This window comes from Nannobrachium achirus, assembly GCF_963921795.1.
Source record: "Nannobrachium achirus genome assembly, chromosome: 15".
Lineage (NCBI taxonomy): Eukaryota > Metazoa > Chordata > Actinopteri > Myctophiformes > Myctophidae > Nannobrachium > Nannobrachium achirus.
In genome coordinates this window covers 43,350,484-43,494,662 of record NC_137822.1, presented here as the reverse complement: position 1 = coordinate 43,494,662, position 144,179 = coordinate 43,350,484, and the positions used below count along the sequence as shown (strand labels likewise).

At 42.4% G+C, this 144,179-nt stretch overlaps 2 protein-coding genes across 2 annotated transcripts; one reads left to right on the top strand and one right to left on the bottom strand.

Annotated features, from left to right (window-relative positions):
* Nucleotides 1–42,319: 42,319 nt before the first annotated feature.
* On the bottom strand, nt 42,320–92,747 carry dmgdh (dimethylglycine dehydrogenase). Its single transcript, XM_080743296.1, has 16 exons — nt 92,500–92,747; nt 89,411–89,579; nt 83,949–84,047; nt 82,664–82,828; nt 81,098–81,302; nt 71,880–72,128; nt 70,023–70,221; nt 69,065–69,234; nt 66,921–67,074; nt 58,520–58,685; nt 57,086–57,216; nt 51,113–51,330; nt 50,109–50,266; nt 49,009–49,068; nt 48,000–48,134; nt 42,320–46,489 (listed from the first exon to the last, which is right to left on the bottom strand). Exons 1-16 carry the CDS (start codon nt 92,616–92,618, stop codon nt 46,277–46,279), a joined length of 2,610 nt encoding a protein of 869 aa, XP_080599422.1. The 5' UTR covers nt 92,619–92,747; the 3' UTR covers nt 42,320–46,276.
* Nucleotides 92,748–99,073: 6,326 nt separating this feature from the next.
* On the top strand, nt 99,074–114,696 carry LOC308299013 (betaine--homocysteine S-methyltransferase 1). The gene is made up of 8 exons (XM_080742732.1): nt 99,074–99,176; nt 101,220–101,352; nt 102,640–102,752; nt 105,986–106,177; nt 109,590–109,737; nt 111,835–112,017; nt 113,581–113,809; nt 114,278–114,696. The coding sequence occupies exons 1-8, from the start codon at nt 99,153–99,155 to the stop codon at nt 114,456–114,458; spliced, it is 1,203 nt and encodes a 400-aa protein (XP_080598858.1). The 5' UTR covers nt 99,074–99,152; the 3' UTR covers nt 114,459–114,696.
* Nucleotides 114,697–144,179: the final 29,483 nt, after the last annotated feature.

The window sequence follows — 144,179 nt, the reverse complement described above, 5'->3', positions numbered from 1 at the left end:
TCGGGCATCTATGCAAACACAATTGTTGTTAGAGGGAAGGGAAGCTGGGCGGAGAGGGTGATAATTGTCACTACATTATAGTAGGGTCTCAAACCAAGGTTCTGTGACCATCCTCTGGCAAGGATGTTTTGATGATTGATTTGACCTCTATGGACCCTTTATAAAAGATTTAGCTCCCAGGTCCCTCGCAAAAATCCCAGGCTTTTTTGCTAGAAGCCGCTAGAGTTGGTGTCCCATTAACTTAACATTACAGGGGAAAAAAAGCAAAAACATTATCTGTTTTAAGTAACATATGAGGGGTCAAACTAGGGGTTTCTCATGATTCTGAATCCATTAGAAGCATCTGTTTTGCACAAAAAACATTCCTTGGGCTAAAAAAACGGCCCACAAGACTATGGTTTAGTGATGAAAAGTGATGAGTCATCAATTTTCACACTTCTGTGGGGTCCGTTTTAGCCCAATGAATGTTTTTTTATGCAAAACAAATGTTTGCAATGGATTTAGAATCATGAAAACCCCCTAGTTTGACCCCTCATATGTTACTTAAAGCAGATAATGTTTTTGCTTTTTTTCCCTGTAATGTTAAGTTAATGGGACACCAACTCTAGCGGCTTCTAGCAAAAAAGCCTGGGATTTTTGAGAGAGACCTAGGAGCTAAATCTTTTATAAAGGGTCCATAGAGGTCAAATCAATCATCAAAACATCCTTGCCAGAGGATGGTCACAGAACCTTGGTTTGAGACCCTACTATTAGTGATGCGCGGATAGGCTTCTGAAGTCATCCGAATCCATCCGTGCAAATTCATTATCCGCCCATTATCCAACCGCATTAATTATATCATCCAATTTATAAATCCGCACCATCCTCATCCGCAACTTCAAAAGTATTATTATTATTATTACCCTTATTATTAGGCTAACATTATTTTCTGGTAGGCTATTCCCTGTTAGTTTAGTTGTGCAATCACAGAAATGCATTGATCTAGCCTACGGAATGTCTCTGTTCGTCTTTTTTTCTTTCTTTCTTTTTTTTTTTTTTTTTTGGAGTCGGTGCTGCGCGTCGATGCAGACAGACATGCAGGCAGACAGACAGAGTCAGACACACGAGAGAAAGAGAGAGCGAGGGAGAGAGCGAAAGAGAGGAACAAACACAACTTAGTGGGAAGTTTAACTTACCTACTGTACAGTACTTTACAATATGGACTATGGACCTGAGAGAGATTCACTTTTTAGCGCAGCGACCAGAGGTAATGAGTGCGTGCCGTGATGCCGTTTAAGTGGACACAGCTGTTTAGTTTTATCGTGGACTGCACATTGCCTCATGAAAAATGATGGTTACTTTAAAAATTAAACAAAATAACACACACTAACACAGACACAAGCATACCTAGATTTCGCTTTTTATTGATAGATATATTAGGCCATAATTTATTTCCTGCATTATTTCATCCGCGGATATCCGAAATTAATTAATAATTATATTTGATTGATCCAAATCCGACTGCACCGCGGATCACCGCGGTCCACCGCGGCTAAAACCGCTATCCGCGCATCTCTACACTACATGTATCCATTTTTTCTTGGCATAGACAAAATGTACATGCAAAGATTGACGGCAATCGGATGCTGGGTTCATTCTTTGTAGCATTTTGTGCAAAACGTGCCACTCCCGCACAAATCGTAAGCATCTTTGGAATCATTTCCAATGTGAATATAAAATGTGACACATACTGTAGGTCATGACATTGATCAAATTACCATAAAGTTTATGTGTACCGTACCGGCTGGCATGTTTGCAAAAAATCTGTATTGTAAATATCCCCAAAAACTTGTTTTGCTCAATTCTGCCTCATGGTGGTGCTATAACAGGCCGATTTGGGGTTAAGTATCTTCCTGGGCCTCCCGGGGGAGTACATGTACAGTTTCACGCTGACTGGTCCAGGGGTGACTGAGATTGGCTGTTCACAGAAAGAAGCAACAAAAACAAAATCCCTCACCATCGGCCATCCCGGCCTGGCGGAGATAATATTGATTGAATTGTTATCAATGTAGTTAGTAATGGTGAGCAAATTATGTACTAGTCCAATGTTTTCTCAGAAAGAAATGGTCTAAATATTAGCCATTTAGCATACACTTTCATTGGCCGTGTCAAATTGACCCGAAGACCCTGGGTGTTATATGTTGATACAGGGGGGTGTTGGAAATGCATGACATGTACTATTTTCATATCACATGTTTAGTACAGTAAATAAGCCAAGCAGAAGAAGTTTCATGGAAAAAATATTTTAACATACTTTTTCTTGATGTTGAGAATTGAAAACCAGGAAAAAATGACCCAAAGAGGGTTAAACGATGCATAAGGATTTAAGGACGCTATATATTTATAACGATTATAGGTACATTCACTACCTGTAACCATGGAGTACTCGGAAATAAACTTTTACGTGCTGTTAGACGGCAGTGGGATCGCCTTGTCTCCTCTCCTCTGAAGGAGGAAAGCAACGTCTTCATGTCGGCTAATCATTATGTTCATTCATTAATCCGCGGTCGCCGTGTCGCCCACCGACGTAGAGATTGGGAAGGGGCTAAAGATCTGCTCAGTGTGCTTGTGGATCAGCAGTCTTTAGCAATTTGCTGCATTGTACACTAGGTCAGACCATAATGGTTATACATCGGGTCAGACTCGCTCACTGCCGTTGCACATTATCTGTCAGGTCGCAAGTTACTATGAAAGGTCCAACGGCTGTCTGTCTGTCAGTCAGTCCGTCCGTCACGTCACACGACACACGTTTGCCCCTACTCTTATCTCTGCCACCGTTGCCCCTATCCATGCCAAACTTTGCACACACACACACACACACACACACACACACTCCTTGGCTGGCAGATTTCTCCTTGAATAAATAAACCGCCAAAACCGAAGCCTTCGCGATTCGCTAATCGCATGGTTCCAAATTGAGGTTAGGGTTCGATTAATCGCTCAGCACTTGTGCATTAATATAGGCCTTTATCCAAGGTGCTTTACATAGATTGTGCATTACATTCACACACACATTCATACATCGATGGCGGAGGAAACCATGCAAGGCACCGACCTGCTCACCGGGAGCAGCTAGGGGTTCAGAGTCTTGCTCAAGGACTCTTCGACACTAACTATTGGGGGAGCCTGGGATCGAACTGGGAACCCTTTGGGAACCCTCCGTGTTCTAATGACGGTTTCTCTACCCATGTGCCACTGCCACACACTATCAAGAACTTGCTTAATCTTTTTTTTTTTTTTTCTTTTTTTTGTGTGTGCTTTATTTCGGTCATTTAGAAGCAAATACTAATGAGACACAGAAGTAACACCCGATTTGAAAAGTATAACATCGTATAATGTAGGTGGCAACAGGTCTAAATGGGTTAAATGTCTTCAGTAACAACACAATTTGTATTAGGTTAAAAAAAAATCAAACCTCGGTTCGAAGTGGAGCGGCGAATCTGAGTGTGTGTGTGTGTGTGTGTGTGTGTGTGTGTGTGTGTGTGTGTGTGTGTGTGTGTGTGTGTGTGTGTGTGTGTGTGTGTGTGTGTGTGTGTGTGTGTGTGTGCCTGCACAACAGCGCCCCTCCTTTAACTTGTGTGGCCACTCAAGGTATTGCCAGGCTACGGACATAGCCAGCCACATAGCCACATAGCCAGCCACAGACATATCTGTCTATTGGGAGCGCTTTCACCGCTCCAAAAACATCAGCGTTATAGTTATCACTGCTTGAATCAACGTTTTCAGGATATGTTTTTTTTAACCAAATACAAATTGTGTTGTTAACTTGTTACTGAAGACATTTAACCCATTTAGACCTGTTGCCACCTACATTATACAATGTTATACTTTTCAAATCGGGTGTTACTTCTGTGTCTCATTAGTATTTGCTTCTAAATTACCGAAATAAAGCACACACAAACACACAAAAAAAGAAAAAAAAAAAGATTAAGCAAGTTCTTGATAGTGTGTGGCAGTGGCACAGGGGTAGAGAAACCATCATTAGAACACGAGGGTTCCCGAAGGGTTCCCAGGTCCCCCAAGAGTTAGTGTCGAAGAGTCCTTGAGCAAGACTCTGAACCCCTAGTTGCTCCCGGTGAGCAGGTCAGTGCCTTGCATGGTTCACTGTCCTATTGTCACTCACTTTGTGCATTAAGCAGATGATACCTTATTTTGTAAGGGATGGAAATGTTTATTTACACTTAAAGAATCAATCCCGTCTTAGCTATCACATTATTTCTTTCTGCTCCTAGACATCCTGCACATGGTTGTGTGTAAAGAGGTTTCGCCTGAACAGGAGGGGAGCTCCAGTCTGCTCCAGGAGGAACCAGAGCCTCCACACATTAAAGAGGAACAGGAGGAACCAGAGCCTCCACACATTAAAGAGGAACAGGAGGAACCAGAGCCTCCACACATTAAAGAGGAACAGGAGGAACCAGAGCCTCCACACAATAAAGAGGAACCGGAGGAACCAGTGGCTCCACTCATTAAAGAGGAACAGGAAGAGATACTTCAAAGACCACACTGCTCTGAAATTGATGTTGAACTCGAATCTGACACTGACATCACAGAAGACAGTGATGATTGGGAGGAGACAAGTGGAGGTGACCGTACTGGAGGAAAACCTTTCCAGTGTAAACATTGTAACAAGAGTTTCAGCTGGTCATCTCACCTAAAGAGACACCAGCTTATCCACACTGGAGAAAAACCTTTCCAGTGTAAACATTGTAAGAAGATTTTTAGAAATTCATCTTACCTGAAGGAACATAAGCGCATCCACACTGGAGAAAAACCTTTCCAGTGTGAATTGTGTAACAAGAGTTTCATCTCGTCATATCACCTGAAGGGACATCAGCATATCCACACTGGAGAAAAACCTTTCCAGTGTAAAGGCTGTAACAAGAGTTTCAGCAGTTCATCTTACTTGAAGATACACCAGCGTATCCACACTGAAGAAAAACCTTTCCAGTGTAAATTCTGTAACAAGAGTTTCATCTCGTCATGTCACCTAAAGAGACACCAGCGTATCCACACTGGAGAAAAACCTTTCCAGTGTAACCATTGTAACAAGAGTTTTACCACTTCATTTAGCCTGAAGAGTCATCAGAGACCTTTGCAGTGTAAACTTTGTAACAAGAGTTTCAGATGTACAGCAACCGTGAAGCAACATCAGCGTTTCCACACTGGAGCAAAACCTTTCCAGTGTAAACATATTTTATGTGACTGTTTCAAAGACTCACATTTTCTACAGGAACACAATTATGCAACAAGAGTTTCAGTCGGTCAAATGACCGGGATGGTGTTTTCCTCTGGTGTTTCAGTCCGAGTGTATCCGCGTTCGGAAATGCGCACCGGGTGGCGAGTATTCCTACCGTAGGAGACGGGTGGACTGCGCGGGGCGTTTATCGTGGGCTTGCCCAGGCCTTACGGCCTGGGCATAAATATAACGATTGCATTCACCACGGCTTCGTAACTCGCGCCTGCGGCGCTCGGGCGCGAAGAGCAGGACCAAGGTCCGCTGGCCTTCGCGCCGCTTGCAATGTCGTGGACAATAACCGCTCTACCACACCCGGTGCGCATTTACGAACGCACCCTTTGATACACTCTGACTGAATCACCAGTAGAAAACACTCTCTCCAAATGACCCTACCCTCCCCTGACCCTTCTTTGTATATACTTACTGTTTGTAATGTTTAGACTTACTGTTTTCTTTCCAGTGGAAATAAGCTTAGTCTTTTCATGGATCTCCTTTTAGTAGACCTTGTACCAGTGAACTGTACTGTCATGAAACTGTACCTTTTCCTATGCAAACTTCTAATAAAGTCTTCAATCAATCAAACCTGAAGAGGCACCAGCATTTCCAACAGCTGTATGTTGGCATGGAGTTGGATAGACAATCAAACAAAGATTTATACTGGCCTTCCATTAAGAGTTTTATTTTGGAGACATTCTCCTGATCCTTTGTTGTTTTCTCATTACCTCACAACAATGTGTTGTAGGAGTTCATGGTAAATGTCTGTTATTTAATTGTGTGTTTTACTTAATTCACATTATTTTGGTGTTTATAATGTTTTTGAAAGAGAATGTGGCATCACTCCATTGAAATTAATAGCTAAAGTAGAGGTCTAGGTTTACCAACCCAAACCCAAATGGACCCGGGGAAAATGGAGCTGGACCCAGATGGACCCGTCTGTTATTTGGAAGATGAGAGCCGTTACCCGAGCAGCCCTGAGACATTTTGGAGCCGATCCGAAAGGAACCGGCTATTATTAGAAAATTTTGATCCGATACCCGGGCAGAGATATCAGAAGCGGAGCCGATATCCCCTGGACATTAACGTATTTCCTTGTCAATCAATGCAGACAGGAACAATACATCCACGTTTTCTTTAGATGTGTAATCTTTCTTCTTAGCCATTGTTAATGATAATCCACTGTTAATTTATGTCGCAGCAGAGCATAATTGTTTTGTTTATCATTAAAAGTAGTCCACTAGTTCTTGACAAGTCACGTGACGTAGCAAGGATGCAGCTCGCCTCTCACTGACCGGAGGAGAAAAAAGGCGTGATTCCTAAACCCACCAGGCTTGAGTTAAGACCCGCCTCGCGGAAACGCGAGGACTTCCAGGAGTGGCTGAAATCCCTGCCTGACGGACACATGGAGGGTGGATAAAGTCAGAGGCATGAAGACTTGTACTTGAGAAAAGCCTGCATTTGCACAATGCACAACTATTCATTTCTCACTACAGTGCTCAAAATAAACTCTGCTAAAAAAAACTTGAAACTGACTTAATTGTACTGTGCTTAATAAAGGGAAAACTTTGTAACTTTGCTAAAGAGAAAAACGTACTGAGAAAGCTATTAATTTGTCACTATACTGTGCTCAAAATAAAAACTCTTACTGATTATCGATTATCAGTTAAATTGTTATTGTAATGGATCAGTAGGTAGTAGGTACTTTGCACTTGAGCGAGCAGCACTAACGTTCATGGGCACTTTCATACTTAAGATTATCGAGAGGAGGCGGGTCTTAACTCAATCCTGGTGGGTTTAGGAATCACGACAAAAGCGTCATACTAAAGTGGCTTTTTTCAGCGACACAACAACTGAGAAAATCAACTTCATTATTGCTCTTTAGCTGTCCCAGCAACACTGACATCACGGTGAACCACTCGAACAGAATGGGTTTGCTGCTTTGACATCACACTCTGGCTTCACCGTGATCTCACACTAATTCAGAATCACTTAAATGCCCATGAATGGAGTTAGGGTCACATACGAAACCGTGACCTTCGGACTCGCAACTATTGTCCAGCACAAGTAAATGTACTGATTGCTGTAAATGTGAGTAGACCTATGGTTTGTCTCCATCACTGAACATAAAATGATAAATGTCCAGGGAGGCGCAAACATAGAAAACTGCTGTCCTGTGCAGTTTGGAGAATACATAGTAGCACCCCATCTCCACCCATCTAATATGTATTATCATTATATATATATATATATATATATATATATATATATATATATACACACACACACACACTGCATAGTACTGTGTGCTATCTGTCTGTCATTCAATGTTATATGAGATACTTCAATTAATGGTTTCCTATGAAATTAAGCTTAGTCTTTTCTAGGATCTCCTTTTAGTAGACCTTGTACCAGTGAACTCTGAACTGTACCGTCATGAAACTGTACCGTTTTCTATACAAACTTATAATAAAGTCTTTAATCAATCAATCAATCAATCTTTGTGTACTGTGTTTCAACCCGGACAAGATAGAGGGAAGGACGAGGGCCGTTTCCGTCTCTCTTCCGGCCCGGGTTGAAACAGCGTAAACAACAGAGCAGAGAGCGAACATGATACAGAGAAAGACTGTGTTTTAAATACAATAATAGAGGTTTTATCTCACAAACCTTTACTTTAGAGCTGCGTTAACGTTTGTTTTCTACCAGGAGACATTCTAAACAGTGGAGACTAGAATTCTTACTTTAGAGCTGCGTTAAAGTGTATTTTCTACCAGGAGACATTTTCGGAGAAGGTAGGCCTATGTTTTTTTCTGTTCTTTTGTTTTGTTTATATAGATTAAGAATGTAACTTGGAAGAAAGGGACATTTCGCTATCATGGTAGTGTGACCTGAACATGCACGTGTTTACCTTGGGGAAATGATACTAATAATAGCATAATTAGCCAAATTAGTATTTCATTTGCACAAATCATGACGAAATAATTGGGAGTAGCCTATTTTTCTAAAATAATAATAATAATCATTCTGCTTTGCTTTTAAAGAGGGAACATTTTCTAATAGAGGGAGAGACTATTGTTGTTTTTTAGGTACCTGTCCAGGACAGTCCTAGGACATGTCTAACATTTCAATATTAATCGCGCCCAAAGGTCACAGTTTAGTATGTGAAACACTAAACGGTCTATGGATTTGCAACTCTGACATCACTGTGATATTAGGGGAACCACACTAACAGAATCCCTTTTATGCCCATATAGACGGGTTTCTTGTTTACAAACATTGAGACTAAATGCACAGCTGAATGTATCATGTAATCAATTCCCACCAATCCCCAAACCTGTTGTCTTGGGGAGCGCTGCTTTCATTGGCTAATGTTGGTACCGACCCCTGCGTACGCATCTACTTCTATCAGTGTAACGTGGACCAGAAACCCGTCTATATGGAGGACCCTGATATCATCAATATTAAGCCCATATGTAACCCTAAAATCTCGCTCTTTCGAATGACCATCATTTTGACCGGAGGGTTAGCGACTCACCCCATGGAGGTAAGGGTTAGAGTTGGGTGTCGAAAAGATGACATGTAGAAACAGCAAAGCACTCCCATATGTAGCCTAACAGGACTTCATATGGGAATGCCCATATATGAAGGCCACATACCACACTAACAGAATTCATATATGGCCAAGACAGCCCATATCTGTGTGGCTGGTTCTACAGACAGGTATCTCCATATATGGGCATAACAGTGATTGTATGTATGATGTCAGATGTCATAGACGTCATAGGACTTTCACAACGAATAACTGAGTAAGCATGTTTATGCTCTCATAGCATATCTCCACATACAGTACATGGTTCTCCATTTATGGTTACCAGGGGTCTCCATATATGGGTAACTGGTCGTATATACATCACTGGCCAGATGGCCAAGCCACGGTGTGACCTCTGATGCGTCGTCCTATATCCTAAATAGTCCAGTTATGAGACGTTTACACAGGAGCACAGTTCAGCTATTAAAACTCAGCATTGTTTAATGATTACACAGGGTAGATTCCCCACATGAATATATAAACATATGAACAGCAAATGCATGAAAGTAAACAGAATACAAGCCTGATATTTCACAACATAAAGTTGCATCCACAGCAAGCTAGAAGACAGCGTCCACCTGAAACCAACAAGTTTCAGCTGCACTCCGGAGAGATCTCTGAAGGACCCCTTATCTGCAACTCTATATATCATTCTGCCAGCAGCGGCCCTCCTTTCTCTGATTGGCCAGCAGTGCTCAAGGAACACTCTAAAGAAAGATAGTTGTTTTAGCTTAAAGGAATAGTTCACACATTTTCACATTAATCCCTCCTTGATCACTCTTTAGTGATCACTCAGTTAAAGAAATGTTGAACACAATTTTTAATCATTTCATGTAACATGCTGAGTTTTGAACAACAACAAATCAAGGTCCAGTATTTATGAGCTAGGTGAGCAGAGGAAACCATTTTAGGCGAAACTCTTACACTAGGGGTTTTTCGTTTGTTTTTTTCTTTTCCCCCTACCATTCGGACGCTGCTCACAGTATTTGGACCATTATTGACATTCATGGAAATTCATACAACAAGCTTTACTGAATACAATGGCATAAAAATGTGTAACATTGAATATATTTCTTTATTGCAATTCTTCTGAGAGACGGGTCTTTTGCTGCGTCCCAGGAATTGATTCCGTACCCCGACAATCCAAATTTCACCCACTGCCAATTGATAGTTCACATGGCAATGAGATAAAAGGACTATCGGGAGGTTACTCTTCCAAGACACAGCCAGACTCGCCCCTCCTAATTGTATCCTTCACCCTCCATCGGACTTGATGGAGTGGTGATGCATGCGATCTTGAGGTCAAGTTGTGGGTCAAGGAATGCTCTAAAGGGGCCTTCTGTGTATAGCTATTCATTTAATCACATTCTGTGTGCCAAGGGAGTGTTGGGCGTACTGTGCCAAAAAATGTCTAAGGAGATAAGGATATCCCTGGGAAAATATCAGTTGTTTCTTGACATACATCTATCCCATAAAAATGTTGCATCTGTTTATTATACATAATTGTGTTATGCCCCTCCTAGATAAAAATAAACATGTGTAGAATTGTAAAGAGTGTTCGATCCCAAGTTTTGTTCAGTGAAATCTGAACTAAATGTCATGTGATGAGTGAGGGGTGTCACCATGTTAAACTACGGCAGTAGACTGTGCACTTGAACTATGAATATTTAATTCCAAAAAGCCTGTGTGTGAACATAGGGACACAGCTGTCTCTACTATCTACTGAGAATCGGGAGTAGAGATTTGACAGGAAAGAAGAACGTTAACCCCCTCCTTTTATGACTCACATAAAAGCGAATAACTAGACTTGTTATTCTTTACCCCAATTAAAATCTTATAGCTGGGGAATATACATATAATATATTTATACCTCCCTCCTTGACATGCCAGTAATGGCATGGCACATGTATAAATATAGTACTTAGTTTAAACCATAGGGCACACAGTTTTGTTCCTCTTGGCATCGAATAAACAACAACGGGGAAACACAGCAGCATATAACACTAAAGTACCGGGAGACACCGCACCATGGGTAAAATTACTGACAGGGTCACGAACACACCCATCAATAACAACATTATCAATTATTGTCCCCAATGTGAAAATAGTACAAATCCAAGTTTACTATAGGCAACCGTCACAATATTGTACCACAAACCTGGGACCCTTCAGGATTTAGCCTTAAACTGTAGGTCTTTTTATGATTAGACCTGTAGGGCCGCTGTATTCTCTGAGAGACCCACCGCACACCCACACAACCAAGGCGTATATCCCTTATCAAATTGCACTTAAGTACTTTAATTTACGCTGTACACTTGAGTCCTCAGAGCGTACGTTACGCCTCAAGCAGTTGTTGGGACATTTTTGTCTCCCAGAAAGAAGAATGGCACGGTGACCATAGCCATACAACAGCAACCCCCACCAGCTTTTCTCCGCTCAACCAGAATAACGGCAGCATCAAACAGCCTGATAATTTGAATAATAGTTGGCTGCCACGTGAAACTACAATTTGTACTGTTACACCTATCGGACAAAATACTAACAATAATTTAGAATAACCCAACATGGTGTGCGCCCACGTAATCCTTCAGATTTGCCTACAAATAAATGACTACAACTAGAATTATACCAGAGGTAGGCAATCTTAGCGCATGCTTTCATTACAGTTCCGGAATTGTTTTCTGAAAAAAAAAAAATTAACATAACTTACAGGAAATGAGTGTTGTCACTTGCCCTCATTGGCATCAACAATACAAGTATAAAAGACATTTTCCCTATACCCATTCTAGTGGCAAGCAATACAGTAAAGACCAGTGTTGCCAGATTTTGAGCGAAATAAGTAACAATGTGTACAAAAATAACACTAACGGGAAAAATCTCGGAGGTGTCAAAAGATAAACTGGAAATAAATATCACTCAAAGAACACAATAAAGTAACACTGGCATGGCAACGTTTTGACCGGGTACACTATACAAATCAGCGTATACAACACCCTTTCTTTCTTATAGAAATGCGTACAACAAAATACCGCACTTAAAACCTAGCAGATCACATAAATTTCTCAATACACAACCCTCCTTGACAAGCAAAGTAAAATCAAACAATAAAAAATAACAAAGACCTTTCTAACTGTGGATCATGACATTTCAGTTATATACAAAATAAACTTCCCCATTCAAACATCTTATTTTTTCCTCAGTATTGTTCATGTAACCTGGTGTGGTTCGGCTTATCCATTATAATTATAAATTCAAAATGATTTATCACACATTTTCCACCGCGGATCACTTCCTCATTTACTCAAAGCAGACCTGCAGAGGACTGGAGATGAGATTTATGGGTCTTTAAGTGAGCCAGCGCTCTGGGATCCGTTCCTTTAAAAGAGCCGTTCAAGAGACTCTCTCATTCTAGTTAATTAGCTACTTTAGTTACTTATCTCTACATTGCAAGAAAATAATGTTTGTACTTTCTCCACAACTGCCCATTAGAAAAGAGCGGCTCCCTATGCCGCGAACCGGATCCTATCACTCATTTCAAAGATCCATTCTAAAGACTCGACTTGTCCGCAAACGTCCCATCCCTACGGAGGACCTGGTGAAATTTATGGGGGGCATAGAATGTCAATAAACCCCTGACCTCTGGCTGGGGACTGGGGAAGGAGTCGGGGAGATGGGTGGGTTATTGCTCCGAGTCTAATGATCATTATAACACTGTCCCGACATCAAAACATGAGAGATTTTTTACTATGGGGTGTCATTAAAACTTTGTTGACACGGCTCATCTGAAAAAGAAAAAGATGGCCCTACTTTTCAAAAGGGTTACAGACACCCTCCTTCATAAACTTCAATGAATTGAGTTACAAAAACAAACAAACAAAAACAAACAAACAACAACAACAACAAAAAAATTACAATAATAATAATAAAACTTAAACTATAAAAGAAATATCGTGTCATTGTCATTAGCATATCTATGCATATACTGGAACAGTAATCAACATAGGGAGAGAGGAGCTCTTGCACACAGCAAGGGCATCTAAACCTACAAGAGGCTGATAGAATTACTCAAGTAGATAATATAGAATTAATCAATTTCCTCTTCATTTGTCATAATACAAGTTGGGAGACAGTTAACCATGATTGGGGAAAAAACAAAAAAAGAAAATCAACACCCCACGGATAACTGACCACTCGAGTTAAATAGCTTCTACAAAATGATTGGGCTCATAAAAACACGAACAAAATAACATATAACAACATTGCCAAACAAAAACAAAACAGACATGTGTATATCTGCCTGTACACTGTGGAATGGGAAGAAAAAATAAATAAATAAAATAAAAAGTTGATTTGCCCTCAACAATACAGCTCTGTTTGCATCGTGTGATTTATACAATACTTGTGAACGCTGATCTGCAAGCACACAACACACCGCTTTTGAGAAGCACTGTGATCCTGCAGACTGGCGCCCCCAGAGCTGAATCCTAGCACATTCTTATCATACAATTCAACCACTAAATCAGAAACGATCCTGTCCTGCCTTCAGTATACAGCAGCAGCAGGATAGACAGTCGATGCAATTATTATTTTCTTTAAAATTTTATATCATCTCTAAACTACAGCTATGATTGTTTTGATCTGAGACTAATGAATCCAATATTCATTGGACAGTGGGCCATTGGTGAGGCAGTCATTAATGCCATAGGCTACTTTTGAGATTCTTATCCGGCAGACAGACAGCTGTCACTCTGGGCTCTTACAAGTTAAACAGACTACAGCTCTGTTAGGAGTATAGGCCTACATGTTGTTTAATCAAATGAGTTCAAACCACAGGACACTCATTGGCTTGATTGCATTGGGGCCCCTTTGTACTCAAGTCATAAAATTTAAATAAAATAAACAAAGAAAATCTATTATTAACAAGGCCACACGTAGTAATATTGTGCTCAAAGTTTCCATGGCATTTCTACAAGCATATTCTAAACCTTCAGCCTTCCAGTTAGCTGGAATTCAGGGAGTACACGCTTACAAATGCATGTGTGGGGGAAATAAAAGGGAGGGACGGGTCCCACAAACCAAGCACTGTGGGAGGATCATGATTGACCTTGACTGAGTTCTGCACCTATGCACAGATTCTGAGGAACTGTAGGTCTACTATTCTAATTGTTTTAATGCTTATTACTCTTACTCGTGTACATTTCCAAGACAAAATATTTGACTAGAGTCAATTTCTAAGAAGGCTGAACAGTACATTTTGGTTCGCTGTTGTTTCTAAAATGCAACAAGGCTTCCATAACTGCTATGTTTTATAATGTGTTTCTACAAGCTTTGTATAACAACCAGATGGGTTTAGAGAATTACTACCCTGGGAAAGGAAACAACAAAAAATAAAAAAATAAAAAATATATATATATAATAATGATTACAGGGTCACATAAATCACTCATGTGAAAACTAAGAAAAGTACTTCCTATACTTCTACTTGTCCTGATAAACATCTTTGACCCAGTATACACAGAATTTGGGTAATCATTTATTCATAAGAGCACATTTGTGCACTTAATTCCTCTATTGTTTTCAACATAACTATTAAATTACTTTTGGATAGGGTTTTGCCCTTCACTGTGAATCCCATATCCCAAATACTTTAATTTGGCTTCTGATTGATTTAATAAATTATAAAGTGGGGCACCATGGTCAAAATAAATCAGTGTTGCATGTTCGGGTCTGCAACAACACCTCCATTCAATCTATAAAGTATAACAGTACTGTTATGCTGTTTGAAGTGTACTCAATCATGCACTAACACTACACATACGAGGTTTTGTTAGTGACAGGAGGAATGCAGAGGAATCTTCCCCTGCGCTACTTCCCTCACACATGCACTCACTCCCACACAAACATCACTAACGAGTTTCGCTCACCCTCTCTCTCTCTCTCTCTCTCTCTCTCTCTCTCTCACTCTCCATACCACTTGGACTTTACACACTCTGTAGGCCTACACAAACATTTAACACTTAACAAGACTTTTACATGACAGACACATGTATTGTGTGTTCACCGATCTTCGAGATTCACATGTGAATTTCAGTTCAGACAAAACGCAACAACACAACAGATCCGGTGGCATTTGACCTTGTTCTGGACAGCTGCATTCACACTGTTTTGGACTGCAGATTAAAGCACCCTTTACTGCTTTTCCCTTTCTAATTAAAAAACATTCCGTCACAATCATGTTATAAGAGTATCTGTTCTTCAAAAAGTATGTTTGTTTTCACCATAAGGGTGGTGACGTAGAAATCCTACATAATTTCTCGCCTTTACGACTAGAACACAGCGGAATTGAAGACTCACAAAAAAAATCTGTTCACTTTGCTTCAGATGCAATATAATATGACACAAAAAGGCTTATGTACAGCGCTATAACATTCACACATCAGCAAAGCAAAAAGATAGATTTCCCTGCCCCCCTCTCAGTTCTGTATTACATTACTAAAACTCCTTTTCCCCTGCGCTCATTAAATGCCAAAGACCTTATCTCTTACCACAGCAATAACACAAAGAGGCCTCTATGCCCTCAGCAGCTGTACATGTCTCAGGGCCATGCACCGGCCATGCACCTACGGTACAGTCTACTAAAACAAAAACAAAAAAGAAACACACCCAATGTGAAGTGAGCGGTGGTCGTGCTTGCATAACATCTTCAGACTTGGATTTAAGTCTAGGATGTACAGGCTATGCTACACACACACACTTTGCTATGGCAAAACGCAGAGAAAAAAAGCTACAGACATACGCACAGCCACCTACAGGAGCGGTTTGCACCGCTCAAAAAAAATAATAATAATAATAATTTTCACTTCATAATGGTTACAAACTTTACATGATGGTCTTGCCTTCAGTTTGCCCTTATGGTCACTGCCCAAAAAGGTTGACCTTACTCAGCAGTACATAGACATAGTTATAGTTAGTCATGTCTTATGACAAACAACATGATGGTATAAGGAAGACTCTCAAGACTGGACAAGTCAATCCAACAGGGCCACCCATTATGCCTAATGGCTGCTGTTGTACCAGACATGTGACTATGGGTGGCTGTCAAGGTGAGAATATTGGTCCCATTAGTCCGACGGGGCAGCAGTCCGACGGTGGTTAGGGTTATTGTTAGTGTTAGAGTTAGTGTTATGTTCACAAAAAGTGTAAACAATCTGGAATCATCTTGTGGTCCCTGGTTGGCACAAAATATTTTGAAATATGCCTACATATCAATTTGGGAGTCCTGTACAGAGTTACCGGAAAAGTCCTCCTCCTCAGGACCTCCATTCACAGGTCCTACTGGTGACCACCCTAGTGGACACGAATGATGGAGGTGACCAAACTCATGACAATGCCAGCATTCTGCGTTCCGCAGTAAACGTGCGTATTGCTGCGTGTTAAGACCCTGATGTTGCTGCTTTCCTCTCCTCTTTAAACCTCTTTGTGTAGGTCCTTTAAACACAGCGTTTTGCATTGGGTAAGTATTTTGATAATACATGGAGGAAGGTGGGTCTATCACTGGCCAATCTCCAATCACCTCCTGTGGGGCAGGTGTGGTTGCGCTCACTGTCAACATGCACTTAGCAAAGGCTGCATCTTGGGCAGCTGTGTGAAGTTTTTTCTTCTGTCGCTCTAATTCCTGTAGTTGTAAGAGTGCTATTTTATGCGTAATTTCCGTTGTGCTCTCTGATTTTGTATTATTTTCCTTGATGTATCTGTTGTAGTGGTGAAGCACAACAGCTTGCCATTCAGCCTGGGGTTCGACACTTAGTCCAGCGACATCCGCTAGGGTGTCACATAATTTGTCAGGGAGGCCTGTAAGAACCATGTCACGAAAGATTTGAACATGGGTATCATCTCGGTCATAATGTGAGCACATTGTATGGAAGTAATGGCTCTGGGCACGCGTAATATAGTCGTGAATGTTCTCATCAGGTTTCATTTTAAGCGTACGCATTAAGGCCACATCCGTCTTCATGGGAAACTCTAAACGGAGTGCATCCCAAAATCGTTTGCAGACTGGGGCAAGCAAAGATGTGTCTGCTATCTGCATGGTTCCTGCATTATTTTCAAATCGAGTTAACCACATAGTGCCTTTGATTCGACCCAAAATGGCCCGAAGATCTCTCACTGCAACTTCCTCATGGGCTGTCAAGCGGTTTAATTCTGTTATCCACACATTAGCACCACTAGACAGAGAGGGTAACTTGCACACGTAGGCTTCAAGATCCAGGAGTGACCATGGCTCATAAACCTGTCTGCCTATGTGATGGTCAAAGTTTACTGGAAACTGGCCACTGGGTACTTTGGTGTTTTCCTCGAAGGACAGTTTGTGCTCTGCATCACCATGGCTCAACATTGTTGGTAGCTCATGCAAGCTGGACTGTGAGCTAAGGACAGATTTATGCCTTGGAATGTGCACACCGGAGCTGGACTCCTCCAGTATGTCAGCCTGTTGTGGTGATGTAATAGGGATTATCAAGCCCTCAATTATGTTCCCTGCAGGGGCAAGGCGAAGCAGATTTTGACACACTTCCTGCACCATGCTACTGGCTCGCTGCAAGATCTGTTGCTGTTCTAGAATGTGCTTGAACAGTTCAGGGATGGTTAACCCAACCGTAATGTGTGTGGTACTCACACTGTCACTGCCTATGTCCACCTCATTGTTTGTCACTTCGACAGGATTTGTAACAACAAAGTCCTGACACTGTAAGTTAGATTGTGCATCATCGAAAGTAGCCATGGGTGTGCAAGGGGAAGCAGAAGCATAAGGCGGGGGAGGCGGACCCAGCTCGGACAGATCCTGATAAAGCACTTCACATGTCAGCTGTGCTTTAGATTTTTTCTCAGGAGAAGTCAATAACAGTCTTTGATAGAAAAGGTTGGAGACTTGATAGCGCTTCTCAATGTATTCCTCTGTACTGCTAGAAAATACAGTTTTCTTCGTTCCTTCTTTGGCAAACCGCCAACGCTCCTCCTCGAATTTATGTATTTGGCATATTTGATCTCTTGTGACAGGCCAATGGTGGGGGTCAGTCTGTACACAGCCACATTCACGAGGGTGTAAGGTTAAGATCAGAATTCCTTCATTCTTCCATTCTGTCAATAAGCGATTGGTCCAATGGAGAAGGGAAATAGCCTTTGTCCCATGTGTGGAGTCAATGCTCCGTCCATATAAAATGAACTGCTGTTCAAACGTAGTGGCCATGTTTAAGATTTCATCAAAAGTAGTGGCCATGTTGAAGATTTCAAAGGATTGGAGAGAGGTTCTTCCTGATTTTTTTTTCTCCTAAGTGTCTGCTGTCTGTCAATCGTTTTTATTTCTTATTTTTTACAACTGCAAATCTCTTCCACCCCTTCAAAACCCTAGATTTGCCTGCTGTCACAGGACTTACGTCGCTACACGCCGCTAGCTCAAAATAAATTAATAAACAAATATTAATTTATTTCGGAGCGAATATGAGTTGTCAAACAACTTCGTCCTCAAATCCTACGATTTGTGGCATGTTTGACCTGTCATACCCACGGAAAACAGTATCAGTATTTCCCTACAAACCCCACCCCAATCACATCAGCTTTGTGTTTTGCGGCAAACCTGATAAAATATAATGACTCAAAAACGGACTGTTCTAAGACACAAACGATTAAGAGCCATTTATGGAACCGTGTTTGCCACAGCCTATGAATTATAAGTGGGTGCGCCTACCCAGTCTATCCTATAGAATCTAACCCATAAACCTTTCCCTCGTCACTTACCCCTCAAAGGCACCACACCCTAAACTGGTTCTTTTCACAAGGACAGGAACTCAGCAGCACTCAACAGCAGCCATGTGCTTGTCTGAAAGTTGGAGGAAGGAAAACAAAAACATATATATATAGTATCAAAACCTGTCGCTTATCTTTTTACTTCGAGGCTGAGCGACTAGCAGTCTCACCGTTCGCACTTCATCTCCAACGTACAGAGCATTTAACATTTGTTTTTGATCGAGACAACAAGTCTCACCGCTGCTACCGTCTCCAGCGTACAGAGCTATATATTTTTTGATCGAGACGACAAGTCTCACCGCTGCTACCGTCTCCAGCGTACAGAGCTATATATTTTTTGATCGAGACAACAAGTCTCACCGCTGCTACCGTCTCCAGCGTACAGAGCTATATATTTTTTGATCGAGACAACAAGTCTCACCGCTGCTACCGTCTCCAGCGTACAGAGCTATATATTTTTTGATCGAGACAACAAGTCTCACCGCTGCTACCGTCTCCAGCGTACAGAGCTATATATTTTTTGATCGAGACAACAAGTCTCACCGCTGCTACCGTCTCCAGCGTACAGAGCTATATATTTTTTGATCGAGACAACAAGTCTCACCGCTGCTACCTTCTCCAGCGTATAGAGCATATATTTTTTATCTCCTGTTGTTAACTATTATTAAAATCGATTCAAAAGAGCTAATAAACATACAGACAAAAGTCTCTCATACAGTTCTCAATATAATATGGTGCAATGAGATTAAAAGACTTAAGTTTGCACAGAAATTATTCAAATGCTATTCAAAAATCTATACCACACCTTGTCTAAGCATTTAACTCAAATTTGACCTTATATCTCAGACTTCACCAGGCAAATCTACACCCTATGACCTCAAAGCATTACTGGTAAATGTGATCTCAAACGTCACCATCCAAATCCACACAAGAAATCAGATGCTGTTCATAATTCATGTCATTATCTCTACACTCTAAAAACAATACTATCATTGACCTAAATTTGGTATAATGCAGTTTTCGTACAATACTTTACATGGTACAATTAACTATACTAAGCATATACATGCATTTTTTCAGGGATCCCTAAATTGTACCATCAAATATTGCTAAAAAACCTGCGGATGGGTCCCCAATGGACCGAAAAGTCTCCTGGACTGGACGCCTGGACTCCAGACAGGATACACGTCGAGGGTCACCAGCTGATGCGTCGTCCTATATCCTAAATAGTCCAGTTATGAGACGTTTACACAGGAGCACAGTTCAGCTATTAAAACTCAGCATTGTTTAATGATTACACAGGGTAGATTCCCCACATGAATATATAAACATATGAACAGCAAATGCATGAAAGTAAACAGAATACAAGCCTGATATTTCACAACATAAAGTTGCATCCACAGCAAGCTAGAAGACAGCGTCCACCTGAAACCAACAAGTTTCAGCTGCACTCCGGAGAGATCTCTGAAGGACCCCTTATCTGCAACTCTATATATCATTCTGCCAGCAGCGGCCCTCCTTTCTCTGATTGGCCAGCAGTGCTCAAGGAACACTCTAAAGAAAGATAGTTGTTTTAGCTTAAAGGAATAGTTCACACATTTTCACATTACCTCTCCCTTTCACATAATATTGAATAGGCCTACTGTGCAAAACATATTGAAGTGAAAAGGGACAACAGGTTATGCATTTGAATTGCATATTCACTTATTCAGGAAGTGCTCTGCAAAAATTAACTTGACCAAGTTGATTATGCAAAGAAGTCTATTGGTTCAGCCGTTTCTAGTTATAATAAGTTTTCTTTTCCTACATTCCTGGGCAAACGTCTAATTTCTCTTTTGGGTCTTGAGATGAAAGTTTGGGAACCACTGCAGTGTTTTGTTGTTTTTGTTTGTAGCAATGTGTTCATGAAAGAAGATGTCAGATGTGAAGGCAATTACTATCTGAGAAGAGAGACATTCATAAAAGAAATGTAAATGCTGCAAAGATTAATCCTAGATTAAATGGACTTCCCTCTGGCCCCATCTTTTGGCCAAACTCACCACTTGGACACAAGATGTGTTCAAATGTAATGGACAGATTGTCATGAAACTTGATCAGTGTGCATTCATGCATCCTGGGAGATTAACCCTAACCAAGTGTTCCAATGACCTTGATCTTCTAGCGCCACCATCTGGTCAAACTAATGAAGGGATGCTCGATTATGGCAAAAATTAACACATTTATTTTTGGTCAATTAAAGCCAAGTAAAATATCACATTTACTCCTTAAAACCAAAGTGTTAACAGACACATGGATTCGTTTTATATCTTTCTTGTTGACCAAAAGGCTCTATTTCCATCATCTTGGCTCAGATCAGAACTGGTGAAAGTGCCCAGATGTAAAATAATGATCTTTTCAGCCCTACAGTACATTGATCACTCCCGTCACCCAGGTCTAAAAAAGTCTGCTTACAGTATGTGATCAAATACCATCTGTCATCCCCACTCGTTAGTTTGGGGATATATTTTGGATCACAGCCCAGTTTTTGAACCACAATTATTCATATCCTCTTCCTCTGTTTGATATGAAATCATTTCTAAAACACATGACACATCAAAGTCTGTACGGCCCAACATTAAAGGGCCTTGTTGGTGAGGTGAGGTGGGCATAATAAGGAAGCATTGGTTTCAGAAACATTAAAAACAGATGGTCTACTTTCACCTTATTCACTTTAGACCATTATTTTCATATTCTTGACACCACTACGTGTGAGGTTATTAAAGTCCTTGTTGAATTGCTTCATTTCAGAGCAGTGTGTGGAGTCCAGACTGCAGGTGAAGATGAACTCTCCAGACTCAGCCAGGGACATTTCTATTAAACAGGAGGAACCTGAAGATCAGCCACACTTCAGTAAGTTTAACCACTTGAACCCTAGCATTGCTATGCAGCGGGAACATTTTCTGGAGAAAAAAAAAAAGCTCACAACTTGCCAAGTATTAAGTTTAACCCATTTAGACTGGGAATGCATTATTACTCATTATTTTGTGCTTTATTTATTTAAAAATACCAGATATACAAGCTACAACCTTGTAAATCTGCTATTTTTGAAAAATCTTGAAATATTTGAATGTTTCAAATCCTAAAGTTTTTTGGAAAACCTATATTTCTATGTCAGTGGTGCTCAAACTTTTTCATGTGAAGGACCCCCAAAATGATATGTATTTGGCCACGGACCCCCATCTCAAAATTTTTAGTTCCAGGAACCCCCCAGAAGCAAAATTTGAGATATAAATGTTCACGTAAAAAAATACATATATTCAAAGTGTTGCACACATTTTCACGACCTAAAAAGTATCTAAAGTATAAAATAATTAAGGCCCCTCCACCTTGGGCCCTAGTAACTCAGTCCCACTCCCCCCCCCCCCCCCCCCGCCCTTGTGACACCCCTGGACTAGGTGTGTGAAAGAATATTCTATATTCGAATATTCGTTCGAATGTTAACGCTTCCAGTGCCAGCCCCTAGATGGCGCCATTGAATGCCAGGCTTTCTCCCATAGGCGACTGCATTAGCATCCGGGGACTCACGTTGCAGTGACGCGCGTGCTCACGTTCGTGCACGTCATGGAAAGGTCCCGGATGAAAAGGGCTACAGAATAGCTATTAGCATTTTGTCATTTTAAAGTTCGTTTTTAGGCGATTTTGCCGTAAATAAACCTCGGCGCGCCTCCCTAAAAACACAATCCAGAGATATGGCCCTTCAAAGATGTGGTTTTTCAATTGATTCGGCGGCGATTTCGCGGCCACGTTACTCGCTACGGCCGGCCGGGGGGCGGCTGGGCCTCGGGGACTGGATTGAAATTTTAGGCCAGGCTTCAGAAGGCCTCGGATCATTTTATTCATTTCATTAAAAAACGCTGAACATGTTCGGGATAGGTACACTGGACTACGTTCCGGAAGCAGCGCTGAACATTCGGTGAACATTGGGGGGCTCAAAAATGTATTTTAAACCATTTTAATGGAATATATCGTCGGACCATGTAAAATGGCTAGCTGGCTAGCGTAGGACGAGCCAGGACCACCCACGGCTCTACAAGCAGCTCAGGGTAAGTAAAAAAAATAAATAAAAAAATGTATTGGATTGAAATAAAGCCGAACATGTTCGGCATAGGCACTCAACCAGTTAACAATAAAAGAATATTCTAAAGTAAAAAATTTAGCTTCGAATTAATTTATATTTTAATTAAAACACATCTACTGAACTTCTCGCGAGATTCTGGGCGCATGGAACGTTAAAATGTGGCTGGTCTCGCAAGGCAGAAGTCTCCATTCGCTGCTGCAAAAGTGGGCTGATCTACAAGTCCACAATGCGTCGCTGATCAAAAACGTTGTGGGCTTGTAAATTAAGGGTGCCTATTTAGCGACACCGTCATACAGCGAAGAATAAACCTCCAGGCTCCAGCTGCTTAACTTTCCCTTCACACTGTCACTGGCCGTCGTCCGCCTCGCAGTGCACACACAGTGCTTTTAAACTTGCTCACGTTGATTCAGAATGATTAACGAGTCAAGCTGAAACGGGCGACTCATTTGGTAGTGACGGGAAGGCAGACAACGAGACTTCTCCACCGAAAACACAATATAAAAAAGCATGGATTTCTTCTCTCACCGAGTCAGTCTCCCTGCACGCAGCCACGGTAATGGTAAAACTCCCTCCTCACACTGCTCTCTGACTACCTAATTTGGTTCAAACCAAAACATAATCCATTGATGATTATAATTGCTCGTTTCATGTCGTGGCTGTTCCAACTCAATCACAGCTGCTGTGACGCTTCGCAACGACGATGCGATTCTGCTCTTGCTTTTACCAACGCCAGGCACGTGCACACAGACATCAAACGGGGCTTGAGCCCCTGCCCTTTTAAGAGAGAATTGTCCACCAAAAGGCCCTTTTAGAAATGTCAGCCCCTGCCTCTCTTAACATTCTTTGCACGTCCCTGACCAACGTGGACCTGCACACAGTAAAGCGATAGAAGCGACTGTAGCGATAGAAGCGACTGTCTAGAATAAACAGCTTCGAAGTGCGAATGCTTCGAATTATTAGAATATTCGAATGTATTCGAATCAACGGTGGATTTTGAAGGGAATATTCGAATGCCATTTTTGGCAAATTTTGACAGGCCTACCCTGAACACACACCATAACTTTCACATAGTGATGCGCGGGCTGACCCGTTGATCGCGGGGCCCGCTGCATTCAACACTTCAGGTTCAATTGGCGGGCGGCTGGGCGGGCGGGTTATCGTAACTCATGTGCAAAAAATAAATAAAAATAATCACCTGCTCTTATTTGCCTTTTATATTCTTAATAAGAGTAGCCTATAAGACGGTTTGAATACACTTTGAATTGAGCATGAGCGAGCTTTAAAAAGTTTTAAAATGCGCCTTGAGAGCGTTGGAACGAGGTTTCTCCTCTGCTCCTTGGTGCGAGGACCGTCCCAATTCCGCTCCTGCTGGGGCCGCGAACCAAATTTGCCAACATTTTCGCCTTGCGCACATAGCAGCCAGTCAGACACACAACGTTAGCAGAGAAGAATGCACAAACAATTCAGCGTGTGTCGCTGATCAGGATTTCACTTATATTAAATGGCTCTGTCATTCACACAGGTCTGTTTATTAATACTTTGTGTCAGTTAAGTTATATGACCAGCCAGTTAACGGATACGATTTGAAACGCAACTTTCGCAAGCGAGACGTATTTTTGACTGAGTGAACCACGCTCACCTCGAGTCGCCCACATCTCTCGTCTCGAGGTGATTAATCAATAACCAACAGGATTTAATGTTGTCTGTCTTTTGCTGTCTGTTTGAAGTGCGAGGCACTTAGCTGTATGAATATGATTGACCTGAAACGTCATTCTTACCCCGATGATGCCCTCGATTTAAAGGATTTAAGGACGCTATATATTTATAACGATTATAGGAACATTCACTACCTGTAGCCATGGAGTACTCAGAAATAAACTTTTACGTGCTGTTAGACAGCAGTGGGATCGCCTTGTCTCCTCGAAAGCAACGTCGTCATGTCGGCTAATAGTTATGTTCATTTGTTAATCCGCGGTCGCCGTGTCGCCCACCGACATAGAGATTGGAAAGGGGCTAAATATCTGCACGGAGTGCATCCATCGACTCTCTGTCTGTCTGTCCGTCACGTCACACGTTTGCCCCTACTCTTATTTCCGCCACCATTGCCCCTATCCATGTCAAACTTTGCACACACACTCCTTGGCTGGCAAACCACAACCTCCACCCCTGATTTCTCACATGCCCGTCTTCTAGCGCCATCATGAGGTTGCCGGACTGACGGTCACTTATCTCCCGATTAGGGAGTCTTACTGGTTACATAACCGCCATATATAAACCGCCAAACCCGCAGCCTTCGCGATTCACTAATCGCATGTTTCCAAATCGCGATTTTGGTTTGAAAATGATTAATCGCCCAGCACTAGTGCATTTATATAGGCCTTTATCCAAGGTGCTTTACATAGATTGTGCATTACATTCACCCAGCATTCACACACACATTCATACATCGATGGCGGAGGAAACTATGCAAGGCACTGACCTGCTCACCGAGAGCAACTAGGGGTTCAGAGTCTTGCTCATAGACTCTTCGACACTAACTCTTGGGGGAGCCTGGGATCCACCTGGGAACCCTTGGGGAACCCTCCGTGTTCTAATGGCGGTTTCTCTACCCCTGTGCCACTGCCACACACTATCAAGAACTTGCTAAATCTTTTTTTGTGCTTTATTTCGGTAATTTAGAAGCAAATACTAATGAGACACAGAGGTGACACCCAATTTGAAAGGTATAACATCATATAATGTAGGTGGCAACAGGTCAAAATGGGTTAAATGTCTTCAGTAACAAGATGATATGTATTTGGTTTAAAAAAAACATGTCCTAAAACGTTGATTCAAGCTGTGATAACTAAGCGTTATGTTGCTCATCCTTACTACTATTCACTGTCCTGTTGTCACTCACTTTGTGCATTAAGCAGATGATACCTCATTTTGTTCAAGGATGGAAATGTTTATTTACACTTAATGAATCAATCCCGTGTTAGCTATCACGTTGTTTTTCTGCTCCTAGACATCCTGCACATGGTTGTGTGTAAAGAGGAGGTTTCTCCTGAACAGGAGAGGCTGCTCCAGGAGGAACCAGAGCCTCCACAGATTAAAGAGGAACAGGAGGAACAAGAGCCTACACAGATTAAAGAGGAACAGGAGGAACCAGAGCCTCCACAAATTAAAGAGGAACAGGAGGAACCAGAGCCTCCACACATTAAAGAGGAACATGAGGAACCAGAGCATCCACACGTCAAAGAGGAACAGGAGGAACCAGAGCCTCCACACATCAAAGAGGAACAGGAGGAACCAGAGCCTCCACACGTCAAAGAGGAACAGGAGGAACCAGAGCCTCCACACATCAAAGAGGAACAGGAGAAACCAGAGCCTCCACACATCAAAAAGGAAAAGGAGGAACCAGAGCCTCCACACATCAAAGAGGAACAGGAGAAACCAGAGCCTCCACACATCAAAGAGGAACAGGAGGAACCAGAGCCTCCACAGATTAAAGAGGAACAGGAGGAACCAGAGCCTCCACACATTAAAGAGGAACAGGAGGAGATACTTCAAAGACCACACTGCTCTGAAATTGATGTTGAACTCGAATCTGACACTGATGTCACTGAAGACAGTGATGCTTGGGGGAAGACAAGTGGAGGTGTCCGTACAGGAGGAAAACCTTTCCAGTGTAAACATTGTAACAAGAGTTTTAGCACTTCATTTAACCTTAAGGAACATAAGCGTACCCACACTGGAGAAGAACCTTTCCAGTGTAAAGTTTGTAATAAGAGTTTCAGGACTTCATCTCACCTGAAGACACATCAGCGTATCCACACTGGAGAAAAACCTTTCCAGTGTAAAGGTTGTAACAAGAGTTTCAGTGAGTCAGGTTCCCTAAAGACACACCAGCGTGTCCACACTGGAGAAAAAACGTTCCACTGTAAACTTTGTAACACAAGTTTTATCACTTCATATAGCCTTAAGAAACACCAGCGTACCCACACTGGAGAAACACATTTCCAGTGTAAACTTTGTAACAAGAGTTTCAGTGATTCAAGTTGCCTAAAGAGACACAAGGGTATCCACACTGGAGAAAAACCTTTCCAGTGTAAACATTGTAACAAGAGTTTTAGAACTTCATTTATCCTTAAGGAACATAAGCGTATCCACACTGGAGAAAAACCTTTCCAGTGTAAACTTTGTAACAAGAGTTTCAGCATTTCATCTAGTCTGAAGAGACACCAGAGTATCCACACTGGTGAAAAACCTTTCCAATGTAAAAGTTGTGACAAGAGTTTCAGCCGTTCATCTTCCCTGAAGAAACACCAGCCTGTCCACACTGGAGTAAAACCTTTCCAGTGTAAACTTTGTAACAAGAGTTTCAGCTGTTCAACTTACCTGAAGACACATCAGCGTATACACACTGGGGGAAAACCTTTCCAGTGTAAACTTTGTAACAAGAGTTTCAGCACTTCTGGTACCCTGAAGACACATCATCAGCGTATCCACACTGGAGAAAAAACTTTCCAGTGTAAACTTTGTAACAAGAGTCTCAGCAGTTCAACTTACCTGAAGATACACCAGCGTATCCACACTGGCGTCCGCGATAAACCTTTCCAGTGTAAACATTGTAAAAAGAGTTTCAGTGAGTCAGGTCATCTAAAGACACACCAGCGTTTCCACACTGGAGAAAAACCGTACCACTGTAAACTTTGTAAGAAGAGTTTTAGCATTTCATCTAGCCTGGAGACACACCAGCGTGTCCACACAGGAGAAAAATCTTTCCAGTGTAAAGACTGTAACAAGAGTTTCAGGAATTCATCTAACCTGAAGATACATCAGCGTATCCACACTGGAGAAAAACCTTTCCAGTGTAAAGTCTGTAACAAGAGTTTCAGGACTTCATCTCACCTGAAGAGACATCAGCGTATCCACACTGGAGAAAACCTTTCCAGTGTAAAGGTTGTAACAAGAGTTTCAGTTTTTCTGGTTCCCTAAAGACACACCAGCGTGTCCACACATGAGAAAAACCTTTCCAGTGTAAGCATAGTTTATGTGACTGTTTCAAAGACTCACATTTTCTACAGGAACACAATTATGTAACAAGAGTTTCAGTCGGTCAGATACCCGAAGAGGCAGCAGCATGTCCAACATCAATGTATGTTGGCAGGGAGTTGGATAGACAAACAACAATGTATACTGATCATGTCAACAGAGGCCTTGCATTAAAGGACAACTTTAGTTTTTTACAACAAGGGTTCATATTTTAGATTGCAATTAAAGAATATAAAAGATGAGTGTTAAAATTGTTTCATTTACTTCTTTCTATTGTTTTAGAGATTCTTATTTCAGTGGTTGGGGGCATGCGTACAAGTGGCTAAATATGTCATTTTATACAGAATAAGCCCATTCCCAAGATAGAACACAACCTTTCATGGTTGGATGTGACTTATGGGGGCTCGAAGTGTTACTGTAAACAGCAATAAAGATACTGCTGGCTTATTGTGTCTAAAAAAACATATTTAGCCACTTGTACGCATGCCCCCATGCGTACACATGCCCCACATTTTAGCACGGTAAACACGATAAAACAATAGAACAAAGCAAATGAAAACATTTTAACACTCACTTTTCCTGTTTTCTAATTACAATCTAAAATATGAACCATTGTTGTAAAAAACTAAAGTTGTCCTTTAAGAGTTTTATTTTGGAGAAATTTGCCTGATCCTTTGTTATTTTCTCATTACCTCACAAAAAATGCATTGTAGGTGTTTATGGTAAATGTCTGTTATTTAATTGTGTTTTTTTCTTAGGTAATTCACATTATGTTGGTGTTTTAATCTATAATGTATTTGAAAGAGAACGTGGCATCACTCCATTGAAATTGATAGCTGTAAACTAGAGGTCTCCACGGGTCCAATTTTACCTACCGGAACCCAAATGGACCCGGGGAAAATGGAGCTGGACCCAAATGGACCCATCTATTATTTGATTTTTTTTAGCGCACGTTTTTCTTCCTGTTGTCTCAGTTCCTGCTATAGCTAGCAGTATATCATTTTACAAATTGTGTTCATTATTAAATAAAATAGCTACATTTATTGGTATTACAGTTGCAGCCTACAAGAAATTTGGTATGAGAGATGCTATTTGTTTAAGAAGTGCCAATAAGAATAAACCATTTGATAATAGAATAATTCAATTCCTAATACAGTCTATTATAATTTGTAAATGGCTACAAAACATTTTTGTTTGATGCTGGACAATAAATATTTGTATTTCAATTTATTTTAAGTAATGAACAATAATGGAATATTCAGAAAATATCAGTGAATAATACAATATTTTTTACATTTTAAACCCCTTTTTAATTATTATTTTTCATCATTTTGAAAAATAAGTTATTTTCTCAGCAACATTAAAGTTAGCATTAGTTGGTCGTATGTTTGCCATCCCATGACCTTTGTCAGATATACTCTTAAAGGAGCTATAGTCAACCTTTTCATTGTAGGTCCTTTGTTTACATCCTAGTCTATAGACTAAAATGTAAACAAAGTGTCGGTCTGACAATGGCCAAAATGATTATTTTATCATTATTTTACGCTTTTTGTGGTCATTTTTGAATAGAAACACATATATGAAGCTTATTTTTATATAAAATATTTTTGAAACGTTATTTTTATCTTAGCATCCGTTTTTCAAGAAAAAGTTGACTATAGCTCCTTTAAAGGGGAAGACCACCCATTTTCAATATTGAACTATGTCATTAATATACCTTAGAGGAGTTGTGTGGAAATAGAAAAAAAGTTCCCCCTCTTCTGTGTTGCCTAGAACTGGAGGATTGATTTTGGGGTTTGTTTTGTAAATTACAACTTGATGACATCACACATTGTACTTTATACAAACCCCAAAATCTATCCTCCAGTTCTAGGCAACACAGGAGGGGGGGGGACTTTTTTTCTATTTCCACACAACTCCTCTAAGTTATATTAATGACATAGTTCAATATTGAAAATGGGTGGTCTTCCCCTTTAACACTTTGTTATTACATAACTTTGGGACTAAGATGGTGCGCGGAACTACTTTTCTTCTCTACAGTTACACAGATCTACAGCAGCTACAGCAGGTCTAAATGCTCATGCCGCCTTGCATTGTGAGCATGTAGATCTGCTATTTTCACAAGACAGTGTTTTACAAAATGTAACGCCTCAACTCTTTGTGCTACCAAACAGGACAAACAGTCAAATAGTAAGTAAGAAAGAGGTGAACGTTGTGAAACTAGCTGATCTTCAAGCTCAAAACGCCTCGCACAGTGAGGCGTTGTGAGCTTGAAGATTGTTTATTTTCACCATCTGTGGAACCAAGTCAAACTAAATGTAATGCCTACAATTCTCTGTATCTCTGTCCGTCCGTCCACCCACCCATCCATCCATTATTATTATAGTAAAGAATTTTACTGAACAGGTACGTGCTGGGCCCCTTAGTCAAGGGGCCAAAACTGAAAAGTGCTTCAGAAATGACTTTTGCGGCTATGTTTGGTTAGAAGCTGACAACCTTTTTTTTGTGTTAGAAGTAGGGCTTTCACCAACTAGTCGGCTAGTTGACTAGTCGACTAGTATAACCACTAGTTGATCTTGTAGGTACTAGTCGAAAAGTCGAAAAAAATTAAAAACAAAAATATTTTCTGCTGAAAGTCGCGCGTCTGCACAGCAGTGAGTTGAGACTAGTCCTACAGAATAGAGTTGTTTAACAGTATAACACCGTAGCGCGATCAAAGCAAGTGAGGACAGCCCAGTTCTTGCTACAACAGACCGACCAATCATGCACGTTCGTTTGATTAGAAGTAATTAAAAGACAGAAGAGTGTTAGCGAGCTAGCCTACTAAACCCTAGCCTGCATGGCTAGCCGACCAATGCAAATGGATATATGTGTTTTGTTTACGAGAGACAGCTATTGGTGAGTCCAAGCATGGGTTTCTATTACTGTAGCAGCTAAAAATGGATGTGGCTATTGTGAAATGCTGGTCTTTCTTGTTATGGTGCGCTAACTTCACGTGGTGTTTGTGTGAGTATCCGTTGTCATGGTAACTTGGCTGCTGTGAGAAGCCGTGCCACAACGCTCTTTATTATGACATAATATGTTAACGACTAGTCGACTACCAGTAGCTTCAACTAGTCGATCTGTAAAAAATGCTTGAAGTGAAAGCCCTAGTTAGAAGGTACCCATAGAAGAAGTTTTAAGGTGGTTGGCATTTTGAATGTATTTTCTGGTGACTTTTATAAGCCCTTCAATAGTTGAATGCCCATAGATTTGTAAATATAATGGTAAAAGGCAACTTCTTAATGGCGTTTTTGTCCATTTTGAGTATACAAGAAATGACTCAATTTAAAACACACATCACACCAAAATGGATAACATAACAGGTCACAGAATAACAGCAAGACTAAGAATACATTGAAAATGTGTCATGCTAAATAGACAATATGACGATACAATAGAATATAACTTGACAACTCCCAATGCTGATGGCAAACTGTACCGTACTGTCCTGGGTATTATCTAATAATGGAAATATGTGTAATCAGTAAACAAGAAGCACTCTGGTATGGTCAAATAATTTGAAAACAAATAATACAATGTATGTAATAACAGTAAAAATGTATGTAATAACATACAATTTTGGTGAACTTAATAATAATAGATAATACCTATTTCCTCCAGCAAGGGAAATTTAGTATTTTCAGCCCAACCCAGCTGATTCACTGCGCACAATACAAGGAGCACATGAGCAATTCACCCTTTGTTAGCCTCCTGGTTTGTCCCTGACTGACCAACCAGCAGGCCTTAAAACATATTTTTTGGAGAAATAAAAACATTTAAAAACATGCTGATTCACTATGCTGCCTCTGAGCAGCTCCAATTGATTGAAACAAAGTTTGAAATTAGAATTGAGCACACAGAATAACAATGATAACAATAACAATGAAGCAACTGAATTAACATGGCAGTGGATGGAATGTCCCACTGAATGTCCCACCAAGACACAGCAACCAATGGGTGTGGAGAGGGGCAGGACTTGACAAAGGGTGAATTAGGGGTTAAGAGTCTTAACCCCTAGTGTTGAAGGGACACATCGACATTGCTACCCTGGCCTGGAATCACACCTGGGACAACCAGGGGCTCTGGTTCCCCAGGCGGGCTCCCTAACCATTCTGCTATGCCGCCCCCAACTCTTTGAGTTTCACTAGTGAGGCACTACTCCTGATCAAGGTCTATTTCTTCATTGTCAGTTTCTTGTCAAATTAGTTTTTGTACCAAGCTGCACAGGCACATCCATATGCTTCACTGCAGTAAATCCCTCTTTTACAACAGAGACGATGCCCTGTACTGCACTGGTTTCCACTTGCTTTGCATCCACAAACTGTAATTTCCAAGCATCTGGCCTGAAGAGGTTCTTAAGTTTAAAGCTGGGGGACCAACCTGCCTTCTACCATGTGCCAGCCACAATTGATTGGTGAGGGTAGCTTTGGATACCCTCGTTAATTGTGGGTCCTCATGATGTGCAGAGTCAAGGCATCACTTGTTGGCGGAAATGTATCAAGATTGGCTTTCAGTTTTCAAAACAGGCCACAGAAAACTGCATGAATTGATTTGCTGGTTGATTTTGAGTGTGCATACAAACTGCCAATGAGATAGTTGTGGAGAAGTTGAGGGCTGGAACTATTTCCAGGCCCTCTTTTTCCTATACTGAACTGACAGTGAGATCATTAAATGCTAAAAGACCATTTAGTATCTCACTTGACATTTTGATATCTTTAACTTTTTCATGTATCCACATTTCTTGTCTCAGTTGGTATGCAAACATAAGAATGAACACCAGCAAAGCTGTGTCTCTGCAGAGAATGATGCGCCTCTGATAGCCTTGGTTGTTGCATCAGCTGAATGTAGAAGTACAGTATGCGAGTAACAGCTTCTTTATACTTAATATGAAGCTACAGGTGACACCTTTTCAGGATCCTCAAACCCTCCACTAATACCAATTTCCTGACCATAATTGGAACTACAATAACTTCTCTAACTCATTTGAGGAATTGGGTCAGGATTGGCTTTGTTTTCATCCATTTCATTTAAGCTAAATATCCCTGTCTGGCTTCACACACTTGGTTCAGATTCTTTCAAGCTTGGCATCCAGGGTTGCCAACAGAGGACTGTCAGAATCCAGGAGATTTCAATTTGTAAATAATCATCTACATATTATTTATTATATATGTCACAGTCACAGCCCCTTTGACCTGACCTGTAGGGCCTGTGGTGTCCATATGGTGTTCTTCCTGTATGTATGCTTCTTCCACAGAGCCTATGGGTGTCGGCCAATGAGCCTGATGATTAGGTGCATTTGGAGCACCTGGCCAGTACTCCCTGGAGCCCTACATAATACTGGGTGGCAAGCCAGTCTCTCTCTCCCTGTCCAGACGACAGCACCTCTTTTGTTTGCTTTCCCTTATGTTTTAGTTTGCACACTCTACAACACCCCACACTACACCTACCACACATCCATGCATTGCTGACACTACTGATTACTGAACTACACATATGTTATGTGCCTGCACATATGCACATCTCACTATACAGCATGATGACTATATTTGTTCACTAATGATTATTTGTCCTCTGGTTTAGTGTCCACCCTGACTGGCTGGCTCTGATCTGCTCTGCTGCTGTTTCTATGCATGGCTATTGGCTAGACATTCAACCTGCAACTCAACTGATGATTGGCTTGGTTTCTCCGCCCTGTGTCAGCTGCTCTCCATCTGTGATTAGGGCCTAGGCTAGAGTGTTTGTCAGCTCCCATGAGTCCCCCAGCACCCCAACAGCGAACACCCAACATGTGGTTCCTTAAGTTAGGAACCACATGTTGGCTGTATTTGTTAAGTTCTGATGGGTTGGTCGTAAGTATTATTTGGTTGTTGATCATAGTGTAGCTCTTTACTTTGTTTTGGTAGTTTATTGGGAGCTGTGGTGGGTCGACGGCCAGATAGTGGCTGGCCCACCCAGCTCCCCTCTTGTTAGTGGCCAGCCTGTCCTTTTCTTTTGTTTGGTTAGGATTTTTGTTCTCTTTCAGTAGTTTGTTACACTTGTGTTTCTTTGCAACATATTCCACTATTTGTGACTGAATCTGACACTGGGGCAGTCATCTCGCATGGTACCACTTTAGACCACAGCTGATCTTTTTTGTCTTCTTTAAAATGTGATAAAGCCTCAAAAGTGTTTCGTGAATATCAGGCTACATTTCACTTAAACACCAGAGCTTAACTCTGCATGTAAATAAGACTTTTTTTTAATTAATGTGAGAGATCGGGACATAATTCTGTTGGTCCTCCCACCAGCCATGTAGCTACAATGCTTGTTTATTTTTAATCAAGCCACAGTTTGTCAGCCCTTTGTAGTCAAATGCGGTAAAATCAGGACTCCATTACCTAGTGTTGCAAACCACAGTATTTATCCCGTTCATGTAGTGCCAGCCACGTATGTTCCAAATGAACCACGTTACGTTGTTATAATGATTGAATCTATTATTTATTTATTGAGTTGGTCTATAACAATAAAAGCACTTGAATTATGCACCAGCTTTTATGTAAAATAAAGATTCAATGCCTTTTGAGACCTGACTTTGTCTGTTTATTATGTTATAGCCCTTGGTATTTGAGCCATATTTAAAGGGTCGTAACAGCCCAAACTCTTGAAAGTATTACTTAAACATTTTGTTAATAAATTATTTAAAACCACTACCACGTGTCCTCCTCAATTTGTCATGGCCCCACAGGCTGGGCTGTGACACATACACATTTAATTATATATTTAATAATTCAGTATAATTCAGTTAATTGAGAAACTTTATAAACTTTAGTTTCTAAATGTTTTTAATAGTGTGATGATACTTGCCTATTGTAGCACTTTGAGATTGTCACGAATGTGAAGTGCATTTATAAATATAAATATTGTTATAAAGTGAGAGGCAAAAAAAGAAAAACTTGTGGCTGAAACTGCTATAGTTTTGATAATCTGAAACTAAGAAATCCATATGACAAAAAGGGTATGAATTTTAATGACATTACTTGGGCTAAAATGAAGGGAAAAAACTGTTTGCTTTAAAGTGCTTTCAAGTGTAAATGCAGGTGCAGACTCAGTAAAAGTACAAATGTTCAAACAGATGGTTTTAAACAATAACCTGGAATAGAACTCAGTTGTGTCAAAATGAACTCTGATCATCAGGGGGTAATCTAGAGATTCAGTCATTCTATCAGGGGTAGAGGTGTTTGCAGTGGATTTTCATCTTTTGACCTGTCATCTCTCCTTTCAACTTTAAATATAACCTCCAAGATTCTATTAGTGTCAACGGCCTGGTGGTGCAAGAGTAAAGCAGATGCCTCACAACCTGAAGGTTGAGGGTTTGAATCTTGGTCAGGGAATGTCTTAAAAACAAGAAAAATTAAGGCGATGAGGGCGGAGAGAGCCCAGCTCCCTCTTCACGCCCTCTTTTAGCCCTGGTGGAAGAGGGAGGAGTCTGCAGCTGCCACACCTCCAGGGGGAGGAACTTTAGAAATGTACATTAAGTTAAATTATTTTTATTCAACATTTTCTTTAATTTATTGTTTTTTTTTTATTGTTTTTTTCCCCTTTGTGTTAGTGATCTTTCCCAAGTAATTTTTCTTTTTTTTTGGGGGGGGGGGGGGGGGGGGGGATAATTTGAGTTCATTACAGTGCACTTTTTGGTTCGTTTATTGGCTTTTGATGTTATTTTGAGTTTTGAGATTTTTCAGTGTTGTTTGGGGTTTGAACCTGGAACCTTTGACTTTTAAACCTTGGTTTCAACCATTGAGCCATTCTGGCTTGGATGTTATAATGGCGGAGGTAATATTTAACCCAACTTTTAGAATTTAGATGGACAGTGAAAATATCCAGCGGGAAATTGAACTCCTCACTCTTGGTTTGTTGGACCTGTGTTCATCTCTTGAGCCACACTGGTGTGGATGATACAATGGCGGAGGTAATATTTAACCCAACTTTTAGAATTTAGATGGACAGTGAAAACATCCAGTGGGGAATTGAACTCCTCACTTTTGGATTGTTAAACCTGTGTTCATCTCTTGAGCCACACTGGCATGGAAGGTACAATGGCGGAGGTAATATTTAACCCAACTTTTAGAATTTAGATGGATAGTGAAAATATCCAGTGGGGAATTGAACTCATCACCTCTGGATTGTTAAACATGTATTCTTCTCTTGAGCCACACTGGCATGGATGACACAATGGCGGAGGTAATATTTAACCCAACTTTTAGAATTTAGATGGACAGTGAAAATATCCAGTGTGGAATTAAACTCATCACCTCTGGTTTGTTAAACCTGTGCTCATCTCTTGAGCCACATTGACATGAAAAACTACTTCAGAGAACGTAATAGTCAACTCACGGTGGGTTCTTCAGGCTTCAGTATTATGTTGATCATGGCCAGTAATAATGTCAGTATCATGTCCAGTATCATGATGTCAGTAATAATGGTCAGTATCATGGCCAGTATCATTTAAGTTATTATATCAGGGGTAGAGGTGTTTGCAGTGGATTTTCATTTTCTGACCTGTCACCTCTCATTTCAACTTTAAATATACACTGCAAGATTGCTTTGGTGTGAAAGGCCCGGTGGTGCATGAGTGAAGTAGATGTTTCACTACTTGAAGGTTGAGGGTTTGACTCTTGATCATGGTATGTCTTAATTTTCTGTGTTTTTAAGGCGACAGGGGCGGAGAGAGCCCAGCTCCCTCTACCTCTTAGGCCCGGTCGGTGGAAGAGGTAGAAGACCTCTTAGGCCCGGTCGGTGGAAGAGGTAGAAGCTTTAGAAATGTACATATTAAGTTAAATTGTTTATTCAACATTGTCTTTATTGGGGCTTTTTATATTATTATGATAGTGTTTAACCCAGCAGTTGTGTGGTATTTTTCGGTTTATATGTGACGGCCATTGATTTTTCCCATTACCATTTTATTTGATAATTGTTTTGTTGTGACATTTGAGTTTCATTGTAGTGAACTTTCAGTTTGATTTACCAGCTATCTGAATTGTTTGGTGGGTTGAGATATTTCAGTTTTATTTGAGGTTTGAACCTGGATCCTTTGATTTGTAAACCTTGGATTTAACCTTTGAGCCACGCTGGCATGGATTTGAACTCCCTGCTTCAGTGAAAAAGTGAAAGATGATATTCATCCAGAGATCTTAAAGTTCTGTATTTGTCAGCCTCTGTGATTATCCAACGCAACACATTGTCAAGGGCTGCGACTTGAACCTCTGACTTCTCGACCTCAAGGCAGTTACTCTATTAATTGAGCAACCATGACAGATATATACAAGCCATTGTCAAGTAAAATCTGATAAATACAAATTTGGCCGCAGACCACTATCTGAAAACATGTAGTGCCAGGAGCTCCTATAAGAAAGATTTGTATTAAAAGATAAAAAATGTAAGATGTTGGAGACAAATAATCAAGCTGGGGAATCAAACCTGTGACTCCCAATACGCCCAACACCATGCAATGACCCTCAAGCACCACTAGAGATCACTAGACACCAGACTATATCACCAAATCTCCTGTAATTATGAGTGTGTTGAGGGTTAGGGTTCCTATCGCCAAAATAAAAGTCTGGGTTTCCAAGGCTAGGGTAAGGGTAACCCTATGAATGTGTTGAGTCAGGCAGAGTTAATAAGGCACAAAAAATGCTGAGCCCCTTTAAAGCTGATTGAAATAAAAACGTAAAACATTGAAAATGTAGGTCATACAGATCGGGCCAGGGGAGGGTAAGGCTGGGCGAGGTTTGTTTTGCGTTTTTCCAGGGGAGGCGAATGTCGCTTCTCTCCTCCGACCCTCCGAGCGGCGGTCACACGTGGCCAAGTTGTGCATTTTGTTCAACTTGGCCAGGTGTGACCGCCGCTCGGAGGGTCGGAGGAGAGAAGCGACATTCGCTTCCCCCGGCTCCACCCATTACGTCCTGACAGCCAATCAGCGCTGCTCAGACACAGAAATGTTTGGGACTCACTTTTTTTCTGCTAAAAAAAAAACGTCTCGATTCCCATTGAAAAAAACATTGGCAGAATTCTGGTTCTTACTTGTAACAGAGTTTTTATTGCAGTATTGATAGCCTACTTTTACTTCACTGGAGTATTTTACTGCTTTCTGTAAAATGCTTTCTGTGCTGCTATTAAAGTTTTTCTGATGGAAATCAGTCTTAAAAGTAAAGACTAAAGTGGGAACTGAACCACGACCTGTGGTTCATCAGTTCAGAATCTTAACTCATTGAGCCACTTGATGCTCAAGCCATGATGGTATTTTCTTAATAGAGGAACAACAAGCAACGTTACAAACGAAGGGAAAAAAAATAAGCCATTTAACAGCATGTTTGTCTATGGTTTGTTGTTGTGTTGCTTGTCTGGATGTTTGAATGTCATGATTATATTCTACGCTGAATTAATTGGTGCTTTTCTCATCAGCCAGGCAGAAACCTGCGAGCTGCCTTGGAGCCTTTAAACGCAGGCCTGTCAACATTGGACTGTCAGAATCCAGGAGACTTATTTTTTGAAGCGCTTCCAAGGTGTGGCTTTGTCTGTCCCGTACATGTCCCGTACATGTGGGCCATCTGATTGGTCAATTTTGTCTGTCCCGTACATGTCCCGTGCATGCTTGACCAATTGAGGATTGGTCAAGCTTCACATGCCAATTTGGCCCTCCAGACAAAATCATTTAGAATTCAGAATTCATAAAAATATAGAACTAAAGCACATAGAAAGTAAAGATCTAGAACACAGAAAGTATATGTGGCGGAGAGCGTCGCAGCCCCAGCCTGAAGCCTCAAAAGTCTAGTATCTGCTCTCATTCCATAGGGATGTCCCTTTGGATCGATGGTTAAGATATTGGACTTTTGCGTGGGAGGCCTGGGTTCGAAGCCCGGGTGGGGTGGTCCGATTCCTCTCCATTACATTGGTGCCGTGACCCGGATCCGGGCTTCCCCGTAGGAGGAGGTCAAAGGGGGGTGAGTGTGGCGGAGAGAGTCGCATCCCCAGCCTGAAGCCTCAACATTCTAGTATCTGCTCTCATTCCATAGGGATGTCCCTTTGGAGTGATGATTAAGATATTGGACTTTCATGCAGGAGACCCGGGTTCGAAACTGAGTGGGGAGTTTCGGATCACCTCTGTCACATATAGATCTAGAACACAGATTTCATAGCTCTAGAACACATAGAAAAATTCATTGCTTCACTTCGAACCGAGGTTTGATTTTTTGGGGGTGCGTGGAACTAGCCTGGCTCCAGCCAATAGACCCGCCCACTCTCTGAGTGAACTGCATCTCTTGGCACCCTGTAGACAATAGGGCTTCCGGTGTGTGTCAAAATTCCTAGCGGAAGTGCTGCGGTTAGCGGAAGTTACGTCATGCGATGCGGGTCTGTTTACATTCCCCAGCGAAAAAACTAAAATAGATTGTAGCTCTTAACTCACTCTGAATAGGTTTAACATTACTTGAATCAATGTTTTTGTTTGTATGTTGTTTATTGCGAGCGTAACCGACGGAGCAGGAGACGCAGACCAGCTTTTTTCGTGCAGGGAATACGTTTGCAGGAACACCGCACTGAAAAAAATACAGCTTCCGGGAAAATTCAGCCCCCGCTCCCAGAACGTCTTCTGCCTTCTATTGTCACCAGGCTTTTCTCTTCGCAGATGAGTAAGCCTGGCTACGCGAGGCTAATCTCTTGGTCTGGATATGTCATATGACGAGTCTCTTGATTCGGTTCAAAGCCGTATCTTGGCGAACCGACCAATGAATTCAAAGCAAGACGGAAAAAAATCTACAGAAACAGTGGAGGGAGGGGTGGCTGCGTGGCTCACCAGAGTTCTTAATTGCTCCCTTTGAACTTCAAAATAGGGTTGCCACCTTTCAGAAATTGAAATAAGGAACACCTCTTCCGGGCACGCGGTGCGTGCGTTCCGTGCGCGTGGCACAGCCGCCGGCCGGCGAAAAAATGCAGTCCCAAACCCATGAAATGCATAGATATAACTATAACACACAACATGGTATAACCTATATTGTTTTGCAGTTTGAAGTGGCCAATTGTTTCTAAAATTTGAATAAGTTAATTTTGTATGAAATAAAGCAATGAATGATTTGAACCTGGCTCTTGTATTGGGTCACTTGGTGGTCAGTAAAGAGAAGGTAGTCAAGAAACCATTAAGTCATATACTTAAAGTTTAAAGTGCTTTATTAGCAACGAAGATTACAAATGTTTTACTTTAGGCTGAATAGGCTTCACTATAGGCTTCACCTGAGCAACTTTACAGAAATAAGAGCCCAAAATACTTATAATAGTCAGATTTGGCAACACTGCATGGAATTTCTTCCAACCTAGCCCAACATGGCTTATATTATCAGACCTGGCAACTGCATGTTATTTTTCTCCACACACTGTAGGCTCTTTTCTCTTCGGAGATGAGTAAGCCTGGCTACGCAAGGCTACTGTAGGCTAGGTTGCTTGGCAAGCAACCTTCACTGACGCTGTCAAGCCACGGGTTTGTTTCTTCCCACTCGCGTCTGTACCTTTGTAGGCGTCTGTCCTTTTTTGAGGCGGTGGAGTATTGTCTTCAGACGACATTTTTAAAGCGCGCGGTGTGCGCTGACTGTAACTAGGCAACGGTGATTGACAGCGACATGCAGTGCATAATGCAGACAGGGGCCGGCCGGGCTAGCGAGAGGAGAGGAGAGGAGAGGAGAGAGCGACTGTGAGGCGGCTCGCCTCACCCTCTCCCTCCTTTTGCTGTCTTTTCCTGTGTTTTATTTCATTCATTATTGATAAATTCTGTGTTGAGGTTTTTGTGACAGACCTTTATGGGGCATTTGGTTAAATACGGAACAAACCGCGTTCCGTATTGGTTCAATACGGAACGCATCTTTTAATTGTCCAATACGGAACGATTCCGTATTATACGGAATGGGTGGCAACCCTACTTCAAAAGGACTCCGAACTGCAGGCATTGATTGAGCCATACAAGTGTCGAGTAGCTCGTTAGTGATTCTCTCTAATCAGTGAAACATCAAAGACACTGACCTGTTGGGTGCATGTCATTGAGGGGAGGGGGATGAGGGATTGTTTTGTGTGCAAAAGTCAAACACAACCCTCCCACCAGATCGCTTGTGATTGGGAATTTCAAATTTTAAATCCCCTCCCCTTTGAAATCTCAACACAATGGCTCAGGCTCAGACTCTTAAGCTCCAGCGCAGAGCCTGAAATCAGGCTAGCGTGGAACTCCCCAACTGGGGTCTGGGGGTCCTCACCCCAAAACTTAACAGATATATATTTTCCTGTGTTCTGTAAAAATTGGTGCATGTTTGATACATTTATCAGGCTTGCTTTACTAGCATGGGTACAATTTCAGCCTTAAAATGCCAAATGTACCTACATATTTGATGATCAAGCAAAATAAGACATCTTTAATAATGACTTCTCATCTTTAAGTCATTACTTAAGTGCTGTATGATCTTGCATGCATGCCCCCACCCCTAAAGTGAAACATTTGAACATAGTAGATTTAATTTCCTGTGTTGTTCTGGTGAATTTTGTGCATGTTTGATACTTTTATCAGGCTTGCTTTACTAGCATGGTTACACTGTCAGCCTTAAAATGCCAAATGGAGGAGTACAGATGTGATGACTGAAGCAAAGTAAGACATCCTTAAAAATGACTTCTCATCTCTAAGTCATTACTTAAGTGAATATCTGTTGCATGCATTGCCCCCACCCCTAAAGCAGGGGGTCTTTACTTGTGGGGGTCCTCCCCCAGAACATTTTTAACATAGTAGATGTAATTTCCCTGTGTTCTGGTGAATTTGGGGAGTTTGATACCAAATCGTAGTGAAAATAGCTGATCTACAAGCACACAGCACGGCACGAAGCGGGCTTGTAGATCTGCTATTTTCACTAGCTTGGGTCCCCGGCAAATGTCGGATTTCTTTTTTGGGTCAAGAGCTAAAAAGCTTGGGAACCACTGGACTATAGTGCACTTGGTTCTCAAACAATGAAAATAAAACATCACAAGGATGCAACTGGGACGTATCATCAGTGATGTAGCCTGGGGTCGACGGGTGTTTCGGGTCTCGCAACATCATACACCCTCGCCCAGGTGACCCAGCCGGGGTTGATCAAGTCCCGACTTACGTCCCAGTAGCTATCCACGATCAGTCCTATTAGGGAAAGACAGGGTCACTCAATGTGCTGCACTGGAACTACTCTGCCGGGATTGGGGGTACTATTCTGGCGTGTGTAAGAACTAGGCTCTATTACATAATATGTAAAAGATTAATTAATGTATTTGCCCACAAACCCCCCTTCTGACAATATGTTGTGCCAGTTGAACCCCACACATAAAAGATGTTTAAAAAAAATGTATCAAAATATATTAAAAAATGTTGAACAAAACGTGTAAGCATGTCCAGAATACAAATTAGCCTAAACAATCACAAACATTGTGATTTAAATTCATATTTTTATATTTTTATTTAAATTCAAAAGGGGAGTGCACACAGACACGCACGCCGTCCGTGTACACAGTTGTACAAAATAAAGAGATCGAGAAAGGCAGCCAAGAGCATTACCTTTAATTATATGCAGTACTTTAAATGCACACTCATTTTCTTACAAATAAATTATTACTTTTGTTTTTTTAGTTTTTTCTTACAGAATTACAAAAAACAGCTTTATTTTATTTATAAACAGCTATTGCTTCTTTACATAATAGCATTTGCTTGCGTTCAACTTGCCGTAATCATGCACTGGCCCTTTAAGACACAACAACCCGTGTAGCAGCAGCAGCACCTCATTCTAGTGTTATGGAAATATGTAAAAAATAAAATAGGTAGAATTAAGACTTTAGTTTTTGGATAAGCATTTGAAATCGCCATTTTAAAAAACATTGTTACAAAGCAAATACATTCGATCACATAATTTGACATCGTTGCACACATAATAATACATTCACAAGAATACTGTGTAGCACTTGTGCATATCATGACCTAACAGTCAGTCAAGTGATCAATGACGGAAATATTATCTTTCACAAGTCGTCTAAAACTGACTCTCTTTCTCCTGGAAGCACCGTGTGAACTTTTCACCTTTTACGGTTTGGTTTTAAAATGGAAATATATGCAGATGAAGTTGTTGTACGCTTAATGCTTAAAACATGTACACTGTATACTTCATTGACTGGGGTCCTCGAGGAGGTTTGTTCCAGGTCCCCTCCTCCTTTTCCCTCTACGCCTAAACCTCTTTGCTGTAAAACAGCAGATTTACAAGCTCACAGCGCATCACAATAAGACACGCTGTGAGCTCGTAGATGTTCCACTAAGCTATGTTGCTTAATTTATACGCAAAAGCGTAGGCAAGTCTAGTGGTGGGTAATATATAGACTCAAATATCCCATTAGGATATTTGATGCCATTATCATGATACTGATGTCACAATACTGGCTTCAATGAAAAATAAAAAGCTAAAAAAGAATTGACTCACACTTCATGAGCTCTTAGGCCACTTTGTGATTAACAGTCTTTTACCAAGTGAAACCGGTCCTTAACACCCATGGCGCCAAACTCGTTCAGGGACGAGTTAAGGCCACTAGGTGTCCCCCTGCCACAGGAAGTTATCTCGTTCACGGACGAGGCAACAAACAGTTAACTTTTTGAGCCTGCAGCTGCCCTTTGAATGACCTGAGTCCAATATGTCACCCAGCCTGTGCAGGCAGCCCCTCTGGGGAAGAAGTCAAGGAAGGACTTAACATGGCTTTAGATTCTACTTTGAAACATAAGAACGGCTTTATCTAAGAATGAGATGAAAACAGCCCCATGGAAGCAGAGAGCTGATTGTTTTCACGGCGACACTTTACCGCGATTTTACCGCGATTTTTGGATTTTAGTTTCGCGAGCGTTTGTAAACAAATGGATTATCCTCCTCAATCTTCTCTGGACACGCACGTGCACACGCACAAAGCTTGCGGGGCTCGTCAAAACAAAGCGTAAGTCAATGGTGGCAGCAGCAACAGCTATAAATGTTATAAACCTTAGCAGGCCATGTGTTAACGTCTCCCAGCACTGCTCAGATGTGTACTGTATGTGGGTCCTCAAGCTATTAAACAATTACTTCTACCACTTTTTCTAGTCACGTGTTCAAATACTGGATTGTGATTGGCTTAAAAGAGTGGTAAATCAGACAACTCTAGTGAGTTGCTCAGAGTCCCCGGATGCGTTGTGATGCAAATGAGGCACATTTCCGAGATCAATGCGCCTCACAACGCATCCGGGGACTTTGAGAGTCGGAACACCTTTCCCCACACTGTATGTGGGTCCTCAAGCTATTAAAAAATACATATTGTATCATGACGGATACCCTGGATGGCTTCTAGTACACGAGAATGCAACTAATGGCACTATTGTAGGTGTCACATGGCTGGACCACATCAGAAACATGGACTTCTACAGAGGTCTTGCACACAGCTCACAGACAGAAGGATGAGGCTGGCAGGGGACTGCTTCAAGCACCCAGAACTGGTGGCAAGCAAACTGTCTCTGAGTCAACACAAGGCACAGCTGGGAGGGGAAGAGCACCACCTATGTAAGACTAACGGTCGATTCATACTTTAATAAAGGAGCCGAGTTTATTTATACATTTTGCCCATGGGCAAAGTTTTCCTTATTTTTTTTAATCCTAAATTGAGATTCTCTCTTCTCGTATGCTAAAAGCTAGTTTACTATGCAGTATGTATCTTGGTCATTTTGTTCCCATGTTTTGTTTCCTTGATTTTTTGGCCACAAATGTCCAAAAACGCTATTTAAGACAGATACTAGAGTCATTGTTTACCTGCTATCCTATATTTTCTTTGCGTCAACACACACCATCTCTCTGCACTCTACTTTGTAGTTTATTGACTGGAGTTCATGTTTACTCTGTTTATTCCGATCTCACACTTATACGTCTCTCTGGAGGAGAGCATAATGAGAACAATATAAATGTAAAATTGTGCTGGCTCGTCAAAAAAACAAAAACTACAAGCTAACAACGCGGCAGTGGTGGAAAAATAACTCATATTTCTTATTCAGGTAAAAGTATCAATACTGCAATGTAGAAGTACTCTTTTACAAGTACAGTAAAAGTGAGGAATTCTACATTTACTCGAGTAAAAATACAAAAGTATTGGCATCAAAATGTGCTACCACAAGTATACTCATTGTACAGAACGTCCCATTTCAAGTTTTCAAATGTATAAAGATCTTTTGAAAATAGCAGATCTACAAGCTCACAATGCATTGTGAATCCTATTTTCAATCAGCAGAAATATATATACAGGGCTGAAGTGGTTCTGTAATAATAATCAAAATCTACAAATAATGTAGTTGAGTAACAAGTACAATATTTGCTTCTGAAAGTACTGAAAATCGGAAATACTCAGATAAAATACAAAACCTCAAAATGAGTTAGTTACTTTACACCAGCGGTTCTCAACCTGTGGGTCGGGAACCCCAGGGGGGGTCCCCAAATATTTTTTTGGGGATCCCCAGATGATTAAGTTAATGTTTTCTCTCTCAAAAGTAAACAAACCAACATAAAGTTTAAGTGTATGGAGGGTATCTGCACATTTCTAAAGGACTTTTTAACACCTCTAAAATGACAAATTAAACATTGGCCAAATTGTCAAATAGGCTATTAGAGGCAGAAATTGAAACTTATTATACAAAATAAGTAGTGCTCTTCAGGGTGGCGGGTCCCCAGTTAAAATATGAAAAGCCTGAAAAGGTTGAGAACCACTGCTCTACACCACTGCAACGCGGCACCGAGTGCCGCGCTGCGAGCTTGTAGATCTGCTATTTTTGAAAAATCATGAAAATTATAATTTTTACCCGATTCTATAAGTGTCTTTTGAATCCTTCTAAGACTTTTTGAAAAACCTATGTTTCTATGTCAGCAATCTGGCCAGCCATCGTCAAAGAAAAGGTCCTTTTCACTTAAATGGAGCTAAGTTAGTCTGTTCTTGAGAGACTACTATGTCAGTAGTTCTCAAACCTTTTCATGTGAAGGACCCCCAAAATGATATTTATTTGGCCACGGACCCCCATCTCAAAATATCTTGTTCCAGGGACCACCCAGAAGCAAAATTTGAGTTACAGACGTTCGCTTTGAAAATACATATATTCAAAGAAACATTTTCACGACTTTTTTAAAAATAGCAGATCTACAAGCTCGCAGCGCGGCCCTCGGTGCCGCGCTGTGAGCTTGTATATCTGCTATTTTTCACTGGTTAAAGCAGTCAATAAGTCTAAGCCTAAATGGGTTAACTTGTCGTTTTTCTTTCTTTTTTTTTGGCGAGCAACACTTTTTTAGGGTACTTATAGGAACCGTACAAACAGAGTAAAAACGCAGGGGCTTCCTTCCTTCCTTTGTGTTTACGCTGCGCTCTTGGCCTTCTTCTGCAGCCTGGTCCTGGTGGGCTCTGTGAGGACCAGCGGCTCCTGCACCACCATGGCGGGGTAGCGTTTCCCCATCAGCTCCACCTCCACCTTCTGGCCCACGGAGGACAGCGTGACGGGCAGGTAGCAGAACGCCAGGCTCTGCTGGATGGAGTAGCTGTAGCATCCCGACGTGGTGTTGCCCACCACCTGACAGGGTCAAAACGGGGGAAAATGGTCAAGGTCCACTATTCAGCCCGGCGGCTACAGAGATAATTGTTCACTTTGTGATACAAGCACCAAATTTTGCACAAAGTTTCCTCTGGACCTACTTTTTCCAAAAAGCAAGTTAGCCACTCAATTAAAAACAAATAGGGTCGGGGTCCCATTGACTTTCTATACAGTAAAATAATACAACAAAATAAATCTGCTTTAAGTAGCAAGTGAGGGGTCAAACTAGGGTTTTTTTATGAGCCTGAATCCAATGCAAGCATTTGTTTTGCAAGAAAAACATTCCTTGGGCAGAAAGGCCCCCACAAAAGCGTGAAAACCACGGTGAAAAGTGATGACTCATCACTAAACCATAGTGTTGTGGTGCCCTTTCTAGCCCAAGGAATGTTTTTTTGTGCAAAACAGATGCTTACAATGGATTCAGCACCATGAAAAACCCCTAGTTTGACCCCTCACATGCTATTTGAAACAGATTAATTTTTTTTGTATCATTTTACTGTATAGAAAGTCAATGGGACCCCAACCCTATTTGTTTTTAATTGGGTGGCTAACTTGCTTTTCTGAACAAGTAGGTCATAGGCATTGTTCATGCCAAATTTGGTGCTTGTATCAAGCACCAAATTTCTATCAATAAATTGACTTGTGGCTGCTTGACTGTAGTCCTACACGGCCATGTTGAGGACCAACACAGGTGTTTCAATGTGTCTGATTGGCATAGAACTAATGTTCTAGTCTACGCTAGGGCTGTCACAATTATTACATAATCGTCTAATCGTGATTATTTGACATTATCGCAATTATTTTGTCATAATCGTCATAATCGTGAATGTTGAAAAATTTCAGAAATAGTGGAAATAGCAGATCTACAAGCTCACAACGCGTCGCATCGCGACGCGTTGTGAGCTTGTAGATCGGCTATTTCCACTATCAAAGTTATTTTTTAAGTAGTAAGTTGTCAAATATGTCAGTAATGTATTTGTATATTTAGGTTATGTGTCATATCTACCATGTACAACTTCAAAGCCTAAAAGCCAAACAGAAGTGTAATTATCAACGACAAAAACTCAATTAAATCGTTAATCGCCAATTATTTGATTGACAATTAATCGGCATGTAAAATGTCATATCGTGACAGCCCTACTCTACGCCAGTCTGAACACCTGTGTTGGTCCTCAACATGGACAGTGTAGTAACCCATGATTCTCACAGCAACCGCAGATCGCTCCAGACTGTACATAACGGCGATATTAATCAGATGAATAAATCTCTGTCTTTCTAAGAAATCCTCGTCTATGGCACACAAGTGCCTACTTTTGAAAAGACGTAGATCTCCATCTAAGGCACGAAATGTGTTAACGTGGGCGCGTGCCGCGATCTTTATCAAATCGAATCAATTAAAAACTCAGGCGTGGCAGCCTGGAACAGTGGGAATAACTGGGGAAACTGGGGATATGGCAGTAAATGAGTTAAGACGTTAGTGTTTGCTGACCTTGTCGTTGAGCCAGATGGTCTCGTTGCCCTCGGGGTCGACGTTGTCCGTTTCCATGGTAACGTAACACAGCTTCTTCTTCAGGCCTTCAGCTTTGATCTGCTGCAGAGCTGCCTTACCTATGAAGTCTGCAGGCTGGGAATATAGAACATAATATAAGATATACGTATTACAGTGATGTCATTACGTGCGCATCCCGCATCAAAAACTCATTCAAGTCACCCAGGGACTCATTCATTTCATGGTCCTGGGGTCCCGGGGATGCGCCTCCATTGGAGTCCATGTTAAAATAATTTACCGCGTAGCGGTAAAAGAAAAAAAAAAAGAAATTCCACAGACACCACCATTGTTCATGGGTGAAAGCATCCTACTTTACGTAGGGTAAAGTAGGATGCTTTCACCCATGAACAATGGTGGTGTCTGTGGAATAAAATAAAATGTTATCCATGTAGAAAGGCTTAAACAGGCGATAGAAACGTCAATGTTTTGATTCCACCGACGTCCGACGCCATTTTGCGCACGTAAACTTTATATTGAGGACTCATAAAACTTTTCTGAGACCCATTTGAATGACCAGTTGACCACCTGTGGGTCCCGGGACCCATTACATTGAAAACCTAGTAACATCACTGTGTATATATACTGTAATATATTACATTTAAACATACTGCAGAGCTGCCTTGCATATAAAGTCAATAAATAGGCTGACTTATAACCATATTCAAATGAAAATGTATTCATAAATGTAAGATATAAAACATATACTGTACTGTATAAGAATATAAGGTACAGGCAGAACAATAACATATGGACAGATAAATATAAGACTGTCTACCATTATTAGATTTTATTTGTTCTCTTTTGGTAATACGTCTGTAAAGCACTTTGGAACTATGTTTGGAAAATACAATTCATTCATTCATTCTTTCATTCATTTCATGCATTAATGTTATAATCTCGCCCTTAGGGCGTCTTACCGGTAGTATAAAGTAACACCATATAATTGTACCTTGTTGAGTTTAATGAAATAGTCCAGTCCAGCCTCCAGAGGGTTGGTATCACAGTTCATCTGATCAGGAAGAAAACACAGTTAAATGAGCACTTCACCCATGTTCATTGTACTGCCTGAGAAAAGATCAGTCTACAAAGAGTGAGAGTCATGGAAGGCGAGCTCTCTAGGGCTTCCCACACACCTGCAGGCACAAAGTCTAGTCTAGTGTGTGTGGGGGAGGCGGGGGGCAGAGACAGCACAATGCATTGCGGATGGAAGTCTAGTGGTTTGAAGTCTAGTGCGTGTTGTGTGCTTGCACAGAGCACCATCCAACAAGCACACAACACGCACTAGACTTCAAACCACTAGACTTCCATCCGCAATGCATTGTGCTGTCTCTGCCCCCCGCCTCCCCCACACACACTAGACTAGACTTTGTGCCTTCCAGTCTGAGTGCAGCCTAAAGGAACCGTACAACCGTGTGTGTGTGTGTGTGTGTGTGTGTGTGTGTGTGTGTGTGTGTGTGTGTGTGTGTGTGTGTGTGTGTGTTTGTTAGGGGTGGGCAATATGGTGATAAATATCACTGAAACATACAATATCTCCATGATATGCCTTTCAGAGATATTGTATATATCCTGATACTATGAGGGAGCCTTATATAAAATCCTGTTGAATTGTTAATGCAGATCCATTGCAGAATTCATTTAAACCTGCATTTTGGTCTAAAGCAGTAGTTCTCAAACTTTAAAATGTCAAGGTCTCCCCTTAACTCTGACAGTATACAAATGAAACCAAATGGACCCGTCAGGGTCCATTTGGTTTCATTTGTATACTGTCAGAGTTACATACTTGTAAGGGTCAATTTAGACCTCCCAAAAGGATCTTTTTCTTTTAGTTTGCGTTACCTTGTAGTTGGTTGTGCTGTTAAGTAACTTGAAAAATAACCATAAAAACCAACATGAAAGAGAATCGTGATAAGATTGTGTATCGTGATACTGCTTGGAAAAATATTGTGATATTGTATTTTTCCATATCGTCCAGCCCTAGTGTGTGTGTGTGTGTGTGTGTGTGTGTGTGTGTGTGTGTGTGTGTGTGTGTGTGTGTGTGTGTGTGTGTACCTCTGCTCCCCAGCCTCTGAAGCCCTTCTCCAGCCTCAGGGAGTTCATAGCGTAGGTTCCAAAGTTATCGATGCCCTGGTCCTGACCGGCCGCCATGATGGCCTGGTACACTGTGGCCATGTTCTTCTGCTCAATGTACAGCTCCCAGCCCAACTCACCTACACACACGCACACACACAGAAAGTATGTTAGGGCAAACCTGTTCCATTAACTTCCGGTGCCCACTGGGTCAATAGCACCCAGACATCTCGCGAAACAAACCTGAGCTCTAAGTTCGTGGCTTGATGACAAAAATGGCGTCGCCCGGTGGGAATAGACACTGTGTAGTGACTAGTGGCATTATGTACGACAGACATTTACTGGATAAAAGCTAGATAAATAAGCATACTAAGTACAGTACTTGAGTAAATGTAATTGGTTACTTTACATCACTGGTAACTACACAACCCATACATCACTGGTAACTACACAACCCAAACCTCTACCAAAGTGTTCCAGCCATTTAACTCATAATTTGCTGGGGAGCTCCCGGTCCCAGAACTCCCTCAAGGACTCCCGGGGGTCCCCGGACCCCACCTATAGAGAACCACCTGGCTGTGTAGCATAGCTGATGGCTCTGAGCGTGACTCCAGCCAGCTGGATGCTCGAATATGGATGTTTTTCTAAATGCACATTGTTTTGTGCGTTTGAGGCTAGCAGCCACATGCAAACAGAGATTTCGGCCGTTAAAAGGGATCTTTTTGTAAACGGATAAATAAGTGAGGATTTACCAAAATATCTGCTTCAGTGGATCTGTGTAGAATGGAAAAACAGAGCCACTGTGTAAACGATGACGTTGAGTGCGTGCGTGAGTGCATGCATGTGGGCATGCTTGTTGGAGCCCAAGCTAGATATTGTTGTGACTCGTGTTGACCTACAGTAGATATTTTTCTATATGAATATGCGAAAATTTGTGTTTAGGAAAAGATCCATACTTATGTAGCCGTAGTCCGCAGTGCTCTTACCGGTGTAGGAGATCCTGATGGCTCTCAGGTTGACTCCAGCCAGCGTGATGCTCTTGCAGTGCAGGAACTTGAACCCTGCGTCGCTCATGTCCTCCTGGGTGAGCCTCTGCAGGACGGTGCGGGCGTTGGGCCCCGCCACGCCCAGCACGCCCAGGGCCTCCGTCACGTTGGAGATGTCCACGTTGTAGTCGCCTTCAGCTGCCTCCTTCTCTATCCACCTGAAGCAGAGATTACATTAAACCAGGGGTTTTCAAAGTGGGCGACGGGGCACCCTGGGGTGCCGTGGCGGCAGTCCAGGGGTGCCGCGAGATAATTTGATAATATTTGGAAGAAGTACAAAGTTATTTTCAGTCATTTCTAACCAAAATGGCTATTATCTCAATGTTTTCCTCGCAACATAATCGCTAAAATATCGTCACTGTAGGGCAGACACCTCGTATCTCCAAGTTTCAAATGTGTACCTCTTTTGCCCTGCTTCATCATACAGGACCGTCGCACAAAACTAGTGAAAACAGCCGATCGACAAGCACACAATGCCTTGCGATGCGAAAAAGGTCCTTTTCACTTAAATGGAGCTCAGTTAGTTGGTTCTTGAGAGACTACTATGTCAGTGGTTCTCAAACCTTTTCATGTGAAGGACCCCCAAAATGATATTTATTTGGCCACGGACCCGCATCTCAAAATATTTCGTTCCAGGGACCACCCAGAAGCAAAATTTGAGTTACAAACGTTCGCTTTGAAAATACATATATTTCCACTCGGTGCCACGCTGTGAGCTTGTATATCTGCTATTTTTCACTGGTTAAAGCATTCAATAATTCTAGGCCTAAATGGGTTAAACACGGTTCACTCTCTATCCACCTGAGACAGGATTACATAGCAGACGCTCTTGATCCAGAGAGACTTACAATAAGCAAGGTAACACATCAGTACATCAACATCAATACATCAAATGGAAAGAAATGGTAGGCAAATCTAAGAAAAACAGCTAGACCAAGCACCTATTCAGTATAAAAACTTCATAACAAATTATAACTAGGGATGGGACGATATGAAAATTTCATATCACGATTATTGTGGCAAATGAAATCGCTCTGACATCATGCTCCGATGTCACTGTGATGTCAGGGGAACCACTCTAACAGAATGGGTTTGCTGTGATGTCACACTAACAAAATCCTTTTTATGCCCATATATGGAGTTCCCTGATGTCTTCAATATTAATGATGCCCTGTTAACACAACTACTGCCTCTTAACTCATTTAGTGCCACCCTTTCACCACTAGAGGGCGCCCAGTGGCCATAGAAAATCCCATAGAGATATGCTGGTATATGCAGAAGCCCTGCAGCCATGACTTGCCTGAACACTTTCCTTTGTGCATGTACAGGAAGAGGATGAAGTTAGCTTGAAGTTAGCTATCGGCTACCAAGCATTTTAGAAGCCTTATTTTCGTCAACTTAGCCATGATTAAACCTTGCACACCTCATGCATGGGAAAAAAACAGAGAAGAATGAGCTCTAAAAAATCCAATGCAATCCTGGATTGCATTGGAGTGGATTTGTGCAGTTTGTTCACAGCTTTCAAACAAAAAAATCCGATTGGAAATCCGTTCAGGCATTCTTGAGATAATCGCCATTATGTTTTACATGTTATGTAAACAAACATGGCTGCCCTGTATGTTAGATGGGGTTGTATGGGGGTGGAACATGCAAAATCGCGATTGAAATCATGTTCACTAGATTTGATGGGGTCCAAAAAAAAAAAATCAAAAAAAAAAAAATCAATTTTTTTTCAATTTTTCTTTTTTTAATATCCCGAACTAGTTCGGGATAGGCACTCTGGGATGCAATAATATATCCCGAACTAATTCGGGATAGGCACTCAATGAGTTAATCTGAAGGTTTGCTTGGTGCCTCGGTGCCACGCCGTTTCCTCCATAGGCTGCCGCTATTATTTTGAAGGGCCGGAAGGGGGTTGTTTTTGTTTTTTTGGATTATCACTTGACGGCAACAATTACGTCATCTAGTCACATGACAGTGTGAGCCCAGAAGAGAAACATGGCTGCGCCCAGCTTTTGTGTACAGTATGGAGAGTGGAGACCATCCTTTGTATAAGAATGTCCCTTTTGAGTAAATGAAGTCTCTTTATGGGCCTCTCAATGGATTTACTATGGAGGGCGTTAACTTCGCGTGCACGCCCGATGTGCGTTGTAAACAAATCGCGGACATTACCGATGCGGGCGGGACCGGAGCGACGTACAGTAAGTAATAATACCTTTACTGTATATACAGTAAGATTGACAGTCCTCGCCGTCAACGGCGCCATGGTATTAACCCTTTCAATGACGGTGAGCGTCGTCAAGGGCAGCAGAACAGTTAAAGAGATCCTTGTGATGCCAGGGGGGACAAATCCCTAAAATGCCCATATATGGAGATATGGAGATCCCTGTGATGCCACTTGCCATCTTGTATGGGGGTCCCTGGCACAGATTGGGGTCTGCAGCCAAATGCATATTAATCATATTAATCTTTGACATGAAAGTGCCACTGATGTAGGCAACAGATCCTGGACCAATACACATACTGTGGTTCTGATATTTTACACTAACCATTGTCACTAAAGCACCACAATGGAATTAAGTTCTCCATCTTTTGAGAGATATCAGTATAATCGATCAATCCATCAAGTAAACCAATCATGTACCTGCACATTTTGCCAATAAAGAAAACTATCAAGTCAAAATAAGTGGGCAGAACTGCAGTGTGCTGCCACTGACCTGTAGTTTGCTTCTATCACCACAGGGGGTCACTATGTGACATCCTTTAGGGTGTGTGGGCGAGGGAGTTTACAGATGCAGAAGTTTTACTGCATTTTGATTGGCGTAAACAGAGGGGGGGTTTTGATTGGCGCAAACAGAGTGGTGTTGGTTTTTACCACCAGCTGCTATAATGAGGCGTTAAAGATTGCTTGAGAATAGAGCTCTTTGTGTGCAGCTGTGTTAGCCAACCAGATTACATCAATCTACTCTACACCTCCTACATAGAACACACACTGCTTACACACTCACACACACTCACACGCACACATGCACACACACACACACACACACACACACACACACACACGCACACGCACACGCACACATGCACACACACACACACACACGCACACCCAGTGGCCCCACAATGGTAATAAGCCGTTAGGCTTTTTGTGATGCCACTCTACAATCAGTAACATGACATTAAATGAGAATTACGATCTAAATGGCTTTCTTAACTTCTTTTGTTGTTATAATTGGTTTCCAAAAAACTCATCCAGATGTTATTTTATCAAAATAACTATTATTGTACATTTTGGCGACCCAACCAGAGCTCAAAACGGGAGCTGTGGGGCTTATGCAAAGCGCTTTACATAGATTATGCATAGCATTACATTCACCCATTCACCCACACATTCATACACCGATGGCGAAGGAAACCATGCAAGGCACCAACCTGCTCACCAGGAGCAACTAGGGGTTCAGAGTCTTGGATCGAACTGGGAACCCTTCGGGAACCTTCTGTGTTCTAAGCCGGCAACTCTACCCCTGAGCCACTGCCACCCAGTCAAAAGGTTAACAAATAGCAGGTTCACTTTGCGGGCAAATTCTCGGACCAAAAACAACAGTGTGTTGCCAATAGCAACACTAACACTAGATTGGAACAAATGTATTTTTTTTACATTCACTGAAAAAACTGCCTGTCTTGCCTGATGGTAAAGACACATTATTTTATTAACCCATTTAGAACGGGTACACATTATTGTGTATCATTAAGTGTGCCTGCTATGCAATAGCAAAACACTTATTGTAATCCGCCATACTTAATTAATTAAGTCTTTCGCCACGAATTTCTGCACGTAATAACTGCCGCACAATTTACGCCACCGCCGCAATATATACATCAAAACGTGCGGCTCGGCCGGGAATGGTGTGCTATTACTTTTCTTTCCGATCCGCGTTACCATTGCGACGTAATTCGCAAAAAACGACGCCAAAAAACCCCATTGACTTAGAATGGGGGAAACTTCGGCACGTAATAACTGCCGCACGATTTACGCCACCCCCGCAATATATACATCAAAATGTGCGGCTCGGCCGGGAATGGTGTGCTATTACTTTTCTTTCCGATCCGCTTTACGATTGCGATGTAATTCGCAAAAAACAACGCCCAAAAACTCCATTGACTTTGAATGGGGGACTCCGAAAAAAAACCAGAAACTTTGGCGCCACATAACTCTGCCATACTTTTGCCTAGCAACGTCATTTAAAATGTAAAATGCTCACACAACTTTGGTCTTTTTCCGACCAATAGGGATGAGCTGTAATTGATTAAGCCTCGCCCCCTCTTTAACAGGAAGTGCCCTTCACCAAACAGGAAGTGCCTCTATAACTCATGAACCGTTTGTCGTACAGACTTGCGGCTGGTGTCATACCTTTTCTTTTTTTCTCAAATTTTTTTTTTTCTCAAATTTTTTTTTTCTCAAATTTTTTTTTCTCAAATTTTTTTTCTCAAATTTTTTTTTTCTCAAAAAAATTTTTTCTCAAATTTTTTTTTCTCAAATTTTTTTTTCTCAAATTTTTTTTCTCAAAATTTTTTTTTTCTCAATTTTTTTTTCTCAAAAATTTTTTTTTCTCAATTTTTTTTTCTCAAAATTTTTTTTTCTCAATTTTTTTCTCAAAATTTTTTTTTCTCAAAAGATTTTTTTTCTCAATTTTTTTCTCAAATTTTTTTTCTCAAAAAAATTTTTTCTCAATTTTTTTTTTCTCAAAATTATTTTTTTTCTCAAAAAATGTTTTTCTCAAAATTGTTTTCTCAAAATTATTTTTTTCTCAACATTTTTTTTTCTCAAGATTTTTTTTTCTCAATTTTTTTTTCAAAATTTCTTTTTCTCAAAAAAGTTTTTTTCTCAAATTTTTTTTCTCACAAAACAATTTTTTCTCAAAAAACTGTCGTTAAAGTGCGACCCGTGATAACGGCCAAAAATGCTCCAAAACGCCACTAATTAGTCGAAATGGCTGACTTCCTGTTTGGTTTCTGATTGGCTGCTGGCCTTGTGACGTGGGTAGAGCTGCGAGGGCCTGGTCATCGCTGCTTGCAGCTTTAATTCATTAATCGTCCATGACCTTAATTGGGGCCTATTTCGCCAAACAGGAAGTGCCCCTCACCAAACAGGAAGTGACCCTTGATCTCGTGAACCGTTTGTCATACAGACACGCGGGTTGCGTCAAATGAAATAACGCTAATGCTAACACCAACCGCTACACAAGGTTGCACAGACTTAGCGAGCTGCAGGCACACTTAAAATTTCTTAGAAATTTTCTCTTCTAGTTATTTTATGCTTTAACTGTTGAAAAATAGCAGATATACAATTCTAGATCTGCTATTTTTGAAAAATCGTGAAAATTTGAATTTTGACCCGATTCTATAAGTGTCTTTTGAATCCTAAGATTTTTTTTGAAAAACCTATGTTTCTATGTCAGCAATCTGGCCAGCCATCGTCAAAGAAAAGGTCCTTTTCACTTAACTGGAGCTCAGTTAGTCTGTTCCTGAGAGACTACTATGTCAGTGGTTCTCAAACCTTTTCATGTGAAGGACCCCCAACATGACATGTATTTTGCCACGGACCCCCCCATCTCAAAATATTTAGTTCCAGGGACCCCCCCAGAAGCAAAATTTGAGTTACAAACGTTCGCTTTGAAAATACATGTATTCAAAGATTTGCACACATTTTCACGACTTTTTTCAAAAATAGCAGATCTACAAGCTCGCAGCGCGGCACTCGGTGCCGCGCTGTGAGCTTGCATATCTGCTATTTTTCACTGGTTAAAGCATTCAATAATTTTAGGCCTAACAAAGAAGAGTCAGACAGACGTGTGCACGGACGCCTGTTGTTGAGTGCACGAGGCGGTGTGTGTGTGCGACTGAGGTCACCTGAGGTCATGCAGCTCCGAGCCACTTCCTGTGATGAGCAGGAACTCTCCTGGTGCCAGCTGGGTGACGGTGACCTCTGCGTAGACACGCCCACTGGGGGTCAGCATGTGGCTGATGTTGGTCAGGCCCACCTGGAGAGATGAGACAGAGAGACCAAGACCAGGGGTGTCACCATTAGGACATTTACATAATTGCGATTAACGATTTAATTGTGTTTTTGTCGTTGACAATTACAATTCTGAAAAGCGGGACAACTCCCGAACGGCCGGTTCATTCCCGGCCGGTCCAGGCCGGCCATTAGGAACATAATAAAAATAAAATGTCGGCCTTCGTTCCATTTTGGGGGCTGAGCGGCCAACAAAGTAAATCGTCGCTGTCGGGCAGAAACCTCGTATCTCCAAGTTTCAGATTTGTAAGTTTTTTCGCAAAGCAAAGCCCTGCTTCATCATACAAGGCTGTCGCACAAAAGTAGTGAAAACAACCAATCTACAAGCACACAACACCTCGCACCGCAAGTTTAAATCATTTTTAAAAATGGTTTTGGACATACAAGGTTTCCACCCGACAATGAGGAAATTTAACGGCTTGTCACTTGTCATGATCTGAAATGGCAAATCTTTGAGTAGCAGCAGCGCTATAGAGAGAGATCTCTCTATAGCGCACAATGAGGGCCTCCCCAACTATTTTTCCCGGGCTGAATCAGGGGCCCAGTATGTCCCTGGGCAGATATGAGACATAACCTAAATATACAAAGAAATTACTGAACTATTTGACAACTTTATACAAAAAAAAGTACCTTCATAGTGGAAATGGCCGATCTACAAGCTCGCAACGAGTCACATCGTGACGCGTTGTGATCTTGTAGATCTATTTCCAATATTTTTGAAAATGTTTGAAAATATATAGAAAATTTTCAACATGGAAACGATTGTCAAATAACTGCGATTAGACGATTATGTAATAATTGTGACATGCCTAACCAAGACAACACTGGTTAGAACAGACTGACCACTGCTCCACGTTATTGTCCTAAGTTCACTGCCGCCAGGCCAGAGAGAACAAGAATTTAATTTGATTTCATTCAGATACAGTATAAAACAATCAAAGGTCGGATCACCGCTTTTTGGTCCCTAAAAAGCGCTTCCAGTCCCATTTGACGGACGGACGCATTCCACTGGGCAGCGAATCAGCTGGGTTGGCCTGAAAAGTTCTAATGCCCTTTCATACCGAAGTAAGAAGTACAACATGGTACGGAACTCGTGTTTGGCAAGGAGAGACATAGGCTTACGCCCAAAATGTGGCAGTATGTGTGTTAATATACCATAGTAAATACCATACCTTGGGCAGGTTGTTATCATTAATAACACCATATATAGTATTAAATACCATACCTTGGGCAGGTTGTTGTTAATAAACCATATATTAACATCATACCTTGGGCAGGTTGTTGGCGAACAGGCGGTCCAGCAGTTTGTGGGCGTCGGCTCCTTTAACTATGAACTTCCCGAACGGGCTGAGGTCGGCCACGCCCACTTTCTCCATCACCAGCTTGCACTCCCTGCCCACCGGTCCAAACCAGTTGGTACGCCGGAAACTGGGCCTGACACACACAACCACACACACACACACACACACACACACACACACACACACACACACACACACACACACACACACACACACACACACACACACACACACACACACACACACACACACACACAGAGAACAATACACACGTTATTAACGTAAGTCATTAATGTTAGTCATTAAGTGTGCCTGCCATGCAACGCAATGGCAAAACACTTATTGTAATCCGCCATACTTAATAATAATGACGCCACAAATTTGGTGCGGTAATAACTGCCGCACAATTTACGCCACCGCCGCAACATATACATCAAAACGTGCGGCTCGGCCGGGAATGGTGTGCTATTACTTTTCTTTCCGATCCGCGTTACCATTGCGACGTAATTCGCAAAAAACTACGCCAAAAAACCCCATTCACTTAGAATGGGGGAAATTTCGGCACGTAATAACTGCCGCACGATTTACGCCACCGCCGTAATATATACATCAAAACGTGCGGCTCGGCCGGGAATGGTGTGCTATTACTTTTCTTTCCGATCCGCGTTACCATTGCGACGTAATTTGCAAAAAACGACGCCCAAAAACCCCATTGACTTAGAATGGGGGACTCCGAAAAAACCCCAGAAACTTTGGCACCACATAACTCTGCCATACTTTTGCCTAGCAACGTGATTTAAACTTTAAAATGCACACACAACTTTGGTCTTTTTCCGGCCAATAGGGATTAAGCCCCGCCCCCTCTGTAACAGGAAGACCTTCGCCAAACAGGAAGTGCCTCTATAACTCATGAACCGTTTGTTGTACAGACTCGCGGCTGGTGTCATATTTGTTTTTTTTCTCAATTTTTTTTTTTCTCAATTTTTTTTTTCTAAAAAAATTTTTTTTCTCATTTTTTTTTCTCAAATTTTTTTTTCTCAATTTTTTTTTTCTCAAATTTTTTTTCTCAAATTTTTTTTCTCAATTTTTTTTTTCTCAAAATTTTTTTTTCTCAAATTTTTTTTTTCTCAAATGTTTTTTTCTCAAAAAAATTTTTTCTCAAATTTTTTTTTTCAAAATTTTTTTTTCTCAAATTTTTTTTTCTCAAAAATTTTTTTTTCTCAAAAATTTTTTTTTCTCAATTTTTTTTCTCAAATTTTTTTTTTCGCAAAATTTTTTTTTTCTCAAATTTTTTTTTCTCAATTTTTTTTCTCAAATTTTTTTTTCTCAAAAGACGTTTTTTTTCTCACAAAACTTTTTTTTTCTCACAAAACAATTCTCAATTTTGCGAAAAAAACTGTCGTTAAAGTGCGACCCGTGATAACGGCCAAAAATGCGCCAAAACGCCACTAATTAGTCGAAATGGCTGTGGGTGGTTGCACACACTTAGCGAGCTGCAGGCACACTTAAAATTTCTTAGAAATGTTCTTTTCTAGTTAATGTTAATACTCCCTGCCGACCAGTCGTTGTGGTGGAAACTAAACAGAACCACACACACGCTCACACACACACGCTCACACACACACGCACACACACACACACACACACACACACACACACACACACACACACACACACACACACACACACACACACACACACACACACACACACACACACACACACACACACACACACACACACACACACACACACACACATGATTTGTGTCTTTAAATGTTTCGATTGTTTCTTTTTTTCCCCCACATTTGTAAAAAAAGAAATAGCAGATCTCACAGTGTGTTGCAATGTGACACGCTGTGAGCTGGTAGATCTGCAATTTTCAAATAGGGTTAGGGTTAAAGCGGTTAAAAAGATGTGTGATGGAACGCAACAATGGATGCAAAAACGGCAATATCTACCCGGCTCACGACCCATAATAATTAGTTCACAAGCAAAACAAATAAAAAAAGAGTTGGTTCACGACCCAAACAAGAGCCACAGTTTGGGAAACGTCTCTGCTATTGTCCCAGCAGCGCTGTGAGGGAAGGAAGGCTGGAATTACATGTGGTTACACTGGTTAGATCATTCCTCCATGACCTGTCACTCTGATATATGTACAATACCAGGGTGTGTGTGTGTGTGTGTGTGTGTGTGTGTGTGTGTGTGTGTGTGTGTGTGTGTGTGTGTGTGTGTGTGTGTTTGGGATGGGACGATATGAAAAATGTCATATCATGATTATTGTGTCCAAAGAAATCACGATTTACGATATTATCGCAATATTCAAAATCCATTATCCTGGGGCGGAACATTTGCCAAAAAATAGCCGATCTACAAGCTCACAACGCGTCGTGTGAGCTTGTAGATCGGCTATTTTTTGGCAAAGGCATTTGATAGAGAGTGGAAAAAAAGAACGTATAGCCTATTATAAGTACCTTTTACCAATTACAGAGGGTTTAAATGGTACCGGATATGCAGCTCCGCAAATAAAAGGTGAATTGATCCCAGTGCATGACGGAGGACGATATCACGATAAATAAAAATCTCCACGATACGATTATCGTGAGTGTTTTTTATCACGATAAACAAAATATCGCGTATCGTCCCATCCCTAGTGTGTGTGCGTGCGTGCGTGCATGGGAAAGTAGGAACATAATGTCCTAAGAGTCAGGGCAACATTTATGCAAAGCCACACAATACTGCAGTAAAGCTCTCAGCAATCCTTTCCCACATAATACACAATGTGTGTATTTTCTAGAAGTCTACACAACTACAGAATGGAGATATATTGTTTTATTTTGATCAAGGTTTGCCTGCCATCTCTGCTATGCTACCAACATCAATACAGCATGGAATTGTTTTACATTCTGGGTCTGAGAGGCTAAATGTCATCAAATGGTGGTCCGTGGCTCAAATGCAGAATAAATATCAATCAAAACTTTATTACAGCCGAAGCCAAAGGTAGACAAACAAACAGTTAAAAAACAATATAAATTCGTTAAGACAATAAAGATCTAAAAAGAACAAATAAAAACATCTATAAAAGACACTCATACCAATGTTTCCACATATGTGAGCGATATCTTACAGAGCTGTACTTCGGATTGATCAACATGTTAATCACCTCATTATGAGACCCATCAAGTCTACTTTTAAAGCTATACATCAGGTTTCGCAGGAGAGCCTGGAAGGTGGTGAGACCCGAGTCACAAAACAGCTGACTAGCACTGCCACCCCTAGGCCTCTTCAGGAGGATCCTGAGTGCATCGTTATACGCTACCCTAACCTCGCCTCACCAGGCTTTCCCCTGAGAGAAAGCCTGGTCTTCGTTTACTAAACGGGCCGTTTGATCCGGTCGGGAGCGGAAGAGCTCCTACGTTTTTCTGTAGTCCAAAACGGACTACACTTTGGCCGGAAACAACGACCGGAAACAGTTTCAACCCAGTTTAGCGCATGCGCAAGTAGTTAGCGCATGCGCAAGTACGGGTTAAAACTGTTTCCGGTCGTTGTTTCCGGCCAAAGTGTAGTCCGTTTTGGACTACAGAAAAACGTAGGAGATCTTCCGCTCCCGACCGGATCAAAAGCCCGAAATTGGAAGCCAGCCCAGGCTAACGCTACCCTAAGCTTGCGCATACTCTCTGTTTTATAGTTCACCCATAAGGGAGCTGTATATAAAGGAGTACAGTAAGCTCTGAACAAATTCACCTTGACCTCATCTGAGCAGTAGAAAGATTTCCTGACTAACATGTTAGCCTGCACATACAACATACGTCTCTGTCTGTGCATGTCCAAATCATCTTCCATCTTGTCATTAATAATGTGCCCCAAATATTTACAACTGTTACACACAGCAAGGGTATGACCAGACAAATAAAATACAGGAAAAGGAAAATTGAGTTTCAGGTCCTCCTTGGTCCTGCATATCATAACCACACTCTTTTTGGCATTGTATTTGACATCAAACTTAACCCCATATTCAGAGCATATGTTATATAATGGACCTTGATATGAAAAAGGTTGAAAAACCATGGACTATAAGTTATGTGAAATATATACAAAAATGGTCTGAACTTGTTCTAACTGCCTGCTCACTGCCGCTGCTGGTAAAGCAGTGCTTCTCAAAGTGGGGTCCGGGGACCCCCAGAGGTCCTTAGGGGGGTTCCAGGGGGGGTCCTCAGCAGACTGAGTGTATACAGCATCATAATCAGTAATCCTAGTATGCACATTCTTTGGCTAAAATAGCTGATCTACAAACTCACAATCCTTGACAAAAATCGTCTCTTGAACTGCACTGGCACAAAGATAATATGTTCAGAAGGGGCTCCGTGGCCAGATGTATAATTATTAAGTTGGGATTCCTTGACATAGAACAGTGTTTCTCAACCTTTTTTCTGCATGGGCACACTTCTCATGTCCCAAAAGTCCATGGGCACACCAACATGATACGGGGGTGTAAATATAGTCACTGTCGGGAAGAAACCTTGTATCTCCAAGTTTCAAATGTGTACGTTTCTTCGCAAAGTAAAGCCCTGCTTCATCAAGGCTGTCGCACAACAGTAGTGAAAACAGCAGATCTACAAGTACACAACGCCTCGCACCGCATTGTGTGCTTGTAGATCGGCTGTTTTCACTACTCTAAATCATTTTTAAAATGATAAATACAACACTGTTTGAGAAGCACTGTGATGAAGACATTCCAGATGAACTGCATCTGGTGTTCCTTTGTTGGATCTGGTGGGTGTGACCCCCCCCCCCCCCCCCCTCCCCGCTGAACTCCATAACCCTCCTGTTGGCTTCTTAAAGTGAGCTAATTGTGCACAGTGTTTCAATTCCTCTACCACCAAACACTTCACCCAACCTTGCACTGGCAGTTTATCAACTGTAATTCTACTCATGGTCGGGAGCGTACCTATGTTCCCTGAGCCCTATGCTCCCTCTAAACCCTAAACCTAAGCCCAAGCCTAATCCTAAACTGAGGCATAGGCATGACCCCCTCATGGTCTATTTACTTAAATGTTGTATGCCTCGCTACCAGTAGGTGGCAGTAGCTTGCATCACAGGCCAAGGACAAGAAGCTTGTCAAACCAGAACACCAGGAACAGATGAGTGATGGAAGTACTCACCTTTTTATACTTTAAGTAAAAGTATTAATACTGTACGTAAAGTACCAAAAGTAATAGTACTCATTATCATGCAGAATATCCCATTTCACACAATCTCTAAATGTATAAACCTGTTCTGAAAACAGCAGATCTACAAACTCTCAAGTTGTGATTTTGTAGTACAGTCTATAGGACTGAGGTGGTTAACGTATGTTTTGTATTAACGATCTAAATCTACAGAAAGTAACTAGAAACTACAGTTCTCAAATGATAGTAGTGGAGTAAAAGTAAAATGAGATGTAGTAGAGTAGAAGTCTTTTTTTAAGGGGAATACTTGACATTCCACGACCATGTCATCAAGTTCACACAGGGAGACACGTCATGACAGCTGTTAATATTATTAGCTCATATTAGTTCACTGATTTTAAAATATCTAATGAAAACAGTAAGATATAATAAGACATGAGGGCATGAATCAAAATGGTACAGCATGTTACAGTAGCATGGAGAGTCAAGTTACACACCGAGTTATGAAACAGCTGCATCGCAACATGCAGCATGGATGGATGATGGCCAATTATCACAGATTATCACAGTCTACTACAGTGATTCTACAAGTGGGGTTCCAGGGGGTCCCCATCAGGGGGTTCTAAACACGAGTTAAAGCGATATTTCACCATTTATCGTCTAATCAGGCTTTTGGGAACACCCAGGACAGTTTTTTGAATTGCATGATTCAGTATTTAGATATTTGAGATCCACTTCCCCCTTCCAATACAAACCAAACAACAACTATTTCACAACATTATGTTCAGATGGAGGTCAGAATCAGAAATGCTTTGTTGTCCGCGGCCATTAATACCCATTATACAAATCAATGTGAGGGTCCTCGACATGAAAATGAAATGATGGGGGTCCGCAGTCAAGTACATGTAATTCTAGGGGTCCTTGAAATGAAAAGCTTTGAGCACCACAGATAAAGCGTCACACGTTTTTCAGAAAACCATTAGGATTTAGAAGACATTTTTAGGTGTTTTCCAGGTCTTAAACGGTTAAACTAAAGTGATTACTACAGTGTTGTCAGGCTGGTTCGGTTGGTTCTAATGCGCGCACACACACACACACACACACACACACACACACACACACACACACACACACACACACACACACACACACACACACACACATACACACACACACACACACACACACACACACACACACACACACACACACACACACACACACACACACACACACACACACACACACATGAATGCCTCCAGGCTACTCAGAGAACATGAGACGTACATTATTTACCTATAGTTCACTCGACAGCAGTACATTTACTCAAGTACTGAACTTAAAGGAATATTCCACTTTCAACAGGGAAACGTATTTAGCTTATGGGCTTTTCTCTCCACACACAGCCATTGTAACTTCAAACTCCATTTTAACCATGATAGATTCATTAAAAACACCCATTATTTTTATACTACCCTCCTAATACATGAGCAGGCCATGTTTTTTCGATAACTTTCCTCTTTTATTTTTAATTATTTGGGTAAATGGATACAAAAAACAATTATTACAAATAAATGAAAAAAGTTATGGAAAAAAACACGGCCTGCTCACATATTAGGAGGGTAGTATGAGTCACCAGAAAAAGAATCATGGTTAAAATGAAGTTTGAAGTTACAATGGTTGTGTGTGGGGAGAGGGCCTGGTAAAATTTACATAAAATATCTAAATATTGAATCAAGCAAATTAAAAACTGTTCAGGGTGTTCATAAAAGCCTGATTAGACGATAAAATTACCAAAAGCTTTTTTGAAAGTGAAATATCCCTTTAAGTACGATTTTGAGGTATATCTTTACTGGAGTAGGTCAAATTTTCTGTACTTTTACTTCTACTCCAATACATCTCAAGAGACAGATTTTATACTTTTACTCCACTGCAATCATTTGAAAACTTTAGTTACTAGGTAGCTTTGTAGATTATTATTACTAAAAAACATACATGAACCACTTCAGCCCTAAAATACATTGCGGCCACATTCACAATGAGCTTCCCGGACACCAGGCCTGGAATTTGGTCATTTTAGGGCCAAGTCCACTTGGCCTTTGGTGTTGTGTTTTTTTCGAGGGCACAAAGGCCAAATGCCAGGGCGGGAAGGCCAACAAATAAAACAAGAAATAATTTGTTGAATTTAAGGGTTAGGGATGATAACCTAATCTGCAGTGAAATAGATAAATTATGGTATTTACAATCTGATCCATGCTCAGCCCTGCACCAATCAAATCACTGGATTGGGTTAAAGATGGGGACTTGGGGGAGTTAAGAATTCCGAATCTCAACAAAAGACACTGGTGTCTACAAGAAAAAAAACTGGTGTCTACTGTCTACATATTGACAAGGAGACAGAGGAGAAAGCGGTACAGTTAGCTGGGGCATTAAGGCCACTGTGGCCTTTGGTTTGAGGGGCAGAAGGCCAAACTGAGGGGCAACATTTCTTGGAGGCCTTCATCATGGCCTCCAAGAAATGCCTGCCCTGCCGGACACAATCTAATCTCAATAAGGCAGGAACATTGTTAACCCATTTAGGGTTAACAATTAATTATTGAATGCTTTAACCAGTGAAAAATAGCAGATATACGAGCTTGTAGATCTGCTATTTTTGAAAAAGACGTGAAAATGTGTGCAAATCTTTGAATATATGTATTTTCAAAGCGAACGTTTGTAACTAAAATTTTGCTTCAGGGTGGTCCCTGGAACTAAATATTTTGAGATGGGGGTCCGTGGCCAAATACATATCATTTTGGGGGTCCTTCACATGAAAAGGTTTGAGCACCACTGACATAGTTGTCTCTCAAGAACAGACTAACTGAGCTCCAGTAAAGTGAAAAGGACCCTTTCTTTGATGACGGCTAGCCAGATTGCTGACATAGAAACATAGGTTTTTCAAAAAAACGTAGAAGGATTCAAAAGACACTTATAGAATCGGGTCAAAATTCAAATTTTCACGATTTTTAAAAAATAGCAGATCTACAAGCTCGCAGTGCGGCACTCGGTGCCGCGCTGTGAGCTTGTATATCTGCTATTTTTCAATAGTTAAAGCATAAAATAATGATACACAATAATGTGTACCCGTTCTATAACAGAGTTGATGGTGAGTGTTCCCTTCTTGTATGTTAATAACAGAGTTGATGGTGAGTGTTTCCTACTTGTATCCAGCATCATCTCCAGGCTTGTAGAACCAGTGAGGTTGTTCCCATCCAGCATGGAAGCCCATGGAACACTTCCCTTTGAGCAGCTCATACACTCCACTGGTCCTGATGGTGGGCCGGGCCTCAAAACGCTCCTCTTTAGGGTATCCCACTGGAGGCAGGGAGAGAACGGAAGAGATGGAGAAACAAGACAATTCAAGCAGAATTCCGGAGGAGTGCTATTCTTACTGTAAACTGATGACTGTTGACATCCCAGAACAATCGTTTATTTTTTTTAATTTCGAACACCTCAGCAGCTCCAACAGAGCAGTGGGATTTTACGTTAAATTACTTATTTGTATCGCTCAGCAATTCATTTTTCTTGTTTACATCTGTCCTTCATAATGGGGGTAAAAGGGCAAACGGGCACTAAATCCCTTCCCCTCAGGTTAGAGCTAACGTGCTAGAAATGGATTTTGTTTTTTTTGCCTCCAGGACTGGTTAATGGCTGGAATAACATCGGATACAGTAAGAATTCTCCTTTAACTCATACCCTGCCAAAAAAGACGTTTCTATGATAAAAACGTCTTTAAAACGTCTTTTTCACTATGGACCTCCCTGCCAGACGTCTTCTGAACGTCTTTTTTAAAAGAATAATAAAAAAAAAAAAATTTTTTTTTTGAAAAAATTTTTTTTGAAAAAAAGATTTTTGGACCTCCAACAGTGTACTAGGCATGATCGCGATCGCGAAATTGCATGTTTAACCCCCATACCAACCCCATCTTTCAAACATGGCAGCCATGTTTGTTTACATTTGAAGAAAACATAAGGGCTCCTTTCTCCTGAATGCGTGAACGGATTTCCAAGCGGATTTTTTTGTTTGAAAGCTGTGAAAAGCATGCACATGCATAGTGCATGATCTGTGCACGAATGTGTGCACCAGCGTGCACACTATTTTTTTAACCCTTTGTTGGCGAACTGGCAATATAAGAGGTCATCCCATTTTAAAGATGGCACCGACTGAGTTAAGCAATATTTCAGTGATAGAACATGGCTTCGACCTCGTTCCTGATCGCATCACTGTTAATGCCAATAATGACAGTAAAGCACAGCCTCTCGTGTAATATTGCCATTATACGTACGACAGTTACCAACAAAACGAAACACATCAGAATGTATTCATATTGTGGGGCAATTCATTAAGAAAATAAAAATAATATTTCACTATTCTCATCTGTGTTTCGCTGTAAATAGATCGAAGGGTTCATCTAACTGATCCATGAAACAGTCCTCGTTGATTCAAAGTAGCAGTGCTCTGTCTACGTCTCACCTATCCACACTGCAATGCAGCCTGGTGCAGTGGCAGGAATTCCAATCAGGGTTCCCGACTTTTCCAAAACCTTTCCAGAATATTTAACCCAATTTCCAGAACTATATAACAATAATTCAGCTCAATAACAGGTTGCTTACTCCTATGCGCGATGCCCAAAGACAGGTAGTGTATGCCAGTGGTTCTCAACCTTTTCAGGCCGTGACCCCCGAAATAATCATGTTTTAACTGGGGACCCCGGCACCCTGACGAGCACTAAGAGTTGAGGAATTTTCTATAACACGGTTCTATTGTGAAAATAGCAGATCTATATGCGCAACACGAGCCGTTGTGAGCATGTAGATTGGCTATTTTCTGCCTCTAATATTTTCTGCCTCTAATATTGGACCATTTCTGCCTCTAATATTTGACAATTTGGCCCATGTTAAATTTGTCATTTCAGAGGTATTAACAAAATCAATAACCAAAGATAATGCATAGATATTTTTTCCAGGACCTTCCAGGACCCTTGATAAATTCCAAAACTTTTCCAGTACTGGAAAAATATTTTTCTAATTTCAAAATATTTCCAGGAATTTCATGACTGTGGGAACCCTGTCCAATATACACGCTGTGAACTTGGAGATTGGCTATTTTCGCTGCGAGATACCGTTGTGCGACGAAGTATAAAATGCACCGGGCTGTTAACCACTCCGATAGTGTAACGAAATTCTCCTTCACAATCTCTTCCACCAAATACCACAGAAAATAACAACATAATTCATAATCCCTGTTTGGCTTCGAGACACCAAAGCGAGGCAAAGGGTAAAAGAAGTGTTGTTGTTGTTCTTACCCACGTTGTTGAACCCGTAGGACTCCCTGGCCTTGGCTATCATGTAGGGGACGTCGGTCCACTTCCCGTAGCGGTTGGGGTCGCACTCGATCAGGTCGTACGGAGGCTCTCCGTTCTGGATCCAGTCCGACAGGAACTTCCCGATGCCTCCGGCGTGGATCACCCCGTACCTGAGGGTCACATGACATCATGTCAGATCTGATGTGTTTAGAATGACAAGAAAGAATGAGACACTGGCTGATGTCAGAACCCATGGGAAAGTTGAAAATATTGGCAAAAATGCAAGGAAACAGGTGCATTTCTTGTACAAACGACAGGTGCAACACGCGCTTTTAATCAGTCATGTGATGGCTGTCTTATCGGGGGTAAAACAGTACCTTACCCCAGTGGTTCTCAAAGTGGGGTCAGGGGACCCCCATGGCTATTTGAGAGGGTTCCAAGGGGTCCCCAGCCAAATGAATGGTAGTTAGGAACCAATGGACCCTTATGATGTGTCTGTCATTCTGAGAGTGTACACATGTAACCAAATGGACCTTTACAGGTATTTAACTCTAAGGAACCATGGACAAAAACGAAATAAAAACTAATCTATGAAGACCAAGACTAAACTAGACAAATCCTTTAGACTAGTGGAGAAGAGATCCATTAGAACTAGTTATTTTATGCTTGTTTGCGCTCAGTGTTGCACTCTGAAAATAGCAGATCTACAAGCTCACACTGTAACGTGTTGTGAGCTTTTAGATCTGCTATTTTCAGCATGCAACCAAAGTGTAAAATAGGGCATTACGACGTTATCAAGGCACCGCCAACATAGCATTTTAGTTGACTAAATCAACTGCAGACCGACCGACTCATTGGAGGCAATGTGGACAGGAAGAACTGGGATTCGAACCAACAACCTACGGATCATTGGCCAACCTGCTCTAATTCCTGAGCCACAGCCGCCCACATTACTCACCCGAATCCTATGGCGGTCCAGTAGTTGCGAGCTCCTTGGTGCGGGCCCACCATGGGCAGCAGGTCAGGGGTGTACGTGATTGGCCCAGAGACGATGTTGATAATGTCAGCGTTCTTCAGCACGGGGACCATCTCCATGGCCATCTCCACGTGGTCCATGATGCGGTCCAGATCTGACTCAAACAACTCCTTACCAAAACCTATTGGAACAAAAGGTTTAAATATAGGGATAAGACTTTTGTGCCCCTATACAGCAACTAGTTAGGTTGTGAGTAATAGCTATGCATGAGAGTGTTCATTTTTAGTTTATTTAGTTTAGTCTTTTGTATAAAATTCCATTTAACTTTAGTTATATTTTATTAATCTGAAAAGTTTTATTTTTAGTCGACTAAATATTTGTTTTTTGTCAACTAAATCTACAGTTGAAAATAATTATTAGTATTTCGTCAGACCTTGAGGGCGTCGTAATGTCTGATTTTACACTTGGTTACAGCTGAAAATAGCAGATATACAATCTCAGAGAGCTTGTAGATCTGCTATTTTCAGAGCGCAATACCCAACAGACACCCATGAACCATAAAATGACTTGTCTTTTAGTTCTTCTGAAAGTGAAAAAAATACTATATCAAGTATGTATATTATACATTTATTATATTATGTATCTTTTACCAATTGACCAGTCGCTATGCCCCTCCTAAACCCGTGCTTGCCCAATGCCACGTTAGCGACAGGTTACTAAGGCGGGTGCCTTGGCAAGCTGCCATGGCGGCGTGCAGAGGAGGAGAAGCCAGCTGTCAAAATCCCATGTTTAAACCTGTCACAAACGCACGTCCAGGAAGAAAACAATAGCCTATACTAAAGTCAGATTAACATACAGTACACAAGTGTTACCAGTTATATTTTCTCATGAAGTGCTCCTAAATTATTCCCGTGGGTTTGTGTAGGTCAGTGTAATCCATTCTGTTTTTGTTTCAGTGTTTGTTTGACACAGAGCGAGTGGGTGGGACGTTCGTGAACGAATCGAGTCTTTTGAACGGCTCTTAGAAATGAACGATATTATTCGGTTCACAGTAGGGAGCCGTTCCTTTCTAATGAACAGTGGTGGGAAAAGTACTACATTTCTTTACTTAGGTAAACATATCAATACTGCAATCAAGTTTGGAATGTTATTAATGTACTTGAGTAAAAGTAAAATAGTATTGGTATCAAAATGTACTTAAAGTACCAATATTAGAACGTACTCATTATGCAGAATGTCCTCACAGGTTTTCCAATGAGTAAAATGTAGAAAAATCATTTGCAAATAGCCGATCTACAAGCTCACAGTCACAATGCATCGCAACGTGACACATTGTGAGCTTGTAGATCACCTATTTTCAAATGCCAGAAATGTATCCAATGGCCAAAATGTATAGGCCTATTAGGGTGGAAGTGATTTGCAATCATAATCAAAATCTACAAAGTAACCAGTAACTAAAATGAGCCAGTCTTTTGAACGGCTCTTTGAAAGGAACCGATCTCAGAGATCCGGCTCACTTCAAAGAACCATAAATCCCATCTCTATCTAGCAGCCAGACTCAGTACACCGATGCTCGCCGCCATGGCAGCTTGCCAAGTCAGCTGCGTTAGTAACCTGTTGCTAACTTGGCATTGGACAAGGACGGCTTTAGGAGGGGCATAGCGACTGGTCAATTATAGAGGGTTTAAGATTTAAGTGGTACCGGATATGCAGCTCGCCAAATAAAAGGTGAATTGACCCCAGTGCATGACGGAGGACGATATCGCGATACGATTATCGTGCATGTTTTTTGTCACGATAAACGATAATATCGCTTATCACCCCATCCCTAGCACTGACCTTTAGGCACTCCGTCGTGGACCCAGGAGTCTTGCAGGACCATCTTCTCCATCTTCTCGTAGGGTCCGAACAGCAGGCCGTCCCTCTCCTGCCTCAGGTAGTAGGAGCCCTCCAGGTCTCTGATCACCGGCAGCTCTGTCTTCAGGGCCTTCACCTCAGGCACCGTGGCCGTCACCACGTACTGGTGGTGCACGGGGATGGTGGGGTGCTCGAAGCCGATCATCTGGCCCAGCTCCCTGGCCCAGAACCCTGCAAACAGACAAACACATAACCCATTCAGAACGGGTAACACTATATTGTGTATCATTATTTTATGCTTTAACTATTGGAAAATAGCAGATATACAAGCTCACAGCGCGGCACCGAGTGCCGCGCTGCGAGCTTGTAGATCTGCTATTTTTGAAAAAAAAAACGTGAAAATTAGAATTTTGACCCGATTCTATAAGGGGCCTTTTCCACCGGCAAAGAAACGGTTCCAGAACCAGTGCCAGTTCAACTTTCTTGGAACCTTGGTTCGTTCTTACGAACCGGCTTGCGTTTCGACCAGATTGAACCATGATTGAACCAGAGGAACCAAGGATTGTGTGGTTCCCGTTCGGAACCAACTTTTACGGTTCGGAACCAATTCCGGTTCTCGGTGGAAAAGCTCACCTCTGGTTCATCTCATAGGCGGGAGAAAGAACCAGAACCGGTTCTTTGCCGGTGGAAAAGGCCCCTGAGTGTCTTTTGAATCCTTCTATGTTTCCATGTCGGCAATCTGGCCAGCCATTGTCAAAGAAAAGGTCCTTTTCACTCAACTGGAGCTCAGTTGGTCTGTTTTTGAGAGACTACTATGTCAGTGGTTCTCAAACCTTTTCATGTGAAGGACCCCCAAAATGATATGTATTTGGCCACGGACCCCTATCTCAAAATATTTAGTTCCAGGGACCTCCCCAGAAGCAAAATTTGAGTTACAAACGTTCGCTTTGAAAATACATATATTCAAAGATTTGCACACATTTTCACGACTTTTAAAAAAAAATAGCAGATCTACAAGCTTGCAGCGCGGCACTCTGTGCCGCTTCTGTGAACTTGTATATCTGCTATTTTTCACTGGTTAAAGCACTCAATAATTCTTGGCCTAAATGGGTTAATCCATTCAGACCTGGAGAACATCTGTGTCATCCGTGAGGAAGAAGCCCAACAAACCCACGGCTAGGCCTTTAGGAGGGCCATTCAAGCCGCAAGCGGAGCCAACAGCACCTGTGTACTGTCTAGGCTGAAACCCACCTACCAGGGTGGGGGACCCCCGCCCACCCCATCAACATGTGAGGTTTCTCCATCCAACAAGACAGTACCTCTGCGGCCCACTGGGGGGCGCTCCAAGGCCCACCAGTTGAGAATGGCTGCATTAGATCAGTGGGCGGGTCTGCGAGCTTGCAAAACACATCATTGTGAGAAGAAAAACAAACTATGTATCCTGGCACTACTGACACAAATATTCCCCCTCAAACACGCGCGTACACACACACACACACACACACACACACACACACACACACACACACACACACACACACACACACACACACACACACACACACACACACACACACACACACACACACACACACACACACACACACACACACACACACACACACACACACACACACACACACACATTGTAGATCTGCCATTTTCAAAATATTTTTACACATTTGAAAAGATTCTGCATAATGAATGACTTTTAGTTTTGGTACTTTAAGTACGTTTTGATATTCAATACTTTTGTACATTTTGGCTGGTAACAGTATTTCTACATTGCAGTATTGATACTTTTACTTTAAGTTTAAAATGTGAGTACTTTCAGGGTGTGTTGACCAGTTCACAGGCTGTACAGTGAATGTCCTCTCTATCATCTTTCTCAAAACAGCCTAGATTACCTTTTATTCCATCATTTTACAAACATTTAGCCTATAAAAGACATGCACCAAAAATATCCAAGTTGAAATTGGCCACCGTGCCTCGAGTCTTATGTCAAATGATAACACGATAATCTATTTTTACCCAGAGGGTTTCAAAAGGACATTGGGCGCCTGAGGTTCAAAATCATGAAGCCAAAAAAAACAACAACGTTGTTCTTCTGTTTGAGGAGAACTGCAGAGCCTTGAATAAAGCAGAGGTTCTCAAACTGTGGCCCGGGAACCCGCGTGGGGTCGTGGGAAGGTGATGGAGGGGTCACACATCTGGTTTTGGAAATTGTTGTAAATGTAAAAATTTTCTTCAACATTTTCAGACCAAGGACCCCTTAGTTGAGAGAGAAATTAAGCAGGGACCCCCACAACCTTTTCATAGATTCCTTATATTTTCATTGTTTGACAGCACAATCATCAGTGTATTTTGGATTCCTGTATTCAATCAATCATATACTTAATAAACTTGACCTTTCACTCTGTACTTAGTCTGCTCTTTTCCCCCTCTACCAAAATAGCAGATCTACAAGCTCACAACGCTGCGAGGCGTTGTAGATCTGCTATTTTCGGCTAAAGTTCTCCGAATATGGACGCTAGGATTCAAGTGGTATATAAAAAAAGGGGGAAAAGGTTTCTATCACACAAAGATTTGGAGGACCCCCTGTAGTAACTCTGAGGACCCCCTAGGGGTCCCGGAAAGTTGAAGACTTGTTGTAAAAAAGTTTTATTTACAACAAGGGTTCATGTTTTAGATTGTAATTAGTGATTTCATGCATACAAGAGGCTATGTCATTTTACACACAATAAGCCCATGCTCGAGATGCACCGCGATCTTTCATAGGCAGATGTGACTTATGGGGGCTTGTAGTGTTACTGTAAATAGTAATAATAAGACATTTATTTATTGTGTGTAAAAACACATATTTAGCGACGTGTTGTGACTCCTATAAAGTGCCATAGTGTCATCATAGTAAATCAGTGTCATACATATTGTGAAGAAACCCTGGAGACTGACATTCAGTAATTGGGTCTCATGATCAAAATAATAACATTATAATGAAACAACAATCTAGAATTGTCTATGGACACATTTATCCCTGCACGGACATATTGACGACCCCTGTGGGAAGCGTTTTGAATCACCAAAACATCCCCCTGCCCTGTCCTGGTATAGGGCAACCCCCCCCCCCCCCCCCCCCCCCCCCTTCCCCCCTGTGTGTGTGCATGTGTGTGTGTGTGTGCCTGGCCTGGCCTGGCCTGAAAACAGCGCCCCTCCCTTAACATGTGTGGTCATAAAAGGTACTACACCACAGGCTACATACAGACAGACCCACCCACCCACAAACAAACAAACATACCTACACACACGGCCACGCTATGGAGACGGTGTGACCACCGCTCAAAAACATCCCCTATGGGTGTGTGGGGTCCTGGTATAAAAACATTGGACAATCCCTGGCATAAACACTTCACTCAGGGGGTGAACTCTCCCCCCACCATTCAGTGAGAAGCCTCTGGGCTCAGGCCAGACAAGGTGAAAGATCCTCTTTGTGCTGCTGGCATTCCAAGACACATGACCTCTGACCTCTTCATGGGCTTCCCAGTGTCTAGGCAGGGATTCTGCACATTTTCAAAGACTCTGAATCCATTAAAATAAACCAACACACATGCACGCACGCACACATGCACGCATGCACACACACGTTTGTATTACTAAACTTGTGAGTACATCAAACTTGTAAGACGGCATGAAAATAGCCAAAATATAATAGCAGATCTACAAGCTCACAACGCGTCACAGTGTGGCACGCTGTGAGCTTGCAGATCTGCATTTTTTGGGGGGAGCGCATGACATTGTATACAATAGGGAAATCCCAACCCAACACACACACACACACACGTACACACGCACACACACACACACACTCCTACAGAAAGGGAATGGAACGTAGAGAGGCCAGCCAGGGACATGATGAGAATGAGGTTCACAGTAGGACAGTGGAGGAGGGGACAACAGGCTATGAATCTAACATGTGTGAGAAGAACTACTCTGATTAGTTTTACTTTTAGTGAAAGGACGCATGTTGGGCCTAAACATAGTAAAAGTAACTCCCATTTTCCCGCTAGTAAATTCCCATTTCACAGATAACGGAATAATGTTGGAGGCTGACTGTGGCCTCTGGAATTGTCACAGAATAGATTTCTTCAGGGAGAATTGTTAGCCGTCTGAATATAATACAATTAAATTAGAATTAAATTAAAATAAGCAATCGCCAAAAATCTGCTTACGTCAGCAGAAGACTGCATATATCAGCCATTCAGCCTTAATTGGTTAATACTTGTAATAATAATTTAAGCATACAAAGTATCTAGTTCGTTACTAACTTCTTCAAATAAAGGTCTTTGCACACTGCTGTGTTTTTTCGGCTGAATATCTGAGCGAATTGTGGAGCATGTAAATATTTATTTTTTTCCTTTTCAATTTTTGCAACTGTCGCCAACTTGGGTCCTTTGCTCTTTCACTCTCTCTCTGTCCTTGGTCTGAAAACGGTTTTGTGGATTTTTTTTTTTTTTTGTACAGTAGTTACTTTCAACCACTGGTAGCACAAGGCCGTGATACAACACGTTGTGAGCTTGTAGATCTGCTATTTTGGGGGGAAGAATTGGGTAATTCTGCAAAATAAAAGTACATTTATGTTTGTAATACATGCCTTTTACTTGAGATTTATAGTAATTATACATTGTGAAGTCTCTACTTTTACTTGAGTAAAACATATCTGAGTTATCTCTTCAGCCACTGCATACAGTGTGTCTTTTGGAGAAGACAGTTTGTTCTCGTGAATTAAAAAAAGAAAGAAAGAAAAAACATCTGGCATGAAAGCGTGCACATATTTTGTGTCCAGATGGGTGTGCATGAGATACTGCGTTAGGATTGGCTGAGACCTGAGCTGTTGGCGTGTTTGTATTGGCTGGGGGGGAGCAACAAGCCACCAGAGTCAACATTACTGCTGGATTCAGCTATTTTACAACCAATCTCCACAACACCAGGGCTGGGGAAACCAAACTGATTCTTAACTTAAAGCAAACACAGCAAGACCACAACGAGTAAAAGTCTCCCTGTATCAAAATGTAACTAGACTGAAAGTACAATGGACCAGGCATCAAAATTACCAGAAGCAAAACTCTTTCATATGAATATGCCGATCTACAAGCTCTTCCACAAACTCGTCGTGATGCAACGCGTTGTCAGCTTGATCCCATTGCAAAAAAAAAACTAAAAGACAAAACAAGTCTATCAGATGAGGTGAAAAGGCCTTTCTAGCGGTACATGTAATGCTCCAGTAACCTGGAACAGAACAGGCTAGGGTTGGTCTGAGGTGAATTCCTGAACTCTGATAGATAAACAGCAGCAGGAAAAAAGGACTTCTTTCCAACCTTATCCTCTCAGAACTGGAATAACCCGGCCAGTCCAACCCACAGGAGCTTCTGTCAACTCACTGAACGCCCTGGCACGGCACGACCAAAGGTCAAACACACAGAATATTCTCACTGAGATGAAAATACAAGGATAGATACACCGGTATTATAGTGCTGGAAGTCAGTGATTCTCAAACATTATTATTTTTATTTCAAGGACCCCCTGACAGTTTACTTTGCGTTAGGCCAATGGTTCTCAACCTGTGGGTCAGGGCCCCTAGGGCAGGGGTTCCCAAACTTTTTTTGTCTCAGGGCACCCCATAAATATTTGTTTTAATCCGAGGCAGCCATACACTAGTAAGACACCTGAGGGTGGAATGTGACCTCAGGGTGACATGCGACCTCGCCCTTTTAATTCTTGACCATCTGGCCAACCACAGCGTTTCTCTGACGATTCTAGTTGTTGTCATTCTGGGGGGAGTTTGTTCATGTTTTTGTGAGGGTATCAACCCTAGGAGACGGGGAGAACATGCAAACTCCACACAGAAAGGCCCTATTGCCAACCCCACCTAGGGTGTGAGCGATAGGGCCTAAACATGGAGATGTGGAGAACACTATATATGGAGATAGTGCAGTCCATCATGTCATATGGGACTACCGTCATAGACAGTAGCCATTGTTAGGCCGGAGTCAATGGCTGTCTGTCTGACCGTCTGTACAGGAAGTGATGTCACATGACATACTTTTTATGCCCATATATGAGTCATTCTGTACCACATCTCCATGTTTAGGCCAAACAGGTTCGCTCCATTTCTCCATGTATGAGGTCCAAATGCCCAACGTCGAGCTTGACAAGGAGGATACCGTACAGTGTACCTCATCCACCCTTTCTTCTCTCTCCTTTTGGTATCTTCATCCTCCTCCTCCTTTTTTTCTTTTTTATTCTTCTCTTTTTTTCACAGCCGCCCCCATATTTACTTTCGAAAATATATATTAAATTCTAAGAACGTTTCGAGTACCAGTTTGATACAAGAGAGAATAAGCGCTACACTTCTGGAATCCTGTGCGTCGACTTAAAGTCGGATCCAGGCCTAATAACTTTATCTAGCCGCCCCTTTGCCACCTCCTTGTTACATTTTCTTTTCTGAGACACATTGTACCTCATCCACCCTTTCTTCTCTCTCCTTTTGGTATCTTTATCCTCCTCCTCCTTTTTTTTCTTTTTTATTCTTCTCTTTTTTTGTCTTTCTTAGTCTTGTGTATCCTTCTCTTTTGGCTACTGTCTATGACGGTAGTCCCATATGACATGATGGGCTGGACTATATCCATATATAGTGTTATCCACATTTCGTGTAGCCGCCCCGTACAGGAAGTGATGTCACAACTCGCTGACATCACACTGACATCACTCCCGTACAGAAGGAAGGTTACGGAAGGAAGGTTACGGAAGGAAGGAAGGAAGGAAGGTCACTCAAGCGACACAGTTTTTCAGGGTATATGCGACCTTCGGTCGCAATTACTAGTAAGGCACCTGAGGGTGGAATGCGACCTCAGGGTGACATGCGACCTCGCCCTAAAGGGGCGAGGTCGCGCCAATTCTTGACTATCTGGCCAACCACAGCGTTTCTCTGACGATTCTAGTTGTTGTCATTCTGGGGGGAGTTTGTTCATGATTTTGTGAGGGTATCAACCCTAGGAGACACGGGGAGAACATGCAAACTCCACACAGAAAGGCCCTATCGCCAACCCCACCTAGGGTGTGAGCGATAGGGCCTAAACATGGAGATGTGGAGAACACTATATATGGAGATAGTCCAGTCCATCATGTCATATGGGACTACCGTCATAGACAGTAGCCATTGCTCGCGGTGCGAGGCCGAAAAGTATGGATTGCAGTGATAATGTTTCATGGATGGGATCAGCGCGTATCTTGGTATAGACACTTCACAACCAGTCAATGAGCTCCATCAGAGCCCTTGTCTGGCAGGGATAACTATTCAAGGCTATCATCATTTCCTCATCCTTGAGACAGTAGGATTTGGACCAGGCTGGGTATATATAGGTCGCTGCAGAACCTCATCCACCCTCTCTTCTCTCTCCTTTTGGTATCTTTATCCTCCTCCTCCTTTTTTTTCTTTTTTATTCTTCTCTTTTTTTTGTCTTTCTTAGTCTTGTGTATCCTTCTCTTTTGGCTACTGTCTATGACGGTAGTCCCATATGACATGATGGACTGGACTATCTCCATATATAGTGTTATCCACATTTCGTGACATTTCCTGACATCCCACTGACATCACTCCCGTACAGAAGGAAGGTTACGGAAGGAAGGAAGGAAGGAAGGAAGGTCACTCAAGCGACACGGTTTTTCAGAGTATATGCGACCTTTGGTCGCAACAATAATTTTAAAAATACTACACCATAAAAACTGGTCAAACAATTGGCAAATTGACAAAATAATTTAAGAAAGAGATAGAAAACAGCTAATCTACAAGCTTGTAGATCTGCTGTTTTCACAATATCTATCTGACAGTGCCGGACCAAGGTCTCTCAGGGCTGTGGCACTACACCAAATCAAAGGGCCCCCTCAACATTAACTGCACAATATACTGTAGGTGCGTTCGTGCACCTGGTGAATGCACGTGCACTGCGCGCACACACCACCGCGAGCACAATCGGTTCCATTGTCAATCCGGCCGTGTCTGTGGAACCAAGCCAAACTAAATGTAATACCTCAACTCCTACAATTCCAAGTGCTTGTCAGGGTGGGGGGTCCCCAGTTGTTTTGGGGAGTCACAGCCTGAAAAAGTTGAGAACCACTACATTAGGCAACTTTCCCCCCCCATTCTGAATCCCCATAGACCTTTTATCATGTCGTGTCATATTAGAACTGTGTTCCAAAAAGAAACCGATCAGGCAACTGAATAAAATGGTTTGACTCAAATGGATATGAAGAATGAACTGATGGCGAGAGAACACTGTTACTGCCAGCAAATTAGTTAAACCTTTCGACTGTATCAAACACGAGTGACAGACTATCGTAAACGATACAGAGACAACTCCCCCGACAATCTATTTTAAGTGTAAAATTAAACCAAATGGAACCTTATATATCTTTAACTCTTGATCTCTAACTCTTTACGCTCTCAAGAGTTAAATTATTGTTAAACATCTGCATTATTACATTTACAAGAAGTCTACGCAATCAGAGAATGTAGAAGAAATATAATTTTGATCAATGTTTTGCCTGTTATCTCTCCTACGGCACCAACATCAATACAGCATGGATGGAATTGTGGACAAAATCCTATCCAATGTTAACAAAATATTGTTTTGGGTCAGAGAGGCTGGATGTCATGAAAAGGTGGTCCATGGCTGAAATGCGTTCAGGCTGAACTGCCCCCAGTCTCCATAGACTTCCATGTATTCCATAGTGCACAGATCATGCACCACGTATGTTCAGTGCACGCTGTTCACAGCTTTCAAACTAAAAGAATCACTTGGAAATGCGTTCAGGCATTCATGAGATAGTAGCCATTATTTTCTTCAAATTTAAACAAACATGGCTGCCATGTTTGAAAGATGGGGTTGGTATGGGGGTCAAACATGAAATGTCGCGATTGCGATCATGCCTAGTAGCTAGAAGGAAGTCTAAAAAATCTAAAACAAAACGGCCCAAAACTCGGGCTTGGCGGCGTCAGACAACGGGAATAACTCGGGAAACTCGTGAGGGGGCAGTCTATGAGTTAATAAGAAATCGGTTTTCTTGAATAGTCTTGAAAACCAGCGCTCTATAGAAATGAAGGGGGTGGAGAATGGGGATTGGGGTGATATCCTGACTGTACTGACCTGTGGCGTTGACAATGCGGTTGGCGCGGATGGTCCCGTGGGGGGTCTGGACGTCCCAGGTGCCCTGAGGGGTGGGCGTGAGGCCCGTGACGGGTGCTGGGTTGTAGATCAGGGCTCCGTACATCCTGGCCCCAGCAGCCAGGGCCATGGTCAGGGAGTAGGGGTCAATGTGACCGTCACCAGGGTTGTACAGACCTGCCAGCACCTGGAGATGATGGACACACAGGCTGCTACAGGGACATCTATTGATTGGTTGATTGACTGATTCATTCCAAAACTGTTACTTTTCCAGAGATTTAACTTCATTCTGCTGATTTAGGTTCAGCCCTATAGTATGCCCTGTACTATAGCTATACTACAAGCTCACAACGTGTTGTGGTGCGACGCGTTGTGAGCTTGTAGATCTGCTATTTTCAAAGGATAAGGATTTTTCTTCTATATATATATATATATATATATATATATATATATATATATATATATATATATATATATTATATATATATATTTTATACATTTGAAAACTTGTGAAATGGGACCTTCCGTATAATGAGTACTTTTACACAGGTACACTCTGAATAACGGACTCTCACTTGTAACAGAGTGTGTCTACATTGCGGTATTGCTATACTCAGACACGCTCCCTTCCTATACAAACCCATTGTAATTACAAACTCTTAACCATGTCAGATTCATCGAAAACACCTGTCTTTGGTGCTGGTGATTCATACTTACTTTCTAATACGTGAGGGGGTTATGTTTGTTTGATTACTTTTTTTTTTTTTTTTTTTTTTTTTCAAAAGAAGATATATAAAATATAAGATAAATATAAAATAAAGAAATCTAAAGTAATTGAAAAACATGGCCCCCTCATGTATTAGATTAAGAACAACATCAGTCACCAGAACCAAGGCCGGGTGTTTTTGATGAATCTGACATGGTTAAAATGTAGTTTGAAGTTACAATGGGTTTGTGTCTTATAAAATGAATATGAAATATCTAAATACTGAATCGCGCAACTTAAAAAAATGTGTCTGGCTGGCTATGGTGTCCACAAAAGCCTGAGTAGACGATAACAATGACTCAAAACGTTTTTTTTAAAAGAGAAATATCCCTTTAAAGTTATACCATGTAACTTTTTTTATAAAACAAATCTTAAAATTGTCCTAACTGTTAAATCTCTAAAGTTTTAGAACAGCCACTCCGTTATTTTCAGCTTCTAAAGCCTTCTCTTTATATGTTTTCTATGATCCTGACCGGGGCCCGGTTTTCGCGGAAAAATTACGTCATCATACACTACCGGCCAATCACAGCGAGGGTTATACACTGCCGGCCAATCACAGCGCATCTTGAAGTGGGGTCGCTATCACAATAGGGCGGCCGTATTTGTAGGCGCCCGTGTGTCTCTATACTCGGGTGAAGGAGTCCGTTTCTCCGGAATGCCTGAACGCACAGGAACCAGGGACCCCTCTAAAGATAGATCTCGGCGAGGTGGAGGTACCCATTCTAAATGGCTTAAAAAAAAAAAACAACAACATGAGTATCTTCTGCCATCAGTGGTCTGACCTTGTCCATGTTGAGCAGAGGGAAGAGCTCCTGGATCTTCTCAGGGGTGATCATCCACTGTGGGGTGGGGTGCCAGTGGGTCCTGGCGGTCTGGTATCTCAGCTCGTCCACTCTGACCGGCGTGGACGCAATGCGGATGCTGCCTGGCTGATGGAAACCCACTGCCTAGGGGGAACACAACACACAATAATAATGAGATGATAGAGACTACATTGGATCCATTGGATTCATTTTTCCATTTCCTGATAAGTGACAGTTTTGCAGATACTATACAAGGTCATACATTCATACATGTAAAAAGCGAGATACCTCATGCGCCACTGCACATTGGAGCAACCTATAAGATGGGAGGGTGGAAGTGTGGAAGGCACGCTGCCACTTAGAATGACTACTGGCCAATCACAGCACAATATTTGGTGGTGTTTCCCTTAAGTTCTGAATGGCCTTCACTGAATGTGTGTGATGGAAATGATTTATGATACATAAATCTATGATTTATGTATGAGGCTCATATGACCATCAAGGTTAAATTCTGTGAACTACTGTCTGAACTTACAGTATAGGTCATTGTTACCCTGAGACCACATTTGGTTGTACTGTAAGTTCTTGCTGGTGGAAAGTTGCCAGGACTCTACGTGTCTCTTTCTTCTTGTTATAATAAGGGAACCAATCAATGAGTCCCACGATCTAACTGTCATATACTGTATTCTTTACATACTGTATGTCTTACCACCGTCTTTAGAAGAGAGAATAGAATGCTGCCACCAGGATGGTAGCTCACTGTTTGTCTTCCTTGTCTGCTCTCTTCAAAATACAACGATTTAAGATTTAGTCCATGGCCGTCTCTGAGTCTTATTTTGGTTTTATGGATGTATTCATATCCATATTATATTTATTTAATCCAACAGTGTGTGCGCCAATACATGCTTCATTTCATAGAAGTATCTTCTGAAGTTCTGTTGTATTCTAATCGCTACACCTCCCCCTTATTTAATAAATATTTTGCAGATCTGCACTGATCTCAGAAATGGCCCCTATGGAATCCTCAAGACTGAAATCAGTCCACAGGACTGAGAACTTTAACCCGTTTTCCAGGTCTTGTCAGAATCTAGGGTGTGTTTGAATAAACCAAAGGCCACTGGGCACACCAGTGTGCTCAGTACCTATATCAGAACGCACCCCGGGTTATGAAAATACGCACACCCCAGAGCTGGAGGAGGCATCTACCTTTCTAGATCCATGTACAGTACAAGGTTTCTTCTGAACAAGAAGTAGAATACTCTACCTGTCCAGTCTCCGCCTCCAGGCTCTCGTAGAGCTTGATGCTGTGGTAATGAACCTTCTTCAGGTTGATTCCTGGGTGGTAGTATGTGGTCAACCCCGCCTGAAAACATTTAAAACATTATTAATGAATGATTCCTGGGTGGTAGTATGTGGTCAACCCAGCCTAGAAACATACACATACAAACATTTAAAACATTATTAATGAATGATTCCTGGGTGGTAGTATGTGATTAACCCAGCCTGGGAAGAATGAAGCATAACGTTAGTTCATGCATAGTCTTGCATGGCCAGACTGTTGCCTCCCACAAATTGAAAATGCTTCCATCATACAGTCTGGAGCAACGGAAGTGTTGTGAAGCCTCCTCCTCCCTACTTCTGTTTCGTTTTTACAATCACGCACATTTATCCTAATATAAGTCTAAATCATCTACGCATACTGTATAGCTTGCTGATTAGCTGAAATTATATTTTAAAAATATACTTTCCTGAAATGGCAGCTTCCGTTACTCAGATTTCCAGAGGTGTAGTTCCAAACTCGAGTCTATATGACATTCTGATATTGTGGAATAGTTGTCTGGCTACGCAAGACTAGTTCATACAGGACACAAGAGTCTCGCCGGCCTCAGCTGTAATCAGCTGTCAGTCAGATCCCTATTCCTATTCCTCATTCACAGATCTGATGGTCATTACGTCACACTGTCATACTCCAATCAGAGCTCACACTCTGTTAGGGAGGTCTCTTTAAATACGGCTCACATTCAATGTAGCTCTGCTTGTCTTGTTGCCTGCTTCAAGCTAATATGTCAATTGCAATTGTACTGCTATTGTATCCCTGGGGACATTTTGCTAGGCTTGTAAAAACGCTCAAAATCACTGGCAAGGGGAGACTAGACAATGTTTTAACTCTGACAGTTTACGAGTTAATAAACAGCCACTCCGTTTTTAGGAGGGTTTCCAGAATTCCCCATCTGATCATTTCTTTCTTTGTGTCATCACCCTCATTGTCACTTGTTACTTGTGCAAGCAGAGCGCTCTTGGTAATGTCTTCATTAGCGGGCGAAGACATTAGGGACATGAGGCCAGCAGCGCACACCTCGTGGCGCGCTCTGCTTGCGCACAAGAAGACCATGCGTGGCCCGCTTGAGCGTGAGACGCAAGTTGGCACCTCGATAGTCTCGCGTGGCCAGACTGTTGCCTCCGCAATTTGGGCAAATGCTCCCGGCATACAGTCTGGCAAACAGAAATAGAAACGATGAGTGCGAGATAAAGCGGATGTGACGCAACCGCTCCCTTGGTGCAGTAGCAATAACTGGAAGTTAGTCCTACTGGAAGCGTTGTTTTCTTTCAATATTTCTGGGGGAGTCATTTCGTCTTTCTCTGGTGTTATTGGTGTTACCCCCATGATGTTTTCAAACGTTTTCTTAAACTATACACCCAAAACAAGAATAGGCCGCTCGAATGACTTTGTCTGTGCTAGTGTGTTTCTGTTATGTTTCCAGTGGGACTACAGTTCAGTGCAGCAGCGGCTACTTCCGATACTCGCCGTTCGGGAGCTGCCGTTCCAGACTCTATATAGCATTCTGAGATTGTGGAATAGTTGTCTGGCTACGCGAGACTAGCACCTTGACAGAGTGCAGTTCTAGTTTAGCCTGCATCCTGTGCCAGTTCTCTCTCCTGATACATATATATATATATATGATACAATTGGTATCCTGACCTGAAAATCCATATTCTGCACCGTTTACTAAGGAGCTGTAGTGGTGTAAATGAACAGACACCCTATATCAGGGGTGCCCAAAATGTAGATCGTGATCTACTTCACCAAGGGTGTGCAGGTAGACCACATGACATGCCTCTAAAAATATATAATTAAAATATATGTCAATATGACATCAAGAAGGAACTGTCAGCTCCCTTCATGGCTTCTAAAGTAGGCAAACCTCCAAAGCAATACTTTGTTCAAGAGTTAGTAGCATTACACAGAACCCCAAAACCTACTGTACCACTTCCACACAGAATGGGATGAAGACATTTTCCCCAGTATTTCCCATTTATTTCCCCCTAAAATGTAACGCCAGTGCCCTCAGCTAAAACATTTTGTATGGGTAGATCATGTTGAGCTAGTCATTTTAAAAGTAGATCTCACATCAAAAAAGTGTGGGCACCCCTGCCCTATATACAGCCTACTATTTCAATATAGAGCTAACAAAACAACATCACTTGCCCTACATTTAAACCTAAATATTTAAATTATTTATATAATTATGTCAGCCTGGGTGACAGTCTGTATTTAGGCTATATTATATGTGCATGTATGTACAGTATATATATGTCAAACCTGTAAATGTACACAACAAAACCTTTATCATAACATCACACTAATACACAACTGTGTGCCTGGCTGGTAGCAGGACAGTATGTTGTCAAACCAGCCTACAAGAACACTAAACAAAACATTGTTATGCTACATCTACAGCAGTTATCTTATGCTATGTAGATTTGCGTTTTTGTTGGCTTGACAAATGTACAGATTGTTATTTAGATAGCGTTGTGTCACTGGGCTCATAGTTTAACTGGGTGTCCTTAAAGTGTCACCGGTACAGAAGGTAAACTAGATAGCATGTTGTTTAGACAGACGCTAGCTTCATTGTTTACCTGCTATCATAGTTACTCTGTAACTATTGATGTTGGACGTTATTTGTTGACTAGAGCAGTGGTTCTCAACATGTGGGGTCCCCAAATTATTAAACAATTCACTCAACAGTAAACAAACCCATCATAAAGTTTAAGTGTATAGAGGGTATCTGCACAAGTGACACTTTAAGGACTTTTTAATACCTCTAAAATGACAAATTATTTGTTTACTGTTGAGTGAGAAAACAATGTTGCACATTAAGTTAATCATCTGGGGACCCCCCAAAATAATTTGGGGCCCGCCCTGGGGGTCCCAGCCCCACAGGTTGAGAACCACCAGCACTGCTTGCGTTGCAGAAAAGGTTAAGTGGGTCAGAGCGTCCTCAAATGGCACGGCAGCTGATGTTATGGAAGCTGTTAACATCTGCTACTCACTGACCCAGTGGCCTAGACCCTCTCCAAGTGTTGTCACATTTCACCAGAGAAACAAGCTGAAAGCTCTACGTAGACTGGCCCGGGATCGGAAGCATTTCAGGGTTTCTGAACCGTTTGGGAGCCGAAACAACCCATGTCATGTTGTAGTCATCCAGGGACATGCTGGGCCCCTGATTCAGCCCGGGAAAAAGAGTTGGAGAGGCCCTCATTGCGCGCTATAGAGAGAGATATCTCTCAATACTTTTGTGCGACGGCCTTGTATGATGAAGCAGGGCTTTGCTTTGCCGTGCTTGGCCGTTCGGGAGTTGTCCCGCTTTTCCCAATGGCCAGCACGTCCCTGTAGTCATCAAAGGACTACACCCGGAAACAGTTTTAACCCAAACTAATTCCCCGTGCTCAAGGGCATAATTTTAGGGCCCTTGATGCGGTGTAGTTTGGCTTATTTTTTTGAAAAGTTTGTTTGGTATATCCATCTTTTAGTCCAACTCGTAGCGACTGGCAAGACATAGGGATTGGGGAAACAAACAGGGGGGATCAAAACAAAGCAACGCGGCTTCTTCTGCCTGTTGTCGGTTTAGGCCACGCCTAGACTGGATCAAATCATGTTTAAAACGAATACCAGGCTTTCTTTTAGTGGAGAGCCTGGTGACGTGAGGTGACGTGAGGTTTCCTGCGCAAGTACTGCATTTTTTTTTACCATTGAGCTAATAGAGCCTGCCTGCTTTCTCTGGGGATAAATAAAATCGTGATCAAACTTGTCAGATCCTGTGTCTACAGTAGGTCAGACATGACCTTTGACGCAATCTAGAAGTCTCAATAGAAGAGCAGGGAGACCAAATACTAGGCCTGTCCCCGACTAGAGATTTCTATCTATACTATAATTTTGCGAATGTGTGAGTGAGTGAGTGAGTGAGTGAGTGAGTGAGTGAGTGAGTGTCTGTCTGTCTGTCTGTCTCAGCGTTTCTCCTCAGTGGCTGGAGCAATTGATCTGAAATCGCATCACCATCAGCATATGAACACACCTGACATAACTGTGAAGCCCGTTTGTCACTTTCACAAATCGTATGCTGTATATTAGCATTTTTATGGTGTATCTATATCTATTTAGCCTACAGTACCTTTTGTGACCACACATGTTAAGGGAGGGGCGCTGTTGTTCAGGCCATGCACAATCACACACAAACCCACACACACACACACACACGGGGGGGGGGGGGGGGGGGGGTGTGTGCAGGCAGGTCTGTAGCCATTAAACAAAACGGGTTTCTTACATTGATGCTCCTACATCATGCAAGCACCAGTTAAAGTTACTTTCCATCCCTCATATACTGTGTGCACAGTGCACATCCCATAACCCACACACTGCACATCATTTTGGAGCTCATATCTTTCAACGGGTAAGGGCTAGTCTATACTATAATTTTGCGAATGTCTGAGTGAGTGAGTGTCTGTCTGTCACAGCGTTTCTCCTCAGTGGCTGGAGCAATTGATCTGAAATCGCATCACCATTAGCATATGAACACACCTGACATAACTGTGAAGCCCGTTTGTCACTTTCACAAATCATATGCTGTATATTAGCATTGTTATGGTGTATCTACTATCTATTCTGCATCTAGCTTGAGGCACATCTATTCTGCATCTAGCATGAGGCAAAATGTTTAACCAGCTCTGTGTGTGTGTGTGTGTGTGTGTGTGTGTGTGTGTGTGTGTGTGTGTGTGTGTGCAGGCAGGCGGGTGTGTGTGCAGGCGGGTGGGCGGGCAGGCGGGCTGGGGGGGGGGGGGGGGACAGTATCTCTGTAGCCATTAAACGAAACGGGTTTCTTACATTGATGCTCCTACAGTACATCATGCAAGCACCAGTTAAAGTTACTTTCCATCCCTCATATACTGTGTGCACAGTGCACATCCCATAACCCACACACTGCACATCATTTTGGAGCTCATATCTTTGAACGGGTAAGGGCTAGTAGAATCTAATTGGCCAACTAATGCCAGCAACTACAGGATGCTTTTTCAGATAAAACATAATTTTTGCATGTTTTGACTGAGAGATGAGATTGGTAGTTGATTGCATAAAATAAAAATGAGAGGATCATTCCATTTGGGCTGTGGGGGGGGGGGGGGGGGGTGCTTCATGTCTGATTGTGGGATGGCTGAGGCGATCACACTGTTATTCCCACTATTTGTTATTATGCAATATTCCGCCCGTTCTTTGGCCCCTAACTAGTCCTTCATACTTTTAGCTACAAACTCCGTTCCAACTCTAAAATCAACAACGTTTGGCCTACTTCGGACATATCAACGTGTCGCCCTGCGACAATATGACTAAAACGAAATCCCAACTTGCTGCCAACATGAGCCCTGGTGGCCAGGGTGGTGTAGTGCACTCACAGCGTGCCAGGTGGATCCGGCGGTGAGCTCAGACTTCTCCAGCAGAACCACGTCCTTCATGCCGGCCTTGGCCATGTGGTAGGCCAGGCTGACCCCCACGCAGCCCCCACCGATGATCACCGTGTCCGCAGTGTCCTTCCAGCGCTTCCCCAGCACCGTGGAGCCATCTCTGGGGGGAGAGAGAGAGAGAGAGAGAGAGAGAGAGAGAGAGAGAGAGAGAGAGGGAGAGACACTGAAAGTGCAATTCATTTTATTTATTTTTATCGTTAACATGTCCTTAGGTCGAACTCCCTTTGGTCCGACCACCTAAACCTAACCTCAGTAAAACTATGCCTAAACCTAACCTCAGTTGACCCAACGGGAGTTCGACCTATGGGGCAGCCCCCATTTTTATCCCACAACTTTGTAACCCATTTTTCACCCAGTGCCAATAGAGGGTATACGGGTGACATCATCATCATACCCGGAAGTTATGCGGGAACGCCTACTGAGTGGCAAAAAACTACTTTCTGGCCTTGACAGCCCATACATCCAAACAGAAAAATCCTGTCTGATTGCATTAAACAACATTAAACAACGTTAAACTCACTTTGCCACTCGATGTGCCACTCAATTTGTTATTCACTTTATGCATGCACCTACGCTCTATTGCCTAAGCCAGTGTTTCTCAAACTTTAACATTTCAAGGTCTCCCCTTAACTTTGACCGTGTACAAACGGAACCAAATGAAGGGTTCATTTGGTTCCATTTGTACACTGTCAAGAGTTACAGACTTGTATGGATCAATTTAGACCCACCTAAGTGGAATCCACTTTGAGAACCACTGGCCGAAGCCGTAATCCTGGGCTCTGCTCTCCCTCTGCCAACCTGGGGATGAGAGCCCTGAACTGAGCTCATGCCTCCTTCAGTGTATGAGGAGTGAGCAGCCGCTTCTTATCGCCTGAGAGGGTGGAGTTTCCCCCGTTAGGACGTAGCGAGTGGAAGGAACATGTTATTCCAATCAGTTCCTTTCCCCTCCATCAGACACCCAGGCTGACCAGGAGGAGGCAGTATAGAAAGCAGGATTACTGCATGTTTTTTTTGTACTACTAAGTGAGGGACACAGGGAGAACATGCAAACTCCACACAGAAAGGCCCCTTTTTCACCAACCCCAACTAGGGTGTGGGCACTGAGTGCACATTTGGTGAAAATACCGAAAATAGTCGATCTCCTAGCTCAAACCGCAACGCGATTTTCGCAACCTGGGGGCATGCATGCAAATCAAAATCATTAAAATCACTAAAACGATAGAAAAAAGCAAATGAAAACATTTTAATACTCATCTTTTCATTTCTCTAATGACTATCTAAAATATGAACCCTGAAAAAAACAAAGTTGTCCTTTAATGCCACACTGAACTAAGCATATTCAAGCCAATAGGGCGCTTGGGTGGCACAGTGGTAAAGCCCTTTCCCACCACCACGGAGGAGGTTGTGGGTGCAAATCCACCGCAGTGCATCGGGCTTTGTCGGGCATCTATATGCGAACACAACTGGCCTGTGTTCGGGGAAATTAAGCTAGGCAGGGAGGATGACATTGGTCGTTGCACATACTCCTACGGGCTGTGGGGGGGGGCCTTTCAGCAGGGAGTGTTGGGTGGGAGGAGCAGTCCTCCCGGTGGGGGCTCCTCACTGGCAGGTGAGTCAGTAGGATACAACAGTATGTCCTCCCGGTGGGGGGGTCCTCACTGACAGGTGAGTCAGTAGGATACAACAGTACGTCCTCCCGGTGGGGGCTCCTCACTGGCAGGTGAGTCAGTAGGATACGACAGTACGTCCTCCCGGTGGGGGCTCCTCACTGGCAGGTGAGTCAGTAGGATACGACAGTACGTCCTCCCGGTGGGGGCTCCTCACTGGCAGGTGAGTCAGTAGGATACGACAGTATGTCCTCCCGGTGGGGGCTCCTCACTGGCAGGTGAGTCAGTAGGATACGACAGTACGTCCTCCCGGTGGGGGCTCCTCACTGGCAGGTGAGTCAGTAGGATACGACAGTACGTCCTCCCGGTGGGGGCTCCTCACTGGCAGGTGAGTCAGTAGGATACGACAGTATGTCCTCCCGGTGGGGGCTCCTCACTGGCAGGTGAGTCAGTAGGATACGACAGTATGTCCTCCTGGTGGGGGCTCCTCACTGGCAGGTGAGTCAGTAGGATACAACAGTACGTCCTCCCGGTGGGGGCTCCTCACTGGCAGGTGAGTCAGTAGGATACAACAGCAGTGACACAGAAATGTGTGTGGGGAGGAATCAAGTGACATAACGACTAAATTGGGGTCACACATGTTTGTATGATGAGCGGGAGACCCCCCCTGTTACTGAACACACACAGCTATAGCTATAGAGTCTACAGCAAATATTACTATCACAACAGAGAGCTTTGACCCTTCAACCAAAAACCTTGACTGCATGATGCGACAGGTTCTCAAAGTGGGGTCCGGGAACCACGGAGGTCCTTGATGGGGCTGCAAGGGGGTCCCCAGCTAAATTGATTGTTATAACATAAAAAAATATGTTTAACCACTTTAATCCTATTATAGCCTCCGTCTGGATATCATTAAATAGCAGATCTACTATGCAATGTGGCTATTAAAAAAAGAAAACAATCTTGAAACATTTTGACGAAATGTCTCTGGCATATTTCCAGATTCAGTCAGTCAGACAGACAGACAGACAGACAGACAGACAGACAGACAGACAGACAGACAGACAGACAGACAGACAGACAGACAGGTGATTACAATAAGATGAATTAAAAATACTTATGCATAGACCTACATCACTTTTAATTCAAAGTGTGCAGAAGCATAACAATTCATTTAGATCAGCATCAGCCTAATTATCAGAGAAGCCAGCGCAGTAAACCAATGAACAACATTGTATAGCCATATGCTTATCATGTAGCTATAGCTCTTCCATGTAAACAACATACATTGCATTTGCATTTAATTTGACTGTCAGGCTATAACAGTCAGATCTGTTGATTCCAACACCAAACCAAGGCAAACCGTGCAGATTGTTGTAACAGACAGTAAAATATCAAGCATGTTAGTCTCACCCATCTGCAGACTGTTTGCTCGCAGCGCACAGGGCGCGCAGAGGAACTCCTGCGACTCCTCTCCGTGCCCGAAGATCTCTGCGTAAATGACCGTTAACCAGGCTCAATATGCGCGACATGATTAATTAAAATAACACAATAACAACTGGTTTAAAAACGAATAAAACAATGCACGCTCTGAGCCTCTCCCAGCCCAAACGCAGCGCTGCACGCCCGCACACACAACTTGACAGTGACACAAACACACGTAACGTAAACTACGCCCACAACTAAACTCGCAAATCAATGAGTAGACAGAAACTTTACCCTGGCTGTCACACGCACGCACGCACACACACACACACACACACACACACACACACACACACACACACACACACACACACACACACACACACACACACACACACACACACACACACACACACACACACACACACACACACACACACACACACACGGAGAAACTTTACCCCGATCCACCCTCTTTTAACCCCGTCACTGCCGACTGTCCAAATATAGGTCAGAGAGTCAAAGTACTCAACCCTGCAGTAACCATGGTCAGACTGTTACTCAACCAACAAGGGAAAAGTAATAAAATAAACATATTATTGGAGTTATAATAGGCTAGGGCCTACTTTAAAATACACACACATATTAAAAAAATATTAAAAAGTGCTTAAAAAATACTTATATATAGTCCTATTCCAAAGTGCAAATGTCAAAGTGCCTTTTATTTTTAATATGAATGCATTACTGAATTTTTCATAGACTTTCGACAGTGAAAATAGCCGATCTGCAAGCCCACAACCTGTTGCAATGCCCCACAGCTTGTAGATCGTCCATTTTTGCTCTGCTATATAGTAGTTCACCCCCAAAATGACTTTTTTTTCCTATTGATTACTCACACCATAGAGACTTGAGTTCAATAATATGTTAATCCAATAATTGGATTACAATAAATGTACCCCCATTGATTCCAGATGGGGGACCCAAAATGCATTTGGGTCCCCATGCGGAATCAATGGGGGTAAATTTACTATAATCACATTTTGTCTTATGAATGTGAATGTATACAAAAACATATTATTGAATGGTGTGAGTAATCAATAGAAACAAAAAAGTCATTTTGGGGGTGAACTACTCCTTTAATTGCTTCATTCCTAAAAATGTAGGCTATTTTTGTAGCCTAGGTTTGGGGTCACGGGGGTCACAGGGGTCATGGGGGTCCCTTCCTTCCTAGAAATGCAGTGGAGTAAAAGTTCTAAAAAGTAGGCGTACACATGCATACTTTCTGGAGGGTAACCAGATCGCTCGCCCAAAAACACGCTCGCCCTCATTTCTTTCTGCTGACCTCAAGCTGACCGCTCGGTGGGGCGGTTTCTTGTATTCTTTTATTTTTATTTTTATATACCGGTATATATCATTTTTATCCTATGATTTTGTAACCCATTTTTTTTCACCCGGTGCCAATTGCCTAAACTGTAATCCTGGGCTTTGCTCTCCCTCTGCCGCGCCCGGGGAGCTCCCCGAACTGAGCTCATGCTCCCTTCAGTGCATGAGGAGTGAGCAGGCCGCTTCTTATCACCTGACAGGAGGGAGTTTCCCCAGTAGGACGTAGCGTGTGGAAGGAACACATTGTTCCAACCAGTTCCTTTCTCCTCCATCAGGTGCCCCGGCTGGCCAGGTGGAGGTATTGTATAGACCAGGATTACTGCATGTTTTTGTGAGGGTATCAACCCTAAGAGACACAGGGAGAACATGCAAACTCCACACAGAAAGCCAAGGCCCTTTTGGGTCGGCTCTTTGTTTTAATGAGGCATGAAGTAAACAGAGTTGGTGTTAAAACAGAGTTGGCGCAACTCTCCAATAGAGGGCTCTGGTGCTACAGTTCCACCAGATAGAAGCCCGAGGCGACTGTGTTTTAGGGGGAGTGTTCTGTTGTTCCTCTTGAGCACATACTCTAGTACTGAATGTACAGTATAGTACATTGTTTCACCACTGAAAATAGGCCACTTCTAAGCTGTAATTATATACAGCCCGGAGACATAATTGCAGTTAAATATGGTAGCTTAATAACTTGGCCACTTAATTATGGTCTGTGTCTTTGATTTGGAGTGAAATGTAGGGAGTGTAAGTTGCTTCATCTTCCATAAATACCATGTGTGTGGTTACATAACACTGAAACCAACCCAGGGTGAACTGTTAGTTTACACGTTGAGTCAAGTCGAGTCCAGTTTATTTCTAGATCACCAAAGTGCTGCACAGCATACAAAACGCAATAGAAGAAACAGCAGTGTTATACAAGTAAAACATTTTACTAAAAATGTACACAACAACATGGATGCATTGTGGCATTTGTTTTAGTAAAAGGCCATGGAAAACAACATGTCTGGCCAGGTAAGGATGCAGCTCTGCCACAGGCAGGGTGTTCCATATCGAAAACAGCCGATCTACAAGCACACGTGCTTGTAGATCGTCTGTTTTCACTAGTTTTTTTTATGTTTTTAAGTGGCCACACCCACAATTCATTAAGTATACCTGTTTTTCAGGTGGGTGGTGACCCAGCTGAAGTAGCTACACCCACGGTGTAACAGTATGATAAAAATGGGAGGAGATGACATTAAAGCGGTGTATTCCATCAGGCCTTTTGACTCAGAGGCTTTCAGGAAGTAACCACAAATACACAGGGAAGACATTCGCATTATAACTGTCTGTCTGTCTGTCTGTCTGTCTGTCTGTCTGTCTGTCTGTCTGTCTGTCTGTACGTACGTACAGTGGTCAGTGTTTATCAGTTCCGGTTTGATCCAGCCTGAACCTGGCGGCAGTACAGTGACACACACACGCGCACACACACACACACACACACACACACACACACACACACACACACACACACACACACACACACACACACACACACACACACACACACACACACACACACACACACACACACACACACACACACACACAACCAGAGGCCTTGAACTACCTTTATCTCAAACACACACAACCTCCCCTGAATGACTGCACCTGCTTTCACTGTGTGTGCGCGTGCGTGCGTGCATGTGTGGGAGAGAGAAAGAACATAGTTTTATGAAGATCATTATTTACCTATTGTGCATTTTTGTTTTGAGATGTTTAACAAAGGAAAGGCAGATGTCTGTCTGTCTGTCTGTCTGTCTGTCTGTCTGTCTGTCTGTCTGTCTGTCTGTCTCTTACGCATAACACCAACTTTCCCAGATGACAATAACTTTCACAGATCCTATCCCCAAACCCTCTGGAATTTCAGAAATGTCATAAATCATATCTTGTAGGAAGTTTGGTCCTTCCTACACATGTAGGCCTAATAGTGGAGTAAAATGTTTGAAAGTGTTTGCCTATATTAATGACATTCCCAAAATTGGGGGAAGCCACATTGAAGGAGGTTAATATTAAAGTAATGGCTGCATACAATGAAACATATGTAGCATTATGTAATTATAACACGTGTTATTCTGTTGAAGATCAGATCAGAATAATCTGCTAAAACAATTCAAAAGTTGGGGACAAATTATGCATAAGATAACTGAATTTGAGGTTCAAATGTGAACACCAGGGGGTGATGCCCCAAATGACTCCCCTGGGGAAATGTATCAATCACCACACAGTCTTATCGTCACTGCCAGGCAGAAACCTCGTATCTCCAATCTTTTTTTTTTTTTTTTTTGTAAATTTGTAAATTAAGGGTGATACACCATGCATTTAAAAAGTATTTATGTCATATTGTTTATGTCCCAAAAACGTTTTTCAAAAGGTTTGAGTCTAATTTTTTTGACATTTTTTTGTTGTTGATTATGACGTCACAATCGGCAGATGACGTCACAATCGGCAGCAAATCTGGATAGCCTGTTTTGAGAACCCGTGGGATACTTTTAACCTTCGCCTTCTCAAAACCAGAGAAAAACACAACGGTCAGAAATGGGACTTTGTGAGGATAGGAGGTGCTAGTGGGACCCCAAAAAAAGGTTTTAAAATAGGAAAAGTGAAATTTCATGGTGTATCACCTTTAAAGCCCTACTTCATCATACAAGTAGTGACAAAATAGCAGATCTACAAGCACACAACACCTCGTGATGTGAGGGCGTTGTGTGCTTGTAGATCAGCTATTTTCTCTAGTTTAAAATATGAACACCAGGGTTGGCACTTGCCATCCGCTGATGACCCAGATGACTCCCCTGCATGGGGAAATGTATCACCCACAGTCTCACAGTCTTATCACTGCAGGCAGAAACCTCGTATCTCCAAGTTTCAAAAATAAATGTGTATGTTTTTTTGTAAGCCCTACTTCATCATACAAATAGTGACAATATAAGGCATTGTGTGCTTGTAGATCGGCTATTTTCACTATTTTAAATCGTTTTGAAAATAATAGAAGATGAAAATGGTGCATTTATATAGCACTTTTATCCAAGGCGCTTTACATTGATTGTGCATTACATTCACCCATTCACACACACATTCATACACCGATGGCGGAGGAAACCATGCAAGGCAACAACCTGCTCACCGGGAGCAACTAGGGGTTCAGAGTCTTGCTCAAGGACCCTTCGACATTAACTCAGAGGGAGCCCGGATTCGAACTGGGAACCCTTTCGGGAACCCTTCGTGCTCTAATAACGGTTTCTCTACCCCTGAGCTATGCCGCCCCATGAAAAAAGGAAGGTTTTGGACATGCAAGGTTTCCACCAGACAATGACAATATGCTATTCATATAAGGTGCTGGGGGTGAAAATTATAATGTAGGGGTGCCTCGGATTTAAACAAATATTTATGGGGTGCCCTGAGACAAAAAGTTTGGGAAGCCCTGGACCCTCACAAAGAAACATGCAGTAACCCTGGTCTCTATACTGCCTCCTCCTGGCCAGTCAGGGCGCCTGATGGAGGGGAAAGGAACTGGTTGCAACATTGTGTTCCTTCCACTTGCTGTGTCCAACCGGGGAAACTCCCCCTGTCAGGTGAGAAGAAGCGGCCTGCAAAAACCAAAGAGACCCCCCCCCCCCCCCCCCCCCCCCTCAAAGCCAGGGTCATACAGGTTTGGGGCCCAGAACCAGCAGGTAGGAACCAGTTAAACAGTACCAGAAGGACTTCAGAGTAAAGGCCCAACAGCGCTGGAATGGCCTGAGACCCCAGACCATCAGGGAGTTTTACTGTCTGAGACACAGTGTTACACTGGATGTGCAGAGAATGTTAGAGGGGGCAGACCTCCAAGCTCACAGCGTGTCGCGCTGCATTAATTGCGCTTGGAGGTCAGCTATTTCAATGCTTAGCATAATCAAGTGAATACTGGAGTTGTGGCGTTAACGGCATGGATTTCTACAGAGAGGGCAATTCTTTCAACATAAGATGCTGCATTCAAGTTCGGGAGGGTTTGGACAAGGCAATTCTCTTGAATGCTACCTTCACGTATGGTATGGAAAGAGGGGCATTTGCATTTCTTTCACCATGGCAAAAACTGCATTCATGGTCCGGAGAGGGTTTTACTGATGGATAAAATGGCAGGGGCAGGGTGTGCACACATAGACATCATCAATGTGTGCCATCAGACATCAGGCATGTGCACGTGCCTGGATACATGCAGGATTAGACATACTGCAAGGTGTGTCTGTCTGTCTGTCTGTCTGTCTGTCTGTCTGTCTGTCTGTGTGTGTGTCCCTGGCCCCCTCTCTCTAAGTTGTCTGGTAAATCTATCACAGGACCGTTTCAGAATCGATTCCTTCGAAAGTGAATTGAATTGAAATGTTGCAAGTGCTCTGATGTCACAGTATGCATGCTAAACAGATGTGTTACCATGTTGTCAGTTGTTTAAATTAAAAGTATTTTTAGGGTCAAACTCCTTTCCAAAAATAACATAACAATCTGAGTGGCAGTGAACTTGCAGGAAACTTGCAGCAGCAATGTTGCAAAACCCAAAGGAAAGGAAGCTCATTTAACCACACAAACAGAACAGGTTTTTCAGGTTTCAACATGTGTGTGCACTCGACTCTGAAATTATGCACCGCTTGGGTAAGCACACAGTGAAATCATAAGTGTTAATAATTATATAACTGTCTGATAGATGCTTCAAAATAAATAAATGATTGTCAATTTAACTCTGAGTTTACACATGGATGTTAAGGTAAAGTACCAAAGTAAAAGTACTCAGAACAAGAAAGCAGATCTACAAGCTCACAGCGCAATGTGCATCACATTGCGATGCATTGTGAGCTTGTTGATCGGCTATTTTTGAATATCAAAAGTACAACAATTGAGCTAAATCTGGAGAAATAACCAGTTACCGAAGTTTTCAAATGATTGCAGTGGAGTAAAAAGTGCATTATTTGCCTCCAACATGTAGTGGAGTTAAAGTTAATGGTACAAAAAAAACTGATACACTCAAGTAAGAAAAACCCTCAACATTGTACTAAGTAGTAGCATCAGTACTTGAGTAAAAATACTTTTCCTTTACTTTCCTCCATGACCACACCCCTGTGCTGCAGCCTCCTAGTATAAAAGCGTTGGGACGTGTGTGAACAACCCCCTCAGTCTCCATTCTCTCCGCTCTGCTCTGGCAGGAGGAACAGGCTGCTTTCTGCCTTCTCAAGACACGGACAAGAAGCTCTGCAGAGACCATGGCACCCGCAGGATCCAAGAGGGTGAGCCAAGTTTACATGCTTGTCTGCATGCATTTAAAACAAACTATCACTGACAGCGCCTCTGTGATGATGATTGTAGATAGATAGATAGATAGATAGATAGATAGATAGATAGATAGATAGATAGATAGATAAGATACCAGAGAGAGAGAGAGAGAGAGAGAGATAGGGGCTCAGGGGTAGAGCGGCCCGGAAGGGAACTGCGAGGTTCCCAGTTCGATCCCGGGCTCCCCGAGAGTTTGTGTCAAAGGGTTCTTGAGCAAGACTCTGAACCCCTAGTTGCTCCCGGTGAGCAGGTTGGTGCCTTGGATGGTTTCCTCCGCCATCGGTGTATGAATAAAAAAGCGCTATATAAATGCACCATTTACCATTTATAGATAGAGAGAGAGAGAGAGCATGTAAGTCACAAATATGCAAATATATGCAGGGTCATTTGAATGACTTTCTGTCTGCACGCTCAAAGCTCATGCTGTGAGAAGCAAGTTGAACTGCATTGCAAAAGAGTAGAAAATATACACGTAGAAGGATTTCTGCAGCTTCCCAAGGGAGTGTCCAAAAAAGAACAGATCTTACAAGTTCACTTCAACTCGGGGGGTGGGGGGGTCAGATGGGGGTCTGTGGCCCTACATATTTGGGGGTATTTGACATGAAAAGCTTTGAGATGTGTTGTGTTAATAAAAAGTTACTTTGCTGAATGTGTTAAGCGTTCGGATGCAGGAGCAGTGGTGGGAAAAGTCCTCAAAATTTTTACTTATCAATACTGTTGATAAGTAAAAGTATCAATACTGCCATGTATAAATACTCTGTTACAAGTAAAAGTTTGGAATTAAAAAATCACATGAGTAAAAGTACAAAAGTATTGGCATCAAAAAGTACCAAAAGCAGAAAGTAGTCATTATGCAGACTTTCCCATTTCACAAAGTTTTCAAATTTATAAAATCTAAAAAGCCCTTTTGAAAATAGCAGATCTACAGGCTCACAATGCATTGCAACGCATTATGAGCTTGTAGATGTATAGGGTTGTGTACACATACTGTAAATGTATAGGGTTGTGTACACATACTGTAAATGTATAGGGTTGTGTTGTACACATACTGTAAATGTAGTGGAGTAAAAGTGCAATATTTGCCCCTGAGATGTAGGAGTAGAAGTAAAAGTATTGGAAATTGGTAATACTCAAGTAAAGTACAAATACCTCAACATTGTACTCAAGTTCATCTATTACTTTCCACCAGTGGTAGTTTCCCACCACCGCAGACATAGTCTGGGGGTTCAAATCCCCCCGGCTTTGTGGGGCGTCTACTGCTACTCTACAGCAACACAATGGGCTGTGGTTGGTTGGGGGAGGGAAGCCATCCCGTCTCGAGCAGGGAGCAGGGTGATGTTTGTCACTGCATGTATTCCCTAAACTCGCATCACCAGACCTTCCACCTTGGAGGAAAGCCTGCTATTCGTATTTAACCCATTTAGGGCTAGAATTATTGAATGCTTAACCAGTGAAATATAAAAAATAGCAGATATACAAGCTCACAGCGCTGCACGAGTGCCGTGCTGCGAGCTTGTAGATCTGCTAATTTTGAAAAAGTCGTGAAAATGTGTGCAAATCTTTGAATATATGTATTTTCAAAGCGAACGTTTGTAACTCAAATTTTGCTTCTGGGTGGTCCCTGGAAGGAAATATTTTGAGATGCGGCTCCGTGGGCAAATACATATCATTTTGGGGGTCCTTCACATGAAAAAGTTTGAGAACCACTGACATAGTAGTCTCTCAAGAATGCAAAAAGAGTCTGTGCAAAGATGCACAGACCTGGTTGGTTGTTTAAGTTGGACAAAATCGGGCCAAAATCAAGCCATATTTTCCCAAATATGGAGATGACTGACATCTGACATCATAGATGTCTGACTCTGACGCCATAGACCACATGTGACAGCTGTCTATGGAGCGTGACATGAGGCGTGACTCACACACACATGCACGGACAGGAGCTGCAGGTTCATAATAAATTCAATTCATTGTTTTAACATATTCTTGTATTTATCCAGAATGTTCTGGAGCGGTTGGACGCAGGCGAGATCGTCATCGGGGACGGAGGCTTCGTCTTTGCTCTGGAGAAGAGAGGCTACGTGAAGGCAGGACCCTGGACCCCTGAGGCCGCTGCAGAGTACCCTGAGGCTGGTGAGTGTTGTTATACCCTATACCCTAATATACCCTAATATACCCTAACCCTAACCCTGAGGATGGTGAGTGTTGGTATACCCTATACCCTAATATACCCTAATATACCCTATACCCTAATATACCCTAATATACCCTAACCCTGAAGCTGGTTAGTGTTGTTATACCCTAACCCTGAAGCTCCAACATCTGGCTTTGTCCGCTTGCGGGGCGCGAAGCTTGGCCTACATCTGGCCTACATCTTTGCACAAAGCGCTCAAAGTTAGCTGTACGCCCAGGGTCACATTCGCCAAGCTTCACAGGACGCTTAATGAAATTAACTCTAAATGTCACCGCTCACATCACACTAGGTGTGATTTCTTTGAATGGAATCCCCATCACTGGTAGTGTTGGTTGGCATGTTTCTGAACTGTCCACAGCCCACCAATGAGACACAGAGTGAGTGGACAGGTTTCTGAAATGTCCACGGCCCTCCTCTGAGACACAGAGTAAGTGGACAAAAATGCTGTCTTCTTATTCTGAGCATTAGTGAGGACCACTTTTACCAAGATATGCTGAACATGAGCGTAGTGACAATGGATACATTCTATCTGAGTTACATTTAAATGTGCACACTGCAAACCTGTAAAACCTTCTCCTGCAGCAATGCATGAGCATTTAACATGAACTGTTAAAACCCATTTAGAACGGGTACACATTATTGTGTATCATTATTTTATGCTTTAACTATTGAAAAATAGCAGATATACAAGCTCACAGCGCGGCACCGAGTGCCGCGCTGCGAGCTTGTAGATCTGCTATTTTTGACAAATCGTGAAAATTAGAATTTTGACCCGATTCTATACGTGTCTTTTGAATCCTTCTAAGATTTTTTGAAAAACCTATGTTTCTTCTATGTCAGCAATCTGGCCAGCCATCGTCAAAGAAAAGGTCCTTTTCACTTAACTGGAGCTCAGTTAGTAGTCTGATAGACTACTATATCAGTGGTTCTCAAACCTTTTCATGTGAAGGACCCCCAAAATGAAATGTATTTGGCCACGGACCCCCATCTCAAAATATCTAGTTCCAGGGACCCCCCAGAAGCAAACTTTGAGTTACAAACGTTCGCTTTGAAAATACATAAAGTGTACTCAAAGATGTGCATGCATTTTCACGACTTTTTCAAAAATAGCAGATCTACAAGCTCGCAGCGCGACACTCGGTGCCGCGCTGTGAGCTTGTATATCTGCTATTTTTCACTGGTTAAAGCATTCAATCATTCTAGGCCTAAATGTCTGCTTGTTTCAGTTCGTCAGCTGCACCGTGAGTTCCTGCGGGCCGGAGCCAACGTCATGCAGACGTTCACCTTCTACGCCAGCGATGACAAGCTGGAGAACAGAGGCAACGCTCCACGATTCACCGTGAGTAGAGAGAGGGGTCAGGGGTCATTCAGGGTTCACCTGAATGACCATAACAGGTCTGTAAATCTGTGAGGGTTGAGGTTCACATGGAACCAAATGGACCCGTAAAGGTCCATTTGGTTCCACTGCAAATAAAACATTTGAGAACCACTAGTACTGTAGTTGCACTCCTAATATACCATAGTTTCGTAGGCTAAATGGCTAAATAAGTGTCAGAAACAAATTCTGAAGAAATCCTGGAGCATTAACATTCAGTAATGGGGTCTTATGATCAGAATAAGAACATTATAACAGTGTAAACAACATCTAAAAAAGAAACACAATAACACTTTCACTTTCAAAAGACGTTCAACACAATAACACTTTCACTTTCAAAAGACGTTCACCTTCTACGCCAGCGATGACAAGCTGGAGAACAGAGGCAACGCTCCACGATTCACCGTGAGTAGAGAGAGGGGTCAGGGGTCATTCAGGGTTCACCTGAATGACCATAACAGGTCTGTAAATCTGTGAGGGTTGAGGTTCACATGGAACCAAATGGACCCGTAAAGGTCCATTTGGTTCCACTGCAAATAAAACATTTGAGAACCACTAGTACTGTAGTTGCACTCCTAATATACCATAGTTTCGTAGGCTAAATGGCTAAATAAGTGTCAGAAACAAATTCTGAAGAAATCCTGGAGCATTAACATTCAGTAATGGGGTCTTATGATCAGAATAAGAACATTATAACAGTGTAAACAACATCTAAAAAAGAAACACAATAACACTTTCACTTTCAAAAGTTTTCAAAATAGCCGATCTACTAGCTTACAATGCGTCACAGCGTGATGCTTTGTCTGCAGTGGTGCATTGGTCTGATCATGCTTGCAGATGCTGTCCTGTATCTTTTCTAAGCAGTGTCACACCTTTCACGCGCACGGACATGCATCGATGCCAAACAACCCAAGTTCACCCCTCCACAACGTTTACAAACACTTTAGTGTCACAACAGGATGATTTAACGAAGGGACGAGCCTGGATGCATATCAATACACCAGTCTGACCTGTTAACTCTTGTAAAGTAGGTGTTAAGTGACGTGTGCGTGACGTCATTAAAACCGCATTCCAAAACACTGAATCAGCAATGCAACACTGGTTGTGAGCTTTGACAGTTGTAGGCTATTTTTGCTACTTTTACGTGCACAGACGTAGGCCCTACCATGAGAAACATTAATTTAAAATCAAAGCAGGAGAGGCGAGGTTTCTGCCCTGCAGCTACAAATGGTTATCTTCCACAGCTGTTGCGGGATGAATAGGGGGGGGGGATCTTATGTGGTGTGTGTGTGAGAGAGTGTGTGTGTGTGTGTGTGTGTGTGTGTGTGTGTGTGTGTGTGTGTGTGTGTGTGTGTGTGTGTGTGTGTGTGTGAGTGTGTGTGTGTGTGTGTGTGTGTGTGTGTGTGTGTGTGTGTGTGTGTGTGTGTGTGTGACCTTCGCGCATGCCATTCATTCAGCTCTCCCACTCTTGGCAACAGGAGAGCACATCCTCCTCCTAGCGTTTAGAACACATGTGTTGAACTCTCTGACCCACCCAGAGCGTCTCCTGCCAACACTTAGAAGAGTTAACCATGGCTGCAAGATTCCAGTGGTGGAAAAAGTACTAAATGTCTTTATTTAAAGGAGGACTTCACCACTTTTCAACCTATCTTCATATAATTGGTCCTCTGAACTGCCCACAGCCCTCCTATGAGACACTATGAGATTGTTTTTGTTGCATTTTATCATGATCATTAGTGAGGACCAATTATATGAAAAGCGGTGAAAAGTCGTAAAGTTAAGTAAAAGTATCAATACTGCAGTGTAGAAAAGTCACATTTTCAAAATGTACTGGAGTAAAAGTACAAAAGTATCAAAATATACTTAAAGCACCAAAGGTAAACATTGTGCAGAATGTTGCATTACTCAAAATGTATGAAACATCTTTTGAAAATAACCCATCTACAAGCACACAATGCTTCGCATCTTGACGCAATGTGATTGAAATCTGCTATTGTCAAATGGCCACAATGTATATAGGGCTGAAGTGGTTAGAGTGTTTTAATGATACAAATCTACAAAGTAACTAGAAATCCCATCCCATCCCATCCCATTTACTAATTGAAGCCGAGGCAGATGGGCCCTGAGTCGCATGGACAGGGTCTCACAGCACATGGTTGGTTCTACAGACTACAGACTCTAGGTCGTATTTTCATTCAGTAAAAGGTTATTTGGGAGTGTGCGTAGAGAGCATGCACCGATCGCGCACGCGGATCGGCACACTGCGACGATGTTTGCGCTAATTTTCGCTAACCCAAGTGAATGGGGAGATTGAGCCTATTACGTCCGTATATCAGAAACCCTGAGGCCTCTTCAGTATAATGATAGACATGTAGTTGGCGTTCTCTGGCGGTGTAGTAAAAATCAAACCTTGGTTCGAAGTGGAGCCGTGAAATTGAGCACTTCCAGATCTATGTTTTTGATTCTATGTGTTCCCCCCTGTGTGTGTGTGTGCGTGTGTGTGCCTGGCCTGAAAACAGCGCCCCTCCCTTAACATGTGTGGTCATAAAAGGTACTGTTCGAACTCAACGGGACAGTTCTCACTGGTGAGACAGGACACACATTGCCACTCAGAGGGAGACCATGGGCTCCGCCCACGGCTCCAAAAATCAATGCAGTCAAATCACTGTAAATATATTCCTTAAAGGAGTAGTTCACCCCCAAAATGACTTTTTTTCTATTGATTACTCATGCCATGGAGACTAGAGTTCAATAATATTTTTAGTTTTTTGTCGCATTCCTAAGACAAAAATGTGATAACAATAAATTTGCCCCCATTGATTCCGGATGGAGACCCGTTTCGAAACGGGTTCAAATTTACTCAAATCAATTTTTTGTCTTTGTGACAAAAAACAATTTTCTTTATTGAACTCTACTCTCCATGGCATGAGTAATCAATAGAAAAAAAGTCATTTTGGGGGAACTTCTCCTTTAAGTAACAGAATATTCCTTGCAGAATAAGGGCACAGTCATTTCTGGGGTGGCCTGGAATGTGTTAATGGCTGAAATCACACATGTTCCAGGGCATTATTAATTATTATTAATGGCTGAAATCACACATGTTCCAGGGCATTATTAATTATTATTAATGGCTGAAATCACACATGTTCCAGGGCATTATTAAGTATTATTAATGGCTGAAATCACACATGTTCCAGGGCAAGCAGATCAACGAGGCGGCGTGTGACCTGGCCAGGGAGGTGGCGGAGGAAGGGGACGGGCTGGTGGCCGGGGGCGTGTCCCAGACCCCCTCCTACCTGTCCTGTAAGAGCGAGGACGAGGTCAAGGCCATCTTCAAGAAGCAGCTGGACGTGTTCGTGCAGAAGAACGTCGACTTCTTGATCGCAGAGGTACAGTATTGTTATATACAGTACATATCGATGTTGTCTGGTGGACATCATCAGTGAAAATAGTCGAAAATAGCCCATCTACACATAGATGGGCTATTTTCACTACTTTTGAGCAACACTCTTGTATGATGAAGTAGGGCAGGGGTCTTCAACAGGGGGTCCGGTCCCCTAGGGGGTCCTCAGAGTTACTACAGGGGGTCCTCCAAATCTTCCAATCCAATTTTAATATTAAAAACTTGAACCCTAGTGTCCATATTCTGAGAAATGTAGCCAAAAAAATAGCAGATCTACAAGCTCACAACGCCTCGCGCTGCGAGGCGTTGTGAGCTTGTAGATCGGCTATTTTCGGCAAAGAGGTTTGGTGTAGAGGGGAAAAAGAGATGACTAAGTACAGAGTAAAATGTCAAGTTTATTAAGTAATGACAGCACAAGTGGTTAAATATCTGAAAACACAAATTGACATGAATCCAAAACACACTGATGATTGTGCTGTCAAACGATGAAACTATATGGAATCTATGAAAAGGTCGTGGGGGTCCCTGCTTCGCCTCTCTCTCAAACAAGGGGTCCTTAGCCTGAAAACGTTGAAGACCCTGAAGTAGGGCTTTCATTTAAAAAAGAAAAAAAATAAGGGAGAAAAAAAAAACATTTAAACTTGGAGATACAAGGTTTCTATACCTGACAAAGGCAATCTATCTATGACATAGATCAAATAACATCAACATAACAACAACATGGAGCAAAAGAACACTCGGGTGAATTGCCCAAATAAAGGCCTTTTATTTCTGAATCCACCAGAGTGCCTGGACCTGGATTTGTGTGCCTCTGTGGCACATTCTGTCCTCTTTTGCTCATTGTATTCCCTTTCATGAGCACCGGTGGTTTGAGGGATACCAGTATAGTGCCCCTGCTATCTTCTTTCTGAACATAGATTATATGTTGTTATTTCTATAGGGGAGATTATTTTTATAATGGCTTGGGGAAGGTCATTGATTCCCTAAACCCCATTCAGACGGAGGGTCATGTCATTTTATATCAGGGCATACAGTACATTTCCTCAAGGGACATCAAAGAGTCACTTGCCAAACGCTTTGATGGCATCCAGTGAGTCAATGAATGTTATATATAAAAAAAGAAAAAAAAGAAGAAAAAAAAAATTACTGTGGTTTGTGAGATTAACTCTGGACAATCAGACAGACAGATCTTCTTATGGACGGCTAGTCTCTTACGGAGCTAAATCTGTATTTATGTCGGCCTGTCTGGTTGTCTGTGCCCAAATATGGAGATGAGTGATGTCATAACTATGGCATCTGGTTTAGTGATGAATTTAACAGCAGTGTTACTCCCTCACTACATGTCGGGTTGTGAGTTCAAATCTCACTATCAACAAAGATATTCTGTATCTTTTTTGTCTATTCTTCATCTGCATATTCTCCTGAAAGTCATCACCTTTTTCTTCATCATCACCTCCCTCTTCTTCTTCTTCTTCTTCATCATCATCTCTTAACCATCTTCTATGCTTGGATGTGTGTGGGCTACAGTATGTCATAGTTTTCATTGTTGCTGTTGGTAGTCATGGCTGCCAGTTCCCACCTGATGTTATGTGGGAGTTCAGACTGCTCCAGACCATGCTGGATGACTGCTAGCTTGCATAACGTCTTCAGGCTGGGATTTAAGTCTAGGATGTACAGGTCATCAGAAGTGAGCGCGTATCCCTTTCGTCCTCCATGGATGATAATACGATCTCCCACCATGCGACAGCACATCCCATAAAGCACACAGGGGTGTTTCCCTTTGGTCTCAACCTGCTTCCAGGAAAAGGTCTCTGGACTGAATTTCCACAGTTCATTGAAGAACCTTCCGTTCCAGCAGCCACCAAATATGTACAGCTCTCCATTGTAGGCAAAGGCTGAATGGCTGAAACATCTTTCTAGAAGAAGCTGTGCAGAAGGCTTGCTCAGCCAGCAGTTGGTCTCTGTGTCAAACACTCTGATGCTCCCCGAGCCCCCAAATACAAACATCTTTGTCCCGATGACGTTGGCAGAGTGATTTGATGAAGCAGGTGGTGCAGTTCCTCTGGTGTTAATTACAGACCAGACCATCATGGTGGTGTCCAACTTATAGATGTCATTAGTATCTCCATTATTAGTGCATCCTCCATACACATACATGACCTTCTCCAGGACACAGGCTGAGTGGTGGCTCCTTGCTCCTGGAACAGTCCCAGAAATATTGGGTTTGAACCAGCTGTGGGTGTCGACATCAAAGGCATAAAGCACATTGCAGTAAGGATGTCTTCCTCCCCAGATGTAGGCAATCTGTTCTATCAGCACAGCCGAGTGGCCGTGGCGCCCGGAGGGAACCTCAATGGGACTTTGTCCTCTTCCATTTGTCACTGGGGGCAACTTCCTCCAACGCAAAGACACTGTGTTGAAGATGTGGACTCCAATCTGATCCCTGTTGTTCTCGTAGTTGTTGACTCCTCCAAATGAGTACAGCTTGTGTCCGACTACCACAGCAGCATGGTAGTAATCCTTATGTCCTCCTTTCAGATGTATCGTCCAGTGAATCATTTCAAACAGCAGCACCACCGCGAATCAGTGCAACACATTTACAGGAGAAGTTGTTAAATTTGAAATAGTTGGAATAAGTTCTTGAATTACATTTTTTTGTTAATTGGACATTCACTTTTAAAGGGCGGTTACATTGGCTGTGATGACAATGTTGTGATGTCATTGCGTGATGACATAATTATGTAGAGTATCTAATGACACCATCCACCCATCCACCCATCCATCCACCAAGGAAAAAATCCAGTTTCTATTCATATGCTTGCCCTTGGTAATACCATTTGAAACCAGTAAGACTCCCCAATTGGGATATAAGCGACTGTCAGGTCGGCAACCTCATGGTGGCGCTAGAAGAGGGGCATGTGAGAAATCAGTGGTGGAGGTTGTGGTTTGCCAGCCAAGGAGTGAGCGTGCAAGGTTTGTAATGGATAGGGGCACCGGTGCCAGAGATAAGAGTAGGGCCAAAAGTGTGACGAGACGTGACGGACAGACGAAGGGGCTGACTGACAGCCGGTGGAGCTTTTCATAGTAACTTGCGACCTTATGGATCCAATCACAACATCCACTTTCACTGTTTCATGAAGTTCAGAAAATGTGCTTGTTTTATGAGCCTTGTTTGATTGTTTTTACCTGGGGAACCTGGTGTGTGTGTGTGTGTGTGTGTGTGTGTGTGTGTGTGTGTGTGTGTGTGTGTGTGTGTGTGTGTGTGTGTGTGTGTGTGTGTGTGTGTGTGTGTGTGTGTGTGTGTGTGTGTGTGTGTGTGTGTGTGTGTGTGTGTGTGTGTGTGTGTGTGTGTGTGTGTGTGTGTGTGTGCGTGCGTGCGTGCGTGCGTGCGTGCGCAGTACTTTGAGCATGTGGAGGAGGCAGAATGGGCGGTGCAGGTCCTGAAGACCACAGGGAAGCCCGTTGCGGCCACGCTGTGCATCGGACCTCAGGGAGACCTGAACGGAGTGAGCCCTGGAGACTGTGCTGTCAGGCTGGTCCAAGCTGGTACATACATGCACACACACGCACACACGCACACACACACACACACACACACATGTACTGTATATGGAGATATGCTGTGAGAGCCCAAACATGCTTAGGCCTACTCAGTTATTCGTTATGTGAAAGTCCTATGACGTCTATGACATCTGACATCATACCCTTTTATGCCCATACATGGAGATCCCTGTCTGTTGAACCAGCCACACAGATATGGGCTGTCTTGGCCATCTGGCTTGGCCATATGGATTCTGTTAGTGTGGTATGTGGCTGATGTGGCCTCCATATACAGTATTGGCATTCCCATAAGAAGTCCTATTAGATATGGGCTTATAATATTGATGACATCAGGGAACTCCATTTATGGGCATAAAAGGGATTCTGTTAGTGTAACATCACAGTGACGTCAGAGCATGATGTCAGAGCGACAAACCCATTCTGTTCAGAGTGGTTCCCCTGACATCACAGTGACGTCAGAGCATGATGTCAGAGCGACACACCCATAGAACCAGAGGTGTCAGGCGTGACAGACAGAGTTACACACATACGGACAAGCTGTGACACGCTGTCGTATTGCGAACTACGGTCACAATAAGACCCAGTTACCAAATGTCAAGTCTCCAGGTTTTCTTCAGAATATGTATGACACTTATTTACTATGCACTAACTACACCAGGGTTCCCCAATTAGTTTTCCCCAGGGGCCGAATTATGTCTAGGGTACCAAGCCTAGGGCCACAACATTGCAGGGGGCGACGGTGGCGTTCCCACTACTCCATGCAGCGACAGTTGTCGTCGTTGTCGGGTGTCCAAAACCGTTCGTTTTCAATTTATCATTTAGAAAATGATTTAAACTAGTGAAAACTGCCGATCTACAAGCACACAACACCTCGCGGTCCGAGGCGTTGTGTGCTTGTAGATCTGCTGTTTTCACTACTTTTGTGCGACGGCCTTGTATGATTTGCGAAAGAACGTACACATTTGGAGATACGAGATTTCCACCCGACAACGACGATATACTAGTGTTGTTGCTGCTCTTATACCACCATTATTACTGGGGTTGGTGTGGGCCAGACAGTAGCCCCCCGCGGGCCGCAAATGCCACGCGGGCCGCCTATTGGGGAACCCTGCACTACACTGTGGCACATCAGGAGTCCAACTACTAGTGGTTCTCAAATGTTTAATTTGCAAGGAACCCCATAACTCTGAGAGTGTACAAATGGAACCAAATGGGCTAACTCTTTATGTGTTTCTGGTAATATCCACTCATTTTGTGTGTCTGTGGCAAAAATGGCATTTTGACAAAACTGTCCACAACAGCGACGGCCCCTGACACACGCACAGTGATTATTCTCACAATAAAGAACTATTTATCACTTATTTTAACATATATAATATCCAATCACCTTTAAAGATTGTTTCAACTTGTGGTGACCTTCAGCTTTTGATCAACCCTCTCAATAAACAGAAAATGTTCAGTTGGAAATACCAGTGGTTCTCCTCAAATGGGGGGATGGGGACCCCTAGGGGTGCACAGAGGTACTACCGGGGGTTAGGCCTACTTGAGATAGTGGAGAAACTGGACTTAATACTGAAATGTTATGGTCACAGCATAAAACCCAAAAAAATAAATGCAACTATTTCACATGTCTTAATTGTAATGCTGTTGATGTCACATAATGTTATTTGTAATTTTATGTTATCTTAAAAATAATTAATTGGCATCAGTACAGGGTACAGGGGTACAGGGATAACACGCACACACCCACACACACACAGGTCTAAAAGTGAACGTATTTTTGGACGGCTAAGCTTAGATTAGATGTTGAAACAATTATTTTAATGGCTATATGTACTGCGAATCAACATCTAATCTAAGTGTAGCCGTCTAAAAAAGGTTCACTTTTAGACCAGTTACTCTATAACCCAGTTTTAGCCTAGCCGTTTAGATGTAGTTTAGCAAACATATCTACAACATTTCCACTACCTTCGCGTGACAAACCTTTACGTATGCAGGCACTTTGTGCATGTACGTACCTCCACATTTTAGGGCGTCGGTCAGACTTCTCACACATCCCTCTCTCTGTCTCCCGGTGTGCAGGTGCCCAGATCGTGGGGGTGAACTGCCACTTTGACCCCATGACGTGCGTGCAGACGGTGAAGCTGATGAAGGAAGGGGTGGAGAAGGCTGGACTGAAGGCCCACTACATGATCCAACCGCTGGCCTACCACACCCCCGACTGCAACTGCCAGGGCTTCATCGACCTGCCCGAGTTCCCCTTCTGTACGTACAGTAGTACAACAGGGCTGGGAAACTGTGATGATGGAGAGGGCCACTATATTTCCACACTCACTCTAGAGGGCCACTATATTTACACACTCACTCCAGAGGGCCACTATATTTCCACACTCACTCTAGAGGGCCACTATATTTACACACTCACTCCAGAGGGCCACTATATTTCCACATTCACTCTAGAGGGCCACTATATTTACACACTCACTCTAGAGGACCACTATATTTACACACTCACTCTAGAGGGCCACTATATTTACACATTCACTCTAGAGGGCCACTATATTTCCACACTCACTCTAGAGGGCCACTATATTTCACACTCACTCTAGAGGGCCACTATATTTACACACTAACTCTAGAGGGCCACTATATTTCCACACTCACTCTAGAGGGCCACTATATTTACACACTCACTCTAGAGGGCCACTATATTTACACACTAACTCCAGAGGACCACTATATTTACACACTAACTCCAGAGGACCACTATATTTCCACACTAACTCCAGAGGGCCACTATATTTCCACACTCACTCGAGAGGGCCACTATATTTCACACTCACTCTAGAGGGCCACAATATTTCCACACTCACTCTAGAGGGCCACTATATTTCACACTCACTCTAGAGGGCCACTATATTTACACACTCACTCCAGAGGGCCACTATATTTCCACACTCACTCCAGAGGACCACTATATTTCCACACTCACTCCAGAGGGCCACTATATTTCCACACTCACTCCAGAGGACCACTTTATTTCCACACTCACTCCAGAGGGCCACTATATTTCCACACTCACTCCAGAGGGCCACTATATTTCCACACTCACTCCAGAGGACCACTATATTTCCACACTCACTCCAGAGGGCCACTATATTTACACACTCACTCCAGAGGGCCACTATATTTCCACACTCACTCCAGAGGACCACTTTATTTCCACACTCACTCCAGAGGGCCACTATATTTCCACACTCACTCCAGAGGGCCACTATATTTCCACACTCACTCCAGAGGACCACTATATTTCCACACTCACTCCAGAGGGCCACTATATTTACACATTCTTCGTCATTCTATGACACACAAAAGTAACAAAAATAGCCGATCTACAAGCTGAAAATGTGTTGCACTTCGATGCGTTTTCAGCTTGTAGATCGTCTATTTTTGAATTGGAATCCTGAATAATTCTTCACTAATTTTGAATTGGAATCCTGAAAAGTAAAATTAGATTTAATTTCAAAGGCATTTAGTTATACTCATACTTACTGTATACTATCCTTAGCAAGTACAAATACATTGGAAATAAAAAAGACGATAACATTTTAATACTAGACATTACACTATTGATATAGACTGAAGTATTTAAAGCGACAAAATCAACTGCACATTTACTCGACTAAAAACAATATTTAGTCGACTAAAACTTGACTAAAACGAAAACCTTTCAGATGACTGAAATAAGACTAAAACTAAATCTCATTCAAAAGACCAACGACTTAAAACTAAAACACATTTTTGGTCCTGTGTCTTCCTCTCTTACAGCTCTGGAGCCCAGGATCCTGACCAGGTGGGACATGCACAGGTACGCGCGCGAGGCCTACGCGGCGGGGATCCGCTACATCGGCGGCTGCTGTGGCTTCGAGCCCTACCACATCCGCGCCGTGGCCGAGGAGCTGGCGCCCGAGAGGGGCTTCCTCCCCGCCGCCTCCGAGAAGCACGGGGACTGGGGAGCCGGCCTGGAGATGCACACCAAGCCATGGGTTAGAGCCAGGTAAAAGATTTTTATTTTGCAATGGTGACGAAGAAGGGATATATTAAGGAGAGAGACTGGGTGGAGAGTGGCGTCTGAAGAGGTGAGTCTTCAGACTGTGGAGTGGGACTGCAGTTTTGACTGCAGTAGAGAGTTCTAGAGAGAGTTCTAGAGTAGAGTGCGTTGTCCAGGGTGTTTAAGGGAAGGGAGAAGAGTCTGGGATGTGTGGAGCGTTGTCCGGGGTGTTTTAGGGAAGGGAGAAGAGTCTAGGACGTGTGGAGCGTTGTCCATGATGTTTTAGACACGTAGAGCATTGCCCAGGGTATTTTAGCAAAGGGAGAGCAGTCTGGGACGTGTGGAGTGTTGTCAAGGGTGTTTTAGGAAAGGGAGAAGAGTCAAGGATTTGTGGATCGTTGTCCGAGCTTGTAATGTCTTACAGATGTTACATCACATTCACAATCAATCCCTCCATGTTGCCCTTGTGTGCAGGGCCCGTCGTGACTACTGGGAGAAGCTGAAGCCGGCGTCGGGACGTCCCCTGTGTCCCTCCATGGCCACCCCCGACGGCTGGGGCGTCACCAAGGGTCACGACTACCTGATGCAGCAGAAGGAGGCCACCACCCAGGACCAGCTGAAGCCCCTCTTCCAGAAGGCCAAGGGCGGCCAATGAGCACTTCTCCTGGGTGTGGGGGGGGACCCTGATGGCTGGGAGTAGTAAGGTTTAGACCCGTGGAATAAAATCGGCGTTGTCGGGCTTGTATGTCCAAAACCTTACTTTTTTGGGTTATTTTTAAAACGACTTAAACGAGTGAAAATAGCCGATCTACGACGCGAGGCGTTGTGTGCTTGTAGATCGGCTATTTTCACTAGTTTTGTTGACAGTCTTGTATGATGAAGGAGGGCTTTACTTTACGACAAAACGTACAAATGTGAAACTTGGAGATACGAGGTTTCTGCCCGACAGTGACTATATATGTAGTCAATCACATTGCTCACATGAAAAAAGAGCATGGAACCAATACAGCAGATACTGAATGGCTTATAGTTTCAAAATGAGTCACAACTGTTACAGAAAAAAGAAAAGATCTAAAGTGTCAAAGTAAAACTATAGAGTTTGTAACTGTAGCGAGGTGTAACTTTTCTTTTTGCTCAGGTTGTAACTTTTAAACCAAATGGAGGTAGAGCCTTTTTTTTTTAAATGAAACTTCAGTCGGGCAAGTGTTGGTTGGTGTGTATGTCCCTATGATGTTTGTATCAAATTAATATTTTAATATTTGGAGATTAGGTCAATAGGATGTCATTCACATCTGTTAACCACCCAAGCGTCACGATTCCATGGCGAACATTAGCGAATTACAGAAAATAGCCAGTCTATAAGCTCAAGTCGTAAGCTCGTAGATCGTCTATTTCCAGCAAAAAAGTAGAAGGCCTAGTTTAGACCCCTGGGGAAGAAACTATGTAGGGTTTAAGTGATTAATACAAACTGGTGATTGACATATTGATTTAATGACATATATATACTGTATATGCTATGTCTCCGACATTCCCTTAATGTTCACAAACCAAAGCTGATGTCTTTGTTGTCTGTAGGAGTCTAGGAGCTTATTGTGACACTCCAACGCCTTATTGTAACACTCCAAGTGCCAAATATTCAATTCCTTCGTTGTCATTGCAAGTGCAACGTAATGTTCTGTACTGTGTGCGTGTGGTACAGGTACAGTGGTACATACTGACAATAAAGTTCCTCAGTTCTGATTCATTTGTCTGATGTTATTGTCTAAATGAACACGGTTCACTCTTATAGTTGGTGGTTCTCAACCTTTTCTGGGCCCACTTGAAAATCTCAAAAGCGTTTCCAAATGGCTGGAATGTACAGTACAACCCATTTAGGCCTGAACACATTATGATGCAATATTTTATGCTTTAAATATAAAAAAAATAGCAGATATACATGAAAAATCGTGAAAATTAGAATTTTGACCCGATTCTATAAGTGTCTTTTGAATCCTTCTAAGATTTTTGGAGAAAACCTATGTATCAATGTCAGCAATCTGGCCAGCCATCGTCAAAGAAGAGGTCCTTTTCACTTAACTGGAGCTCAGTCAGTCTGTTCTTGAGAGACTACTATGTCAGTGGTTCTCAAACCTTTTCATGTGAAGGACCCTCAAAATGATATTTATTTGGCCACGGACCCCCATCTCAAAATATTTCGTTCCAGGGACCCCCCAGAAGCAAAATTTGAGTTACAAATGTTCACTTAAAAAATGCATATATTCAAAGATTTGCACACATTTTCACGACTTTTCAAAAATAGCAGATCTACAAGCTCGCAGCGCGGCACTCGGTGCCGCGCTGTGAGCTTGTATATCTGCTATTTTTCAATAGCTAAAGTTACTAGGGCCCCTCCACCTTGGGCCCTGGTAACTCAGTCCCACTTTCCTACCCCTAGTGACGCCCCTGATGTACAGTACAGTATAAAGGGCTAAAGCAAGCCCCTAGAACGGCTGGGAAACTGTGAAGCCGCCCTGCCCTACTGGCCAACAGCTGGAACTGCAGGCCAGCAACTGCTGGTAATGGCAGCACCTCCGCATTTGGGCACTGAATAATTCTGAGTGCCCAAATGTAGAAGTGGAGGGGGTACATCCGGGAGACAGAGCCCAATAGAATAGAGGGTATGCGCATGACATCACTGTTGCTGGAAGTTATGTGGGAACGCCTATTGAGTGGCAAAAAACTACTTTCTGCCATTGACAGCCCAGACATCCAAACAGAAAAGTCCTTTCTGATTGTATTAAACAAAGTTAAACTCACCAACATTGGGGCTGTACTGAAAGCTTGAATTATCCTCTTTCTATCTTCAAAGTTTTTGTTTCATAAAAATCCACCATATGCATGTTATGAGCTACTTTCTGTCTGTTTTTTTTTCCAAGTGTCAGAGTTTGGAAGCACTCGTTTTCAACAACACAACATCCTGCTGCCTCCTGCATTTTAGAAACAGGTGGTATGCAGGGCCGTGGAGTGGTTTGCAACTAGCACTTCCAAACTCCAATGCTCCATGCTGCTCAATGTTTTGCCACTCAGTCTAGATTAGGGGGGCGGGTCCCGGTGGACGTGCATACCCTCTATAGCACAAACCTTAGTAAAGGTACAACCTCTGTGCTAAATCTGTTAAATAAACAGTTTAAAGGTCCAATGGTCAAAAAGCATGTTCCTGTATTGATTGTAATTATACAGCCATTGTCAATACTTTTAATTGGGTCAATACGTATAAATCCCACACACACTCAGTTCTCACTTTTACAATGTTTCAAAGGTACCACAACTAGCGGATCTACACGCTGCAAGTGTAGAGACATTGCTTTGTACATCATTAATGTCAAACACAAAGAGAGCTTTAAACACTGTGTTTTATTCTTAAAATAAGTATTAAATAGATCTGTATTCTGATAGGAATCTGATATAGTTTCTGTTCAGTAACAGGGGTCTCCGACAACCATAATAAGCAGACATTCGCTCACGACACATGAGCTTGTAGATCAGCTATTTTCGATTAAGAAAGATTGCTGAAATTGTCCTTTTAATGGTTCATTATAAATGAACGGAACATTTTACTGACCCCTCATTAATGACAGCATCTGTATTTGTTGAATTAGTGGCTGAGCTGGCATCTCAGCTTCCACCATCACATCACACTTATCAGTGATGCGCAATCACCATCCAGGTGCGGGTTGTCATCCTCTCACAGCTGTGATGATGTCCACCTGGGCACCTGTCACAGCATCCTCTAAAACAGTGGTTCTCAAAGTGGATTCCAGGGACTCTGTGGGTTCCTTTATGGGGGTATAAATTGACCCATACAAGTCTGTAACTCTGGCAGTGTCAGTGTACAAATGGAACCAAATTAACCTGTCATTTGTAACCTGTCAGAGTTTGTGTGCGATCCATTACCTATACATTGTTGATAATCTAATCTAAGTCGATTCCATCTTGCGATCATCTTGCTATTCACTGTCAAACAAGTCTTAGTTGTTAGCTCCACTCAGAGTGGAGCCAGGAGGACTTCACAAACGTTCCTCGCTGATCGCTCCTGATCCAGGATGATTTATAAAACTCAGGAGAACTCCTTCCACTGGGGAGGCTCCACCTCTGTGAATAGTAGTCTTTGTTTAATTCTGTCCGACCAGAAGCCAGAATAAAGCACATCCCCCCGGCAATAAACAATTACTGGCCAGAAGGGTCAATATTGAAAAGCAGAGGCAGAACAAATACAACCCTATAATATACATACCGGTTAACAGGGTTTAAGTGGTTTATGGAACCATTCAAATAAATGGTTCTTCCAAGAACCTTAAGGTCTGAAAGGTTCTTTGTTCACTAGTGGTTCTTCTATGCAGGAGGAGGTCAGTATGAACACTTGAAGAACAGGCAGACGGTGCAGCTGAACAGAAGCCACAGTGAGTGACAGACACAAGCTGAGCCGCTGAGGTCTCCACCTGTTCCTGGTCCTGGAGAGAGAGAGGGGGGAGGAAAGGGGGGGAGGGAGAGGAGAGGAGAGGAGAGAGAGAATGGGGGAGAAAGAGAGAGACAGGTGGGAGATAAATTGAGTGTTAAACGATGAGTGAGCAACTAGACACAAACACATATGAAACGGTAGAAATCAAAGTGTTTAATGACCAACAAATATATCCAAACAAGTCAAAGCCTTGATCAGAACATGGAACAGGGTGGGAGGAGGACTGGGTCGCTACACCAGGGAATAGGACAGAACGGGCAGGGACAGGGCAGAACACAACAAACAGGACAAGAGCACTGGACTGGTAGAGGGCAGAGCAACACATTGCACTAGGCAGCTCAACTTGGCAAAAAAATAGGAACGATACTGCAGGACTGGCCCATCTGGGCAGGACAGTGTAGGATGGAAAAGTATGGGGGAAATTAAGTGACCCAAGTACAGAGAGACAGAGTGAGGAGGGAGAGGGAGAGAAAGATCATGAAACAAGCACACAGGCATTCAAACACACACACACACACACGCAACCGCACACATGCACGCACGCAAAAGTACATGCACCTTCAAAACAGAGTGACAGAACTTTGCCCATATAAAGATTGGGGGGGGGGGGGGGGGGGCTTTATTGGAAAGGACAGTAGACGGACAGGAAATAGGATGAGAGACGTGGAGTGACATGTGGCAAAGGTCGTCCGGATCGGGAATCGAAGCGGTGACGCCGTCAGGCATCAATGCCTATGTGGTATATGCCTGGACCAGTAGGCCAGCAGGCACCCCAACTTTGCCAAAATAAAGGCCTCTTGTTTCTGAATCCACCTGAGTGCCTGAACCTGGATTTTTGTGCCTCTGTGGCACATTCTGTCCTCTTTTGCTCAGAGTGACAGAACACTTCACCCCAAGTGCAATGGACTCTAATTCACGCCCAGCCCACTCAGCAAACTTCTCAGCAACTTCCTGGTGCTTTGAAGGGGAAACCCTGCTAAAAGCCCATAGAGTTAACACAGAAATCGCTGGACTTAAAGCCAACAAATCATTATTTTTCGAACGGTAAAGTAAATTATAATGCTTTGTGCCTTTTACTATCTTGTGTTCTTGATCATGCTAGCCATATTTTATACTTTACTAAGTAAAATTGGAAATTGCATTACATTTGCGATTTCTGTGTTAACTCTATGAGCTTTTAGTAGGGTTTCCCCCTTCAAAGCATCAGGAAGTTGCTGAGAAATTTGCTGAGTGGGCGGGGCGTGAATAGAGTCCATTGGCCCGGGGTCCAGCAGCTGGAGTAATGACCCATCAAGGCCTGGCGACTTGGATCTGGACCCAGGGTCTAACGGATATGGAGCGCGGGTTAGGTTCAGCAGGGACAACCAGTGGCAGTTCAGAAAGTTCATGGGTGGTGTGGGTCAGCAGGGGACACTGATTGAGGGTGACTGTCAGTAGAGAGACAGCTGCTAGGACATCTGGTGGGGGGCGTCAGCAGGTCATCAGCAACAACTGACGAGGGCTCTGGTGCATGGGTCGTCTACGGACACGGCTGACGAGGGCACAGAGGGCCCCTGCCACGCAGGCAGGTCATTGGAGGACACGGCAGTGTTGTTTTTGACAGCACATTTTGATTTAGTTTTAGTCAAAGTCTTTTGAATAAAATGTCATTCAATTTTAGTCATAATTTAGTCACCTGAAAGTTTTAGTTTTAGTAAAATTTTAGTCGACTAAATATCATATGTTTTTAGCCGACTAAATCTACAGTTGATTTAGTCAACTGAAATGTATTTTGGCAGGCCTTGTTGGCATCGTAATTACTGATTTTACACTTGGTGCTGAAAATAACAGATCTACAAGCTCACAACGCGTCGGGGGGGTGGGGGGGGTCGCATCATGTAGTATCCAGTGGTGTACAAGCTCACAATGCGTCACATTGCGATTCATTGTGAGCTTGTACATCTGCTATTTTCAAAGGATTTCTACACATTTATTACATTTTATATGAAATTCCTCATAATGAGTAGCCTACTTTTACTTTTGGTAATTTTTTATGCAAATAGTAAGTAAAATATGTGAGTATTCTTTCCTCCACTGAGTAAATTATACTACTGTTTTGTATGACAGTGTGACTGAATTCTGGTTATGAACATTTCCCAGACTTCCACATGTGCTTGTGGAAAGAAAAACTTCTATTCGTGAGGCGTGAGTGACATCTGGTGGCCGTTATGAAGTACTGAAACAACATTGCTGTGGAGCAGCATGTGTTCAGATTGATATGATGATGATAATAGGTTTGCTGTCAGCCAGAAACCTTGACATTCTATATGTATTCTTTTTATGTTATTGTATAAATAAATGTCCTATTTCAGACTTGCGTGAAGCAGAGAAGTAAAGTAGTTTTTCACTATTTCTGAAAAATCTTGTTTATCTTTAATTTATTTGTTTGATGCTTGCCTATATTTTCCAGACATGTTACATTTAGCCTACTTGTTAAGGAATAAATCACGTTTGACAAGATAACCACAAGCATTTGGGAGTAACTGGGATGTATGCATTCTTTTAGCATGTAGCCTACTGTACTGTAGTTTTCAAATCATATGTTCAATGCCTTCCACATGATTTCACCTCACTAACCACATTCCTTACGATGTATTACTCCTCGACATGTTTTATATTCAGTGGAGCATTCAACTGACGCCTGTACAGTTCTAAATTGTAAGAGACTGGCACTCTGGATGCCCAGCCTGTTAAGGGGAACACACACCGGCTGCAGACATTGTCAATGAACCTACCCACAGCGGTGGAGTCAATCGCACACAGGCGCAGATTCACACCTCGCCCGCCACTATGATACGCCACTGTTCTATTTCCAGGTGATGTGTGCAGCCTATCCGCAGCTGGTGTGTGTTCTGCTTTAGTAGAGTAACTTACTATAGAGACTGGCACTATGGATGCCCAGTCTGTTAGAATAGAGTAACTTACTATAGAGACTGGCACTATGGATGCCCAGTCTGTTAGAATAGAGTAACTTACTATAGAGACTGGCACTGTGGATGCCCAGTCTGTTAGAATAGAGTAACTTACTATAGAGACTGGCACTGTGGATGCCCAGTCTGTTAGTATAGAGTAACTTACTATAGATACTGGTACTGTGGATGCCCAGTCTGTTAGTATAGAGTAACTTACTATAGAGACTGGCACTGTGATGCCCAGTCTGTTAGAATAGAGTAACTTACTATAGAGACTGGGATGCCCAGTCTGTTAGTATAGAGTAACTTACTATAGATACTGGCATGGTGATGCCCAGTCTGTTAGTATAGAGTAACTTACTATAGAGACTGGCACTGTGATGCCCAGTCTGTTAGAATAGAGTAACTTACTATAGAGACTGGCACTGTGGATGCCCAGTCTGTTAGTATAGAGTAACTTACTATAGAGACTGGCACTGTGATGCCCAGTCTGTTAGTATAGAGTAACTTACTATAGAGACTGGCACTATGATGCCCAGTCTGTTAGAATAGAGTAACTTACTATAGAGACTGGCACTGTGATGCCCACTCTGTTAGTATAGAGTAATAACTTACTATAGAGACTGGCACTGTGATGCCCAGTCTGTTAGTATAGAGTAACTTACTATAGAGACTGGTATTGTGGATGCCCAGTCTGTTAGTATAGAGTAACTTACTATAGAGACTGGCACTGTGGATGCCCACTCTGTTAGTATAGAGTAACTTACTATAGAGACTGGCACTGTGATGCCCAGTCTGTTAGTATAGAGTAACTTACTATAGAGACTGGTACTGTGGATGCCCAGTCTGTTAGTATAGTAACTTACTATAGAGACTGGTACTGTGATGCCCAGTCTGTTAGTATAGTAACTTACTATAGAGACTGGCACTATGGATGCCCAGTCTGTTAGTATAGAGTAACTTACTATAGAGACTGGTACTGTGGATGCCCAGTCTGTTAGTATAGTAACTTACTATAGAGACTGGCACTGTGGATGCCCAGTCTGTTAGTATAGAGTAACTTACTATAGAGACTGGTACTGTGGATGCCCAGTCTGTTAGAATAGAGTAACTTACTATAGAGACTGGCACTGTGGATGCCCAGTCTTGTTAGTATAGTAACTTACTATAGAGACTGGCACTGTGGATGCCCAGTCTGTTAGAATAGAGTAACTTACTATAGAGACTGGCACTGTGGATGCCCAGTCTGTTAGAATAGAGTAACTTACTATAGAGACTGGTACTGTGGATGCCCAGTCTGTTAGTATAGTAACTTACTATAGAGACTGGTACTGTGGATGCCCAGTCTGTTAGAATAGAGTAACTTACTATAGAGACTGGTACTGTGGATGCCCAGTCTGTTAGAATAGAGTAACTTACTATAGAGACTGTCTGTTAGAATAGAGTAACTTACTATAGAGACTGGTACTGTGATGCCCAGTCTGTTAGTATAGAGTAACTTACTATAGAGACTGGTACTGTGGATGCCCAGTCTGTTAGAATAGAGTAACTTACTATAGAGACTGGCACTGTGATGCCCAGTCTGTTAGTATAGAGTAACTTACTATAGAGACTGGCACTGTGGATGCCCAGTCTGTTAGTATAGAGTAACTTACTATAGAGACTGGTACTGTGATGCCCAGTCTGTTAGTATAGAGTAACTTACTATAGAGACTGGTACTGTGGATGCCCAGTCTGTTAGAATAGAGTAACTTACTATAGAGACTGGTACTGTGGATGCCCAGTCTGTTAGAATAGAGTAACTTACTGTTAGGGGTCCCGCCTGTGACCCCAGGTGTATGGCACCCTGTCTTTTGGAACCCTGTGCACTGTGTCTGCTGAGTGGAGAGAGAGAGGCATCCAGCTCCAAGATGGCCTTGGACTGGAGATGACTCATCAAATGCAGCTGGCCAACGCTAACGAGCTGTTATCTTTTCTCTGTCTGGGAACACAAATCTTGGACTGAGGTGCCAGCCCGTGCTGGGAGATTCCCTAGCATTTGGTCCGTGTTGTTATCTCCTATCCGTCAACATGAGATAAGACATCCTGGGAAGAGCGTGTTTCCCAGAAGACTTCTGATGCAAGAGCGGACACTCCCCAGTCTCGCATGAATAGGGGAGTCCTAGCCTGACCTTGAATGTCTGATTTTTCAAAGATGTGCGTGTTAGTGCATGTACGTGCGCAAGCGAGTGTCAGTATGTGTGTGCTAAACTAAAGTTCTGTGTGTGTAAATCACGTCACTGTGACACGACGGAGTTCTGTATAAAGGAGGCTGCTTCGTGTCTCCTGTTTAGTCTGAGTTGTTCTTGGTGTTTTTTAGAGAGTGTGTTGAGTTGTTGCAGCTATCCCCGGCCCGTTAGGGGTCGGGGATGGACCTTTTTGTACTTAGTGCAATTTCTGCACCACTTGTTCCTGTACTTAGAGAGACTTTGACTATGTTAGATTCTCTGTTTTTAGTCAAGTACTTATATTGTACTTCTTCATTATTTCATTGCCAATTACTGTATTGGTGGTTTTATATTTTGTAACTGTTTTTACCAGTAAAGCTTTTTATTATTCACTTTTATCTGGTGTCTGTCTGAACTCATTTTTTAAGAGTTTACAACTTTTTAAGGTCTGACTTTCTCTCCTTCCCTACGGGGAAGGCTGCACTTATGGGAGGAAGGTTTTGAACACCTTCAGGCACTCGAATCATCTCCTGGCTGTGGGACTGAGTGAGGCTTTTGGTAAGAATCAACAAGAGTGTTTTCTTAGGTAAAAGTCTTTTCACCTTCTCAGAAGCCAACTCAGCGCGTGCTGAGTTGGTGGGCGAGCTTGGCAGAATATAAGTACAAATCTCCAAACCCCTTAAACCGGATGAACTGATGTTCACACTGGACGGTTTGTACTAATAAGTCAAGCGGCGTCGCTCCCGAGCCCCTGGTGAGAGCTAGGTGTCAGACTCATACTTTACATGGTCTTTGTGGTTTGCATTCTCCATTCAGACCTAAGGTCTACATTTCTAAAGTAAGGTGCATAGCCTGGTCTCTAAAATAAATAGTTGCTGCAGAAAGTAATAATATTCACCAGTTAAAGAGGGTCTCATTGATAGCTCAGCTTTCATTCAGAGAAGTGTAATTATGTTAGTGTTAAATAAGTATATGTAATGTAAATATGTAAATAAGTATATGTAATGTAATGTAAATATGTAAATATGTATATGTGTAATAGTAGGTTTACACAAACAAGGAAGGTTATTAAACCTGTTTGTGAACTTACATAGGTTTACACAAATGGGAAACTATTTGTGAACTTAGTACACCTACATAGGTTTACACAAATGGGAAACTGTTTGTGAACTTAATACACTTAATGGGTTTACACAAATGAGAAATTGTTTGTGAACTTAAAGGTGTAGTGTAGTGTTTGTGTTAAAAAAGATCTGGTAACTTCTTGGGCTTAGGACCTGAGGAGGGTTCCGGACGGCGTCGGGGGGTCCCCTAATAGGTGAAGGGGTATCTAGTAACTCGGAGCTCATTACACTTACTATAGAGACTGGTACTGTGGACGCCCAGTCTGTTAGTAGAGTAACTTACTATAGAGACTGGTACTGTGATGCCCAGTCTGTTAGAATAGAGTAACTTATATAGAGACTGGTACTGTGATGCCCAGTCTGTTAGAATAGAGTAACTTACTATAGAGACTGGTACTGTGATGCCCAGTCTTTTAGTATAGAGTAACTTACTATAGAGACTGGTACTGTGATGCCCAGTCTGTTAGTATAGAGTAACTTACTATAGAGACTGGCACTGTGGATGCCCAGTCTGTTAGTATAGAGTAACTTACTATAGAGACTGGCACTGTGGATGCCCAGTCTGTTAGAATAGAGTAACTTACTATAGAGACTGGCACTGTGGATGCCCAGTCTGTTAGAATAGAGTAACTTACTATAGTGATAGAGACTGGTACTGTGGATGCCCAGTCTATTAGTATAGTAACTTACTATAGAGACTGGCACTGTGATGCCCAGTCTGTTAGTATAGTAACTTACTATAGAGACTGGCACTGTGATGCCCAGTCTTTTAGTAGAGTAACTTACTATAGAGACTGGTACTGTGATGCCCACTCTGTTAGTAGATTAACTTACTATAGAGACTGGCACTGTGGATGCCCAGTCTGTTAGTATAGAGTAACTTACTATAGAGGAAGAGGCTGGCACTGTGGATGCCCAGTATGTTAGAATAGAGTAACTTACTATAGAGGAAGAGGCTGGCACTGTGGATGCCCAGTATGTTAGATGCCACGCAGGTGTAGTTCCCATAATCCTCCTGGGTGACGTTGGTGAAGGTCAGGACGGAGGAGGCACCGAGGGTCTGGATGTTGATGGTCTGACCGTTGGATATCCTGGACAGGAGAGAGAGAGAGAGAGAGAGAGAGAGAGAGAGAGAGAGAGAGAGAGAGAGAGAGAGAGAGAGAGAGAGAGAGATTTGATTTTAAAAGTACTTTATTAAGCACTGCCAGGTGATACACAACATTAAAGGACTCAACTACATGCCTTAATTAAAAGGAGACGACAAAACCAACCAGAGAAAAACTAACTCCAAGACTAGATCAAAAAGAGAAAATGTGTTCATCCTCTTCCCCCACTGCACATAATACTTCCCCTATTCCCACTTTTCACAGAAAGCCTCAAGATTGTCCACCATTTTATAATAAGCAATAAGCATGTTCAACTCTAAGCTGTGCCTTCATCAGTCCAGTCATTATGAGGTCAGAGAGTCAGAGAGAAATAAAGAGAGAAAGAGAGAGAAAGAGAGGAGCGAAAGAGAGAGAGAGAGAGAGAGTTGGCATCCTATCGTAAATCGAAGCTTGTGTGCTTGTAGATCAGCTATTTTCACAAGTTTAAATCATTTTTTTAATGATAAATACAAAACAGGACATACAAGGTTTTCACCCGACAACAACAATATGTTACGTGTGGAGAATAAACAGGCCAGGAGCAGATGTTCATGAAGAGACTCAGGATAGATCTGCTCCTGGCCTTATAATGTAGGGATGCTGACGACAAACTGGCAACAGTTTTATTTATTTAGTGAATGCACATTAGGGGTGTAAAATATCGAAACGAACCGGTGTACTGAACCGAATGGCCCATACCGATATATACCATAACCGCCAAACTAAAATACTGAGTTTCACACCAACATACCCATACCCATCCACAACAATACCACTCCACATCCACATTCCCCTGGAATAGAACCCCGTCAAGGACCCCTAGGGGTCCACAGACCAGAACCACTACCCCAGAGGTGGGCTATTGTTAAAACCAAAATACATACAAAATAAATCAAGAACATTTCTGTTCATCTTTTTTATCGGAAAAGTATAGAACCGAACCAACCTGAATTTTGTAAACTGTTGCACCTTTAAAGGTGATTCACTTTTCCTATTTTATTGGGGTCCCACTAGCACATTCTATCCTCACAAAAAAACAACTGCAGCTGAACATGCTCTGAGAGCCATTCAAAAATGAGAGAGGCTCTCTATTCAGGAGTGGTAATTTAGCCTCAAACCTTTTGAAAAACTCTCTCTTCCACTGCTGGTACGTACATCCTCAAGATGTCCCCGAGGGAAGAGCCAATGAACAGGCCCACAGAGCCGGCTGACAGACCCAGATACAGAGACACCAACAGGACCTACTGTATAGTGTACATACAGGCTTCAGAGAACAAGACTATTTTCACAAGGCTTTCTAGAGTAATACAAAGCTTGGTGCCCCGTACAGGTCAGCATCTCAGCAGGGATACAGCTCCCTTGTTTTTTTTGTACGTTTGGAGCTGGAGTCTCATGTGTGCCAAGAACAGACCCAGATTGTCCACATCCCCACACAGATACATTTTCCAATACGAAAACAAATCATGTATAAATATTTAGCAGAAAGCCAGCCACTATGGTCGCAATCTGGCTAACCATTGCCAAAGAAAGGGGAAAAAACAGCGCCCTCTCTGCTTTGTTCCTTTTCATTTGAGAATCTGTTCTTGAGAGATTACTATAGTTGTGACTACAGTATGGCTTGTGGCTGCTACATTATTCCTATATTGTATTATGGTGATATTTATACATGAATGCCCCATAATCACATCTTTTTACTTTAGATACACAAAGTCATGCTGCTGTATTTGTAACAAACAGTTAATCCCTCACACATCGTTGTATGAATTGTCAGGATAATATTTGTTTGTTTGTATACAAAGCTGTCCTACAGCATTACATTGAGCCCAAATGTACAGATTATTGTGTGGTGCGTGTGTTTGTGTGCGTTGGTGTGCGTGTGCTTGTACCTCTTGTCATCTCTGTACCATTCAAACTCAGGCGTTGGCACAGCGGTGGCATCACACTGCAGGATGCCCATGCGCCCCACCTGGAGTATCGGGTAAACAAGGGGGTGGGGCTAAGGTAAATTGGGGGGGGGGTGCTCACTTCTCGCCTGTCTATGGGAGAAGTTTTCCTTTTCTGGCCTCCTGAAAGGTGAGTTTTCGGGGCAGTTTTGAAGGATGCCAGCGAGCTACATGTTTTAAGGGAGGTAGTCAAGGAATCCCACACCTGGGTGGCAGTGTTGTAGAAGGAGAATTTACCCATATTTGTCTTATGGGTTTGTGTTGTCGACTTTTTCGTTAATGCCCTAGAGCGCAGTCGACTCAGTCGACTTCATTACACAAGTCGACTCCCACCAGAGAAAGTTGAAAGTCGAAGTTAAAAAAAAAAAAAAATCCTATTGTGAAACTAGCAGATCGCAAGGCGTTGTGAGCATGTAGATCGTCTATTTTCACAATTTCTGCCTCTATATATTTGACAATTTGGACAATGTTTAATTTGCCATTTTAGAGGTATTAAAAAGTCCTTAAATTGTCACTTTAGAAATGTGCAGATATCCATACACTTAAACTTTATGTTGGTTTGTTTACAGTTGAGTGAGAAAACAATGTTTCACATTAAGTTAACTAGAAGCTGGGCCGCCCTTCGGGCGGCCCAGCGTCTAGTCGGCGACCTGGCCAACTCGGGAACTATGTAAATAGGGAATGAATGCCCCGCCCTTTAATGCAAATCCCATTATACTGTTGTCATAGGACCCGTTTTGACCATCTGTGTCCATTTATGCCCATATATGGAGATATCTGTATCTGTCTGTCTGTCGGCGTCCATTTTATGTCCATATATGGAGATCACTGCAGATATAGTTCTGGGTCCATTTTATGCCCATATATGCCCATATATGGAGTTATCTGTCTATCTGCGTCCATTTTATGCCCATATATGGAGATCTCTGTATCTGTCTGTCTGTGTCCCTTTTATCCCCATTATGGAGATCTCTGTATCTGTCTGTGCCTCCGACTGTGTTGCAGACACATGTGCTGGTTCCCCCTTTAATGCAAACCCCATTATACCTGTTGTCATAGGACCCGTTTTGACCATCTGTTTGCCTGTGTCCATTTATGCCCATATATGGAGTATCTGTCTGTGCCTCCGACTGTGTTGCAGACACAGTGCCGGTTCCCCCTTTAATGCAAACCCCATTATACCTGTTGTCATAGGACCCGTTTTGACCATCTGTTTGCCTGTGTCCATTTATGCCCATATATGGAGATATCTGTATCTGTCTGTCTGCGTCCACTTTATGCCCATATATGGAGATCTTTGACCATCTGTTTGCCTGTGTCCATTTATGTCCATATATGGAGATATATGTATCTGTCTGTCTGCATCCATTTTATGCCCATATATGGAGATCTATGCAGACACAGTGCCAGTTCCGGAAAATGCTGATGTCAGACATCAGAATCCGAACCTGGGGTTTGCATTAAAGGGGGAACCGGCACTGTGTCTGCAACACAGTCGGAGGCACAGACAGATACAGAGATCTCCATAATGGGAATAAAGGGACACAGACAAACAGATGGAGGAGGAGACAAACTTAATGCAAACCCCATTATACCTGTTGTCATAGGACCCGTTTTGACCATCTGTTTGCCTGTGTCCATTTATGCCCATATATGGAGATATCTGTATCTGTCTGTCTGCGTCCACTTTATGCCCATATATGGAGATCTTTCACCATCTGTTTGCCTGTGTCCATTTATGCCCATATATGGAGATATCTGTATCTGTCTGTCTGCATCCATTTTATGCCCATATATGGAGATCTATGCAGACACAGTGTCAGTTCCGGAAAATCCTGATGTCAGACATCAGAATCCGAACCTTTCGTGCTGGTTACAGAAAATCGTGTATCGGGTCGGGTCGAGGCCGAGCACTGCACTACCTGCTGTGGTGGGGAACGCGTGTGCCGAATTTGAAATAGGGAATGAATGCCCCACCCTTTAATGCAAACCCCATGAATGCCCCACCCTTTAATGCAAACCCCAATATACCTGTTGTCATAGGACCCGTTTTGACCATCTGTTTGCCTTTGTCCACTTATGCCCATATATGAAGATCTCTGGACACACAGTACCGGTTGCGGAAAACTCTGATGTCAGACATCAGCTCCGCATACAGGCATTCATTTTATTCCCATATATGGAGAACGCGCGTGCCGGTGGGACGAACGGTTCTCGAGATATGCGGATTACATACATACACACTCACAGAGATTTTTTGTTGACTCATGTGGCGTACGTGATGTCAGAGCCTTTTATGAGGTGATGTCACAAATCTCACAATGAGTCAGCGCTTGCACCGATTTCCGCCCCTGTATCTGCCCATATGCCCATATATGGAGATCTCTGTATCAGTCTGTGTCCCTTTTATGCCTATATACGGAGATATCTGTCTATATATGCCCATATACTGTATGGAGATCTCTGTATCTGCCCATATGCCCATATATGGAGTTCTCAGTCTTATGCCCATATACGGAGATATCTGTCGGTTCGAGGCAAGGCCCGGCACTGCAGTGATGTCACAATGAGTCAGCGCTTGCGCCCGGCACTGCAGTGATGTCACAATGACCGATTTTGCGCCGATTTCCTCCGGAAAAGCCTGATGTCAACAATCAGCCCCGCATAAGGAGATTCCGAACGTTTCGCGCCGGTTAGGGAAAACCGCGCGTCGGGTCGGGTCGAGGCCCGGCACTGCACTCCGTGCCGCGGCGGGGAGCGCGCGTGCCGAATCTGAAGCCGGTGGGACGAACGGTTCTCGAGATACGCGGATTACAAACACACACGCAGAGACTTCTCGCATTTATAGATAGATAATCATCTGGGGACCCCCCAAAATAATTGGGGGGTTGTGTGTGATGATGACGTCATCAAACGACAACTCAACTTTTTACTAAGTCGATTCGACTTGCAAAAATCACAAGTCGTTAATGCCCTAGTTGCGCTCCCTCTGGTGTTGTGGCTGTGATAGTTATGATAGTTAACTAAATGTCCAGGTAATGCTCTCCATCCAGAGGCGCTGCTGTACATAGAGGGAGACATGGAACCAGAGAGGAAGAGAGGTTAACTAAACTGCACTCTGAGCTAACACGGACAGTTTGTGTAGGCAGATGAATCAGAATCAGAAATACTTTATTGTTACACCTTAAAAATATAAAAGGGTGAAATTCATTTGACAGTGCTCCTCAGACGCACGTCTCTGGCCAATAGCATGTGTTCTCCTTCCCCCACCCCCCTCTGCTCCTCTGCTCAGCGCAGAGAATGCTGCTGCGTCACAACGTCAACACATTCGGTGCGGCGCTCCTACAACAGTGATCATAATGCGATCGCCCAGGCTTCTTTTTCTTGCGATCGCCCAAAATAAGCCTGGGTTTCCGAGGCTAACTAAACTAACCCACACACACACACACACACATGCACGCACACACACACTAATTAATTAATACAGGGGCTGAACAATGGATAGAGTTTATCAGTGAAGGTGCAGCCAATGAAAGAGTAGAGATGAACTTTGGCCTCCACATCATAAAAGGAGACCAGGCCCTCCTCATAATCCACAAACACTCCCACTTTCTGGACCTTCTCTCTTATAGGGAGGAGGACAGGAGGGTCAGCATTAGCCATGTACTCATTTCCATTCCTCAACCTTATAGACCAGTAACCATTGTTGGGGTCACTGTGATTAATCCCTTCCTGTTGATGGACTCTCTGGCCACTCCTAGATCCCAGTCAGTCTTCCCTTTAACCTGAACCTCATAGTAAAACCTTCCTGAGAAGTGTTGTTTTCCTAAGACACAGGGACATTGAGAGAATCTCTGTGTGCTGTTTGGGAGTTTCTTCCCTATGTCTCCACAACTCATTTGTTTCCCATCCTCAGACAGGATGAGCCAGGTATTTGCTGTAAGAGGGTCCAGAGTCACATCCACTGCATATTGCTGGATCCTCCTCAGCTCAGCATCACACAGCTTCTTCTCCATCTCTTGACTGAGTGTCTTCTCCAGCTGAGCCACAGCTGTCCTCACAGTCCCCACATGGGAAGAATGGTGGACATTGACCTTTGTCCAGTCCTTGGTGGGCGGAGGGGTATTGATGATCCTCTCTAACTGAGTGATTTCCTTTTGCAGATCCTTGATGAAGCCTTCAGCCTGTTTCTCTGTTGTTTTATGCTTCTCTTCAATCACACCAATGAGCTCAGCCCGGCTCCTCTCATTACAGCTGATCAGAGATGTACTGAGACCACTGAAGACCTGCACACTGTTTGCTATGATAGTTATCACTGTGTCTGCATCTTTCCTGCTGATCTCTACTGAGCGTTTTACCTCCCGAATCTTCACTTGTCTCTCCTGGATCATCTGATGGATTTTTGCTTCATATTCTTCTTTCCACTTGTGACCCCTGAACCGATGAACCATCTCAGAGATACAGATATTCACAGATACCTCTGGTCTCGTATTGAAGATCTTTGTACACAGTGGACACTGACACACATCACTAGTGTCCCAGAAACGTGTGATACAGGTTCTGCAGAAGGTGTGTCCACATGGAGCGCTGATTGGATCAGTGAACACATCCAGACAGATGGCACAACATAGCTGCTCTTCAGAGAGGAGAATGCTGCCAGACGCCATTTCTAGCAGATAAAAGTTGGATGTCTGTCCTGAACTGCTATGGGAATTGCTATGCTATGGGACTTTTAGGCTGTGTTTGTTGGCTGGTTGAGTCGACGACACTGAGACTCTGGCCCCTGGCTGACACTCTTTATACTCCACTAGAGGTCTGCGCCCGCTTCGCCCTTTTTATAGTAACCTGACCAATCATGGAAATTGGCCCACTTATAGTCTGGTCAAAGTGTCATGTGAAGCCACCAATCCTCAGGCTTATCGGACATTCACACAGGGTGTGATTTTTCTTCTTTTTGAAGTTGTAGGTGATGTGTTCCCTCCGTCCCTGCCAAGACCATGTCCATGTCGACAGGAGACCTCTGTAAAGTTGGCACCCCATATGATGAAAACATATATACAAATGGTGTCATTCTTTAGTGCTGAATTTGTGCTGAATTGTGCCGTACATGTTATAATTTGTGCTGGTATCACTTTTTAGTTATTCTACATAACACCACTGTTCTGCTCCTATGTTCTACCATTATCTCTATCGCCCTCTGCTGGCCATACCACTGTAATGCTGCTAAATCTGCTAATACATAACCATATAAATATTTATATATATGAATATATATGAAAACACAATTGATGATTTCAACGGCACAAATTAGAGCACATCCAGCACTAAAGAATGAGACACTTTTTTCCCGATTCGGAGCCAAAAAATTGGGGGTGCAAGCTCAGCAAAACTATAACTTGAAATATCTCAAAAATGATACCAGCACAAATTATAAAATTTACGGCACAATTCAGCACTAAATAATGACACCATTTTTATATATGTTTTCATCATATCAGGACAGAAGAAGGGGTAGAGTTTCTCAGTGAAGGTGCAGCCAGTGAAAGAGTAGTGATGAGCTCTGGCCTCCACATCATAAAAGGAGACCAGAACCTCCTCATAATCCACAAACACTCTAGCCTCACGTAGCCAGGCTTACTCGTCTGTAAAGAGAAAAGCCTGGTCAAGATATGAGGCAGAGACCGTTCTAGGAGGTGGGGCTGAATTTTCCCGGAAGTTGTATTTTTTTTCCACAGTGCGGTGTTCCTGCAAACGTATTCCCCGCTGGAAAAAACTCTGGTCTACGTCTCCTGCTCCGTCGGTTGCACTCGCAATAAACAATATACAGACAAAAACATTGATTCAGGCGATGTTACACCGAAGAGCGAGTTAAGAGCTACAATTTATTTCCGTTTTTTCGCTGGGGAATGCAAACAGACGTAATGTCCGGTAAACACAGCACTTACGCTAGAAATCTTGGAACCAAGCGGAAGTCATATCTTGCCCAGGGTGGGTGCAGGCCCTGCTATCACCCACTAACCTGCTAAGCAGGGTCTTACCTGAGGGGTTCAGTAGTCTCCAGGTGAGAGCAGCTGGTCTGCCGCTGGCCAGACAGCTGAGCGTCACGTTACTGCCCTCGTTCACGTTGATGTCTTCTGACACTTTGTAGATGTTGGCTGGGACTGGAGTGACAAGGGGAGAAACAAAAGAATTATCATTTTGCAGCATACTGCATACAGAATGTCAACTTTTACGTGTCACATATACACCAGTGGTTCTCAAACTTTTTCATGTCAAGGACCCCCAAATTGACACTTACTATCCCGCGGACCCCCATTTGAAAAGATATGTCAGAGATTTCTACGGCTCCAGCAGTGATTCTCAACCATTTTAATGTAAAGGACCCCCAGTTTGACATGCATTATAGGCTACGGACAGTACGGACCCCCCATTTAATGGCATTTCTATCTCTGAGACCCCAATTTAAATTGTAAAATCAATGTTAATTTAACTCTGAGGGAGTACGAATGGAACCAAAGGGACCTGGGTAAGTGGTAATATACAGCATAGAGTTTGAAGACTTTCTTGCTGTAGTGTGGATGCTCTTTTAAAAGCTTGTATCTGCTATTTTTTAATAGTTAAAGCATAAAAGAATGGTTAGTTAGTGGTTGGTTCCAGGTATTATAGAGGGGGTAATATTTGGCCAGAACACACCTGGCTACAATCACAGCTATCGATATCGGTTTAAAGTGTGTGTGCTGTGTGGGTGCATGTGTGAGAGAGACATCTCTTATACATTAGTGTCAGTTCCCACCAACTCTCTGAAGACAGTGACACTAAAATAAGTGGACATTCCAGAGCATTATTGCATTAGGAAGGCCACCATTCCTTAGCCTATAGTAAACTTGACTCCTCCCATCTTCTGTTCGAATGAAGGCAGGAAGAGTCTGGTTTACGAGGCTAACCGTTCCTGCAGACAAGCATTACAGAAGCTGTGGCTACAAGGGGTAGGAAAGTGGGACTGAGTTACTAGAGCCCAAGGTGGTGGAGGGGCCTTAATTATTTTATACTTTAGCTATTGAAAAATAGCAGATATACAAGCTTGTAGATCTGCTATTTTTGAAAAGTCGTGAAAATGTGTGCAAATCTTTGAATATATGTATTTTTAAGCGAACATTTGTAACTCAAATTTTGCTTCTGGGGGGTCCCTGGAACTAAATATTTTGAGATGCGGGTCCGTGGCCAAATACATACCATTTTGGGGGTCCTTCACATGAAAAGGTCTGAGCTCCACTGACATCGAAACATAGATTTTTCAAAAAACCTCAAAAGGATTTGAAATATTCAAAGATTTTCATGATTTTAAAAAAATAGCAGATCTACAGTGAGCTTGTATATCTGCTATTTTTCAATAGTTAAAGCACAGGGGCCCCGCAGTGAATCCTTGTACCCGGGGCCCAGAATTTGGTGCGACACCCCTGGCTACACGAGAGGAGAACGGGATCTTTAAAGATGTCACGACACACAGGACAGGAATAACCCTCTTCTAGAAGAGACAACGTGGAAGCCATTTGGTCTTTGAGTAGGGTGACCAGACGTCCCAGGTTACCCGGGACAGTCCCGCAAAATTGTCCCGGTTTTCACCAGAATTAAAATAATAGTAGCTGTTTTCAGTGGTTGCATAGACATGCATAGACATTTATCATGAACTTTTCACGAAAACATCCTCACCTAACCAATCAGAAAACATGAACAAATTCATTGCGTGTCTGAATTCAATGCTGAGGCTGTTTGTCAAGCACTCACTGCCTGTATGCAACCCTGCGGTGCGTGTGTGCGCGTGCACAAACGTTAGAGAATGGGCACGCGCGTGCGCTGTAACGTGCACATTGCTTTGAGGGTCCCGGTTTTAGGCAACAGTGGTTCGCGTCCCGGTTTGAGCGGCTGAAAATATGGTCACCCTATCTTTGAGTGAAGCTACAAACACTCCATGCAAGTCCATGCAGTTTGCAGTGGCCTGGGTCAGTATTCCCTCCTGCTGCGGATGGAAAGACAGTCTAGTGTCCTCCCTCACGGGAAGTTATGTTTGATCTGAAGGTGAATCTGTATTGGTGTTGTGTGTGTCGTCAGTGAGGAAAGTAAGGTCGACAAGCTCTCCGTTTAATGATTAATGTCATATGAGTCAGGCAAAGGGCAGATAGCCAGGACAAAAAACACAACATTTTGTGAGTGACTTTTCATGATTAGTGCTTTATATTCACCCTTTCACTCACTGATGTTCAGTGGTGTAAGATTTACTCAGATAATTCTTTTTTCTTTATTTTTATTTAGTAATTTAGAGAATTACAAAATCACCAATCAAAATATAATTACAGTACCAAAGTAAATCTGATGATTATGAATGGCACTATTTATTTGAAAAATCAAACCTCGGTTCGAAGTGAAGCGGTGAATTTTTATTCTATGTGTTCTAGAGCTATGAAATCTGTGTTCTAGATCTATACATTCTGTGATCTAGATCTATATTTTCTAAAAAGTATTGTATGAATTCTGAATGATGAATGAATGATTTTTTCTGGAGGGCCAAATTGTCATGTGAAGCTTGACCAATCCTCAATTCTCCGACAAAGCCACTCCTTGGAAGCGGCTTTCACCGCTTCAAAAATACATATTTTTCTTTTAATTGCCAATGCACTATTACAAAACTACCATTCCAAATATAATTGCAGGGCTGCTGTGGCCTGTAGTGGTGAGACAACCTTTTGACCTCCTCCTTTACGTTAAAATAGTGTAAAGGAAGCAGCTCTGTTGTTCTGTGTTCACAGCTCATTCCTGTCACATTCAGAATCTAGTAACTAAGTACATTTACTTAAAGCTATACTGTGTAAGTTGCTCAACTAGTGGTCAGTAGCAGTACAGCAAACCGCTTTTGCTGGGAAAAACAGTCCCGGTCACGGCCACACGGACTCAGTAGAACACATAAAAAGAAAAGGCTTTTGGGGCTGAAATTAACAGAGTGGGTGTTCTAAAACTTTAGCGATTTAATAGTTAGGACAATTTTAAGACTTGTTTTATTTAAAAAGTTACATAGTATAGCTTTAAGTACTGTACTTAATTACAGTTTTGAGGAATTTGTACTTAACTTTTACTCCTACTCCACTACTCTGTCTAATGAGTACTCATTCTACATATCTAGTGGTGAAAATAAAGTTTCCCCAGGACTAAAGTGTGTTGCCCTGTCGGGAAACCACACTAAATATATATTCTTTCGCTGCTGCATGCATGAGTGCACAAGCATTTATTATTATTATAATTAATTGTAAAATAATCAAATATGATCAGACTGTCTGCTATGTAACACGAGGAACAGAACTGCCCATGGGTTGGAGTTGCTATATGGTGATCAATTTACCATATTAGGGAGATCGAAAAGCATAAACTTAATTGATTGGTCCAACTTTCCATGATGTTTGTGTCTCTGTACCAATATAAGCGGTGGCACACGCACAAACTTTATTCTGTTTACTTCGGTTTAATCCACAGAGCTGCAGGTGTATGAAATGTTTCACTGGACCGTTCATCTCGAAGAAGCTCCAACTAAAAACTGTCTTCATGCTTCTGTTGCAGTGGGAGACAAACTGTACTCCTTTGGAGGGTACAGGAACAGGAACAACAGGGATCAGATTGAAGTGCACATCTTCAACACAGTGTCTTTGTGCTGGAGGAAGTCCCCCGTGACTGGAAGAGAACATCGCCTTGAGGTTCCCACCATGCGCTATGGCCACACAGCTGTACTGGTGGAATACATCGTCTACATCTGGGGAGGGAATACTGATTGCAACAGGCTTTATTCCTTTGATGTTGACACCCACATATGGTTCAAACCCATTGTTTCTGGGACTGTTCCAGAGCCGAGGTGCTACCATTCTGCCTGTGTCTTAGGGAGGGTCATGTATATCTATGGAAGATTGGTGGCCAAGGGGATTGGAGGAACTAATGACATGCACAAGTTAGACAGCACCACCATGGTCTGGTCTTTAATAAACACCAGAGGAACCACACCACCTACTCCATACGGTCACTCTGCCACCATCATCGGGACAAAGATGTTTGTATTTGGGGGCTTTGGGGACCTGGGCAACAACATCACTGTGTTTGACACAGAGACCAACTGCTGGCTGAACACACCTTCTGCACAGATTCTTCCAGCCAAACGCTCGGGACATTCAGCCGTTGCCTACAATGGAGAGCTGTTTATATTTGGTGGCTGCTACGCCAACGATCTGTGGAAATTCAATCCAGGGACCTTCACCTGGATGAAGGTTGAGCCCAAGGGGAAAGGCCCGTGTTCATCAACGTATTTGATGTTGTGTTGCAGTTGCATGGTGGGAGATCGTATCTTCCTCTTTGGAGGACTCAGCGTGTCAGATGACCTGTACATTTTGGACTTGGGTCCTAGTCTCAAGACCTTATGCAAGCTAGCAGTTATTCAATACAGCCTGAAGGAGTCAGGACTCCCACACAACATCAGGTGGGAACTGGCAGCCACTAAAAACCTCACAAAACCCACCAAGATAATCAACAAGGAATTGCTGCTATAGCTGAGCAAGGCAACTGAAGATAACGTGTATTTTTTCCCCCCAGATCCACAGTTCACCCTTTCTGTGTATCAGTTGCTGCAGACCCAGATTCCCCCAGGTCTGAGGACGGTAACAAACACATCAAACTGGACTTTATTGCCACAGTATAGTCGGGGGCTTTAAGGGGAGAAAATGCTCATTTGGTGCAAATCAGTCTAAAAGTGCAAAAAAGTGTTCGTAAAGATGTAGCCCAGTGCATGCTCTAATGATTTAGCTAGGCCGCCCGAGTCGGCAACCTTCGGGGTCGCCACAGCGGCCAAATCAAGTGGGGCTCCCATCGACTTTCCATATAGGAGGAAAATACCCAGGAAAAAAAGTTTTTTCAATAACTTTTTTCATTTATTTTTAATAATTCTTTGGGAAAATGGAAAACATTAAATACAATAATATTTTATTGAAAATAAAAGAAAAAAGTTCTTGAAAAAACACGGTCTGCTCACGTATTAGGAAGGTAAAATGAGTCACCAGAAAAAATAATGGGTGTTTTTAATGAATCTATCATGGTTAAAATGGAGTTTGAAGTTACAATGGGTGTGTATGTGGAGAGGGCCTGGGCGTGTTGGAGGTGGTAACATTTACATCAAATATCTAAATACTGAATGAAGCAAATTAAAAACTATTCAGGGTGTTCATACAAGCCTGATTAGACGAAAAAAAAGTTTTGAAAGTGTTATATCCCTTTAAGTGGGACTGCCCATAAGTCCGAAGGTTCATTAGTCCTATATCTCATTAGTCCGAATTTAGTCAGGATTACTGAGGTTAGGGTTAGGGTTAGGCATAGTATTCTTAACAGATTCTGACTAATGGGCTATCGGAAAAAAAAAAGGTTTCGGACCAATGCCACGGCACCGCTATTTTTTGTATAAATATATGCTCAAAATTGAGTCTTAGACAGGTTTTAACCCTCAACAAACACTCTGACCATTCTTTTTGTTTGTTCTAGCTCTACTATAATGAGGCTCTCCAGCTGCAATACCAAAACGGCCTCTGTTTGCTCAGGGGCGCATCTAGTGGGGTTTTTCCAGAAAAAAACTAAGTTTTTTGAAAAAGAAAAAGTTTTTTGAAAAAGAAAAAGTTTTTTGAAAAAGAAAGTTTTTGAAAAAAAAAGTTTTTTGAAAAAAAAAAAGTTTTGAAAAAAAAGTTTTTAAAAAAAAAAGTTTTTTGAAATTTTTTTTTGAAAAAAAATGTTTTTGAAAAAAAGAAAAAGATTTTTTTTTTTTTACTCTGAAAAAAAACGGGAATCCGTGTGACGTCACACGGATCAACTCTCAGAACAGCACTGTTCTGAGAACCTGTGGAAAGCTTTTCATCTCTGTCTTCCCAAAACCAGAGAAAGACACAATGTACAGAAATAGGACTTTGTGAGGATAGAAGGTGCCAGTGGGACCCCAAAAAAAGGTTTTAAAATAGAAAAATTGAAAATTCATGGTGTAGGTCCTTTAACTAGGGGTTTGTCATGATTTTGCCGCTGTGGTGACCCCGAAGGTCGCCAACTCGGGCGCCCTAGCTAAATCATTAGAACATGCCCTGGGTTACATCTGTGCAAAATGTGGCCTTTTTAGACTGATTTGCACGAAATGAGCATTTTCGCCCCCTAATGCCCCACACTAGTATTAGTGTGTGTGCGCGCACGCACTTGTGTGTGTGTGTGTCGCCTCAACTTTCAAGCCGGACACTGGGCCCTTGGTTTATAACTGGGGGGAAATGTTTTTTTATTTATAAAGGCTCCACCAATAGATGCTTAAACTATTACTACATGATGGTCTCTGGCCAGGCTATAAAGTGTGGCCGAGACTAAATATGTTGCCCCTATCTGTCCGTGTGTAGCCTACTTGTGTGTGTAAAAAATAACTACTGGTTTATACAACATTCAGCAAACAAGCCCAAATAAGCAACTATATTTTACGAACAAGCAAAGAAATGCAACCCGCAAACCACCAATATTTACAAGCAACCTTACAGAACTTTACAATTCATGTCCAAATCGGCTTATGATAAACAGACATGGCAACACAGCGTCTTAGGCTCTGAGCAGGACCAGAAAGAAGGAAAGAAGAAGAAGAAAGAAAAAAAAAACAGTCAGTATGTTAATGGAGCAAAATACATTGAAACTGGCATTCATGTAAATGTGTCTCTGGTGATGGCCCATAGGCCTACACTGTCTTTTGTTATGAGTCTTTCACATTGAAATGTACCCTGACTGCATAAGAATGGGAGGAGTGTTTCTCAACTCTATGATAAAAGCATGGTGTTATTGTGATGGGGATGGGAGGAAGGTGTGTTATTTTTCATTTTTTTGTATTATTTCTTTAACTACAATGATGTTTTCTTTTTGTTTCTTTTATTTAAACACATTGTATTTTCGTTATGGTATTATGTTTTCTCCTTTTTCTGAATGGACAGTGGGACTTTAAGTGAATGAAGAGGTTGGCGTCCCGACTGGCCAATTGGGTGGCAGCTGGGCGGAGCATAGGACTATGAAAGAGTGGCTGGCTTTCATTCAAGCCAAGCAGGGGGACAGCACGGACGCTTTGAACCAGAGCCGAGGCTCAAGCGCTGAGTACGGTAGCTACGCTACATTGATCGAGAGAGACATTGTGTGAATCCCATAGTTGCAGCACGGAGAGACTGGCAAGCCGGTAAGAGTGGCAAACCGGCTGCTTGGCCCGCTGCGAGGAGGAGACGAGTACCTGAAACCGCCGGTGAGAGAGACGGAGAGGGACGGTGGAGACGATTACTTGGTCCCCTGTGAGAGGCAGACGGAGTGAGGTCCTGAGTGTGACGCACGTCCATAACACTCAGAGGGAAGCAACCGCTTCCCTTGTGAGTAAGTACCGTTCCATCGCGACACATGAAATTAGTCGTAGGACGACCAAATATTTTACCTATGAACAGATGAACTGGCGTCTCCTATTTGTGTGTTACAGGAGACGACGTATGATGTACTGCTGAGCTGTGTGGCTACCTTGGCTCCCTGCTGTTGACCCCCTGGCTATTCATTCGTTAAATAACGAACACTAGTAGAGCGACTCATCTTGCACTACACTAGTAGAATTGAAATATAACATTTTAATGACCTTTTAACTATTAAATGATGTGAAGTATTTTATCAAGTTAGCAGCGCCGTTAGGTTTTCTTTTTATTTGTTCCCGGGCATTTTAGAGTCCCCCCTGTATTTTAGAGAATAAATCTTTTTGTACCTTTGTACCCCCCTGAACAAACGGTGTGGTGTCAGTCTCTCAGGGTGTTCGTACCCATTTATTGCTCTCACAACCTGGTATAATCACGAACCTGTGTCTAGCCTAGTGGTGTTAAACCTTTAATGGTTTGTTGGTTAGAATCCAACTGGCGTTGTCCGGCAACAAAGGTCCCCCTTTTTTTCATTTGGGTTTATATAAGAATAATCATACAACAGTAATATATTTATATTCCCTTAATGGTAAATGGTTAATAGTATTGCATTGTTATAATACAGCTGTTTTTGACGTAACAGTAAGACTGGCCCATCTTACATTATCACTGCACATCTCCACACTGTCCTCCTGCTCAGACTCTGCTAATGTTGCTACTTTTTTTTTAGAATCTGAAAAGTAACAGTTTTGGACATAAAAGGTACCTGACAGCAGTAATTGCGACCGTCAGGTCGCATTTACTACCAAAACCTCCACCGGCTGTCTGTCAGTCAGTCAGTCTGTCCGTCATGTCACACTTTTCCCCAACTCATATCTCCGCCACCGTTGCCCCAAGACATGCCAAACTTTGCACACACACTCCTTGCCTGCCAATCCACAACCTCCACCTCTCACGTCATACGGGCAGCCATAGTTACACTAGCTGGGAGGGAATCCGTCAAAAAACATCAACTTTGGGCACTTGGTGACAAGTTTTTGATTTTTGGTATGGTGTTAGGTGTGGTTATAAGGTTTACAAAAACCATCGCAAACAAATTGGGCTCGCCCCCTAGTGGTCTGTTTGCGATGAATCAAATATTCGATACATCAGTATATGGTTGAAACCCCAAATAATTGATAAAAGAGATTTTTCAATGGATTCTGTTACTATTGGGTATGATAAACAACATACTAAAAAATCTGGAAAAAATAACTACCGGAAAGGCACCATTTTCAAGATGGCGTCCACGATGGCTGCCGGGAGCTGAAAATGCATATAAACTGGGGTTTAATGTGTAAAAATTCATAATAAATCTGCACTTGGTGAAGAGTTTTTGATTTTTGGTATGGTGTTAGGTATGGGTATACGGTTTTCAAAAACCATCGCAAACAAGTTGGTCTTGCCCCCTAGTGGTCTGTTTGCAATGAATGCAATAGTAGATCTGTCAGTATGGTTGAAACCCCAAATAATTGATAAAAGAGATTTTTCAATGGATTCTGTTACTATTGGGTATGATAAACAACATACTAAAAGTTTAGGAAAAAATAACTACCGGAAAGCCATCATTTTCAAGATGGCGTCCACGATGGCTGCCGGGAGCTGAAAATGCATATAAACTGGGTTTTAATGTGTAAAAATTCATAATAAATCTGCACTTGGTGAAGAGTTTTTGATTTTTGGTATGGTGTTAGGTATGGGTATACGGTTTTCAAAAACCATCGCAAACAAGTTGGTCTTGCCCCCTAGTGGTCTGTTTGCAATGAATACAATAGTAGATCTGTCAGTATATGGTTGAAACCCAAAATAATTGATAAAAGAGATTTTTCAATGGATTCTGTTACTATTGGGTATGATAAACAACATACTAAAAGTTTAGGAAAAAATAACTACCGGAAAGCCATCATTTTCAAGATGGCGTCCACGATGGCTGCCGGGAGCTGAAAATGCATATAAGCTGGGTTTTAATGTGTAAAAATTCATAATAAATCTGCACTTGGTGAAGAGTTTTTGATTTTTGGTATGGTGTTAGGTATGGGTATACGGTTTTCAAAAACCATCGCAAACAAGTTGGTCTCGCCCCCTAATGGTCTGTTTGCAATGAATGCAATAGTAGATCTGTCAGTATATGGTTGAAACCCAAAATAATTGATAAAAGAGATTTTTCAATGGATTCTGTTACTATTGGGTATGATAAACAACATACTAAAAGTTTAGGAAAAAATAACTCCGGAAAGCCATCATTTTCAAGATGGCGTCCAGGATGGCTGCCGGGAGCTGAGAATGCATATAAGCTGGGTTTTAATGTGTAAAAATTCATAATAAATCTGCACTTGGTGAAGAGTTTTTGATTTTTGGTATGGTGTTAGGTATGGGTATACGGTTTTCAAAAACCATCGCAAACAAGTTGGTCTCGCCCCCTAATGGTCTGTTTGCAATGAATACAATAGTAGATCTGTCAGTATATGGTTGAAACCCAAAATAATTGATAAAAGAGATTTTTCAATGGATTCTGTTACTATTGGGTATGATAAACAACATACTAAAAGTTTAGGAAAAAAATAACTACCGGAAAGCCATCATTTTCAAGATGGCGTCCAGGATGGCTGCCGGGAGCTAAAAATGCCTATTTAATGTGTAAAAATTCATATAAAATATGCACTTGGTAACTAGTTTTTACATTTTGACATGGTGTTAGGTATGGGTATAATATTTTCAAAAACTATCACAAACAAGTTGGGCTCGCCCCCTAGTGGTCTACAATATACTGACAGATCTACTATTGTATTCATTGCAAACAGACCACTAGGGGGCGAGCCCAACTTGTTTGCGATGGTTTTTGAAAACCTTATACCCATACCTAACACCATACCAAAAATCTAAAACTCTTCACCAAGTGCAGATTTATTATGAATTTTTACACATTAAATAGGCATTTTTAGCTCCCGGAAGCCATCGTGGACGCCATCTTGAAAATGATGGCTTTCCGGTAGTTATTTT

What these genes read in the sequence shown, in the direction of transcription:
- dmgdh (XM_080743296.1), bottom strand. Translation starts at nt 92,618, where the DNA reads ATGTCGCGCATATTGAGCCTGGTTAACGGTCATTTACGCAGAGATCTT. An exon ending in CCACGACGGAGTGCCTAAAG is followed by an intron (nt 70,222 to 71,879) that starts GTCAGTGCTAGG and finishes TTGTTCCAATAG; the next exon opens with GTTTTGGTAAGGAGTTGTTT. An exon ending in CTACGGGTTCAACAACGTGG is followed by an intron (nt 67,075 to 69,064) that starts GTAAGAACAACA and finishes CCCTGCCTCCAG; the next exon opens with TGGGATACCCTAAAGAGGAG.
- LOC308299013 (XM_080742732.1), top strand. Translation starts at nt 99,153, where the DNA reads ATGGCACCCGCAGGATCCAAGAGG. An exon ending in TGCAGAGTACCCTGAGGCTG is followed by an intron (nt 101,353 to 102,639) that starts GTGAGTGTTGTT and finishes TGCTTGTTTCAG; the next exon opens with TTCGTCAGCTGCACCGTGAG. An exon ending in AAGCCATGGGTTAGAGCCAG is followed by an intron (nt 113,810 to 114,277) that starts GTAAAAGATTTT and finishes CCTTGTGTGCAG; the next exon opens with GGCCCGTCGTGACTACTGGG.